Source organism: Dipteris shenzhenensis, chromosome 4 (genome assembly GCF_047967505.1).
Source record: "Dipteris shenzhenensis isolate YYH24624 ecotype China chromosome 4, Dip_SZ_1.0, whole genome shotgun sequence".
Classification (NCBI taxonomy): Eukaryota; Viridiplantae; Streptophyta; class Polypodiopsida; order Gleicheniales; family Dipteridaceae; genus Dipteris; species Dipteris shenzhenensis.
The window spans coordinates 3,038,482-3,182,660 of record NC_141599.1 but is presented as its reverse complement, the minus strand read 5'-3'; the positions used below and the strand labels follow the sequence as shown (position 1 = coordinate 3,182,660).

The 144,179-nt window shown below is 43.6% G+C and overlaps 2 protein-coding genes across 4 annotated transcripts; both read left to right on the top strand.

The window, feature by feature from the left end:
- The first annotated feature begins 23,286 nt into the window (after positions 1-23,286).
- LOC147902331 (pentatricopeptide repeat-containing protein At2g33680-like) lies at positions 23,287-28,995 on the top strand. 2 transcript variants are annotated; one of them, XM_087373605.1, is made up of 4 exons: positions 23,287-27,502; positions 27,688-27,873; positions 28,059-28,191; positions 28,309-28,995. In XM_087373605.1, exon 1 carries the CDS (start codon positions 23,582-23,584, stop codon positions 27,422-27,424), a length of 3,843 nt encoding a protein of 1,280 aa, XP_087229731.1. In that variant the 5' UTR covers positions 23,287-23,581; the 3' UTR covers positions 27,425-27,502; positions 27,688-27,873; positions 28,059-28,191; positions 28,309-28,995. The 2 variants fall into 2 exon arrangements, with proteins under 2 accessions (XP_087229731.1, XP_087229730.1); XM_087373604.1 differs by having other exon boundaries at positions 28,029-28,191.
- A 10,613-nt stretch (positions 28,996-39,608) lies between these two features.
- On the top strand, positions 39,609-135,255 carry LOC147902330 (sodium/hydrogen exchanger 1-like). Of its 2 annotated transcripts, XR_015540867.1 has the most exons (15): positions 39,609-40,234; positions 40,381-40,499; positions 59,727-59,824; positions 60,013-60,072; positions 60,200-60,246; positions 60,431-60,625; positions 60,779-60,825; positions 88,033-88,099; positions 88,195-88,295; positions 107,351-107,452; positions 107,880-108,018; positions 108,186-108,248; positions 108,359-108,430; positions 134,249-134,687; positions 134,835-135,255. XR_015540867.1 is itself a non-coding variant. In XM_087373407.1 (14 exons), the coding sequence occupies exons 1-14, from the start codon at positions 40,025-40,027 to the stop codon at positions 134,585-134,587; spliced, it is 1,659 nt and encodes a 552-aa protein (XP_087229533.1). In that variant the 5' UTR covers positions 39,609-40,024; the 3' UTR covers positions 134,588-135,255. The 2 variants fall into 2 exon arrangements, 1 of the variants encoding a protein (XP_087229533.1); XM_087373407.1 differs by having other exon boundaries at positions 134,249-135,255.
- The last annotated feature ends 8,924 nt before the right edge of the window (positions 135,256-144,179 follow it).

Genomic DNA, 144,179 nt, shown 5'->3' with positions numbered 1-144,179 from the left:
TGAGTATGATATGTATGTAGAAAAATCTGATGTCCAAAGGTTTGAGGTTCATCTTTTCATGCTAATATAGTGTCATATTTTGAGATGATCATTTGCAAAATGTAGTGGGTGGATAGAGAACAAAATGAAAATTTATATTCATAAAAGAATTCAGAGAAACGACTTTTGCAACATGATGCAAATGATATACTTTATGGTGGCTTTCTAGGCGAGTGGGTTTGGAACAAAAGTAGTAAGAAGTGGACTAGAAGAAAGCCGGACAATAGGATGTGCAATGTTTTTTGACGTAATGGTAGCAATATTTAAGGCGTATGTTGCTTAATATTTGTAGTAAAAAGTAAGGAGTGGACTAGAAAAAAGATAGAGACAATAGTATTGGTCAAATGTACAATTTTTTTCCACCCCATGTTGAGCAATATTTCATGCATATGCTACTCAATATCTTCAAGGATTGCAAGCATTTTAACAACCTGTGCACTTTGCAACTTATCCTACTTTCAAGGCAATATGCATAGCTAAAGGTTTGTTGGAAAGTGATGAAAGTGGTTTGTATGATGCAAGAGGCTATGTTTGATCAAAACAATGATAGTTGAGATACTTGTTTATCACATTTTTTGTCTTTGGTGAGCATGCAATTTTCTTGGCATTTTTAGGTGATTTTATTCATGCATTAGAATTAAGTATGGGGAATTTATTTGATTGTTGCACACTGGCAATAAAGGAGTCTCTATTGCATTTAGAGCACATTCTTAAGTAGCATGGGCGAAGGTTGGTAGAGTTCAACAGATTGCCTACTGTGGACATATCATCTTTGTCAATAGTTACAAATGATTAGTTTGTAAGATGAGTGATGTGCAGATTTTTAGGCTCACATAGATGCTAGCGTGATAGTAAGTATCCTGGTGAGTAGGACATGTTAGATTTGTGAAAATATACTTATAAAAGTGTTTTCGTCAATATTTCCAATTCTTAAATTGAATCTTTTGTCTTGCATAGGTATAGCCCACGGCATTGAGCGTAGACGTCATCAATGTACTCTCAGGACAAAGCACAGATGATGTCTTTTTTATTAGTCGAGAGAGAGAGAGAGAGAGAGAGATGGATACAATGCTATGAAAAACGTCTTTCCTAACTAAAAGAAATGTTGAGGCTTAACCGAGGTCCAATTTGAAAGCATTCAAATATTCAAATTTATATAATTTTATTCTTTAAAATTAAAGGCCACCTAGGAATTTGATTAGTGTTCACAAAGAAGTTTTATGTTTTGTTTATAGATAGAGAAACCTTCAACTTTTCACCTCACAAGTATTTCCTAGATTTTTTGAACTCATAAGTCTTTCCTATAAATTTGCAGGCTTTAAGGCCAAAATATAACCAAAACATGAAAAATTTTACTAGTTCTTAAAATTGCAAAGATAAATCTCTTTGAAAATTGAAGTTTCATTGTATGTACTTTGTAGTATTTTATGAACACAAGTTGCTCGTGTGTATAAAACTTCCAAAACCTGTAAAATCCAACTTTGGGTGGAGAGGAGTGTTGTCGGCTCCCTCCTTTAGTCTGATAAGGTCTTCAAAGTCAAAATTGCCTCTCCCTCTGAGTTACCATGCTAGCCATAACAACTCATGGATCTATACACTAATGAGAGTGCCAAACTTAACCTTTAGACCACCCAAAGATCCAAACTTTGCTCATCTGAGTTGTCCCACTTTGATTTGTGGGAAAATTTGTCCTTCGGATGGGGAGCATCATTCGACACATCGGAGGAGGATCTGGCAGCCCACCCAAGCTAGACCTTCAGCATCATCCATGAATCAGAGCTCTTTGTGGCTATGGAGTGCAAACAATCCTTGAACAACAATCCCTCCTTCTCATTTATGATAGGGCGGTAGCCATTTGGGTTTTGATAACCAAGCTATTTTGGGACGATGGTCAGGTGGGTATCGTGTAGGTGCTTGACAATAACATGAACAATTAAAACAAAACACTAAATTTTTAAGAAGGCAATAACAAGATAAAAGTTTGTCTTTTCATTACATGGTAAGTGCAACACAAGTGTACTAAAGATTAAACAACTTACTCAAGGTTTACAACTATTTGCAGCAAGCAAAGTGTCTTCAAAGCCAATAAAAAATGGTGAAGATGAGGTCAACTCATCTTTGTTACCAAGTGAAGAAAGTGGGAAAAGTTTACCCATGGCAGATGATGATGAAAACTTCCAAGGCATAGTCCCCTTAACAAGTCCAATTCCATTAGGGTGGCATTGAGCTCTATAGCATGTTCATGATGTATCATGAGTGTGTATCTAGCACTACGTTGTCTCGATAGTGACTCAGGTGGTGTGGGGATCAGCCTCCACTACAAGCTATGGCTTGTGAGAGCAATGCAAAGCACGAGCCATCCGCAAGTCTCACTCAAGTGCCTCCTGGATTGTTGCAATGTGTTTCCACAAGAGAAAGAGGGAAAGGGGAGATGGGAGATGAGGAGAAGGGAAGGAGAAGAGGAAAATGAATGGGGATGGAGTGGCAAACACAAATGCACTACAAAGGAAACAAGAGAACACCGAAAAACACTCTCGGTAAAGAAGAGGGAGCTTGTATTCTAAACTTGTGCATCCAACAGTGAAGACCAAAGTCAACCACTTGGCCTTTTATACATGTCACCTTTTGAAGGGAGGGCCAACCCTATTCCCTTTATACCACTCTCTTTCCTCATTCTTTTACAACCATCTTGGGCCTATTTGTCTCCAAGGCACAATCCTATCTCTACGGACTTGCCATTATCCATCAAATGATATCACTAACTAGCGATGGCATATTGTTGACCAATCGGTTAACACAACCTCCTTTTTATTCTTGATCCATTCCCCTAGATCATGTGAAGGTCATGGTTGTTGGTTCATTGACGGTAGTGGAGATCATCCCGAGTTCTCGTGCGAATTTTTGCCATTTGCAGTGCTTCATAGGTCTTCACTGAATCATCTATGGTAGGATTACTGCTGGAAGATGGATATTGCATCTAGTAGCATTGGATTCCACTACAGTTGGCATGGCATGGCTTGATTTATTGCAATGGTTAGACATTGAGTGGATGGATTATGGATGAGTACTTGTGACCTTTCAAAGAAAGAGAAAAATCTAAGATGTAAGTTAGTAGTAGGGAGAAGGTGTTAGTAGGGATTGATGTAAGATCCTAGTGGTGTTAGGGTTAGCAAAGTAAGTATAGTGTATTCCCGTTCTCCCCCTTAAGTCCCATATTAGATTTGAGTGTGAAACTTTTATTGGATTCTCATCAGACCATGTCTTTGACTTGCCATGCTTGTAAGTCCAACATTTTGCATGACTTTTTCCCTTGCTTCTCTACTTCGAAGTTCTTTAAAAATCCATTTTATGGATTATATTTCATTGAGGGCTTTGTCCAAGTCATTAAATTGAGAGGAGTTTGATAATACACCATACAAACCCCTAAAATGAGGACTATGGCTGAAGAGGTTTATTGCATTTTGGGTTCTAGGAAAGTCCTCCAAGTTAAAACTGATATGACATTGGAAGGCTCAAATGGTTAAGTTGGTACTAGGGTTAAGCATAAAAAATAAGTATAATAAGGACAAATAAGAAGAGGAGGGAGAGCTAGAGTCAGCTAATGAAGGGTGGGGTTAGTAAATGAAAGTGAAAACACTTCATCCATAAGGGCCATTTGCAATACAAGAGGAGGTTGTGGACGGTGGGCCTTGTATTGTACATTGGTGGTCTTGATGAAGGGCTCCATGGACTTGATGGCACAAGGTTAGTATGAGAGGATCTAGGCCCACTAGCCATTTACATTGTGACTTGGGTCGGGGTTGGACCTAATAGGTTGGATTGGAGGTCCTCTAGGGAGTGGTATGTTCACCCTCAGTATAGGTCCAAAAGGGGCAATTGTTGGGTAGGGAATAATATCCCCCATGTTCTGTTGCCAAGGAGGAATCATAGGGGCTTCTGAGGTGAGGGTCTTAATTGTGGGCCTTCAAGGTTACTCATCTCCCCCTTTTGCTCTAGCATTTGGGACCCTTGTGAGAATCTAGGACTGTCTATCATCAAAGAATTGGTACGATGGGGGTTGATTGCCAATAGGTAACATGGGACTTGATATTGTTTGTGATATCGGTGGCTAGGTCGGCATTTGAGGCTCTGTCATTGCCCTAGTCTACCCTAAAAATGGGTTTAGCGATTCTGTTGGGTTTGTCAATCCAAACCTTTCCATGATATTGGAAAAGGTTTCCCTTAATCTAGCTATTGTTGTACATGGGTTAGGAGAGTGGAGATCATTGGGGATGTAGTTCAGAGCCACTGAGGTTCTAACATTAGAGGGATCACCCATGTCTCCGTCCTGACTCATGCACTTTGCTGAGCTAGATAATTTGCCTGGTGGTGGTTCTTGCAAGAGGTGAGAACCGACTTTTGAGCTTGCTGACCGACTCTTCTAATTGTATTATTTCTTGTTGGTGAAGCTTCAACCCTTGGTTACTTTGGCCACCCCAGTGTTCAGAGGATGTATATGCCTTGGTGTATATTTTTCCTCCTCGATGTTTAGAGGATGTACATGCTCTAGTGTGCATTTTTTTGTAGAATGTGTATGTTGTGGTGTGCCTACTGTTGAGAGTGTCATTGAAAACCATGAGTTATAAGGGGAGATCCAAAAATTTTCAAGTATAGGAAAGAGTTTGTGATCTGCTATTTCATTATCATTTCTACCCTTAGAGTTGTTGCAGAAGGCAAGCTACAAGAGCTAGTTTCTCTTATGTCCTTAGAAGGAAACGCCACTCAGATCCATAGTTCCATCACCATTTTCCAGGTTCTATTATGTCATGTTGATTTATCATAATTTCCTCACATAGAGTCTAAATACTCTGTAATTGATCTCTTGTTACTTCAAGGGTGTTGTTTCTCAGAAAGTCTCAAAAAAACTACTATGCATTTTTTCAGATGTTTTCTCTAAAATTTTTAATGTTGTGCATACTTGCTACACCTTCTTTGTTTTTGGGAGCTTTTATGTACTGAAATCCCTATTTGGATTTCAGCAAAATCTAACAAAGAGCTCTTCTCTGTTCTCCCATGATGTCAACGTATGTAGATTAGCCATAGTTTTTTGCAATTTGTTTTGGCTAAGGTTGAAATGGCCTCCAATGAATGACACATGGTTGTTGATTTTAAGGCCCCTTATCCCTAAGGTTGCTCTTTGTATTGGTTAACTAAGACTTGCTGGACTTTTATTGTTTATTTTGGGACCTTCTTTCAGCCACATATTTCGAGCATGATGAATCAAGGAAGCCAATTGTCTTATATGACTTATCTACCATTTTGTCAAATTTTATAAGCATTCTCTTCAAAACAAATTTGGTGTCTATATGCATTCATTTATAGAGGACTCTTCTTATATTTTATTAGACATGAATGGCCCAAGATATTTCCATAGGCAAGTGCCTTGTAATATGGCAAGTGCTCATTAAAAATAAATTCTTTATCAAGAAGTTATTGCCATATTTGTTTGGGAAAATTACGATCCTGTTGCATCTTGATAATAGACTCATCTGTCATTTTGGAAATGTTTCCACAGCAAATAATTTATGGGAATCCTTGGAGAGGTCACTTTCATAGTGACATATGTTTTGACTCTAACTATGTTTGTATCATCATGCACATTATATCTCTCTTGTAAAGGAATAGACACTACCATGTGACGATAAATATTGGTAAGGCCTTCCTATTTTCATACAATCATTTAGCAAATTATGTATGTGGTAGGTAGAGACACTCACATTTTAGGATGCATTACTCCCATAGAGTCATTAATCAACACACTACTCTCTTTATGATATAATAAAGGTACAATGAAAACTGAGACACAAGAATAAAGATGTAAAAATCAAGATTAACATAAAGCCATGTTTAAACAATGTATTCACTTAAAGAGTCAAAAGCACGCTTGCATGCAATCCAATAGCTAGCAAATGGAAATGTGAAGTAATAATTCACATTCTGATTCTTTAATTCAAATTCACAACACTATAATATTTTAGCCATTAATATCTATACTTTGAAGATAAACTCTTAGCACATATTGAAGGTGCTACAAGAAAGAAAGAGGCATGTTATATGTGATCCCATCTACCTGCACGAAAGACCTTGAAAAATCAGAATATGCCAAAGTGTTGCAATTCACATTTTGACACTTCAATTGTAACTCACATCACTATAATGCTTTAGCCTTGTAGTACATATTGAAGGTCCTATAAGAAAGGAAGAAACACATTAAAGGTCTTGTAAGAAAGGAAGAAACATGTTATACGTGATTTCGTATACTTGGATGAAAGACTTTGAAGAAGGAAAGAACATTGAATGTGCTTGAGCCATACATATTGACATATGGGATGCACTAAAGAGAGGGAGAGGTAGCTCCTAATGGATTGCTTAGAATTCTCAATTTTGACTACAGTCAAAGAATCTTTTAATAGAAGGAAGCATAGTGGGACGAAAAGAAAAGCTTGCCCTTGCTTGACCAACAGATCAACAATTGAAATACTCAACATATTTTAGAGAACTCTAATCAAAGTCATGCTCATGGTTCTAAGGTGCTTAGATACTTCGTCTACACTCCTAGTTAAAGTTGTTATTTTTAATGATGAGAACTTCAAGCTTCCTACTTATGTTTCATGATCACCCTTGGGGTTTTAGCAGTGGATAGTTGTTTAGCTTAGAAATACTAGTATTAGAACTTCAATCAATAACACTTGTATGTAGTCTTGACTATATGTCTTTATTAAAGACTTATACTTGAGAGTTTCTTTGCTTTATCATCGCATTTCTTTGCTTTGTGATTTGAAAGATTGTTATGTGAAGTTGCAAGAGTTGATTTTAAGTTTAGATCCCTCAAAGTCTAAGTAATACCTTTGTGTGCTTAAGTGAGATTTCTTGCACAAAAATTTCCTACTCCATGACAATGTATATTCTAATATATACATTCTTATGTTCTAATGACTACCAACACTGAAGAAACTAAAACTGGCAAGGAGTATCTATCTTTCATCCATAAACTTATTCACTCTATAAAGGGTATAAGCATCCCCATTAAGAAATCTTACTTAAATGCACGAAGGTTTTACTTAGACATGAGGAGTCTAGCCCTAAAAGCGACTCTGCAACTTTATACAATAACCTTTCAAATGACAAAGTAGAGAAAAGTGATAATAAACCAAAGCAACTCTCAAGTATTAGTCTTTAATAAAGCCACAAAGTCGAGATCATGAAGCACAAGTAGTATTTATCGTATGCTTAGTGAAAGTGTTAACAACCTTATGTATCTAGATGACCTTATTATCGATTTAGCATTGAGATAGAACTTTTCATTACCAAAAACAACATTGTTATAAAATGAGAAGTGTATACTAAATATCGAAGCACTTTAGATTGCAAAGCAAGTCTCAATGCAACATTCTTGATCATGACTTTTATTAAGATGTTGAGCTTTTCAATTGTTGCCACGTGGGTCAAAGAATGATTAGCTTTTCTTTTCATCCACCATGCTACCTACCCTAAAGAAGTGGTGATAGAAAGAAACAAGTAAATTGAAAGCACAATTTACACTACCGAGATCAAGATGGGAGAAGGATACTTTGGCTCACGGATAGACACATAGCAGAGAGGATGTAATAATTTGGGAAGACTCCCACTACCCTATCCCTATCTCATGTATGTTCATCATGGATTCCAAAGCAAGGAGTTACTGTAGTAGCTCTTAACCAATCTTCTCTAAAGATATGCATGTTACAGTAGTAATCAAGGATTACATGCACCCATAGCTAACATTGATGATCAAGGGTAGATACAAGAACCAATAGTCACTATGGGGTCATTGATCCATTTCGACGGGACCCAATTGACTTCATCAGCCACCACCAACAAGGTATTTGGGTGTAAAGCCTCCACTACATGAGCTCAAGGATATCCCAAGGTGCATTCTTGGTTGAATAATATCATTTGGCAATTGATATCCACACCTACAACTTAAAGAGCATTTTTGCTACGTCATAACTTTCAGTGAGACAATCGGAAGAATTTTTAATGTTATTGATCCATGGATGTATTGAACCCACTATGAGGAGATGGTTCATTGTTTGGAGAACTTTGAGAAGTTTCTCCCTTTACAGAGGTTAGTCAATCTCCAAAATGAACTGAAGATCCCTATCCCCAACCACAATCAAAGCTTCCAGTAGAGCTACAAAAGACTTTTTGAGGAAGATAACCATAGAGTATGTTGATCTTGAGAGTCTTCTCAATACAAATGGAGGATGCTTAGGACTAGGATATTGTCCGAGGATAGATCAATAACTCCTAAGACTTTTGCATTCAAGATCAATGCATTCACTCACCTATCAAGAGGTCAAGGGGACCAATATGGCAAAATACTGCAGTTTGATTTGTTTGGGAAGGATGCTGCCCATATTGCTCACTTTATTGACTTATATCTATGTTGATAAGGCTGCTCAATGGCATGGGTCTTGATATGTCATCTTTTATATTTTCATCTCCCATTAGCATTTCTAATTATGGTGTATCGATGACTCTAGTCTAGACAAGGTATCAACAAGGATCTCAAACCAAGCACTAGTCAAACACATGGTGCCTGAAAAATATTGTTCTAGAACCTTCCATCATTGTGGATTGATTCATCAGCCACAAGCTATTTGGCTTCAAGCATTTGGCCTACATTAGCTCAAAAACTTGAAATTAAGGGAGGGTGGTCAATGTGCACTCTTCCATAGTGGAGAAATGTCAATCCATGCCTCTATCCATAATTCATCTACTTAATTAGCCCAACGCTTTATAGGATGACCTTTGAGGATGCTATCCATTCTCTAGAAGAGATAGAGGATTTCCTTTCTAAGAGCTGGTGGTCAATTCAGTTAGATAGCTCTAAGGTTTAATAGGACATGTCAACATGGGGTCTGAGGGATGAGAAAAGGAAACCAAAAGAGGTAGTAATTGACATAGATGAGCTTGAGGATGAGCCACCAATATTGGAGAAGTGTAGAGTCAGCAAAAGTATCTCCCATGGAAGTTTGAGGAGCCCATTTTTCCTCTTTTTCCAATGTGCTAGAGGGTAGAACAGGCAATGGCATTGGTTTACCACATTGCGGCTAGCTTTCTTCCCCTTTCAAGTTAGAACCAAGGTGGGGTGCTAGTGGGGGCTGGGGCTTCCAGTTTTCCCTATTGGGTAGCTTCATTATCGTGGATTAGTGAGGGTGAGAAACTAAAGAGGAGGGGCTTGGTCCACACAGTAGAACTATCACCATTTGCCCACCATTGATGAGTGAAGTAGTCTGGGTGCACCAGTCGATTTGACAGTTTATGGTGTATCGACCTAGTATAATCTGTTCTTCAGTTGCTTTTTGCGGGAGCACATAAAATCGTATATCCACTGCTTCACGAACAATCGTTAGGCTTAAAGTCACAAAACCCAAAGTTTGTAGGGGTTGGCCATTTATAGCTCTTATTGAAGCGACGGTAATGGTTAGGGGTACCTGTAGCTTATGGGCAGAAAGAATCATACATCATGGTTACACCCTCAATTTTATCTCTCTTTGGAATTGATCAATGAGTTTAAACTTTGATTTAGAATTTGGCATTGAAATGGGCATTATATAAGTGTCAATTGTGCCCAATAAATTTTTATAACTTTTAGTTCCGATGTATAGTTCATGATCCAAAATAGACTCGTGCAAAAGACATATTCTAATGTGTTATTATGATTCCATGAATTTCTCATTTGATAAGACATAAAATCATCCCAAGCTAGTGTTAAAGTAGCAAGCTATAGACATTATGCCACACACCTAATGGACTACATGATGCTATGCGTCATGCATAATAAGAACTAGCATAATGGTGCTAGTAACTAGATGAAGCCTATGCAAAGATATGTATCCTCCAAGAACTAACATGGTGGTCATAGAGCAACAAGTTTTATACTACGAAACACACATCTACTTTTGGCATCAACATAGTGTATTGGATGATGCCATGTGTTAAGCAATAGGAACCAACATGATGCTAGTAATAATATGTTGCATCCTACACAAAGCCACATTCCCTCCTCTAAGAACCAACATAGTGGTTATGGTAGAAGTTGTATGTACTATAGGAACTTGGTTGAAACTAGCATAGTGGACTACATCATAACATGTACCATGCAATAACAACTAGGAATGGATTGCCTGATGACATGTATCATGTAGTAAAAACAAGCAATGGAATGAGTAACAACAGCACAAATGATTGAAGTAGCACATTGAGCCTGCACGGCGCCAGGGTCAATGTTTGCTTGGGTGTAGCCAATCGCGAAACTATTTTTGGGGCCATAATGGGATGCGCTCCTGGGTGAATATTTGGATTTTGCGTGGACTCGCGCTCCCACTGAAAATTTTCCTGACGTCATGAAGGCGCACTGGCGTAATAATGAGACACAATCTATAAGTTCAGAACACCGTATAGCTTGACACACGGCATCTCTGCACTGCTTCGCATAGCATAGTCTCTAGCCTATGCTTTAAGGTTTTGTATCATGTACGCATGCAATATTAATCACAAACTCAAATAGCATTGAATTATCGATGATCCATCACCACGTGCACCACCAACGGTGGGTATTGGTGTGGGCTCCTCCTCATACATCCACAAGTGGCACATGACAATACGGTGTTGATGTTGTACTTCTTCTGACAATGAGTGCAATGATAATACAACCTCTACGTAAGCCACTATATGCTCCCAGGAATTGGTGCATCAAGCTCCTTCCTTCTCTCCTTAGATTAAGTGCCATGAACCGTCACTATATAGTGACATTATGCCTTGTTCCATCGTTATATAGCGATGCTTTTAGGATATACAGAGTTGCTATATAGCGACTGACCAGTGTCACTATATAGCGATGCTAGGGGCTAAAACCCGAAACCCCACACGACGCCGTCTTTCACAACTCTATTGCAGGAAAAGAAAAAATCTCTCCTCCAACCTTATATTCGGTGACCTCACTTTCCTCCAACATCTTCCCCACACTCTTCACCCCCCCAGCCCCTCTCCTAGCACTTGTGCTCCCTCTCCACCCTTCTCTCTCTTTGCTCGTGTGAAAGGATGTTTTTCATGAACAACCAATTATGGCCACCTAGGAAATAACTTATCATGGGCACCAATCAACTATCACCTTAATGTAGGAACTAAAAAGAGGTTTGCCCATGTGTAGAGGTTTTTGCCTAACAACAAGGTTTTTGAAAACTTTGATTGGTCATGTATAAGTCCTTAGGTGTTGTGCATAAGGGGCATCCTTCATGACCTAGAAGTTCTTCATTTGCATTCTCTAAAATCAATTTTGATAGTCAAGCTGAGGGCACTTCACAATAATTCTTGCCATCATCTTCTAGCCTCAACCAATCTAATAGGATTCTCTTGTAAGAATTTTGCAGCTTCAATAGAGTTTTCTCCAGAGAGCACCCAATATGAATTTGTGTATATGGGTAGATGCACACTATGGTGTATGCAAAAAGTAATGTTTTTGGTAAAAAATGGAGAAGACATCCAGTACTTTAGTAGTATAGTAGTGTTGCATTGAATGAAGAATCCTCTCCCACACATTGAGGAATAATGTGCCTTGGTGAATCCAAAAAAATAAGGAGCGGCTACATGGAAACAGATAGATAAAGTTGGGCATTAACCATTAACTTGAATGTTTGGTAAATTCTTGTGAAACTTTATCTTTTGTAGCATAAAAGTTTCAAATCCTGGTGAATGTTTCAAACATTTATTTTTATTAGGGCATACAAACTTTTGAGGCCAATATAAAAGTTTCACTTCTTAATGAAACTAACATGAAAAAATCAAATACGAATGTCTACCTTTGATGAAACCTTTCTTCCCTTGAAGGATCCAAGTATCCATTCCTTTCTAAATTCTCAATGGAAGGGCTTTGGAAAATATGTTATAGCTGTAATTAAGCATAGTGAGAGGCATCCAATTGCTTAATTTCTCTTTAGATCCCTCCTTAGGTATCAATTGAATGACACCACCATTGTCATGAGGAGGAAGAGCCTCATCCCTGACATTCTCTTGCCAAAGAAGCAACATGTAAGGTCCCAAAACATTGTCCAAATTTCAATGGGGAGCCCATCTTCCCCATAAGTTTTGCCATGTGCCATCACTTTCAGTGCCTCCTTGGGCTCCTCCAAGGTTAGGGACTTTTCTAAGGTAGACATTGTCAAAGTTGTGAATAGTCCTCTCTCTAGCAAGCTTGCATATCTCTCTAGCTCTGTTGACCTCATTCTCAGGAATTATTGAGGATGATAGCAAATTTTTGAAATGCATTTGAATAAGCTCCACATTCTCTTCTAAAGAAGAGACTAGAGTGTTATCTACTTTTCTAAGAAAAGGTATTTCTTTATTTGACCTTCTCCTTCTTATAAGTTTGAAAAATTCTCTGGTAAGTTTGTCTACCTTACTTGCACACCAGTCCCTAAAGTAAAATTTTGAGTCATTGAGAATAATTTGTTCTTGTCTCCTCAGATCCTTTGTTTTATTAACAAGATCTACCCAAGCTTGAATGTCTCTCTGTCTAGCTAGCTTTTCTAAGTTGATTATTTTGTCCTAAATAATGTCAATCTTTTTAGCTCTGATTTTTGCCCTGTCTTTTCTATCAAGTCAACTACAGTTAGGCAGGCATCAGAAGCAAATGTAGCCTCAAAGAAACACTTTGTCAGATATTCTTTACACTCTTCTGTAGACTTGTTAACCCAAAAAGATTGGGGTCAACTTTGAACTAGGAAGAGGACTTTTGTCCTAGTCCAAAATCACAAGCAAGAAGCATCAGTTTGTCATCAAATAGGCAGAGGGAAGAGTAAATCTTCTTTTTAATAATACTAATTTGACTAAGTAGGTTCTGTGAGACATAAATTCTATCGAATCTATCATCTCTTCTGTTCAGGCTTGTTTGACTGTTGCACCAAGTGAAAGTGCCCTTTACTCCAAAATCTACAAGGCATAAAGACTCTTTGACCTCTTCCCAAGCTCAAGCTGTAAGCTCACCTCCTCTGATAACGATCCCTTTTCCAAGCCATTTATCAGCATAGTCCTCCACCATCTTAAACTCTCCTAGGACATAACAATCACCCTCTACACAAGCAAAGACTCCCATGTATCCTTTCTATCTTGAATGCTATTTGGAGCATAATTAGAGATTAAGTTAAAGTCTTGCTCTTTCATTGAACATTTGAGTAGAATCCATCTATTTTGTGCATCAAGAACAACACTTGAGATAACATCATTGCAATGAGAGAGAACACCTACAATAGTTCCTCCCTTACCTTTCTCATGCCGAGTGTAAAACCAATCCCTTCCTTTGTTCAAAGCTTTAAGTCTACTTTCCAAAATTGGAATAGAAACCTTGATATCTTGCAAAGCAAGAAAAGTAGGGGAAAAATTATTAGCTTTGAGCCAATGAGCCAATTCATCTCCTCTACCAGGGTTAGTAAGACCTCTAACATTCAGAGATATAAAATATATCTTTTTATTGGACATTCTTTTTTGCCTTGGGTTTTGGTCTGTTCAACTGAGGTGAAGAACCCTTAGTCTGAGACATTCTTCTCTTATTTTGGACAAGGGTGAAAGCTTTACCTTGAATAGAAGATCCTTTTCCCCTACATTTAGAACATTCTGCTCATCATCATAATCTTCCTCAATCTTTTAGAAGTTATGACATCCTCTTTGTTGATATCATCCTCAAAGTCTGTAGACCAACTTGCTTCAACCTAAGTTTCCATAGCAACACTCTGATTTTCCTTAATCCACTCTTTAGCTTCACTATCAACAACAGCCTCAAAAACATTTTTTGAGAAAAGACTAGTTTTGATGGATAAAAAACATTAATCTTACTACTCTCTTGTGTTGCAATATGGTGCATAAGCATGTGAAGATGTGTATGGACATTGGCACATGTAGGGAATTTGTTTAGAAATGGATAGAGAATAAATACACAACAGATAGAATGCTATTATTTTTAAAAAGGGGAATTGTGGACCATCGTAGGCATAGTAGCTTTATAAGCAAATACTCCTATACTAGAAGTTTTTGATCCTAGACTTATGTTCCATTGGCTTTCTTGCATCTTACAATTGTTGCATTGCATTGAGCTTTAGAGATTTGGATGGAATTTTATTGGTATGCAGTAGTCCAAGCATTCTCTAGTCTAATCCTATTTAAGTCACATGCCTCCCTTTTATGCTTTGGCCTAGGACTTCAAACATCCTTCTGCAGATTCAAGATTGCTCTTTTGCTTGATTCCTATCATGGGGCATGGAATCAACTTGCCTAGACACCTTGACCATGTGCTCCACTTCTCATGAGTACCCGCGTGTAGGCTCCAAGCATGTGGATGCTAAGGATTAACAATTGGTAGCAAAACTTGCTAGATGTACATCACGGCATGATAGTTTCACTTCAAAACAAGAATTAGGTATCTTTGGGTGGATTGTATCTCGCTTCTAGTTATCCATGTGTTTGTTTTTTGGGTACATGGGACTCATTCCAAGCATAGGAAAAAAAAACACCTCCTCTTATTGAGAAATAGTGGTGATATGCTTTCAATGCCAAAATTGGATGTTTGATTGACAAAATGAACAGGTTTTAGTGAAGGTACGAAGTAAGTTTTGACCCCATATTGATCCCCAGACTTAGCTTGGACTAATTCCTCACAATCCAAATATTGAAGGAAACTCAAGCTCTTGTGGAGCTAGTAGAGGAAAAAGAGGGAGGTCTTTGTGAGCTCCTAGCAAGGAAAGGTGGGAAGAAAACAATGTACCTATGAAATATGTGTGGAAGATTTGCTAGCTTGAGGGACACTAGGTCAACAATATTGGTTGCATGGGAGAGGATTTTAATCTCAACATGGGCACTTGCTCAAGTTCACCCTAGTGCTGGCCCCTTAGAGTTTCCATGAGCATGTCAAGGATGAACAATCACTCAAAATATTCTATCACTTGAATATCTTATTCTTTGCATGTTTTCCCTTGTAGTCTCAAGTTGATTTTGATGGACATTCATGCAATGCCATATTTGCACAAGAGAGCATGAGTAGGCATTCAACAATCGAGTTGACTAGGATAGGAAGTGTTCACTACAAGCCGAGGCAGCTTGGTTGTATTAAGAGAGTTTGATCTGAAATAGAAAAGAATGAGAAATTGGTTCTCTATTTTGTACTATACTTTTGTGTTGTGTTAAATCCATTGTCTAAGTGTGTTTATAACTCAGTGTTCTCTTGTCATCACACAATTCTCCTTTGATGGCTAACTCTAACCTCTAAGTTTTTTATATGTTTGCACATGTTCTACACCTGAGCGTGCTCTCCTTAGGGCTGCAAGAGCAAACATCTTCACCAAACACTACCCCGAGTTGGGTCGTAACCCGAGCACTTTTGAGTTAATCGGGTACCGTCAACATTTTGGCGAGTGAATTTTGAGTTGACAAGCTATCGGGATAGGAGATTTAGAGAACCAAGTTGGTAAGCTTAGTGTTAGGGTAGAACAAGAAGAGAGTTCATGTTAGCCCATGACAAAGTGAAACAACTATTGGGAATCCTGGGCTACTACATAAATTTATTCAAGCAACTCCATACGAGTGGCATCAACTGGTAGTGTGCTTTAGGACCGGAGTGTGGAACACTAAAGTACTCGTATTGCTCTCTGACTACTTTCTGACTCAAGCAATGGCTGACACATGCTCGAAAAAGATAAACAAGATATGTGGCCAAACGTGAAGAGTATCTAAGCCAGAGGCAGTGGTTACATCCGACTATGCGAGGTGGAGCAGTCTTGGAACCAGAGTTCAATGCCTGAAGGAGGTTGGTAGAAGCAACTGTCCAATAGGAGTGATAAGCATGAGAAGAAAACTTGACTACGCTACCCCAAGGGTGGAAGTTGACTATTATGCAGAGCTAGAAGCTCAGAACAATGGTGTCGGGCCAAAGTGTCCCAGATAATATGCTAGTGAAGGTCCATCGCCGTGGCAAATGGAATCCAAGCACTCATCTACAGAGAGTTTGGATTTTGAATGGATGGACAACTCCTTAGTAGAACAACAAAATGAATGAGAAGACCAACTCAGAGAGCGACGAGAACCTCTTTGGCGATACTCGACTACCATTCCAGAAGGAGTGCGTTGAGAAAGAGATGAAGCCAGAAGACTGGCTACGATTGATGGACAAAGAATCCATCGTCACTCATGAAGACATGCCTACTTCTAATAGAGAGAGGCATCACCAAAGATGTGAGGTGAATGAGAAGTAGCTAAAGTAGTTCACCTGAGTTCCTCTCACAACACATGGAGATACTACTCAGCTGACATGAATACATCAAGCGGTACCCTTAAGGCATGGAGACAATACCAACTGAGTTAGGAGGAATCTACAGTGACCTCACAACCATGAAGGCAGTTATGATAGGTGGGGAGCTAGTGAATTGATTCTTCTAAGCAAAAGACCCGGCATACTTGGGCTTTGGAGCGAAAAAGTTTTAAGTCCCAGCTCCATCATCAAGGTAAATTTCCAAAATTTCAAAGATACAAATGATGAAGTTCGAGTCACTTGCATAGTTTTTTGCGTGTCTTCCACATCAATGGTGCAGTAACAGATGAAGAGTATATGGACTATTTCCCATGTACCTTAATAAAAAATGCTCAAAGGTTATTTAATCAATTTCTGATTGGGTATTTTCCCGATTGGTATGCAATGTCCGAATCTTTCTTGCAAAGGTTCCAACATGAGATTAACGAGGAGGATGTGAGGCAAAGCTAAGTGAACTAAAGCAGAATAAGGGAGAATATATCCAAGACTTTGTGCTTAGGAGGAGAGGTCTTATTAATCAGTTGAGTACGGTTCCAGATGACAAGTCTATGCGAGCCTGGTTAATCACACGATGTACCCACATAGATTTGCGCAAGCCAGAGATAGTCAATCCGACTAGAACCTATGAGGAATTGCTGAACTGAGTTGTTGCATTGGAGAAGTGTGAAGGTTTGAAAAACAAGGTGAAGAAAAAGGATGTTGGTAGTGACACCAAGGAGAGACCAGCAATGAAAGATAAGTTGAAAACCAAGTTGAAGAAGGCCTTAAAAGAATTGGGCGTTTGATCTAAGCCAGGTAATAATGAGAATTGGTGTAATAGATGTTCTAGAGGTGGACATGTAGAAGAGGAGTGCAAAACGAAGTATTACAATATCTACACCAAATTTGGCCATGATGCGTTAGATTGCTGGTTTAATGGTAAAAATCACCAAGTGTCAGCAAATCAAGTGATGCGACTAATAACTGAGCGTCGAGCAGCAAACCACCACGTATTGAGCAAAAAGACAAGGATAAGAATGGTAAAGAGAAAACCCATCCAGCTAAAATCAAGTGTTTCTATTGTGGAGAAAATTATTTGTGTTCTGACTGTCCAATCTCGGCGGAGCACTTGAAGTTCTTGAAGAATAACATGGAAAGAAAAGAGGTGGATCCAGAATGCCGAGCAATTACAGCTGAGTTGCCAGATACAGTTTATGCTCAAGTAATCACTTGATCAAAGGGGCCTATAACAATTGAAGACATTATTGAAGGAGTTGGTAGCTCCAGTAGTAGAAATACATGAGCAGAATCAACACTCTATTATCGAGAAAGGAGAATCCTCAAAATCCGGGTCTAAAGAAGCATAATCAAACACTTCACAGGAAACTAGCGTAGAGCTAGCCCGAGCATGGGAAACATTCAAAAACATGCAAGTTAGTTTAACCTTTGCCGAGCTAATGCAAATAGCCACATACTGTTGAGACTTCTTTGCTTAGCAGATTCGAGCCATCAAAGGAAGTGCAATATTTAGCCACTATGCCTGTAATTGATACTTTGATAGTTGATAAGGAAGTACCAGTAATCACTATCAAGATTAAGAAACAAACTGTACCGGGTATGATAGTGGATGGATTTTTAGGAGTGAATATAATTTCTGAAGAGATTGCACAGAGGCTAAAGCAGATCAATGACCAGTTGACTCCAAAGGTATGCTACAAGATGTGGTCATTTTGATAGGTGCATCTAATATATAGTCAATTTTCATTGTGATTGATATGCGACATCTAATATACAATCAATTTCATTGTGATTGCTATGGAACATCATGCTTACCCAATCTTATTGGGAAGACCTTGGTTGAAGAATGCAAAAGTACTCCATGACTGGGGTATAGAAGAGATGACTATCAAGACAGATTTGGGTATTACTTTGGTGCAGCCGGCGGATGGTCGGTTGGACTATCTAGTATATTATGCTAGCCAATTGCTAACACCTACCAAGTCAAATTATAGCATCACCGAGTGAGAAGCTTTGTGAATGGTATTTTGTGTGCAAAAATTAAGGCACTATTTACTCGGTAACCACTTTGTGTTTTATGTGGATCATGAAGCCTTGCTTTATCTTATTAATAAGACTGTCATTCAAGGACGTTGTTGGATGCTACTGCTGTTGCAAGAATTCAACTTTTAAAATTATTCATAAGCTAGGCATGAGCCATGTGGGAGCTCACTGTTTATCCTAGTTACCAACACATGAGCAAACACATGGAGTTAATATGGAATTGCTAGATGTTGAATTGTTTGCAATTGATTATTGTGAGAATGAATATGTCGAGTTGGTGGATTATTTGTCTAAAGGCACATTTCTTAAAACTATGCCTGGAGATAAATGAAGGCAATCAGCTTTAAAGGCTTGTAAATACACTTTGATTAGTGGGCAGCTATATAGTTTGTGTGTGAATGGAGTTCTGCATCGTTGGATGTTACCACATGAACGAGTTTTTGTATTATAGGAGGCTCAGTCGGGTTCGTCAAGAGGACATTTTTAAGGAGAGAGCTAACCGCTAGAAAAGTGTTACAAGTAGTATTATGGTGGGAAACCTTATTCAAAGATGCTCAAACCAAGTGTATGCAATGTGATGTTTGTCAATGCACTGTATGGTTATTTGCTAATCAATCTGTGCCTTTGCAACTAGCCAGACATTGAGAAGCCTTTTAGTGCTGGGGTTTGGATTTTGTTGGTCCTTTTAAACCAGCCAGGTTCACTCAAAATAAACATATTATCGCTACCACTGATTATGCAACTAAGTGGGTAGAAGCTAAGGCACTCTGAGACAACTCGACTTAGAGTACAGCTAAGTATATCAAATGTAGGTATGGATGCCCTTTGTAGCTTGTCAGTGATCAAGGAACACATTTTCTCAATGATGTGATGCAGTTACTTAAAAAGGAATTCAAATCATGCATACAGTCCCCACTACTTACTATGCTTGTGGTACTGGTGAAGCAGAGTCAACTAATAAGACATTGAAACTCATTCTCACCAATAAATTTGGGATACCAGGCTACACTCTTCTTTGTGGGCTTATCACGGTGCTTACAATGTAACTACAAATCTTACACCCTTTGGTATCTTGCCATGGCTCAATGGAGCATAGATTTTATCTTCAAGATCAACTTAAGAACCGAGTACAATTAGATTCACATCCATAAACTGACTTCTATATAGAGAAGGGTGACTATGGGTCCACAATCCCATTGATCTTCTTTTCATAGGTGTAAAAGTCATTTCTCATCAGCAGACGTCTTTGCATTTCATGACAACAATTTAATCTTTTCAAAGAATCTTTCTCTCGGTTTTGAATTGCACCAAAAATCCAATTGCCCATGAATTTGTAGCTAACCAGTTAATGTTCACAATGCCCGGCCCTCCTCCCCACAAAAAATTCATGACCATTGTGTTCAGTTGATTAGTCACGTTCTGGATGGGAACCACCACGAGATGTAGAAATCACTGAGGGGTTAAGGAAGTGGTTTAGTACAAATTTCCTCCTTGCTAAGGCAAGCTGGAACCCTTGCCAAGTTAGTACCTTTTTTTAAATTTTTTGCAGAACCCATTCCCACTTATCTTTCATGAAGCAATGAAACCCATGGGAATTCCCAAGAGCCTGAAGGGCACCCCCTTCTGGTATTTCTTTACATCCACTATTCTCCAATCTCCTAGGGACCTATCCTGTAGTTCCATTCACCCTTGTTTTATTGTGACCAATCTTGGATCTTGAGGCTTTATAGAAGGTGTCTAAACAATCTAGCATAGAACCCATTGAGCCCTCATTGTTACAGGCAGTGAGATTGGTATCATTTGCAAATTGTTGATAGAGAACTTGGGTCTTGTTGCTTCAATTGCATCCCTCTTACCTCTCCTTTGTAAACCTTGTCATGGATAAGTCATCCTAGGGCATCTTTAGCAACTACAAAAGGAAGTGGGGACAGAGGGCAACTTTGTCTGATTGATCTTTTCAATGTGAAGGGTTGCAAGGTCAACCCATTCACCTCAACCTTGGCCCCTTGAGTTTGTTAGAAGTGTCTCAACAAACCTTTGAAACCTTGGGCCCACTTCCATGTCCAATTATGAATCCCCATTCAATCTTGTCATACGGTTTGTCAAAGTCCTCTTTCATGCATATGTCTTGATCTTTCTCTTCAACTAACTTCTGTCCCTCCCAAAGCATGATGATGGTCTTTGATATGTTCCTTCCTTTAATGAAGTCCTTTTGTTCTTCACTTATCCGTACCTATATCTTTGTCCTAAGCCTTAAGGCTAGTGCCTTGGCAATAATCTTGTAGCTTGTATTGAACATTGTGATTGGTCAAGGGTCTCCAGTTTGCTGTGATACTATACTTGGGACCTCTTTCTGATATGAGTTTGATCATCCCAGTATTGATACTCTGATCAAGAGCTCCTTGGTCCATAGATTCCTCCCACAATTCCAACAAGTCTAGGTCCTAATGTTTCCAAAAAACTTGTGTAGAACTCTACCAGCGATCTATCCTATCCAAGGGTCTTCTCTTTTGCCAACTACGAGCAGTCTCGTTGAGCTTTTCACATGCTAGGTCCCTATCCAAAAAATTGGAATCAAAAGAGGAGACTATCTTAGGTCTCATCGCAACGCATCTACCTCTTGGTCTCAGCTTCTCTCTCTGGATGCATCAATTTTATGAGCAAAAACCTATGAGTAGGTTTATCCGAGCGTGTTTTTCAAGAGATTTTAAAAATTGTATTTCTTTAGAAAACATGGTTTTTACACTTTTATTTTCACTAGAACTACATCCCTTTATCATAAAAATATATAGACTAGTCACTCATTCATTCTTACACAACACAAATTTTCTTATTCATAGACATCCCTTTGTACCCCTGTTATTACCTAAAAAAAGTTTTGAAAAATCATTTTTTAAAGAAACATCCCTCATAATCACTCTCAATGTAATAATATTGTACATATATAATTACTTATTAAACACATTTATATCATATGGCAATATCTTTCTAGTGTTTTTATAGCATAAATAAAAAGATATTTATGGACATGTTTCTAAAGAAGTTTAAATTACTATACATAAGTATTAACTTGGGCTTATATGTCACTCTCATAAAATACATGTAATATTTAATACTATATATGAAAGATTTTCCAAAATATAACCCCATAGATGTGCTCAAATGGGGTTTTTCAATCAATTTGAGTGGTTGAATGACTATATTTGGGCATTGGATGTGAAAGTTATGTCACTTTTAAAAGTGCTATCCAAGGTAGTTTTGCTAGCGAAACTACCTTGGAAGACCTACTTCAAAGGGGTTTCGTTGGCGAAACTACCTTGATGGCTTGCTTCAATGAGCTTTCTTTGAAGAAACCCTTTCATGAAGATAGGTTGAGAGAGTTTTTCAATGTCACTCTCTATTAAGTAAAAGTTCTAAGAAGGATCATAAGGGAATTTTCATAGAGAAGTCTACTCTACATGTGGGTTTCTTCAAAAGCCATCCCATTATGTTCTCACCATTCCCAAAGATTCACGTAAATATTTGTGTATAAAATAGGCATTGCTATAATAATTTGCATATTTCTAAGTGAAACTATGCTTTCTTCCGATCCATTTTTGCCATATCTTTGCATAGTTGGAAGCTTTTTTTTTCCCTTTGCTCGGACACTCGAAAGATTTTGCTCGAAAAATGCTCGTCCCCCTTCTCTCTATCAACCACCTCCTATTCTCTAAGAATTTTACTAAAGTGACTATGCACCTCACAAAAAGAATACGTTGTCTATTGTTGCCGATCTGTATTCCCATACAAAATTTGGAATACTTTCTTGAGTAGACTTTCTCCATAGCGTGTCACTTTTCTTTGCCCAATACTCTCTTTGCTAAATAGTCTATTGCATATGCTCAGCTCTTCTTTCTAAGTCCGCCCTTTACTATTTTCAAGTACTTATGTCCCTCTATTGATTCATCGTCTCGCAGCTCTCTGAGTAATTCTTGTCTCCCTTTGTTCGTAGCTACTTGTATGAAAGGGGAAAAAAGCTATTTTACATTGACTATACAATGAAAACAAGTAACATAGGCAGACTCCTCATGTTCATGGAAAGCTACAACATGAAACAACTCATTCCGGACCGCTACAATTCATAATTCCACCATCTATCATATTTGGACAAACACATTCATAAAAAACAGACTTAGAGGAACAAAATACACATATTGGTATGACCATTCATAAATATATAAAGTGCTCTCCTGCGCTCTCCTAGTGGGCACGTGAATGTAATTCACCTTGTTATCTCAGAGCTATTTCAGGCTACGGGTGAAAAATATATCCTTCAACACTGCTATCAAATTCATTCATCTTACTTGCTTGTTTTAGAGCAAGATTGCTAATGAAATTCCGCTCGTTGGAGCTCAGAGGAGACGGATCCAGAAGACAGCAACTGAGAGGCATGGGTCAGGCATAGAAGAACGTGCGTGGGCGATGTTGCTAATTTTCAAAGGCGAAATTATCCTCTCCATTCCGCCCTGAGTAGCTAGAATAGTCGAAGGCTATGTTCGCAGTGAGGGTAGTCATTTTGGCCCTTGATGTTGAATTGTCACGTGATGGGAAATGCCGGGCCATTATGACCCATTTCAGGCTTGACTGGCGTCGAGTCATCGTGCTCTAGAAAAGAGTAAGTCGAGCAGCTTAGAGGACACATTTGACAAATATGACAATGCTACAATAGAATGGCAGCAGGATGGTGGATTCCGAATGGCAGAGAGAGAGAGAGAGAGAGGGGGGGGGGGGGGGGGGGGAGACGGTTGGGGCTATGCACAGGTAATTGATGAACTGTTTTAAGAAAAGAAACGCTCAAAAAGAGATCTTAGGTTGATCATGAGAGGCTGGTGCCTCGATATCGGCACACAACAGTTTATGGTATGTCCGATTGTGTGCCGGTAGATGCACTATTTGCCACCCTGAGGCAGCTCATAGCACTGTCTTCCGGCAGCAACTGGGCACAATTCCTTATGGAAACTGGTTTATATTGTAATTGTCTGCGAGGACACTCTACGCTGTCTTGTTTTGGTATGCAACTTCAATTCTGCAGCTTCTGTGTAAGAGAGCGTGCTCTTTCTAATGACCTGATTGACAAGCTTGGATATGACATTTTCCCGTTCCGTCTCCTGCATAAGGCTTCCAGTCTGTCGTGGGGGCTTCAAGTTTACTAGAGATCTCAGCTTACTATGTGAAACAAGAAGGTGGGATGAAGCCTTTCACGATGCGCATCTTTTGCACCAGCAAGCGATTCCTGTGTGGAAAAACGGAGTCTACAGTCTTCTTCAGGGATGCATTGAGAGGAGGGATTTGGCCGCAGTTCGACAAGTGCATTCCCTCATGATCAGTACTGGACTGGATGGTGTGGCTATTCTAGGGGATCACTTGATCCGGCTTTTTGCATCATGTGGGAGCCTGCTTGAAGCAAATCTAGTTTTTGGCAAGATTTCAAACCCAAGCGTTCACACATGGTGTGCAATTATATCAGCACATGCTGTGCTTGGAGAAAGTGGGATGGCCCTTGATTTGTATGGAAAAATGCAGCAGGAAAACTTTGAGCCAAGCAAATTCATACTTTCATGCGTCTTGAAAGCATGTGGCAATTCAGTCGCAATACGACAGGGCAAGCTTATTCATGAACAGACCGTCAGAACTGGACTGGAATCTGATGTCGTTATTGGGAGCACCCTGATTGACATGTATTCTAGATGTGGGAAACTAATGGATGCTTGCAGGGTGTTCGATGAATTGCCCAATCGAAATGGAATATCGTGGAATGCAATGTTCACAGGACTTGCCCAAAACGGGCATGGTGTTTTTGCTTTAGAACTCTTTGAGAAAATGGTACAGGAGGGCATTGAGCCGGACAAAGTAACCTTTTTGTGTATTTTGAAAGCATGTGGCTGTGTAGGAACCGTAAGAAATGGCAAATTTATACACGATCTGTTTATCCGAAGTGGAATTGAATTGGATGTGGTGGTTGGAAGCGTTCTTGTTGATATGTATGCCAAATGCAAGAGCTTAGAGGAGGCTTGCAGAGTATTTAAGATCTTAGCCAGTAGAAATATTGTGTTGTGGAATGTGCTGATTTCAGGATATGGCCAACAAGGGCATGGCCTTCTTGCTCTTGAACTTTTTGAGAAAATGCAGCAAGATGGCATCAAGCCTGACAAAATCACATTTTCAAGCGTATTAAATGCATGTGGCAGCATAGGTGCCATATGCCATGGCAAGTTCATACATGACCAGCTCAGCAGAAGGGGATTTGAACTGGACACAATCATTGGAAATACCCTCATAGATATGTACGGAAAATGTGGAAACATAGAGGATGCCTGCAAAGTGTTTGATGAATTGCCAAATCGAAACGTGGTGTCATGGAATGCACTGATTTCAGGTTATGTCCAAGAAGGGCAGGGACATCCTGGCCTCAGACTATTTCAGAACATGCAAGAGGAGGGCATAAGGCCAGACAAAACTACATTTTCTTGCATATTGAAAGCATGCAGCAGTGTAGGGGCCATAGGACAGGGCAGAGCGATACATGATCAGACCGTTAGGAATGGATTTGTATCTGACGTGATCATTGGAAATGTCCTTATTGATATGTATGCAAAATTTGGGAACCTACAGGATGCACACAAAGTGTTTGAAGAGATAGCAAATCGAAATGTGGTCTCTTGGAATGCAATTATTACAGGATACACTCAGCATGAACAGTGTCTTTGCGCTCTTAAATTTTTTGAAAAAATGCTGCAGGATGGTATTGAACCAGATAGCATAACATTTTTGTGCTTGTTGAAAGCTTGTGGCAGCACACGAGCTATCAAGCAAGGTGAGCTGTTACATGATCAAATCATAAGAGCTGGGCTTCAATCGGATTTGGTAGTTGGTAATGTGCTAGTTGACATGTATATCAAATGTGGGAACCTGCTAGAGGCACACAAAGTGTTTGAGTCCTTGAAAAACCGGGATGGAGTTTCATGGGGTGCAATTATCACAGGGTATTGCCAGCATGGGCATGGTTTTCTGGCCTTTGAACTTTTTCAGAGAATGCAATCAGAGGGCTTAGAGCCAAACACAGTCCTCCTTTCATGTGTTTTGAAACTATGTGGTAGCATTGGAGCCATAGAACAGGGCAAGCTGATACATTGCCAAATCATCAGGAAAAGGCTTGAACTGGATACCCTCATGGGAAACACTCTTGTAGACATGTATGCCAAATGTGGAAGACTAGAAGAGGCACACAAAGTGTTCGACAACTTGACATTTCGGGATTTGGTGACATGGAATTCGATGATTGCAGGATACGCTCAGCATGGGCATGGTGTTCGTGCCCTTGAGCTTTTTGAAGAATTACAGCAGGGAGACCTTAGCCCAAATGAATTCACTTTTTCATGCGTTCTGAAATCATGTGCCAGCATAGGAGCCATCAAGCAGGGCAAAGTCATACATAACCAGGTTCTCCTGAATGCACTCAGACCAGATGTGGTCATGGAGAATGCTCTTATAGACATGTACAGCAAATGTGGGGCCTTGGAGGAGGCACTCAAAGTGTTTGAACAAGTAGCCGATAGAGATTTGGTTTCATGGAATGCAATGATATCAGGCTATGCCCAGCATGGCTGTGGTGTGTCTGCCATCAAACTTTTTGAGAAAATGCAGCAAAAAGGCATAAGCCCAGACAAAACCACTTTTGCATGCATTTTGAAGGTATGTTGTAACGAAGGATCCTTGGAGCAGGGCAAGCTAATCCATGAAAATGTCATTAGAAGCAGACTTGACACGGTTGTAACCATTGGGAATACCCTTATTGACATGTATGCCAAATGTGGGAGCTTGGAGGAAGCAATTAAGGTGTTTGTCAGATTAGAGGATCGAGATGTGGTGTCATATAATGCAATGATTTCAGGATATCTGCATCATGAGCATGGCATTCCTGCTGTTAAACTTTTTGAGGAAATGCAATGGGAGGGGATAGAGCCAGACAGAGTCACTTTTTTGTCCATATTGAAAACATGTGGCAGCTTAGGAGCTGTGGAACAGGGAAGATTAATACATACGTGGATTATCGGATGTGGGCTTGAATCAGATCTCGTCATTGGGAACACCCTTCTTGATATGTATGCAACATGTGGGAGCCTAGAGGAAGCGCGCATAGTTTTTGACAAAATCTCAAATCGAGATGTGGTGTCTTGGGGTGCAATGATTGCAGGATATGCTCATCAGGGCAACTGTAAGTTGGCAGGGAAATGCCTAGAGGAAATGCAACAAGAAGGATTCAAACCAGTTGATCAAATTTTCACTAGTGTATTGTCAGCCTGCAGTCTTGCAGGCCAAGTGGAAGAAGGCCATAGGTACTTCAAATCTATGAAAGAAGACCATGGCATACAACCAAGTATTGAGCATTATAACTGCATGGTTCAACTTCTGGGCAGTGTGGGACATTTATATGATGCAGAAGATATGCTTCGAACCATACCAATCCCAGCCAATGTGTCTAGTTTGATGTCTTTATTGACTGCCTGCAAAGCATTTGGTAACATAGAGATTGGGAAGCGGTGCTTTGATCAAGCTTTGCAGCTGGGCAACAATGTTATGGCTGGGTATGTGCTCATGTCAAACATCTATGCTAATGATCACAAGCTGGACAATGTCTTAATGGTGCGAGAGCTTAGAAAAAGCACTGCTGACTGGAAGAAGCCTGGAAAGGCCTGGATTGGTGCTGAGAATGGGGTACACGAATTCATTGTGGGGGATGAAAGCCATGCAAAGATCAATAAGATTCATGCCAAGTTAAAGATATTAATAATGGCAATGAAGAAGGAAGGTTATGTGCCACAATCAGACTTGATTTTGGAGTCATTATTGGATGAGGCGAGGGCAGATACCTGGTATAAACAAGGGACTGGCCATAGATTTTTAGCCCTCCAAAAGTACCATTATTGAAGTAAGTAATGTTAAACTTGCGCTGATTGTACCTGGAAGGGCCCTGCTGCAATTCCCAGTATTGCTACTCTCTAAGAGGTATGTATTCTACGTTTTTATGAAATAAGGTCAAACTGAGAAGCTTTTCCTAACTTCAACCATGGTAACAGACTGTCATATTAGGAAAACAACCCTGGCCCTTCTCCTCGACTTTGCTATAGATTGTTTCTACTGTCTCTTCAAGTTTGTCCACATGCTGAGTCCCTTTATTTGTGTGTTACCAGGTGGAAGCTTTGCCCTTTGCAGAGAGTGCTATTCTTTGGAATGAATGCATGCATAAGCAGAAGGGCTTGCTGATAGTTTGCAGACAGACTACAGGTTTGGAGAAATGAAGATCTGAAGGTTCTACATCAGGATATGAAGAGAATAGACCAGAAGTTTTACCATCAGCAAAAGATAAGCTTCTGAAGGTACGAATTATTTTTTGGTTGTCTCTGATCGTCATTGTACATAAGAAGAAATGGCAAGTTGAGATACGTGTGGATTATCAAAAGCTTAATTCCCAGACAAATATTGACCCTGTCCCTCTCCCTTTCATGGTTTCCGTGCTGGATGCTGTTGACAGGCATTAAATATACTTTTTCGATGGTTTCAGTGGATACACACAAGGATAAGATGACCTTTGTGATGTAATACGGGGCCTATGCTTGTTTGGGCTGGAGAATGATCTACTGACGTAGCAAATGGTGCAGGAAATCTTCGATGAATACTTGACGTCCTTTATGCAGGTATGGTTTCAGTGTATTCAAGGAGGAGAAGGATCACTTGCTTCACTTGTCCAAGTGCTAGATGAAATGTCCACAGGCTGGTTTTGAATCTAAATCTGACTAAGTGTGCCTTTGCAGTGAAAAGTGGAATCTTTTTAGGGCATGTGGTATCCGGATTCGGAATTGCAATGGACCTAAAATAGATTCAAGTCCCAGAATTCGGGACAGTTGGACAGGTTTTTGGGACAAGTGCAGTGGCATATTTGATTCTTGCAATACCTAGCAGAAGTGCCTCACCCTCTGTACCGGCTGACCAAGAAGGATCAGCCGTGAAGAATGTGGTTGGGCTTTCAATGATCTGAAGAGGATGGTATATATGGCTCGGCCGCTGAGACAACCAGATAGGACTAGAGAATCATTGGCAGCATTTCAAGCAAGGTGTCTGACAAATGTTGGCATCAACCTATTTATTATGGTAGTAGGGTGTTGTCCACGGCAGAGTTAAACTAGTCCATAACTAAGAGAGAGGTCCTTGAAATGACCTACTCCGTTAATAAGTTCCGGCACTGCCGCCTTGGGAATCTCTTATTGTTCCATGTGGACCATTAGGCACTCTTGTACCTAATAAACAAACTTGTACGGAATGGCAAGTTTGCCAAGTGGACACTGTTACTGCCAAAATCTGACTTCAAGATCAAGCACTCTTGGACATGAGCACACGGTTGTCGATTTCATGTCCCAAATGGACACTTCTCTTTCCACCTTCTCTCTCATGCCTTGAACATTGTTTTTGATGAGGCATCTGTCATCTCTTCTTTTCTTGAACCCCCTTCTTTAAAGCCATTTTTGGCGTGCCCTCTGCAACGATGCAATTTTGGAAAAGCAGAAATTAGGCATTTCTTGAATTTTTTGGAAGTGCATTTTTCCTATTGGCTCTTTTTCATTGGACTTCAATGCAGACTTTAAAGTGGTTGACTCTCTTTCTCTCTCTCTCTTCCCTTCTTTATCTCCTCAAGTCTTCTTACACAGGATCTCCACCTTTTCTCCCACACTCTCTCTCTCTCTCTCTCTCTCTCTCTCTCTGTGTTCCCCTTATTTCCTCCAGTCTTTCTCCACACCATTTTCAATGGATTCCTTTTTGTTTACTTTTTTGGTCTTGGGTAGACCTTATGAATGATTGAATATCATTCACCTTGTTACCACAATTGGAGCGAGCGCATGCAATGAGAATTCTTTTGGTGTATGAATCCAGGTAATATAAAGAATATATGTAAGAATATTGATTGCAATGTATTGATTGGTTATCAAAGTAATTAAATGTCTAGTGTCTGAATAGACCAAGAGTGCATCTAGTACTGGCAGAAGACGGCGTCTCGTTCTGTAGGTGGCAAGACGTCTCATGACACGCATGTTGCAAGTTTGTGGTCATTCAATAGAGTGATAGTGCCCTCGAATGGTTCAACTTTGAGTACACTTGTCGTGGCATCAAGGTAAACAGAATATCGACAAGTACCTCCTTCACCAATGTTCCTCTTGAGCACTGTAGGCCCTTCTAGCTTGTAGAAGGAATCTACTTGCAACTTATCTTTGAAATGATCCACATAGGAATGAGGTACAACAAATGCGATAGTATCGCAATTATGCCTATCAGTAAAATCAGCCTTCAAGACAACCAGATAGCCAACATCTTTGGCCTTGTATGCCCCATACTTAACGAAGAGTTTCCCCTTGAAGGAAAAACTATGGCTAATGCAATTTGTGAGCTACCATATGTATACACAATAAGAGGGTTGGGGACTTCTAGGACAATGTGGCTCTAGCTGTTTGGATGCAGAGCAAAACAAATTTATGATCATCTTGATTTGAAATAAGAAAGGAATCTACACAGTGTGGATGGGAGGAGCACATCATACACATGTTATACACAACATAGGTCAGTGGTTGCCTAAACCACCCTAGTGGTTGTTTGTGATGGAGCTTTGGAATAATTTAATTCTTTAATAGCAGATAAGGACATAAAAGTGTCCTTCTGAGATTTTGGCCAAAAAATTACAACTTGATGTAGATGTGTTAGCATGAATTTAGCATGAATTATAGCATAATGAACAATCAACAAAAGGTTTAAATTGGGTGCTCTACATGATATTCGGTCCCCTAAAAACTCAAGCTAGTCTGTAATATCCTATTGAAGACATATACAAAGGATGTTGGAACTATAGATGCGCTTGATAGATGCATACAACAGCGGGCGCATCTATAGGCGTTGCTAGAATATTGAAAATACAGACGTATTTACACGTCTAAGAGTGCATCTACACTGTGAATTAGACACGGATTTAGATGCAAGGCAGAGAATACGGAAAGTGAGATTTTGGTGCAAGCTGATAAATGTACATCACTGCTTTCCAAACATTGCCCATGATTACCAAAGCACATAATTTTAATAAAAATATCAATGCACCCGTGTGCTCCTACCAAAATTGTGGCCCTATTGTATTGTTTTGATAGGAAGCCCATAAGGGAAATACAGAGTAGAATGAGCTATTCATGTAGTTTTTATTAGCAACATTTTGCCCTAACATGTTGATGGGTGCCAATGCTTCTATTAGTGCTCGCCAAGAACGCTCGAGCACACATCCTTCATAATGACAAAAGAGTAGTGTATTGGGATTTTATACATCACAGTGCATGTGTATAAACCTTTCTTTAATGTCAATTTCACGTGTATGTTAATTATATTTTTGGAAGGAAGCAAACATTGTTATTTTTTAGTCACAATTCTAGCATCTCCCTCTCTTGAGCCCTATAAACACAAAGAGCAGTTGCCATACCCTGAGACTAGGACAACATCACTACTCCTTGTCCCTAGAGTAATGGTAAGTGTGACAAATAAGCATCCATCTTATCAACAATTCGAGTTTATTTCCTTGATGAGGAACAAAGACTTGTTGAGGATTGGTTGTAGCAATGAGCATTGAGCTGATTGGTTGTAGCAATGAGCATTGAGCTAGCATGCACTACTTTCTTTCATTGTCACATTACTTGCACGTGGCAAATATGCTAATCACCCGATCAATCTAACACAATGGATCATATTACAATACTATGATCAAACAGATCATGATACACCACTTGGATCAATTGCACAATGCCACTCTTTGGGCTAGAGAATAACAATAACCCAAATCACATACAAATAACTTTGGATCAAATCAACCAATCTCGTGTCATTTTGGATCCAATGTTGAGTAGAGTCAAACTTCTCACAACAATAGGCATATGCACTCCTTCAAGATGCAAAGCTTATGCCACCAACAATGCATATAATGTATTATGGTGACACATTACAATAATTTTATGAATTGTAATGCGAGTCATCATTCTACAATTTCAAGGACTCTCTTGATGTTTTCATTCAAATGGACTCAGAGAACATGCTCTCTGGTGATATCTACAAAGATAAAAATGCCTTTTGTCTACTGACCAACCATGAAGATAATACCTAAGCAATGATCATCCTATTGTGATTATGATGGTACTGGATCTTAGCACTAGTGTTCAATGCTATTTTGCTCCATCTAACAAAATGCACCCACTCAAATCAATGTGGACGCCTTCGAAGCTGCACCTCAATCAAATCTTTGCCATTTCACATCATAGGTACCTAGCCTTGCCTTGGAAATAGAACACAAAGTCTCATTCAGACCTGTACTTAATTCCTATATCCATGGTATCGTTGCTTTTTGGATCTACATGTTTCAGATTCAATGGTAACTATGCATTGTGGATCAAATCGAAATCCATTGGCATCCCATTGGATTCTACATCGAATCATGATTGTGCATTCTAGATTTGGATCTATTAATATCCATGACATTCCAAATTTTGAATCAAGTGCTGACTTCACAATCAACATGAGACACCAAAGGCACTGTGCTGTGAGCTAGATTCTAGAGAGATAAAATAGTCACAGAGAGAGAGAGAGAGAGAGAGAGAGAGAGAGAGAGAGAGAGAGAGTTGTATTAACATCTTTGGGAGGCCTCACCGTGCCATGAGGCAAAGTACACATCAAAAAAGAGCACCAATACATCTTTGAGTGATAGAAAGGGACAAGGAATGCACAAGGTAACTCAAAATTATAATATCACACTACTGAATCTAGTCCTATCATAAAATTGCCTTCATTACATCATTTCAAGAATGAGAGTCTTTGGATCTAGATTTAAAGTCTTTGATTAGTGATATTCCATCTCGATAAACTCCCTAATTTCCCTTCTTGCAAGCTTCTTTCATGTTAGATAATTCTCTGCTCCTTACTTCCAGCCGAGTTGGGGTAAGCTCCTCTAAAATCCATGTCTTGGTCTCTGAGCTTGTTGGTTTGTCTAAGAACTTTGCTCCTTGGTAGCTTGTCTTGGAAGACTACCCTTATTTGCATCCACTTTTGGAGGACATAATATATTTCTTTTGAGTCCCACTCAATCTAGGGGATTGCCTTCTTAAGATTATGTGTTGCCCTCTCCTACACTCCAACCTTCTGGTAACCCTCCTGTGCGTGCAATCTGATCATTGGCAACCTTGGTTTCTTGCTCTTTTACCTCCTTGCATGTGAAGATAGTGGGAGAGAGGGAAGGAGTCTCACTTGCGGCTTTCTCACATACACAATGGGGAAATACACACAAAGGTGGAGGCTGAAAACAGTTTTGCTCTTCTTAGTTAAGTAAGCCAAAAGAACTCTAGTACAAAGAAATAGAAGAACCCTATATGTGGGTCTCAAACCAAACTCAGCTAACTAAGGTGGCATACTAACTGAGCCATGAACTAGAGTACATAAGGATAGCTGTCATCCAACTATTATTCGTGGGCGGTGTACCAACAGCATTTGCAGCTAACAAGTCGGTGACATAAATGCACAACGGTCACCCTGGCATATCACGAGTGGAGCTCGATATCTCAACACTCCCCCTCGAGCTCAATCCCAATTCCTGCACACCAAGCAGGTCTTTGAACTTGCGCAGCTTCTCTGCGCCCAATGCCTTTGTGAATATGTCAGCTACCTGATCCTCTGTGCTGACATAAACTAGATCAATAAGACCTAGTAAAACCTTCTCTCGCACATAGTGATAATGCACCTCGATGTGCTTTGTTCTAGCATGATAGACTGGGTTATTTGCCAAGTGTATACTGCTCATGTTGTCACAATAAATGACAACTGGCCCATCTGTAGACTGACGCATATCATAAAGTAGCTTATGCAACCAAGCTATCTCACATGCAGCGATTGCTGCACCCCTGTACTCAGCCTCTGTGCTCGACAAGGCAACTGTAGGCTGTTTCTTGCTGCTCCAAGTGACTGCAGCACTCCCAAAAGAGAACACATATCCATTGGTAGATCGTCTATCAAAAATACTACCAGCCCAATCAGGATCAGTGTATCCATGCAACTATATCTGAACCCCAGCCTCATAAAATAGTTCATACTGCAATGTGGACTTCACATACCTGAGTATGGGTCTAGCTGCATCCAAATGCGGTTTCCTTGAAGCCTGCATAAACTGACTTACCAATCCAACAACATAGCTCAAATCTGGCCTGATAATAGTCATATAAATCAAACTTCCTACTATGCGTCTATACATAGTAGGGTCTTCCAAAAGCTCACCTGCATCTACGCTCAGCTTCACATTCTGCTCCAAAGGAACTGAAATAGGCTTACAGCCTGTCATCCCATATTTGGACAACATGTCCAATCCATACTGCCTCTGCAAGAGCCATATCCCACTTGGTGATCTAATCACCTCAATGCCCAAGAAATAACGCAGCTCTCCCAAATCCTTCATCTCAAACTTCTGCTTCAATAGCATTTTCACATGAAGGATATCTTCATCACTATCACCTGTGATGATCAAATCATCAACATAAATGACAAGCAGCATAATACCTTTATCTGTTTTTCTCACATAAAGTGAGAAATCTGCCTTGGAAATCTGAAAGCCAATAGTGACAAGATACTGTCCTATCTTGTCAGACCATGCTCTAGGTGCTTGCTTCAAGCCATACAAGGCTTTCTTCAATCTGCAAACAAACTCAGGATGAACATCATGCACATAACCTGGTGGCTACTCCATATAGACCTCTTCTTGCAAATCACCATGCAAGAAGGCATTCTTTACATCCATCTGATGTAAAGACCATCCCTTTAATGCAGCCATAGCAATGACTGCTCTTACGGTTGCCATCCTTGCAACCGGACTGAATATTTCTTCATAATCAATGCCATATGTCTGTGCATACCCCTTGACAACTAATCTTGCCTTGTATCTATTCACATAGAACCATTTGCATTGTGCTTCACCTTATAAACCCACTTACAGCCAATCGCATTCTTGTCTTTAGGCAAAGGCACCAATTCCCATGTAGCATTTGCTTCCAAGGCATCCATTTCTTCATCCATGGCTTTCTCCCATTTTTCTTTCCCATGGCTTGCTCAAAAGCAGTGGGTTCTGGTTCCTGTATCACTTTGGCCATATAGGCATAGTGAATGGCTGTAAATCCATCATATTTCAGCCTATCCAGAGGATACCTAGCTCTGGTAGACCTGCGCAAAATAGGCTCACTTCTAGGTGCTCTCAAAACATCCCTGGTCTTCCTTACTCCAAGTGTAACAACAGAAGGAATACCCAACTCCTCATTAATGCTCTGTTCTGAGCCACTGGATTCACCATCCACATAAGAGTGACCTGCATTCACATCAAACATGGGTTGATCTACCTTCTCTTTTCCTTTTTGTGATACCTACGTACCACTATCTGCATTGCTTTGAGAAGATTCTCCTGATCTCAATCTACCTATCCATGGCGAAGTATGTGAACCACTGCTAGAGGACACTGCAGGTCCACTAATATTTTGTGTTTGTTGTTGTGAATTCTGTGCAGCATTACCATTTTGTGCATCTACATCATCAATCACATTTACTGGTTTATACTAGCTGTTCATCTCATCAAAATCAACATCTCTGCTCACTGTAAACTTACGAGTAGAAGGGTTATAACGTCTATACCCTTTGTCTATACCCTTTCTGCTGCAAAGAATAACCAATAAAGATGCACTTCTCAGCTTTTGGATCCAACTTGGACCTCAACTCATCTGGGACATGAACATAGGCAATGCAACCAAAAATTTTCAAATGAGAAATATATGGTTTCCTACCAGTATACATCTCCTCTGGCGTCATGCCATGTATTACTGCAGTGGGAGTCTTGTTCATTATGTAAACTACTGTAGCAACTGCTTCAGCCCAATAATAATCTGGTAGGTCTTTTTCATTTAGCATGGCCCGAGATACCTCTCCAATATGCCTATTTTTCCTTTGTGCAAGTCCATTTTGCTGTGGGGTATGATTGCATGAATATTGTTGCTTTATGCCATGCTCCTGTAGGAACCTTGCAAACTCATTTGAGAGGTACTCTCCCCCTCCATCTGACCTTAGGCATTTTATTTGCAGGGCTGTTTCTTTTTCAACCATAGATTTAAAAGCTTTGAAATGCCCAAACACTTCACTTTTCTTTTTCATAAAATGCACGCAATCATTTCTGCTGTAGTCATCAATAAAAGTGACAAAATAATGACAGCCTCCAATAGATGCAACTTTAGTAGTCCACACATTAGAGTGGATTAATTCCAATGGCTTCTTACTCTCTTGAACATGCCTAGGAAATGGTTTCCTTGCCTGTTTTCCAAATTGACAGGCTTCACATACCTTATGCATTTCTGTAACCTTGAATTTAGGCAATCCTACAACAATAGTTTGCGCTTGCATTGATTTAAGTCGCTATACATTAACATGACCAATGCGTTTATGCCAGATATCAATATCTACAACTACACCGATCCCATGTGCAAACATTGCTGTGCTCAATTCAGGCATGTCCGCATCCAACATAAACATCCTGCCCTTCTTCTTTCCTTTTGCTATCAAGCAACCATTATTTTTCATATCCTCAACAAAGCATCCATGAGGATTAAATCTAACCTGCAAGCCCTACTCAACCATTTGACCAACAGAAACCAGGTTCTTGGCGATGTTCAGGACATGAAATACATCAGACAGGTATTTCTTTTTCCCATCTTGCATAGACAAAGGAATTTTACCAATCTACACAATAGGATGTGCAATATCATCACCAGTCTCCACAAATCCTAGTCTTTCCATTTTTCTTACATCCTGCATCCATTTTGCATAACCTGTCATGTGGTTTGACGCACCTGAGTCAACATACCACACATCATTGCTTTCTTTTACACTTGTCACAGAATTGGTCATGTGCTGCACCATAAACAGATGCTCATTTCTGTCATCACCCTGTCTACTAGAAGATGCATAATTCCCTTGCTGCAATTTTCCATTCATGATGTCATTCTACTTTTTGTAGCAGTCTTTAGCCATATGACCCATTTTACCACAATAGTAGCATTCAACATTGTTGTTTGCATTTTGGCCTCTTTGCCATCCACCACGACCTCTTTGGCTCCCCCTGCCTCCTCCTCCATAGGACTGGTTTTCTTGAGTTTGCTGCAGATTCTGATTTCTACCACGGCCTCCAGATCAGCCTTCTCTACCTCTGCCTCTGCCTCTACCTCTTCCAGCATTTGAGCAGAAGATAGTTTCTCCTGAAGAAGATGCACCACCATTTCTTTGCTCTTCATAAATTAGAAGAGCAAACAACTCCTCAAAATCAGGAAATTTTTCATGGACGGCAATGGATGTCCGGAACTATGCATAATCCTTTCCTAGACCATTCAAGGTCACAGAAACTAAATCATCATCTTCCACTGGTGACCCAATGGAAGCAAGTGCATCTGCAATTTTCTTCACCTTCATGTAGTAGTCATTGATGCTCATATTTTCTCTCTGCACATTGTGCAACTCCTGCTTGAGTTGCATTTTCCTGGCTTGCGTATTTGTGCTGTACATTTTTGCCAAAGTATCCCATGCCTCCTTTGGCATACTTGCATCCTGAATATGCACAATCATAGAATCTGAAATACTGATAGACAGCCAGTACATAACTTTTCTAGCTCTCTCAAGCCATCCTTTAAATGCCTGCATTTCCTATTAATTAGGAACATTAGGAAGAACTGGTTCTTCTTCATTTCCTGTAATGAACTCCCAATAGCCTTTTTCCATAAGGAAATTCATCCTTCTAAACCTCCATGCTTGGAAGTTGTTCTTGTCAAGCTTTTCAGTGACAATCTGTGAAAGAGAATCAGACGCCATTACAGAACACTGCAAAATATTCTGTCACTGCAAAAAACACAGCTTCTGCCTCACACAGGCAAATCTGCAAAACTGACGAAAGAGGTATTTGACCACACAGTCACTTCCTAGTGACGATTTTGCATGAACAGGCAATAAAGATGATTCTGTAACTCCCAATATCTCTATGCACAGGCATACGATGCAATTTCTGCGATAACTTTTCACCGACCTATAGAGTAGTGGTCGCACAGTAAAAACAGGGCCTTTTTCTCAATGCCTGCGAAGAACTTCCGCCTTCAAAACGGGCCTTGAAGTGGCCTTGAATCAAAAAAATAAAGTCACCCTGGGCTTTGCCCTTGCCCGTAGCATATATTGCCCTCTCGCCACACCGCGAAGGGCATCTCAATTTAAGACAGTGCACTCTTGCACTTCCGGCTGTGCTACCTGTAGAGATTTGCTTCTAAACTCGAAAAAGGAAAGCAACACTGGTCCTTTTACGAGGACACCACGAACTTGGTTTGTTTTCTTGAGCTTCTTACCACGAACCAGGCTCTGATACCATGTGAAGATAATGGGAGAGAGGGAAGGAGTCTCACTTGCGGCTTTCTCACATACACAATGGGGGAACACACACAAAGGTGGAGGCTGAAAACAGTTTTCCTCTTCTTAGTTGTGTAAGCCAAAAGAACTCTAGTACAAAGAAATAGAAGAACCCTATGTGTGGGTCTCAAACCAAACTCAGCTAACTAAGGTGGCATACTAACTGAGCCACGAACTAGAGTACATAAGGATAGCTGTCATCTAGCTATTATTCGTAGGTGGTGTACCAACCGCATCTGCAGCTAACAAGTTGGTGACATAAATGCACAATGGTCACCCTGGCATATCACGAGTGGAGCTCGATATCTCAACATTGCAAACATCACATTTATTAATCTTGGAGTTCATTGGGGCTATGAGAGTTGGGTGGCAGCTTCATGTACTTTAGTCATAAGTTGGGGTGTAAGTGCTGCTATAGTATATTGTTGTAGACCCTCTTTGATCACCTCTTACTTTCCCTTGACAATGTTACGCCTTTTTGACTCTAAATATGAACTAAAGTTATATAGGTTTATTGATGAATGTTCAAAAGGTTTAAAGGGTATATTTTTAATTCTTTGATTTAGTTGGGACTTGATAAATCTTCAGGATTTGAAAAACTGACTTGCAATAACCGAGCCTTTAATTGACTTTCTTTCTCACATTAATTTAATGTAGCATTTGCACCCTATCGCATTGGAGGCATGCATAAAATGGTGGATGGGTAGCATTTTAGTTCACATTTGTGATTACTTATTGCTCACAAGCACCTGAGCGTTTGGGCCAAATAATAATTTATGTCACAATCATACAACAAAGAGTATTATTCCTAATACATCACATTTAGTAGATACGTTTTAGGCTATTGCAACAACAAGAAAGATTTGAAAACCAATGTTAGTGAAAGATTAGAAATAAGAGGGTTTAAAGTGTTTATCTCTTTATACCACTAATGTAATGCATAGGACCAATTTAATTTTGTCTTTATGCCAAATATGCAAGTGTCATCTTCTTGTTACAATACATCTTGATGTTCTTAATTGTAAAGGTTAACATCTAACTGTTTGTATAAAACTATACATCTCTTATGTCTTATTCTATATATGAGCAAGTGGTTAATGAGACTTCAAAGTAAGGTAGAAAACAAATGCTTTTGAAATTCTGGAAGCTATATTCGTATGTGTTTTGCTTTATATGCAAAATTCCACCTTTGTCATATATGCCTTGTTTCTAAAAGATGTACAAGGTTGATTGGGGCAAAGAGTTACTTTGAGTACAATTGTGGTAAAGAGCATCAAGAGATCATGAGGTTGTCAAAGAAAGTGTCTCTATAGCGGCTGTTCCTTGTGTCAAGTTGCAGTTATTGAGAGAGGACAAGAGTGCACAATGGTTTAAAAATGTATCTTTGGAGTAGGGGGTTAGGGTGGATACAGACCGGCACGCTCATGGAAGTCATGGGTCCAATAATTTTCAAGCACAATGCCTTGGCAGTGGGAGGGAAAAAGCATGTGAGGGGGAGGGAAGGTTCTCGTGAAAGGATGTCAAGGAGATGTGCGAAAAGATTCTAGGCTCTAGGGGAGGAGGCTCACATGCACGATAAAGCCTCTTTTCTTTGGGAAAAGAGTGAGAAAATTATGCAAATTTGTGTGCAAGACAGTGAACCTTGTGGGATGCAAAGTCCGACCTTTGCGCAATCGTCAAACCTCCAAAACTCAAACGACCTCAAAGCTATGAACTCGTTTGCGTACACGAATTCCTCCACTCTTCATCTCTCATAGCCCCTCCCCATTCCCACCAGCGCCCATCTCTCCTACAACTTCATCTCATCCTCCACCCCTTCCATTCCCTCTTTGCCTCCATCATGGGTTGAACTCTCCATCTCGCTGTATCTCACATGGGTCTTGCACATTTCATCCCTGCTTGCCTCTGCATCTCCTCTTCGCTCTAGCTTCCCTTCCATTCGAAGCGCATCAATTCATTCTCCTTGGTTAGACCAGAGTCTTTGTCCTTGCCACCACCATGGACTCCAACCTCACAGCCGCTCCATTGGAGAGCTACACGGGTCCCCCTAGGGAACTACTGCTTAAGCTCAATCTGGGCGATACCACTGATCACTCTTTAGTGGTGGCGATCACGTTGATGGTCACTCTTCTTTGCGCTTGCATGCTTGTCGGCCATCTACTTGAAGAGAGCCGATGGATGAACGAATCAATCACGGCGCTTGTTCTGGTGATCATCTTGTCTTAAACGGATGCCGTAGACTGTAACGGTCAGCTGTATTAGTACTATACAATTCTGTTTACCGTATGTTTACATTTTAAAGTTCAGAGCTCTGCATCCACGCATGCCTACCAACCGTTCTGTGATTGCCACAGGGGCTATTCGCTGGAGTGATGGTTTTAATTACCACTCAAGGCAGCAACTCTCATGTACTGCAGTTTGACGAGGAGTTGTTCTTCATCTACCTTTTACCGCCCATAATCTTCAATGCAGGGTACGGAGTCGATACCTACACCTTTTAAGAGTAATCCATTTCAGTGTTAGTTGCAGTTCACAGATCGAGTAGACTAGTAACAAGTTTCTGATTACAGCTAGATGAGACGAAGATCTCTTTTAGTTACATGTTGAAACTCGGAATCTAAGTTCAGTTAAAGGTTTCAAAATGATGCGACCAACATGTGCCCTGCCAGCCTCATGAACTAGTCAGGGCCAGTTAGTTGGCCATGGCCCACCAGTGACGGCACTAGCTGGTTAGGCCATCTTGTCAGGCAGCTAGGCTAGAAGATTATATACCCGTCAATGCTTCTAACCTTCAGCTCTTGCAACCAGATCTGCCTTTACGTGTCTAACCTTGCGGCAACCGCCTCTAAAATCAGTCTTGCAGGTATAGCAAGATAGGTCACTTCTGACAGCTTGGATACTATAGCTAGAATCAAATTGCTCATTGAAGCGCTGATGTCCATTGTTGAGCGTTGGAATCTAATTTTCTGTCATCTTTCATTTCAAAATAGAGCGTAACCGATTATCTTATTTTTGCAACGGCAAAAGAGGAAGAAAGAAAGAAAGAAAGTTATCAAAAGTCCTTGAAAGTCCGAAGGGTCTATGAGACTGAAAGAACTTGATACAATGAGCTAATAGGATGGAGCCTCTAAGTGGGCGTCAACACCCATGATGAATACAGAATAGCCATAATCATAAAGATACCAATATACAAAGAGAAATCTCTGAGCTCATGGAGAAGATGGAAGCTGATAGCACTGTAATGATCATCTGGAAGCTGGCGGAGAGGTGAAGCCTAAGAGGGGGTTGACGATGTACGAGGCTGGGGTGGCTTGAAGCCAATGATAGGGTGCTAACCTTTGTCGGTTTGTGTGGTCTGCCGTGGTCCTGCATCGAACAAGTGCCACGGTCACTCCTGTTGGCCATGCCTCTGATCTGCTGAGCATGGAGGGAAGGCCCCCTGGTCTAATCTGTACCTCAACCTACTGCTGCGTCTGCCGTGTCTCTCGCTCTGAGCCTTGCTGGTCTATGCTATCTGGCTGGAAAAACTCAGTGATCGTGTTGTGAGTAGAGTCTGGTTGTACGCTTTGATCTCGCGTGTGTGCCTTGAGCAAATGCCCCCTATGCTGGATGGGCTCATGGATGAGAATCGTGAGGCATTTTTGACATGGATATGAAGAGATAGTGATAGCACCCTCGGATCTCATAGTATACAGTGCATCTAAAAGCGAAGTGCCCTTTTGACTGGATCTCGTGCTGATCACATAAAGTGCAGATGCAGCCCTCTCTGGTATGCCCTCAGCCTGTCCACTCTCAATGTGAAGTCGATGTGATGAAACGTGGAACTACCCGATCGATATCCTCAAGGAGTGGGGGAGATGGATCCATGTGTATCTTGGTGGATCAATGAAGCCCTCTGCTGAAATCTGTAGGCAGTTGTCTTTGTAGAAGTTGAGAATCATAGGAAGCTAGCTAGGTGCCAACCATGTCCTGAATGTGTGTAGTTGTAAGAGATGTTAGAAATTATCCCTATAGAGGGCATCCCGCTAAGCGAAAGACTGATAGAGCATCCCAAGATTTACACACAGAAGTGTTTAACTATGGAATCCAAAACTTCTTTACTTATGTGTACTCAAACATACATGTGTGCAGACTAGTAAATAGATAGTGCTCTAAGAGATATAGAAGCAACAAAATATATTTGTGTCCGGTTGCACCAAACCTTGGTCCTCTGACCTTACCAAAAGTTGTCCCACTATCTTCTTGGCACTACTAGATCCCTGAGCCCGTGTGCTTCTGTAGACTTCAGTCACCTGTGCCGACAAACACATCACCAAGCTATCCTTCCAGACAGCTACATGTGAGGTAGTGAATGCATAGAAGGCTTGACCTACTTGCTGCCCTGATGTGCATCCAATGGTGAGGCGCAAGCTTCTCCTGTTCCCTGTACATTGTTGTCCTGGATGACAGCCAAGTGTGTAAGCCTTCCTCGAGCTATGTATGTAGTACACAGCTCCCTTGGTCCTCTTAGATGTATGTTCCAAGCTTTGCTGCTCCACTGCTACAGTCTGCTCCGTTGATCCTTGTACCTTGCTGCCTTGGAGGACAGCCAAGTGTGCAGCTCTTCCTGGCTCTTTGTCTGCAGGTCTTTGCCACCTCCTTCAGTCTCTTTGGAAGCCCTTCTGGCTGGCTGTGCCCTGCTCCTAGCTGCACTCAATCCTGCAACTCTGGATGAATATCGTGATCACCTTGCTGCCCTAAAAGACAGCCAAGGATGCCCTCTTTGTGAGCTCTTTGTCTACTGCTCCAGCCACCCCCTTGCTGCACCTTCTGTGCTCCTGAAGAGGATGTTGAGGCAGGCTGTGTCAGCTCCAATCTGCTCCTGGATTTGCTGGGCTTCTCCTGCTGCTGTGTGTTCAGGTCTAAGCCCAGAACTGAATGAATAATGAGCCCAAGGGGCTCCTGCTCCCTCTTTATAGGGCTGGATGCCCCTCTTGCTGGCTGATCCACTGGGTTGGCTGGCAGACTTTGCCAGCCCTAGTGGCTGACCCATGCTGTCTGCGAATCCAACTGCCCTGGTCTTTTTGGCTGACCAGTAGGCAGCCTACTTGCTGCCCCTTGCTGGCCCGCCTGGCCACGTGGCCACTAGCCACTGGCCCAGGCTGCCCCAGCCCCTGGTGGGGGCCCATTTCTGCCCCAAAACCCTGTCCATACAGGGGCCTATCTGCTGTACATGTCTCGCCTTCATCCCACCTTTGTTCTGACCATTTCCAGGTTCTGTACTTCTGTGGTAGGCTCCCATGATCCACATGGCCTTGATCGAAGCTCCTAGATCTGCCCAAAAACCCGCCATAGTGCTGCAGGAGCTTGCGTGGCAGATCTGTGCAGGTTCGTACATCTTCTGGCCTCCAAGACCTTCTGACCTGCCAGGTATGAACTCTGTAGCGCTGCCCACTTGGCAGCCTGCTTTGCTGCTCATGTGGCAGCCCCAAATCTCTTGGTTTTCTTGCTGTGAGGTGCTGCCCATGTGGCAGCCCCCTCTTCAGACTTTCCCTGTGCGTATGCTGCCCACATGGCAACCAAATTGTTGCCCATGTGGCAACCCTAACCCCAAGTCCACCTGCCCCCCACACTCCTCATATAGGGTCTTATAGATGGGGAGGTGACTTCTCCAACAAGAAATCCTCCCAAATAACCTGGTTCACTCGTGATACGTGAGCAAGACAGAGTGGGGCTCAATGCTGTACTGAAAGGGGGATAATTTGTTTATGTGGAGCCCTAGACTCTCAAACCATCTGCATGTATGTGTATACCAACACCTCTGGTCACCCTCAGCTAGTAAAGCCATGGATGAAGATAGGGCCAACCATGATAGCCTGCGTTTCCTTGTAGTACAAGAGATACTCCCTATTTTGGTAGAGATATGTGATAACCTAGAATGCTGAATTAAGCTGTGTAGTGGGGTACTCCGAACTCACAGTTTGGATTATCTGATGTGGGATTGAGGGCTTACTGTGGATCATCTGTAAAAGCAAGAGAACTTGAAGCCTCTCCACTCGAGTCTAATCTCTCTTGTCTGGCGGCCCCGAGCAAGGGATACCATATAGACCCATTGGGCGGACCGACGATAGGTTGTTAAGGAGGGTTTTTCCCATCGGGGTCTCATCTGCAGTTCTTTCCGGGCCCTGTATGGGACATGGGACCACACTTGTCCGTCAATCAATTGATTTGACTAGTAGGCCTTGTTTGGTCAAATCAACCAGGTCAAATTGACATAGATCAATCAATTGACCCATCTGGGCCGACTCTAGTGGGCCTGTTGTACAGCCTCGTTATTGGCTACAGTATTCATCTCTTACACCGTAATGTCATAGAATAGGGGAGTACAGATGGCCAATTGTGTTCTAGGTTGCAGTGGGATCCTTATAAACAAGGGACCTTCAACTCTTCCCAAACTCATCACGCCTGAAAGAAAAACTGAAATTTGTGGAAGTACATCAGAGAATATTTACAGAGCAAGAAAACCTTCATATATGGGGGCAGATTTGCTCATATGTAACATCCAGGCATGCTAAGACATCTACGAGCTAGGGTGGCAGTGAGAGAGTGAACCTGACATAGGCCATTAAGCTATATACTCGTAACTCACTTGGCATGGGGAATTCTATCTTAGCATTTGCTGACTATCTACGACAGGCTAGGAGTAGGGGCAGTTTTGGGAATCAAGTCTGAGGCTCTAGCTATGGTTGTCTTGTATCAATTCCCAAAGTCTTTCATAGACTTATGATTTAGAGAAGGTTGGAGCCATTAACATTTGAAGACATCAATGATTCTAACATCAGTGGGATGTTAGGCCAATGGGGTTGAGGCGGGTGGGTGTGTGTGAGTGTGCATGAGTTTGACCTCTAGCTATACAAGAACGACAAGTATAGCAAAGAAGGAAAGGCATTCACTGCTCCTTTAGAGAATAGGGGTAACACTAATGTCAAGGCAAGGAGAAAGTCATGAAATACAGATCCATGAAGAAGGGCAACTTTGAGGCATACCTGCCCAAGTTCTTTGATAGTCATAATCTTAAGAAGAAGAAGTGCTTCATCGTGACTACAATTGCTAGAGGCATACACTAGACCATAACCTCCAACACCTCTTAAGCTTTAGAGGTGTCAGAGGTACGATATGATTTTTATGGGTGCAAGGGGAGAGCACACAGAAATAATTAGCCACATGCATGTGAGCTTATAGAGAACATAAACTATTGCAAAGAAACTCCGTGGGTCTTTAAAAACCCAGTATAGCTGCTTATGCTTGGGTAGTGATGATGACATAAGTGTTGCTTTGCTTGCTAAGTATGCCTTCCTTTTGTTTTTCATAAAAGTTTTTGTTTACCTCTTTTTTCTTCTCTTTCATTTTCCCTTTTATTTTCTGTGTAGATTTTTGGTCTTTAGAACAACAAAAAATCTAAATTTGTATGATTGGACTTATTCTAGTCTTACAAAGGTATATAAAACTCTCACATATAATGTTGTCATGCGTAAGACTCATCACATCATGCACACAACTGTAACACAGTGGAAGACCGAGAGTGTGCTAAGCAACGTCTTTGTTCTGATTGGCCTTGACAAACACCAATGGACCACTGAATGCAATTGTTGGCTTCCCTCAATCAATGAAGTGGTGTCTTCAATGGAGAGGCTGAATCTACGGACTGTAAGAGGCTAGCATTACGAACTTATGGATGAATGTGGCAATGACTGATGCTGAGAACTGCTCTCACATAAGCACTCTATATGGAGAGGCTATGGTGGCTGCTAGGCTGATTGTGCCAAGGTTGCTTTCACACGAGCACGGAAAATATGGAGAAGCTATGGTGGTTGCTAAGGAGAGGCTGGTTGTTGCTGAGGCTGCTCTGGGCTGAATGAGGACTGAAGTCCCTTTTTATAGGCTAGGGCTCCTATAAATGACCAACTAGATTTGGGAACTTACCAACCAGATCTAGTCTGGGAATAACCTTTTTACAGATCCAGTCTGCATATGCTGTAAAAGCAGGCATAATACATGCCTGGAAGTAGATAGAACATAAATGATAGTAGCAGCATGCCTATATAACATACATGTTATTGTCAAATTGAAAATGATGAGCTCAGCACTGACTTGTGAGTAATGTCTCTTCAGAATAAAACACTCCAGATCAACTGACAGATTGCATGAGCCATAATGCATATGCAAGCATATCATAGCCTTTAGGTCCTAGAGGCTATTGCCTTACAACATATGTAAGAAATCCTAGATTTACTATATTTAGAACTGTGCTAAGGAACAGAAAAGAGACTGAGATAGCAGAGAGCAAAGGAATAATGATATTGCTTGAATGTCTGTAGGGTGGATGTGTTTGTCATCCATACAATTTGGCCTCTCTTATATAGAGAGTGAAGAGTCACACATGAAAAGGTGTGAACTCCAAAGGGTATGTGCATGAAGAGGTGTGTACCCCTTGTGAAGGGTGTGACCCTTGATGAGAGGGTACATTACAATAGGAATGTCTCTTCATTAGAATGTCTCTTGTGAAGGGTTATGCCTCATTAGGGAGTGTCCCGCCGAAAGGGCAAGTGTCCCGTCGAAAGGTCATACCTTTCCACAAGTGTCCATTCATTAAACCATCCATAAGTCTAGAAAGAGAAAGGAATACATCACAGATCGTGACATCCCCTCCCACTCAAAAGAAGACCCTGGTGGAGATAATGAACCGATGTAGAAAATATCATGGTAGATGCTGAAAATACTGCTGTAATAGATCAGGGTACTGCTGTAAGTCTTCATCGGACTGCCAAGTAGCGTCGGAGTCGTCCAGATCTCGCCAAAGAACAAGGAATTCCGTGATAAGTCGATGTCGAGTCTCTCGCTGTCGATGGTCCAGAATACGCTCAGGAATAAGGAGAACATAATCGTCTTCGATTTCTGGGACATAATCACCTGCAGGAGGAACTGCTTCATCGCCTGGAATGTACCTCTTTAGCTAAGAAATATGAAATGTTGGATGGATTTTACCCCATGATGGTGGTAATTCCAATTTATAACTTAAAGGTGAATTTTTCTTGACGATCCGGAAAGGTCCATAGTATCTTGGTCGCAACTTAGGAAACACAGACTTAACCGTCTTATAGCGATGTGGGGCTACAAATAATAGCACCATGTCACCAGTGTTAAATTCCAGGTGACGTCTATGTTTGTTGGCAGACCGTTGATACCGCTCTTGCGCTTTTCGCATATGATCCCTGACTTGCAGTAGAATGTCTTGCATTTCTTGAACCAGTTGATCAGCTAGGGCCACTCGATGTTGAAGTACAAAATTTGTTGGTACAATCAGAGTGTGTCCATAAGCTGCTTGGAATGGAGTCATGCTGATGGCACTATGGAAAGAGTTATTATAAGCAAACTCGAGGAGTGGTAGATACTCTTCCCAGGCTGCGAGGCGTGACTGAACATAATGTCGAAGCATTTCTTCCAGAACTTGGTTGACTCTTTCAGTCTGTCCATCTGATTCTGGGTGGTAAGCTGAACTGAAAAGTAGAGTAGTATCCAAAGATTCGAACAGGGAAATCCAGAAGTGACTGGTAAACTTAGGATCTCTGTCGGATATGATATTCTTGGGTAATCCATGGTGTCGGAAAATGTGTTGTATAAAGAGTTTGGCTATGTCCGGGGCCTGTGCACTGCTTTTGCAAGCAACAAAGTGTGCCATTTTGGACAATCGATCAACAATTACCATAATCTGAGTGTTACCTCGGGAAGATCGTGGTAGTGTTGTAATGAAATCCATGGAAATACTTTCCCACCTTTCAGTTGGAACTGGAAGAGGCTGAAGAAGTCCTGTTGGAAGTCGTCGACTTGCTTTCATTTGTTGACAGGATAAGCAAGATGTAACCATGTTGATGACATCTCTTTTCATCTGAGGCCAGTAGTATGTTGCACTGAGTAACCGATAAGTCTTATTGATGCCTGGATGGGCAGCATAAGGAACTACATGATGCTCTTTTAACAAAAGACGTCGAACATCCTTGTCATGTGGTACACAGACGCGATCTTGATAATACAGAAGGTCGTTCGTATAAGAATAGGATGAGAAAATCTTCTGTTCGGAAGTCGAAGGTTGATCTTTGGAAAGAACATGTACTGCGGTGCCGAAGTCTTTATCATTGAAATACTTTCCTTTGAATGAATTCGGAACATCCACAGATAATGTAGAGATTACCATGGCTGATGCTAGAGGTAACCTGCTGAGAGCATCTGCAACTACATTGCGTAGTCCTGGTATGTACTCAATGGTCATGTGAAAGTTGGCCAAAAACTCAACCCAGCGTGCTTGTCGAGCGTTCATGACTGGCTGAGTAAAGATATACTTGAGAGAGTGATGGTCTGTCTTGACCACAGAGTCGGCACCCATGAGATAATGTTTCCAAGAGCGATAAGCATGTACAACAGCAAGAAACTCCTTATCATAGACTGGATATCGGGTTTGGATATCAGAATGTTTATGGCTGTCAAAAGCAATAACTCTGCCTTCTTGCATCAAGACTGCTCCTGTAGCGATGTCGGAAGCGTCGGTCATGACCTCAAATGGAAGATTTGGGTCAGCAATAGCCATAACTGGTGTGGTAGTGAGTGCTTGCTTGAGTTGTTGGAAACTATACTCTGTTTCGGGAAGCCACTGAAAAATTGCTATGCTTTTCAATAATTCGGACATAGGAGCTGCGATTTCGGAAAACTGATAGACCTTTGTATGGTAGAAGTTTGCCAATCCGAGAAAAGAGCGGACATCATGAACATTCTTAGGAGTAGGCCAGTTTCGGATTACCTCGACCTTCTTGGGATCCACAGAGATACCTTGAGCAGAAATAACATGTCCCAAATATTCAAGTTGGGTCTTGAAGAACTCACTCTTCTCAATGTTGATGTAGAGAGAATTTGCGCGGAGAACTTCAAAAACTTGGTGAAGATGTTGTTTGTGCTCATGTAGGGATCTGCTGAAAACAAGGATGTCATCGAGGTAAACGATGACGAACTTATCGAGGAAAGGCCTGAAGATGTCGTTCATTAATGTCATGAATGTGGCCGGGGCATTGTTTAACCCAAAAGGCATGACCAAACATTCATAGTGTCCATACTTTGTTCGAAAAGCTGTCTTGTACTCATCGCCTTCTCGTATACGAATTTGATGATAACCGGAACGAAGATCAATCTTGGAGAATTGTGTTGCATGTAGAAGTTGATCGAAAAGGTCATCAATGCGAGGCAATGGATACTTGTTTTTGATAGTGAGCTTGTTGAGGGCTCGGTAGTCGATGCAGAGGCGCATAGACTTGTTCTTTTTTTCCACAAGTAGTACAGGAGATCCGAAAGGGCTGCGACTGGGCCGAATGTGACCTTTGTCGAGTAGCTCGGTGACCTGTCTTTGGATTTCTTCATTTTGAGTGTGAGAAACCCGATAAGGAGGTTTCGACGGTGGATTACTGCCTGGAATAAGTTCGATTGGGTGATCCACTGGTCGTCGAGGTGGTAACTGCTTTGGCAATTCCTGTGGAAAAAGATCCAGGTAAGGTTGGAAAAAAGGTTGGCTGAGGTATTCAGGAGGATCCTTTGCTGGTGTCTCCTCTACTGCTGTAACCAACAGAAGTGAAGTCTTTGCTTGGCGTTTACGAACCCACTTCTTTACTTGTAGGGCAGAGGCAACTGGGGTTGAAGGAGAATCCCTAGAACCAGTTAGCTCAATAAGTTTTCCCTGGTGGACAAACTGGATAGTATGGCTGCGAAAACTGATTGATGGATCATAGTCGTAGAGCCATTGTTGTCCGAGTATGACATCGTACCGAGAAAGAGGCATGATGTCGAAGTTCAACTTGTCCGTATAATGTTGGATGCGAAAAGACAAGTTTTTAATCCTGGTGTTGCACAAGAAAGTTGTTCCATTTGCGAGTTCAATCTGATAGTCCATGAGACTAGGACTGGTGGTCAACCGAAGTTTATCGACCACAGAACTGGCTAGGAAATTATGAGAACAGCCACTGTCGATGAGGATGGTGGCCGTTGTTCCACGAATCGATCCTTGAACACAAAGTACTTGAGTGGCCAGGGAAGGTTCGGGGTTGCTGGCAAGGCTCAGGTGGATGGTATTCGCCATTCGAACAGCTTTGCCTTTCTTGTCTTGTGCTGAGGTAGCATCTTCTTTTGGGGAAGTGCTAGGTTCCATATTAGAATTTTGCTTTGGTCGCTTGGGACAATCGAACCATCTATGGTCGCCTGTACAGATGGTACAAAGTCCTTTTGAGCTGGAGTTGTTCTTCTTGTCAGTGGCCGCACCTTTATGTTGGGGCTGTCGGTAATGACTTTGTGAAGAAGAAGAAACACGATCCTTGGGGGAGTGCTTCTGTTGGAATCCAGCAAATGATTTCTGAGGTTTCTGGGGATCTTGAGACTGTCGCTGACCTTGATTACCGAAGTTTTTGCGAAACTTGGTGTTTTCTTGAGGGCGAGCACCTTTGGCCATAGGAGAGTTCTGTGTGCGAGTAGCACTCTGCTTCCCTGTGTTGAGGAAATCTGTAATGCGCTCTGCGTAAGCAATAGCGCCATCTGTGGTGGTGATATTGGCTTTAAGAACATCAATGCGTAACGAGGGTTGTAGGCCTGAGATGAAAGCATGAAGGCGATCATCCTCAGTTAAACCATCAATCTCTAGCACCAATGTGGTGAACTGAGAGATATAAGAAGACAGGGAACCCGTTTGCTCCAACTGTCGAAGTTTTGATCGTGCTTGGAAGTCCGCATTGGCAGGTACAAACTGCTTACGGAGCACGTGTTCAAAACGTTCCCACGTTAACACACTTTTTCCGTCCTTTAAGCGTCTTTGCCACCATAGAAATGCTGTATCCTTTAGGAGGGAGGCTGCCAAGGCGATCTTTTTGCCTTCCGTGAGGTCAACAGTGTCAAAATACATGCGCATTTTGGCGAGCCATTGGTCAACAGTTCGGCGATTGCGTTGACCAGTGTAGGCTTCCGGAAGTTTGACGTCAAGTCGTTTTGTTTTGGAAGCTTGAAGTAATCGGTAGAGAGTATGCAGTTCAGTATTTTCTACCTCGGGGGGGAAAGAGTCCGCATCGTCGTCGGGTTGTGTCACGTCGTCCCCTGTATGTGCTGGACTTCGAGAATCTTGGAGTTGTTGAACTTTTTGAACCAGGTCGGAGATGCTGTCCTGAAGCTGAGATATTTGAAGTTGCAATAGAGATTCACTTTGGGTGTTGCCTTCAGGGGTCTTTTTGGGACTTGATTCTTTAATCTCGGGAGAGGCTTCACGCGAGCGGTGCGACATGTCGGAAATCCCTGTAAGAAAAGCGCGAACTTGCGCTCTAGTTTGGACCATCCCTGAAAGAGGATTCGGGCTGCTCCCTGAGGTTGCTCATATTGGAGGGGGCAGGCGAGGCAGGATGGAACCACCCGTGGAAATCTGGTAAGGGAGGTCCTGTCGGAGGTAACACTGGAGATTCTGAAAAAGGTGTTACTGCTCGTGATAAGACAGGGGTAGGTAGCAGAGTCCACGGATCTGAAAAAGGATAAGGAGCTGCTGTCGGAAGAGGAGGATATCCAAGAGAGGGAGTGCCTTCAGGATGTAAATACTGACTGGGAGAAGGTACACCCTGTAGAGGAGGATATCGGGGAGCTGAAGGAGGTGGAGAGTACCCTGGGGATGCCGAAGGTGAAGGGTAGAACTCTCTCCAAAAATGAACAGCAAACTCCTGAGGAATATCGTGTTCCGGATATCTTCGTGTCTCGTGGAACACAACGTGTACTGTGCTGAGGAAATAATGTAATTGAGGTGCCTCACGCAGAAGGTAGAGGATGTGATCCAAGTCACTCGGAGGGCACGTGACACAGAAGACCCAAGATGCAAAGGCTCCAAAATGGGCTGGCTGTGCAATTTGAACACGATATTGTGTAGTAGCAGGTGCCTGAGGTGTCCTTGAATGGCCGGGTGAATTACCAGGGGTTTCCATGCTTTAATGTGGATTCTTTCATTTGCTGTAATTTGTTAAAAAGAATCCTGAAAAAGCAGATTGGAAAGACTCCACCTGGCAATACTTTAATCTGCCAAGTGATTGCGTAGAAGAAGGCTGCAAATCGTTGTCCGGAGGTCCATGTTGCAGTGTTTTGCGAGGAGTGCTCGAGGCTGGTCTGGTCCGGGCTGTCAACGGGCTGTCTTCATTGCGAGAATGTGGCAACTGGTGCTGAATTGGCAGGGTGTAAATGGCGAAACAAGGAGAGTGCAGCAGACTGTCAGGAAAGCTGGTATGCAGGGCTGCAAATAAGGAGTGGACTGTCAGCGATCATCGCGAGGCAAGGGCTGGCTGGTAGCGCAAATGTCGAAAGAGGGCCGGGCAGCGTGGGCTGAATGATCTGTACTGTCCATACAGTGTGTACGGGCCAGGCTGTACGGCCTGTACGGCAGGCTGTACGGCCTGTACGGACTGCCTGCGCAGGCAGCAAAAATCGTACGAAATGTACGGCAGGGGAGTACGGCTGATTGCGCAGCGTACGGCTGGCTGTGAAGAGGCGCGAAATGGCGCAGGAGGGTACGGCCGTACGGCTGACGTAGGCTTTGCGCAGGCTGCTGTCCAGGAACTCGTACGTTGCGTTTTTTTTTTTTTTTTTGGGCTGAATGTTGCGACGATTCGTTGGGCTGCCAAAAGGGTTATTTGCCCCAAATTAATTTGGGGGTTTAGTTAACCCTAGGGTAGTTAGGGTAAACCTAGGGGTAGGGAATGGGTTTAATTTTTGTCCCTTTTTACCCCTCTAGGTACCCTTTTTGTAGGTACTTGGGCCTAGGAGGTGTGCCTATTCGAAGGGGTGTGACCCTTGGAATAGGTGCACCTGTTCATGAGGGGATATGTCCCTATTGTTAAAAGGGGTGCGACCCTGCATGAATAGGTAGGTATGTCCCTTTGCCCACGATGGGGTATGTCCCATAAGTGAGGAGTCGAGACTCGTCACCAAAAGGTGTGTCCCATGGTGGAAAAGGCGTGTCCCTTGGTTTTGGGACAGCCCAAGCACCTTAAAGGACACGATTTTGGTCGTGTCCATTCACATCAACTTGTGATGTGAGGGAGATGGAGAGGCCAGGATGACTTTAGGCGTTTACAATTTTACGCTCATCCTCTCCATCTCTTCCATGCACTATGTGCACGGGTGTCCTTCTAGCGGCAAAAATGTATCAGATCAGCGCTAGAAGGTGGGGGGCATTTCCTACAGGCAGGAGCGAATTTTGCTCTGATACCACTGTAAGAAATCCTAGATTTACTATATTTAGAACTGTGCTAAGGAACAGAAAAGAGATTGAGATAGCAGAGAGCAAAGGAATAATGATATTGCTTGAATGTCTGTAGGGTGGATGTGTTTGTCATCCATACAATTTGGCCTCTCTTATATAGAGAGTGAAGAGTCACACATGAAAAGGTGTGAACTCCAAAGGGTATGTGCATGAAGAGGTGTGTACCCCTTGTGAAGGGTGTGACCCTTGATGAGAGGGTACATTACAATAGGAATGTCTCTTCATTAGAATGTCTCTTGTGAAGGGTTATGCCTCATTAGGGAGTGTCCCGTCGAAAGGGCAAGTGTCCCGTCGAAAGGTCATACCTTTCCACAAGTGTCCATTCATTAAACCATCCATAAGTCTAGAAAGAGAAAGGAATACATCACAGATCGTGACAACATAGATATAGCCAAATCAAAATTATAAGTAGAGTGGTGACTCATGACCAATGTCTCCTGAGAAATCATAAAACTGCAACAGCTACTACCTACTGGAGCAACTAGCTAGTAGCATATGGTCGGTATCACCAGCGAGGGTGTGCCAAAATACATCCATTAGCTATGTTTCCTCCCATGTTAGTGACTCAAGTTCATGCTCTAGCAAATCCTCTTATCCTCTTCTTGGTCATCACTTGCACCTTGATGCCAATATGTCAGGTTATTAGAGTGTCGTCCACATCCACGTCCATGTCCTCGCGCAGAAGCAAGTGCAACACCATGCGTGCCAAACTCACATCAAGGACGAGTATGTGTCGCTTGCCTATAGCTGCTATTTCTCATCATTCCCTTGAGAAAGAACGATCGGTGGGTTAAGCAAATCAAGTCTGGATTGGTGTGCATCCATGTAACTTTGTTTAACTTGTAAGTGTAGGCTGTTGGATATCTTCTAGTCTTACAAGGGTATATGTTTTCTACCTGCCTTTACCTTTGGAGCCCGCATCGATGCCTGCACATCGATCCATAGATTATCAGCTGATTATGAGGATTGGCCCGTGCAATGCTCTGAATTTGTTTACAAGTCCTAAGTTTTCCTGAACACATGTCTTTCTAATTGACTCATGCTCCCGTGGCTTGGCGTGAATAAGAGTAACGAGGGATTTAGGCCTGAGATGAAAGCATGAAGGCGATCATCCTCAGTTAACCCATCAATCTCCAGCACCAAAGTGGTGAACTGAGAGATGTAGGAAGACAAGGAACCCGTTTGCTCCAACTGTCAGAGTTTTGAACGTGCTTGGAAGTCCGCATTGGCAGGTATAAACTGCTTACGGAGCACGTGTTCAAAACGTTCCCATGTTAACACACTTTTGCTGTCCTTTAAGCGTCTTTGCCACCATAGAAAAGCTGTATCCTTGAGGAGGGAGGCTGCCAAGGCGATCTTTTTGCCTTCAGTGAGGTCAACAGTATCAAAATACATGCGCATTTTTGCGAGCCATTGGTCAACTGTTCGGCGATTGCGTTGACCAGTGTAGGCTTCCGGAAGTTTGATGTCAAGTCTTTTAGTTTTGGAAGCTTGAAGTAAACGGTAGAGGGCACGTAGTTCAGTGTTTTCTACCTCTGGTGGGAATGAATCCGCATAGTCGTCTGGTTGCGTCATGTCAACCTCTGTATGTGCGGTACTTCGAGAATCTTGAAGTTGTTGAACTTTCTGGACCAAGTCGGAGATGCTGTCCTGAAGCTGGGATATTTGAAGTTGCAATAGTGATTCGCCTTGTAGGTTGACTTCAGGGGTCTTTTTTGGACTTGATTCTTTGATCTTTGGAGAGGCTTCACGCGAGCGTTGCGACATATCGGAGATCCCTGTCAGAAAAACGCGAACTTGCGCTCTAGTTTGTACCATTCTTGGAAGAAGATTCGGGCTGCTCCCTGAGGTTGCTCATGCTGGAGGGGGCAGGCGAGGCAGGATGGAACCACCCATGGAAATCTGGTAAAGGAGGTTCTGACTGAGGTAACACCTGAGATGCCGAAAGTGGTGTTACTGCTCGTGAGAGGACAGGGGTAGGTAGCAGAGTCCACGGATCTGAGAAGGGATAAGGAGCTGCTGTCAGAAGTGGAGGATATCCAGGAGAGGGAGTGCCTTAAGAGTGTAAATACTGACTTGGAGAAGGTACAACCTGTAGAGGAGGATATCTGGGAGCTGAAGGAGGTGGAGAGTACCCGGGAGATGCCGAAGGTGAGGGGTAAAATTCTCTCCAAAAATGGACAGCAAACTCTTGAGGAATATGAGGTTCAGGATATCTTCGTGTCTCATGGAACACAACCTGTACTGTGCTGAGGAAGTAATGTAACTGAGGTGCTTCACGCAGAAGGTAGAGGATGTGGTCCAAGTCACTAGGAGGGCACGTGACACAGAAGACCCAAGATGCAAAAGCTCCGAAATGGGCTGGCTGTGCAATTTGAACACGATATTGTGTGGTAGCTGATGCCTGAGGTGTCCTTGAAATGCCGGGTGAATTATTATGCTTTAATGAGGATTATTTCATTTGCTGTAATTTGTTAAAGAGAATCCTTAAAAGCAGATTGGAAAGACTCCACCTGGCAATAATTTAATCTACCAAGTTGTTGCGTAGAAGAAGGCTGCAAATCGCTATCCGGAGATCCATGTTGCAGTGTTTTGCGAGGAGCGATCGATACTTGTCTGGTCCGGGCTGTCAACAGGCTGTCTTCATCGCGCGAGGAGCTGCAACTGGTGCTGATTTCGCAGGGCAAAGGTGGCGAAACAAGGGGGGGCTGCAGGCTATCGATGGTGAAGCTCGTAGCATTTTCCCAGGGCTGGCAAGGACTGCATAGGAGGCGGGGGGGCTGGCGAGGCCAATGATGTGTGCAGGGCTGGTCGTGCAGAATGGCTCAGGGCTGTGGGCAGGACAGCGCAGGCTGGCTGTACGGCAAGGGCAAGGCTGGCTGCAGGGCTGCGCAGGACTTGTACGGCGAGGGCAACGGCTGGCTGCGCAAGCTGTACTTGCAGGCTGGCGGATGGTACGGCGTAGGCTGTCAGGAATTCCGTACGGTCCAGGCCATACGGGATAGAAAAGAAGGGCTGGTGACTTTTCGTTGAGGCTGCCTAGGTGGTTAGCTGCCCCAAAAATTAAATTGGGGGTTTAGTTAACCCTAGGTAGCTAGGGTAAACCTAAGGATAGGGGATGGGTTTATTTTTTTCCCTTTTACCCCTCTAGGTACTCTTTTTGTAGGTACTTGGGGCCTAAAAGGTGTGCCTATTCGAAGGGGTGTGACCCTTGGAATAGGGGTGTGTCCCTGTTTTTAAAAGGGGGGTCCCTACATGAATAGGTATGTCCTTTTGTCCACGATGGGATGTGTCCCTTGAGTGAGGAGTCGAGACTCGTTATCAAAAGGTGTGTCCCATGGTGGAAAAGGTGCGTCCCTTGGTTTTGGGACAGCCCAAGCACCTGAAAGGACACGTTTTTTGTCGTGTCCATTCACATCAACTTGTGATGTGAGGGAGATGGAGAGGCCATAGATGACTTTAGGCAGGGTTGGCGCTTAAAATTTTTACGCTCATCCTCTCCATCTCTTCCATGCACACTATGCAACGGATGTCCTTCTAGCGGAAAAGATGTATCAGATCGGCGCTAGAAGGTGGGGGGGCATTTCCTACAGGCAGGAGTGAATTATGCTCTGATACCACTGTAAGAAATCCTAGATTTACTATATTTAGAAATGTGCTAAGGAACAGAAAGGAGACTGAGATAGCAGAGAACAAGGAATAATTGTATTGCTTGAATGTCTGTAGGGTGGATGTAATGTCATCCATACAATTGGGCCTCTCTTATATAGAGAGTGAAGAGTCACACATGAAAAGGTGTGTACTCCAAAGGGTATGTGCATGAAGAGGTGTGTACCCCTTGTGAAGGGTGTGATCCTTGATGAGAGGGTTCATTACAATAGGAATGTCTCTTCAATAGAGTGTCTCTTGTGAAGGGTTATGCCTCATTAGGAAGTGTCCCGTCGAAAGGGCAAGTGTCCCGTCGAAAAGGGCAAGTGTCCGGTCGAAAGGGCATACCCTTCCACAAGTGTCCATTCATCAAACTTATGGCCTTCCACAAGTGTCCATTCATCAAACCATCCATAAGTCTAGAAATAGAGAAAGGAATACGTCACAGATCGTGACAGGAATGAGCTTCGTCCTGTAGATGTTGCACCTGTGGCACTTGTTAGAGATGGACAGCAGCAAGCTATTGGACAGCAAAGTGCAGGACCCACACGAGATCAAAGGAGGTGGGATTCCATTCCTCACATCCGTTCATGCAAGACTTGGCAGTGTGGATGGGAGATTCTTGAGACCATGTATGATGTCAAGAATGAAGCAAGAGTCGCTTTTCTCAAGAAGGAGCTTGAGAATGTGGAGATGCATGAAGGTGATAGCATGGCTGATCATTGTACAAAGATCCAAAATTTTCAGGAGTAGCTCCTATAAATACTCAACCTCAGCCCTGGTTCCATACAAGTAGAAGTGGGCTTGCAATTCTGAAAACCAAACGTATGCGCTTGGACTGAAGCAACACTATGCCTTCATCTGATTGCACAAGCTGTATGCCGAAGTCATAGGCTAAAAGACCCAGATCTGAAATCAAAATGGCTGTTGTAAATTAGCTTTGGAAGCTGAGATGGCATCCTGTTATTCCCAGTCAGCAGCATGTCATCCACATGCAGAGTGAACACAAGTAGAACACCATGATCCTCTTCAGCACAGAAGGTGCTCTTAGTTTGTACTTTACAACACACACAAGTATTTCTCTCGATGTTTGTTGTGCATTCTCCTCTTGGCTCCAGGTGCCATCGCTTCTAGCATTCGTCTTTCTCCTACTAATACACTGCTTTATAAGGAGTTTATTCTGCTGGCCATCTTGTGTCATCTTGCTTCTTGCTTGTATCTTCTTATACCAAGCTTCGGGAGCTTGTTTGAGATCATGAAGTGCCCTCTCACCACTTCTTGCCAGGTGGCAGTTACACCAACATTCATCTTCTTGAGATTCTTCAAACGAAGGTGGTTCATCTGCATCATGTGCTGCCCACATCTGCTGTCCTACTGGGTAGAGGAGCTGAGAGCTTACTCTGATGCAAAGTACGAATCAGCCAACGTGGAACTGTTCTAGCTTGTTCCATGGCTCTTCTCTCTTTCTGTACTGTTTCCTCCACCCATTGGTTTGCAATGGGCTTATTTTGAGGCTAATTTCCTGATTGCATGGATCAAATAGACATTACCCTTTGCTGCCACTGCTATAACCCACAAATATGCATTTGACAGCCTTGCCATCTAGTTGGCCTCTCATCTGTGGAGGCACATGAACGTTATCAAGGCCACCAAAGTCCTGAGATAGTCAACATTAGGCCTTCTATCACTGTTCACAGCAGGCCTCAAATAGAGTGATGGTCTTCAAAGCCTTTGTAAGGCACCTATTCAGAATACGTACTGCACCACACATGATGGCCTCAAGCCAAAACTCGTGAGGCATATGTTTGCCCTTCACCATATGCTCAAAGTGTTGTTTATACTATGGTGTACACCCACTGTTGGGGGCTCATGACGTCAGTGGGGATGCCATAGTATCTAGTCCCTGCTATGCATTGTGGAGTTTATGGTTTTCAACCTTATGAGTGACTATCATGAGATTGAAACTGCACTATGTTTGTGTTTTTAGAGGATGAGTTTGGGCACATTCCTGGATTCATCTAGATACATGCTCAAAGTGCGGTTTCATCCCAGTGTTGGCATGAGAGCAAAAGTTTTCCTGTCGTGAAAAAAAATGTGCTTTAAGGAGCTTTGCATGGATAAAATGATGGAGATCACTTGTAAATTTAGAAATTTGACTCTGCGATTACACATCATTGTTATGCCTTCTATCTTCAGGTTCCAAGTGAAGAAATAGAGTGATGGTCTTCAAAGCCTTTGTAAGGCACCTATTCAGAATACGTACTGCACCACACATGATGGCCTCAAGCCAAAACTCGTGAGGCATATGTTTGCCCTTTACCATATGCTCAAAGTGTTGTTTATACTATGGTGTACACCCACTGTTGGGGGCTCATGACGTCAGTGGGGATGCCATAGTATCTAGTCCCTGCTATGCATTGTGGAGTTTATGGTTTTCAACCTTATGAGTGACTATCATGAGATTGAAACTGCACTATGTTTGTGTTTTTAGAGGATGAGTTTGGGCACATTCCTGGATTCATCTAGATACATGCTCAAAGTGCGGTTTCATCCCATTGTTGGCATGAGAGCAAAAGTTTTCCTGTCGTGAAAAAAAATGTGCTTTAAGGAGCTTTGCATGGATAAAATGATGGAGATCACTTGTAAATTTAGAAATTTGACTCTGCGCTTACACATCATTGTTATGCCTTCTATCTTCAGGTTCCAAGTGAAGAAGAAACAATTTTTTCGCAATTTTGTGGCTATAGTGCTCTTTGGAGTAATTGGTGTGTTCATCTCCTTTGCAATCATTGGTGCTGGTGAGTGATACAATCAGCAGATCTTTTGGTGTGCTTCACTCTTCATGATTGTATAGCTCATTTTGTCATTCTTTTAAATTGATTTAGCGTTTGTTTACCTGCTGTCTTCACGAGGAACAATTTAGTCAACTTAGCTGAGAAAGAAGATTCTTGAATTATTTTTAATATGGTCTTGAATCCTATTGCAGGCTGTGGTCTGATTTTTCCACTCTTTAACCTGGAAGGTTTAGAAATCAGAGATTACATGGGTAAGACTTATGGAAATAAAAGTATCCCACATTACTATACTATCACTTTTGAGTTGCTATTATGGGTCTAAAAAGGTTTGAAGCAGCTTTTTCTGCATGTTTTTTGAACTTGTCTCCTCTGCTGCAGCTCTTGGGGTTATATTTTCTGCTACAGATTCAGTCTGCACTTTGCAGGCAAGTCATAATGTGTTGATCATCTGTAGTACATATTATTTTCCTCTGAATCTTGGTGGTCGCCCCAGTTTTCTTTGCAAGCTTGCATCATCCAGTTATGTTTGTAGCAGTATTGTTGCTCCAGGTTCTTGATCAAGATGAAGAGCATTTGCTGTAGAGACTAATATTGTATTTGTTGCTTCAGGTTCTTAATCAAGATGAAACCCCTCTGCTTTACAGTCTAGTCTTTGGTGAAGGTGTGGTGAACGATGCAACCTCTGTCGTACTCTTTCGAGCTGTTCAAAACATTGATTTGACTGAAGTTGATGCCTTGAGCATCCTAGAGATGCTGGGGGAGTTTCTCTATCTCTATCTTTCAAGTACAGTTTTGGGCATTCTTGTAAGTGCTATTTTGCTGATCTATTGATGAAATGTTGTCTTCCCTTTTGAGTTTCCTTAAATCAACCGGTTTCTTATGAGACTTAAATTTTTTATTGTGCTTTTTATAGAGTTCATAAAAGTATTCTGAAGTCAAGTCATCCATGCTTTGCAGGTTGGCCTTTTGAGTGCCTTTGTCATCAAGAAGCTTTACTTTGGAAGGTAAGAGTTTTCCTGTATGTGTATTCTGGAGGTAACGCATCTGAATACTTAGTAAGCATCGTCAGACATTGTGGCTTAGTAAAGGATCTTATTTCAGGATCTGTAGTTTACTTGGGGGCTTGTTTCCTTGAAGGAGATCTGAGAAAAATCTCATGCTAGTACAGATTTCCTATGCCATCCTTTAACATGAATTTTATTTGTACAAAAGCTGGGGTGCTTGACTGCAAGCATTATTTCTGAGTAATATGTGAGATTCTGAAATAGCAAATTGTTGATCTTTTGTCTCAATGTATGGAGACCATGGGGTACACGATATCACTCAGCACGTTTCAGCTTCCTAATTGGTCACAGTCACAGTAAACTTAATACTTCCTATGAGTCTCTTCCGAAAATGCTTTGCTGGTTGTGGTTTGGCTAAAAGTAAGAATTTCAGGAATTTGAGAGTCAAATGACCTAGATTAGATGCTTACCTGTTAGGCCCCAAATGATGAGAAGCCATGAGCAGTACCATAGGGGTAGGATGGATCCAAATGGCATCGAGGATAAGCCATCTATAGACAGGCAGCTGTATGGACAGCATTACGGGCTGTCAATTCAGCCACAAACAGGCAGCTGTTGACATGGCAGCCCAGCATGATAACATGGCATTTACAGCTACTGATGTGGCAGCCTGGTGCGATGACAGGGCATTGTACGTCTGCTGACACGCACATGTGTCAAGTTCACAGTTGATGTGGCACATGGCCATATGGCAAGTTGGCCACCTTCAGCAGTCTCAGTGATGATGTAGGAGGTTGACCAAGTGGCAGGTCAGCATGCATTTGGGTCAGCCTGCTCCCCCTCGTGGTTGGGCCATATCCGTTGCCTGGTCAGCCATGTAGAGGAGAGAGTTGCACTCTCAGGGCTTTCCATTCATTAAGAGGAGCAAGAAGGAGCATATAGGCTGTTTTGGCCTTCGGCAGACGTTCATCTTGCACTTGTTGAGAATTGTGTAAATTGCACCATAGAGATAGTTGCATTGGGACAAACTCTAACCCTAACCCTAAGGGGTGAACATGTATATATTTCAGTTTCATTGCAATACACACTATAGTGTACACTTAGTCATCTTGTGTGCACTCCATCTCTCTCCCCACGATTCTCCAACATAGTATTAGAGCCACCCGTTCTCCATCCTTTGTAGAGAGAGTGCAAGCTCTTGCTCTTGTCAATCACAAGCCCTCCTTTCGGAGGCTACACACCTCTTCATGTGGGGACACCCCTTTTAAAAATAGGGTCACACCCCTTCATGAAAAGGTGCACCTATTCCAAGGGTCACACCCCTTAGAATAGGCACACCTTTTGGCACCAAGCACCTTATAAACAGGGTACCTAGAGGGGCTAAAAAGGCAAACCCAGCCCCATCCCTTAGGTCTTACCCTAGACTACCCACGGGTTGATTAAACCCACACTTTAATTTTTGGCAACCACCCAACCTAGGCAGCCACAAACAAGAAATGACGATCCATGATTGACGCCCGTATGGATTTTTGTCACGCAGGCTCGCTTCCCTTGCCCATACGGATTTTCGTCACGCAGAATTCGCCATCTTTTCACGCCATACGAAGCCCCCCCATCAGCCGGTTCGCTGCGCGAGATCACTGCCTCTATCGCGATCCAGCCTTGGTAGCCGCAGCCTGTTTCGCCACAAGCAAGCAGCCTGTTTCGCCACCATACCGGCCTTTTTTGCTCAGCAGCGGTTCAGCCCATCGCGATTTCAGACAGCCTGTGAAAAGCGCCCTGTTGCTGCCTTCCAATCCTGACCAGCCAGGCCTACATCTGCTCCTCGCACCCCACAGGCACTTGTTCTCTGAAATCAACGCAGGCAATCTGCCTTTTTTGCACCCAGCCTGTGCCAATGCCTTTGTCTACCTCGAAAGTCTATCCGGCACCTATTTCTGGTGCACACATCCACATGGACTTGCAAGGACAGCAACATTGGACCTTTGGATAGAGATCTGCAGGCCTTTTCTACGCAACTAATTGGCAGATTAAATCTATGCCAGGTGGATTCTTTCCATTCTACTTCTAAGGATTCTCTTTCATATTGTCATTTGACGCTTATTATCAAATTACAGCAAATGAAAGCCGCTTCCTTAAAGCATGGAAACCCCTGGTAATTCACCCGTCCCTTCAAGGACATCTCAGGCATCATCTACCACACAATATTGCACAACCAGCCCATTTCGGAGCTTTGGCATCTTGGGTCTTCTGTGTCACGTGCCCTCCTAGTGATTTGGACCGCATCCTATACCTTCTGCGTGAGGCACCTCAGTTATATTACTTCCTCAGCACAGTCCAGGTTGTGTTCCACGAGACACGAAGATACCCAGAACCCGATATACCTCACGAGTTTGCTGTCCATCTTTGGAGAGATTTTTACCCCTCAGCTTCAGCAGCTCCAGGTACTCTCCATCTCCTTCAGCTCCCAGATATCCTCCTATAGAGGTTGTACCTTCCCCAAGACAGTATTTACACTCTGAAAGCACTCCTCCTGGATATCCTCCACTTCCGACAGCAGCTCCTTATCCCTTCTCAGATCCGTGGACTCTGTAACCTAACCCTGTACTTTCACGAGCAGTAACACCCATTTCGGCATCACCAGTGTTACCTCAGACAGGACTTCCTTTACCAGATTTCCACGGCTGGTTCCATCTTGCTTCTCCTGCCCCCTCCAACATGAGCAACCTCAGGGAGCAGCCTGAATCTTCTTCCAAGAATGGTATAAACTAGAGCGCAGGTTCGTGCTTTTCTCACAGGGACCTTAGATATGTCGCAACACTTGCGTGCAGCCTCTCCGGAGATAAGCGACTCAAGTCCAAAAAAGACCCCTAAAGTCAACTTACAAGGTGAAGCACTACTTCAACTTCAAATTTCCCAGCTTTTGGACAGCATCTCCGACTTGGTCCAGAAAGTCCAACAACTCCAAGATTCTCGCCGTACCACACATACGGAGGATGACGTGACGCAACCAGACGACTATGTGGATTCATTCCCACTAGAGGTAGAAAACACTGAACTCCGTGCCCTCTACCGTTTACTCCAGGCTTCCAAAACTAAAAGACTTGACATGAAACTTCCCGAAGCCTACACTGGCCAACGAAATTGCCGAACAGTTGACCAATGGCTCGCAAAATTGTGCATGTACTTTGATACTGTTGACCTCATTGAAGGCAAAAAGATTGCCTTGGCAGTCTCCCTCCTCAAGGATACTGCTTTTCTATGGTGGCAAAGACGCTTAAAGGACGGCAAAAGTGTGTTGACTTGGGAACATTTTGAACACGTGCTCCGTAAGCAATTCATACCTGCCAATGCGGACTTTCAAACACGTTCAAAACTCCGACAGTTGGAGCAAACAGGCTCCTTGTTTTCCTACATCTCTCAGTTCACCACATTGGTGCTGGAGATTGATGGTTTAACTGATGATGATCGCCTTCATGCTTTCATCTCAGGCCTAAATCCCTCGTTACGCATTGATGTCCTTAAAGCAAACATCACCACCATAGCTGGCGCTATTGCTTACGGAGAGCGCATTACAGATTTCCAAAACATAGGGAAACAGAGTGCTAATCGAACACAGAACTCTACTATGGCCAAAGGTGCTCGCCCTCAAGATAACCTCGGGTAATCAAGGTTAGCGACAGTCTCAAGATCCCCACAAGTCTCAGAAATCGTATGCTGGATTCCAACAGAAGCACTCCTCCAAGGATCATGCCTCTTCTTCTTCACAAAGTCATTACCGTCATCCTCAACATAAAGGTGCGGCCACTGACAAGAAGAACAACTCCAGCACAAAAGGAGTTTGTACCATTTGTACAGGCGACCATAGATGGTTCGATTGTCCCAAGCGACCAAAGCAAAATTCCAATATGGAACCTAGCACTTCCCACATAGAAGATGCTACCCCAGCACAAGACAAGAAAGGCAAAGCTGTTTGAATGGCAAATACCATCCACCTGAGCCTTGCCAGCAACCCCGAACCTTCCTTGGCCACTCAAGTACTTTGTGTTCAAGGATCGATTTGTGGAACAACGGTCACTATCCTCATCGACAGTGGTTGCTCTCATAACTTCCTAGCTAGTTCTATGGTCGACAAACTTCGGTTGACCACCAGTCCTAGTCTCATGGACTATCAGATTGAACTCGCAAATGGAACTACCTTCTTGTGCAACACCAGGATTAAAAACTTGTCTTTTCGCATCCAATATTATACGGAAAGTTGAACTTTGACATCATGCCTCTTTCTCGGTACGATGTCATACTTGGACAACAGTGGCTCTACGACTATGATCCATCGATCAGTTTTCGCAGCCATACTATCCAGTTTGTCCACCAGGAAAAACTTATTAAGCTAACTAGTTCTAGGAACACTCCTTCAACCCCAGTTGCCTTTGCCCTACAAGTAAAGAAGTGGGTTCGTAAACGTCAAGTACAGACTTCACTTCTATTGGTTACGGAAGTAGAGGAGACACCAACAAAGGATCCTCCTGAATACCTCAACCAACCTTTTTTCCAGCCCTACTTGGATATTTTTCCATACGAATTGCCAAAGTAGTTACCACCTCGACGACCAGTGGATCACCCAATCGAACTTATTTCCGGCAGTAATCCACCGTCGAAACCTCTTTATCGGGTTTCTTACACTCAAAATGAAGAAATCCAAAGACAGGTGATCGAACTACTCGACAAAGGTCACATTCGGCCCAGGCGCAGCCCTTTCGGATCTCCTGTACTACTTGTGGAAAAGAAGAATAAGTCAATGCGCCTCTGCATCGACTACCGAGCCCTGAACAAGCTCACTATAAAAAACAAGTATCCATTGCCTCGCATCGATGACCTCTTCGATCAACTTCTATACGCAACACAATTCTCAAAGATTGATCTTCGTTCAGGTTATCATCAAATTCGCATACGAGAAGGCGATGAGTACAAGACAGCTTTTCGAACAAAGTATGGACACCATGAATGTTTGGTCATGTCTTTTGGGTTAAACAATGCCCTGGCCACATTCATGACACTAATGAACACATCTTCAGGCCTTTCCTCGATAAGTTCGTCATCGTTTACCTCGATGACATCCTCGTTTTCAGTAGATCCCTACATGAGCACAAACAACATCTTCACCAAGTTTTTGAAGTTCTCCGCGCAAATTCTCTCTACATCAACATTGAGAAGAGTGAGTTCTTCAAGACCCAACTCGAATATTTGGGACATGTTATTTCAGCTCAAGGCATCTCTGTGGATCCCAAGAAGGTCGAGGTAATCCGAAACTGGCCTACTCCTAAGAATGTTCATGATGTTCGCTCTTTTCTCGGATTGGCAAACTTCTACCATACAAAGGTCTATCAGTTTTCCGAAATCGCAGCTCCTATGTTTGAATTATTGAAAAGCACAGCAATTTTTTAGTGGTTTCCCGAAATAGAGTATAGTTTCCAACAACTCAAGCAAGCACTCACTACCACACCAGTTATGGCTATTGCTGACCCAAACCTTCCATTTGAGGTCATGACCGACGCTTTCGACTTCGCTACAAGAGCAGTCTTGATGCAAGAAGGCAGAGTTATTGCTTTTGACAGCCATAAACATTCCGATATCCAAACCCGATACCCGGTTTATGATAAGGAGTTTCTTGCCGTTGTACATGCTTATCGCTCTTGGAAACATTATCTCATGGGAGCTGACTCGGTGGTCAAGACAGACCATCACTCCCTAAAGTATATCTTTACTCAGCCAGTCATGAACGCTCGACATGCACATTGGGTTGAGTTTCTGGCCAACTTTCACATGACCATTGAGTACATTCCAGGACTATGCAATGTAGTTGCAGATGCTCGCAGCAGGTTAACTCTAGCATCAGCTATGGTAATCTCTACATTATCTGTGGATGTTCCGAATTCATTCAAAGGGAAGTATTTCAATGATAAAGACTTTAGCACAGCAGTACAAGTTCTTTCAAAAGATCAACCTTCGACTTTCAAACAGAAGATTTTCTCATCCTATTCTTATACGGACGACCTTCTGTATTATCAAGATCGCGTCTGTGTACCACATGACAAGGATGTTCGACGTCTTTTGTTAAAAGAGCATCATGTTGTTTCTTATGCTGCCCATCCAGGCATCAACAAGACTTATAGGTTACTCAGTGCAACATACTACTGGCCTTAGATGAAAAGCGACGTCATCAAAATGGTAACATCTTGCTTATCTTGTCAACAAATGAAAGCAAGCCGATGACTTCCAGCATGACTTCTTCAGCCTCTTCCAGTTTCAACTGAAAGGTGGAAAAGTATTTCCATGGATTTCATTACAACACTACCACGATCCTTCAGAGGTAACACTCAGATTATGGTAATTGTTGATCGATTGTCCAAAATGGCACACTTTGTTGCTTGCAAAAGCAGTGCACAGGCTCTGGACATCGCCAAACTCTTCATACGACACATCTTCCGACACCATGGATTGCCCAAGAATATCATATCCGACAGAGATCCTAAGTTTACCAGTCACTTTTGGATTTCACTGTTCGAATCTTTGGGAACAACTCTACTGTTGAGTTCAGCCTACCACCCGATGGCCAGATTGAAAGAGTCAACCAAGTTCTGGAAGAAATGCTTCGACATTATATTCAGTCACGCTTAGCAGCTTGGGAAGAGTATCTACCACTCCTTGAGTTTGCTTATAATAACTCTTTCCATAGTGCCATCAGCATGACTCCATTTCAAGCAGCTTATGGACACACTCCGATCGTACCAACGAATTTTGTACTTCAACATCGAGTGGCCCTAGCTGATCAACTGGTTTAAGAAATGCAAGACATTCTACTCCAAGTCAGGGATCATATGCAAAAAGCGCAAGAGCGGTATCAACGGTCTGCCAACAAACATAGACGTCACCTAGAATTTGACACTAGTGACATGGTGCTATTATTTGTAGCCCCACATCGCTATAAGACGGTTAAGTCTGTGTTTCCTTAGTTGCGACCAAGATACTATGGACCTTTCCAGATCATCAAGAAAAATTCACATTTAAGTTACAAATTGGAATTACCACCATCATGGGGTAAAATCCATCCGACATTTCATATTTCTTGGCTAAAGACGTATATTCCAGGCGATGAAGCAGTTCCTCCTGCAAGTGATTATGTCCCAGAAATCGAAGACGATTATGTTCTCCTTATTCTTGAGCGTATTCTGGACCATCGACAGCGAGAGACTCGACATCGACTTATCACGGAATTCCTTGTTCTTTGGCGAGATCTGGATGACTCCGACACTACTTGGTAATCTGATGAAGACTGACAGCAGTACCCTGACATTTTACAGCATTATTTTCAGAATTTACCGTGATATTTTCTACATCAGTTCATTATCTCCACCAGGGTCTTATTTTGAGTGGGAGGGGATGTCACGATTTGTGACGTATTCCTTTCTCTATATCTAGACTTATGGATGGTTTTATGAATGGACACTTGTGGAAGGGTATGCCCTTTCGATGGGACACTTCCTATAAGGCACAACCCTTCACAAGAGACATTCTATTGAAGAGACATTCCTGTTGTAATGTACCCTCTCATCAAGGGTCACACCCTTCACAAGGGGTACACACCTCTTCATGCACATACACTTTGGAGTACACACCTTTTCATGTGTGACTCTTCACTCTCTATATAAGAGAGGCCCAATTGTATGGACTACAGACACTCAAGCAATACAAATATTCCTTGTTCTCTGCTATTCCAGTCTCCTTTCTGTTCCTTAGCACATTTCTAAATATAGTAAATCTAGGATTTCTTACAGTATCCTCCCCTTGTTGTCCACCGCATCCTCCGACTTTGCCTCCACTCCCGTTTTTAGTTTCCACAATTTTCGAGCCACTAAATCTTCACCTTCTAGATATGATAGTTAGGCCCATCTAGTTTCCTGGACTCTCCAAAGTTAGGGATGGTGAAAGAAAGAACTCGATTGGGGTAGGAGGAAGGGAGAGAAAGGGCTGAAGAGGCTTCTGCTTCTGAAATCGCGATCTCTGCTGTTAAACCACACAACAAAATCGAAAAGCAAACTCAACCTTCTATAGACCAGAACTGTGTACGCACCTGACTAAACCTGAGTCACCCTCCTTCTCGCAAGGGCACTATCCTCCAATCGTGGACTCAATTTGCAAGAGCTTTTGAATTAGGGTCGTCCTTCAGCAAGGTCCCTGCCTTCAAGCTCCCACACTTGTGAGCCTCCTACTTGGACTCTGATACCATGTTAGAAATCGACCAAGAGAGGGTACACACAGCAAAAGACTGATAGAATAGCCCAGGAGCCCACACAGTGTGTGTGGGGAGTGGAATCATAAACTTCTTAAACTTATGTGCTTCAAATAGATGTGCAAACTCATCAATAGACAATAATCCAGCCAGATATAGAAGCTACCAAAAGAATATATTTCCGTCCAAACTATGGACACAATACAAAGAGAGATAGATCCAAAGTCCCATCAGAGCGTGGTCCTTTGATCTTACCACGTACTTCTACTATCTACCGGATTTCTCTAGAACTTGAGTCCGCGTGCTCCACCTCGAGCGTATGTAGACTCTTCGTCCAGATCACAACACCTTGCTGCCCTGAGAGACAGGCTAGGTCTCAGCCCTGTGAGCTCAGTCTGCAGCACTTCTCCTTCTCATCTTCACCTCGAGGATGAGGCCCAAGGGAGTGGCTTCTGACTGCTCCTGTCTGCTCCTCTTTAATGACTGACTGGTCTGCCCCAAATTGGCCGACTCGGCCTGTCAAAAACCCGCCCCCACCAGCCCTTTATCTTGGGCTGTGTGCTCCCTGCCTTTAAGTGGGGACCCAGCCCCCTTTGCTTTGTGTGCCAGCTCCCTCCACTCCCCCCTATGCATGGGGCTGTGGGCTGGCCTATGTGGCAGACCAGAATGGCCAACCAGCTCTCTCCCCCCAACTGCACTGTGGGGCTATAAAACAAGGACCTCCTGGCCCATTCCTTCATGCGGGGCCCAGCCCTTTTGACCAACCCATGAACAGGCCTGGCAACCTGTCCAGTTAGGCTGCCATGTGCTGCCGCATGCCCTGTCATTATTGCACCAGTTGCAGGCCCCGTTACAGGCCATACACCTATGTGCCCACGGATCCCGCCATGTGTTGTGCCTTTCTCCTCTATCTTTTCTGGGCATATGCTGCCCTAGGTCTCCCTCCCCCATGCTCTCCTCATATGGGGGCTTACTGATGGGGAGGTGACCTTTCCAACACAGTCCCCTTGGATCGATCATCGGTTTACACATTGATATATTTGACAGACCACCTCAGTACTTTTGGTAGTGGGGACACCAAGGATACACTGGACAAAATGAATTACTCCAGAGTGCCTAGGTAAAGAACAACTCAAAATCTGGCTGTCGAGGATAGATCCCAAACAGTCAGAAAAGCTTGCCGAAAGAAGCCTAGGGAAATATCAGTCTCAAGCTCTGCCGAAGGATGCCCAAGAAGCTTCGTGTCTCGGGGCAGTGCCAAAAAATATGAGATACAGATTCCCTCGGAGCTAAACACCTACGACAAATAGCTGGAGCAATACGTCTGCATGATAAAAGCTGTCTAGACGGAACAACCCCCAACAGAACATGCCATAGAAAGAGGGAAAATAGGAGTGGGAGAGGAAGAAGGTGTAATAGCATGGGGGAAAGAAGAGAGAGGAGGGAGGAGGAGGAGGAGGAGAAGGGAGGAGGAGGGAGAAGGAGGAGGAGGAGGGAGGAGGAGAAGGGAGGAGGAGGGAGAAGGAGGAGAGGGAGGAGGAGGAGGGAGGAGGAGGGAGGAGGAGGAGAGGGAGGAGGAGGAGGAGGAGTTGTCGTAGAGGGACCTTGGAGTGCCAAATCTGTTTCAATCTTTTTCTCCACCATTTGACCGGACGATGCAAACACCAAATCTGATTAGCCCTGTCTGATGCCTAGGGTGGAGACAGCAAAACTTTATATAAAGATGAGACTGTAATATGAGACAGTTTCAAAGGACAAATGGACGAGTGTACTGGAAGAAGAGTCCAATCCTGAAGCCTGTCTTGAAGTTCTAAAGGCGGTATTGGCTGAAATGGCTGAAGCATCCGAGTAATGTCTTGCACATAGGAGGATAGTGCATTCCTAAACCATATTTTCCAACAGCCAAAGGAAAGAATAAAAGAGTGCCATCATCATAAATGACATCTGCCACAGCAGAAATCCCTTGTGAATTAAGAAAATACGAGCGTCTGGTCTCCTGTACACACTTTTTTTTGTAGTGAAATCTTATATTTCTCTGTGGGAAACCTCAGAAGAGGTGAAAACCCACCATGAAGTACAAAAGTAAAAAGATTACAAGTAGGCCTCTAGGAAAAGCCAAGAGGCTAACTAGAAAGTTGAAAAGGGAAAATGTTTATACAAGTCACTAGGTAATGCAGATAACCAAAAACTCCAAAAACAAAAGGAGGAAAATATGAATTTATGTGCCTCCAGGTGGCGACATAAAGACAATATCCTCCAAAGTGATCCCCTGTAAAAGCATTGAGTGAAGTAGTAGTGCCATCAATAAAATGCAATTTCTTTTGACCTTTGTGATTCTTCTTGACATAAGCAGGAAGACGAAACTGTTGAATTACTGGATCAACACGTGTTGCAACATAGGATGCATATTCTTAAGTATAAAAGTAGATTTTGGTGGAGGAGAAGCATCCTGAGTATCTTGCACTTTCAAATCCATTGTCTTTTCCACCGTATCATCATCAACTATATCAAAAGGAGAGAGATCCACTTGTATGTCCCGTTCTGTCAAATCCACCTTCAAATCCTCATGACGATCAGGAACTATATCTGAGGGAGATATATCCACATGTAACTGCAAATTAGGCTCCCGAAGATAAGAGATAACAGCAATGGAAGATATGGAAGCAAGGGAGGAAGAAGGATCATCAATAGGAGCAATTTGAAACTTCTGCAACTGAGAGTTTGGCATAAGAGTATCCTGGCAAGAATGATTCTGCAAAGGATTTGACAAAGGAACCGACGAAGAGACTGTAACAAAAGCTTTCCCTGGAGTGTTCACCCGTCTCCATTCTTTTTTGTGCTTAGGCTGTGCCAACTTTTCATACTAGAGAGGAGTAGGAACCTGAGGAAGGGGCAAAGCACCTTTTACACAGTTTGATTGACTTGCGGATGCAAGGCAATACCGAGAAAAATGACCAACCTGCTTGCATTTGTAACACGCATTTGGGAAGGAAGCAAATTTTAACAGAATGCGAAAAGGATGAGTCAAACCAAAATCAAGATCCAAGCATGAAGGTATGGCCCGTTCCATATCCCACAAGACACAGACTCGGATGTCCTTGCTCAAAACCAGAAAATCTTGCTTGGGAAGATGTAGCACTCTGCCCAAGAGAGTTGCAATAGAGGAGATATGCAGGAGCATAGGTACGGGCAAGGCCTTGAGAGTGACCATGAAGGACAGAAATGCATGAGATTCTTGGCTGGGTCAAAAAGAGGATCCCAAGGCATAGCATATGCAAAGAAACCTGCGCCATGCACCCCTGCCTTACTCACCAATTGATATACTGTTTCTACATCAATACATCTGGCATAATAAAAACCTTTTTCGAGAAATACAAACGAGGAAATTTTGTCCACGCCAACAGTTGCTGTCGACCATGCACGTAAGGAAGCCGAATTCATCAATCTACCCATGAAATACAGACAAACTCCGAGTTGGTGTGTGTGACAGAGACTATGAAGAAAAGAGTCCGGAGGGAGAGCCCTATGCAGTAGTGAATGTGAATCTTGAGCCTCTAGGGTAGAATCCTCACATAAACAGCACAGGAGATCCTTTTGTAGTGACGACGAAGGATAATTAGAGAAGTTATATTTAAGCGATTTGTCAAGCTGAAGGGAATCTAAAAGATTAAAGGAGCGGGAGAAGGGCAGCGGGAGATGTAAAAATAAAAGGAGCTCCACCAGACAGAGCAGTACACGGAACAACAGACGGAGCAACAAATGGAACAATAGACGGAATAACAGATGGAGCAGTAGACGGAACAACAGACGGAGCAACAGACGGATTATCAGACGGAATAGCTAGAGCAAATTAAGGCGGAAGCAACCGTTTGAGAGTCCAAAGGAAACGAAGGAGAAAAAGCAGATGGAAGAGTAGACGAAACAGTGGACGGATCAATAGACGGAACAACAGAGCGATATATGGTGGTAGCAAACGACTGAGCCAACGGGGCTGCAGGCGGACAACTAGAGAGGAGAAGCTCCATCTCGAACCTCCTACCACACCACACACCACACACACACACTTTTTTTCAATAGTGAAATCTTTTATTCATGTGTGGGAAACCCCTCGAAAAGAGGTAAATATCCACCAATAAGTACAGAGAAAAAATTTATAAGTAAAGCCTCAGAGGAAAACTTATGAGGCAGCTAAGTAAAAAGTTACAATATCAAATTGGAGGAGGATCAAACACAACATCCTCCAGTTGCAGATTGTTGCTTTGTAAAAATTGATGCAGTGAAGAAATTGCACCGTTAATGAAAACCATCTGTTTTTTGCCCTTGTGATTCTTCTTAATATAATTGGGAGCTTGCATTTTTGAATCACAGGGTCAAAAACCTGTTGCAACATAGGATGAAAAGACTCTAGAGAAAAAGAAATAGCTGCATCCTGAACAGAAAGAGACTCTGGCACAGTCTTCACGGACATATGAATTGGATCAACATCTGTACTCTTTGAAGAAGAAGCGTATGATGAAAGAGCTGCATCGGATAAATCATGGCTTATCATGTCAGCTTCAGTCAGGGTATCACCCTGAGAGGTAGCAGGAACATCTTGTATAATCCCTGCTTCAAGAGACACATCCATATCCTGAGGAGAAAGAGGCTGATGGCGCTCAATAGGAGAGGGATCTTGAACTGCTTTAGGAACAAAAGGATCATTCTTGGATTTATCTACCTTCCTCCAGTAGTGCTTTGGAGCAGTAAAAGAAGGCTTATCCAGTGAAGCCATAGCAGAGGCCGGAGGAGAAGGTAGAGGAATCTTGACAGCTAAGGAAGGAGCAAGAGGAGTGGTCCTGGAAGCAGAAGGGCAAGCCCGTGCAAAATGACCAACCTGATGGCACCGATAACAAGCTGTAGGAAAAGATGTAAACTGCAGCCGGATGCGCAAAGGATGAACAAATCCCAAAACAAGATCCAGAGAAGAAGGCACCGGCTGCATTATATCCCATAAAATACAGATGCGAACATCTTGAGTGGCTTGCTGAAATTCCTGTCTCGGAACATGCAGAGGCCTCCCCAAAAGCGCTGCAAGGATAGGAAGATGCGGAAGAAGAGGAACAGGCAGCGCTTTTAGAGTAATCCAAACTGGACAGTGACTGAGAAGAGAAGCAGCCGGATCAAAAAGTGGATCCCAGGGCATCACATAAGCAAAGAAACCAGCCCCAGGAACACCAGCATGGCTGACAAGGCTCTCCACCACCTCAGTTGAAGAACACCGAGCATAATAAAAACCTTTGCCCAGAAAAAGAAAGGAAGAAACAAGATCTGGGCCTATTGCAACTTCAGTCCAACGACGGAGCTGAGCTGCAGAGAGAATCCTGCCCATAAAATAGAGACAGATCTCAAATTGCTGAGCCTGTCGAAGACCAGAGACTAAGAGGGCAGAATCCAAAGAGCAAACCATAGGAGAACCCGAGGAGGGAACATCTGTGACAGAGGCAGCACACAATTGTCGAAGAAGATCCAACTGGAGGGAGGAGGAAGGACCATCCGCCACATCGATGTTTGCAGATTTGAATAAATGCGAAGCAAGCAGACCACCACACTTCCGGCGAATAAAAACACGGGCAGGAGGATTAGGCACGGAAGGAGTAGAAGCATAGAATACAAAGGACCCGTTTGTCGACATAGCAGGGAGAAAGGAAGAAGATACATCAGGAAAAGGCGAGGATAAAGGGGGCTGCTGCTGGAATTGTACAGACTTGAAAGGCTGAGCAGGTACATGCTGTAATGACATCAAAGGGGGAACAAAAGAAGAGGGTACATTCGAAAATGGAACAGCAGCTGCAGCAGGCAAAAGCTGCACATCCGTCCGTACAGGCTGTACAGGCTGTACGGTTGGCCGTACGGCAAAGGCAGAAGGTACAGGTAATTGAGGCGGCTATTGCAGAGCAGGTACGGACAGCAGCGAAGGGAGTGCGAGGCAAAACGAGGGTGCAAGCAGCAAGTACGGATGGTGAAGAAACTTGTATGGACAACCAAACCTGCACGTGCAGCTCACGAGGACCAAGGATTAGGCCAACAAGATGAGGACGAGGACGAGGACGAGGACGAGGACGATTCAAATGAGTAGTAGTAGTAGCAGTTTGCATATACTTTGCTATGTATGTCATTTTGTATATCCGCTCGTTTGAGCGATTTTGTATCACCCTTTTCGAAAGGGTCATTTTGTAACAAACAATGTTGTATATGTTCGACATGTATATGCTTTTGTTGCTCGATCATTTCATTTGAGCGATTTTGTATCACCCTTTTCGCAAGGGAAATTTTGTAATTAAAAACTTTTTTTTTGTAATTATTAAAAAAAACATTAGTGGGGCAAAACAGGGCTTGCTATGGCCCTGTTTAGCCCTACTAATACTTTTTTTTAAGTTCTGTTAATCGTCGCTATATAGCGACGTTTACCAGTGTGACTGAGACAAAGAATCTAGAAAAGGAGGCGGAGATTGCAGAGGGATGAACGGGCACACAGGGGTACGGGCAGGGGGGGGAAGAGCAGCAGGGCTCTCCATGGCTCTTTCTTTTCTTCCCACACTCACTCTCACACTCACACACACACACTGTGTGTATACACACACACTCACACACACACACACTTTTTTATGGGAAGAAATCTTTTATTGCTATAGAATAATTACATTCATAGTTACTTCAAAAAATGAAGTAGCTACTACTCAACTGAAGATCTCAGTATAAGCTGTATATACATCCTGATCAATCAAACGAGTCTGAAAACAATCATAGAATGATTGTTGCAGAGATCGTTTGAAAAAAAGAAAAGATGAAAATAGTGGATCACCAAAGACTCTATGATTTCTGTCCATCCTTAAAGTCCATAGGGTCCAATAGCGCACCCATACAAAAAATAAATCAAAACCCTGTCTCTGTGGATGAAAGCCAAACAACCAGAAAAATCTGCCAAAAGTAATAGTAGGAAATCGTTGTCGAAGCCTCTGTCTGATAAGAGCAATGAGATCAGAAGTATTTGGACAGGACCAAAAGATATGAAACACTGATTCAGTAGAGTGCTGGCATCTGTGACAAACAGCTGAAGCAATATGTCTGTGTGCGAGTAACTATCTAGATGGAAAAATGCCAAGGAGAACTCGCCATAGGAAAAGCTGTTGTCGAAGAGGGACTTTGTAATGCCAAAGGAGACGCAGCCTTTTTCTCCACCACTTCATTGGGCGATCCATATGCCAAACAGTATTTGCTTTGTGGGAAATCCAAGGCGGAGGTAATAACACTTTATACAGTGATGACACCGTGATATTGGAGAGCTTCAGAGGACGAGCGTATAAGGAAGGAGAGCGTAAAATCCAATCCTCAAGCCGATTCTGAAGTTCCAAATGAGGTACCAGCAAGTACGGTTGGAGCATTGCTGAAATTCTATGCCATAAAGGACGATAATGAGCTCCCAAGCCATATTTGCGAGGAGCCATAGAAAAAGATAAAATTGTGCCATCATCCTGAAGTACATCCGCCACGGATGAAATGCCTTTGAAGGAGAGAAAATAAGAACGTCGGGGTTCTTGTATGGCCAAAGGGGGGTGGAATACTTTAGACCAAAAAATATTCTCTACCCTCAAAGAGTTGACCGAGAGAGAGTCCCTGCCATGCCATTCTAAATGGGATAGAATGTGTTTTCAATCAAGAAGCAGACGAGAGACAAAAGGGCATCCTCTGATCTTGCCTTGGATAGAGCCAAATAAAAAATCCCACTGAGTAAGCTGCCAATGCCCAAAGGCAGATGTATGAAGATGTAATAAGAGAGAGCGGATCATGAAAGCCCAAGGCTGATCTCCTTGCATAAACTGTATCATCATTTTCCCTCTGTGAGCAAGTAAATGCATTTGAATATTGAGAATGTTCAGACCCCCGTGCATCTTGGGAGAACAGAGACGATGCATAGAGAGTAATCTGAGACTTTTCTTGTCATGTTTTGAACGCCAGAAAATTTCCATGATAGCTGACATAAATGAAACCAAATCTGCCTTAGTGAACATAGTGAGAGGCAGATAAAATTGTATGTATGCTATCAAAATGGATTGTGTGATTCGCAGACGAACATGTAATGGCCAAGTTGCAAGCTTCCAATATTCAAGTTTTGCCGTTAACTTTACTAGCACCCAATCAGTATGTTGTGAACGGGTGAGTCCCCAGCCTAGAGGATAACCAAGATGTCGAATAAATTGAGAAGCGGGGACAATTTCCCTAGGCCACAAAAGGTTGTGCCATTCCTGTGCATGTAACGGCAGCAATTTTGATGTTTGAAAATTTACCCGAAGGCCAGCAGCCAAACTATATGTGGAAAGAGCATGCATAATCATGGACAGATCAGCCCGAGTATTTTTTGAAGTAAAGAATGAATCATCAGCATATGCTTGAGCAATCATGCTGCGACTGCCAAGAATCTCCAAACCGTGCAACTGGTCAGTGTCCAAGAGGTGATCCAGATATTGAAGCAGTGGATGAGTGGCGATGGCAAAAAGTAAAGCACTCAGGGGACATCCTTGCCTGACAGAGCAAGCAAGAGTCGAGGATGGAGAAATGTCTCCTGAGAGTATGCACGCAGCTTCACTATCTTGATATAGCCAAGTGATGAGTTGCTGCATTTTTGTGCCAAAACCCAATGCTTGCATAGTCGATGAAATAAAATCGCATTGAACAGTATCAAAAGCTTTGGCAATATCAACTTGCAATAACAAAACATCCTGCTGTGTGTATTTGGCATATTCAATTCCAATGTAGGCATTAGCAATGTTATCAGTGATGTGCCTGCGCGGGACAAAGCCATATTGAGCAGGATGCAACCCATCATGTAAAATCCCCTTTAGCCGATCGACAATCATTTTGGTGGTGACTTTGTAAACTACGGGCATAAGAGTGATAGGTCTCCAATCTGCCAAAGACTCACAAATTTGTTTTTTGGGAAGGAGTTTAACAAGACCTCTCTTCCATGTGTCCGGCATTTTCTGATTTTGCCACGCAGCATTCACCATATATAGCAATGAATGCTTCAAAATAGGCCAGTAGGCTAGAAAAAACTCGACTGTTAAACCATCCCATCCAGGGGATTTCCATCTGCCACATGATTTGATCGCATCTGACAGTTCCCTCTCAGTAAAGGGTTCCTCCAATTCCAAAGCTTGAGGAGGGGAAATGATAGGAGAAACATGTTGCAACAGTAAATTTCGTGCAAGCAAAATCTGTTGCGAGGGAGGAGCTGCAGAGCCAAATTGCTGAGAGAAATGATGCACACAATCAGAAGCAAGCTGTGACCGTGAAGTAGTCCATGATCCATCGGGCATAAGCACTCTGCAAATTTCTGTTTTGATTCTCCTCTGATGTAAACTTTTGAAAAATTCTTTGGAAGAGCAACCTTTATCTGTAAAGGCTCTTTGTCTTGCTCTAGTCTCCCATTTTGCCAGTTTCGTGTGATCATTTAGTTTAAGACAATGTCTGGCCTGGCATAGTGTTGTTTGCTCATGCAAGGACAACGAACGATGATGACTGAGTTTAGTGAGGTCTTGACAAGTAGATTTGGCCTGAGCAATGGTTTCCCTCAGAGCCTTCATGTAAGACTTGCCATAAACTCTAATCACCACTTGCATTTTAGAAATAAAAGAATCCCAGGCACCATCAACATGAAGATGGCTGCTAGAGGAAAGACAATGAGCTGCTTCAGTAACCATTGCCTTGAAATGAGCATGTTGCAAATAACTATTGTTTATGATTAGATGTCTCCTGTGGGGCAATCTATCATTTGGCATGTTATGAAAAGATAACCGCAACCATAGTGGTGCATGGTCTGAATGCACAAAGGCATAGTCAATCCACATTTTGCAGCCTCCCCCGCTACCCCTGCCAGTCTTCAGCCGCCCTTCAGGTACCCCCGCCAGATCTCTGCCAGCTTTCAGCCATGTAATCCCAATTCCTGTATTTATCTCTGGGGTATTTCCGCTAGAAGAGGCACCATTCCAAGTGCGGGGGGGGGGGGAATTCTTCGAGCAGAAATAACTTTTCTTGGACTTTGCCAGCCATTAGTTGAAGGTTGCTGTCCTTTGGTCGAGGATTGAATAACAGGAGGTGAATGTGAAGTGAGATTCCCATTGGGAGCCACTGGAGCTTTGCCTTTATCCTGACTCCCAGCAGGCTGTCTACTGCTTTTATTTTTGTTGGCCATTGGAGTAGGAACATCTTTAGTAGGCATGGAAACTGGCAAAGTGGCATGAGGCATTTTATGTAGATTCATTGGACACTGTGAAGCCATGTGTCCAAACTTTTTGCATTCAAAATAGGCCCCTGCAAATAAACCCCGTTTGAGTTTATAAAAAGCACTTCCCATGTTCACATTATTTACCGTGACTGAATAAGAGTCCGGTGTGGGATTATCAGTATCCCAGAGAATGCAAAATCTGTTTGAGTTGCCATTTGGCCGTGGTGGGCAAACCACTTTACCTAAAGATGCTGCAATTTTAGGCAAAAGCGAGGCCATACATTGGGGGAAATCAACAACTTCAACCCAAACCGTGCATCTGTGTCGGATTAAAGCCTGAAAGTCCCTTGTGGGAGACCATGGCAAGACATGTACCATTTGCTGCCCAAAAAAGAGAGGTGAATGTTCCAAAAGCATTTGTCTGTGGATCTCATCCACCATGATAACCTCAAAAAAGCCCCTGGCTGCATAGTGTACTTTACGAACAAAAGAGCCAGCCAATGTGCGTGTCAGCCAGTTGCCTATTTCTGCAGCAGGTGGCATCCGGCCTGGAAAAAATGGTATGACTGCATTCTTGGCATAATCTCTGACCGGATCCACAATTTGATCGACCTCAACCATGAGGCCAACTGAAGGAACCGAGTCTTTCCACTCTTTTCTCGTATCTGCAAATCCTTGATGCATTACATCATATACCAGTTGAGCCTCAAGAGTCTCATGCATCGGATCATGTTGACCCTCAACCTGCTTTTGCTTCTTGCAGGGAGCCGAGCGCTCCTTTTGAAACGTTTTTTCATATGAATACTCTGCCATGACTTTGTAAGAAAGGGAGCTTGAGAATGAAGTACGTGTAAAAGGGTAGTGAAAGCCAAAAAAACCAGTCCCAAAGAAATATTCACAGGAAGTCCACCAGAGAGGATAAGAAGAGTATAGTTGGGAAGGAGATAGCAGAGGGAAATGTAAGATTTTGGCTGGAACACAAGACGGTTAGAGAAGACAGCGGAGCCCAAAAAACTGGATTTGTACGGCAGGAAGTACGGGACTATACGGATGGAGCTGCACAGAGGGGACAAGTGTACGAAAAAACCTGTAAGAAGAAGGTACCGGGCTTTGTACATGACTTCACAGAGGGGAACGAGGACTGGCGCAGGTGTACGGAAACGTACAAGCGTACGGACGTTGTACGGCTACCGTACAGCTGTACGGACGGGGCTGCACAGGGTTTCTGAGAAGGATGAAAAGAGATAGCGGCGTAGACTTCACTTGGATCACACGAAACACCACGCAAGCAGAGCGCAAACACCTAGGGAAACGTGGAAAAGGTACGGGCCTGTACGAAGCGCTGCGGGTAGAGTGGAGCCTGTACGAAAACAGCCGTACAGGTGGTACGGGACGCCGCAGAAGGCACGACGGTGGTTGGAAGGCACCGGATCCTGGCAGGCTCCTCAGCTCTCTTGAGCTCTCCTCGACGCTCACACACCAACACTCTCTCTCCCTCACACACACACCGGCTCACACACACACACACTTTTTTTTGGTAAAATCCAGTGCATTGTATTTATATTGTCATAACTTTACAAGAGGGAAAGTCTCCAAGAATGGAGAGTATCCCACAGATCAGAAGCATAAAAAGAAAAGCTCAATGCAAGATGCATGTATATCACCCTCATGGCAGGCATCATATAAAGATTGCCGCAATGAGGCTCTAAAAGATTCATATGACTTTTGAAACTGGCGGCCCAAGTATGCCAAATTGTGCTCTTCCCAGATTGTCCAAAGAGCCCAATATCTCACCCATGAGAGAAAGAGTGAGTATTGAGATAAAGGCCTCCTAAATCTGCCAAATAGCCAAAAATGTTTCCCAAATATGTGACTTGGGAAATGGAGGCGAAGACGATCTGAAATTTTCCCAAGGAGGTTCCGAGTAGACGGGCAATGCCAAAACAAATGAGGGACAGTCTCTGAAGGAGCGTGACACCGTAAACAGGTGGGTGGTGCAATGTGACGTTTGGCAAGTGTGATTCCCACTGACAATGTGCTGGTCATGCATCTCCAAAGAAAAAGTCTTTGTTTCAAAGGCATTTTACACCTCCATAATAGTCGGAGATTCTTCTGCCACCATGAAAGGGGCTGCCTGATATGCCATAGAGTATTAGCATATTGATGAATCCAAGGGTTAGGTTGAAGAAGCTTGTAGACTTTGATGGAGGTCAAAACAGGCAGAGGAATAGGACGAGAGCAGGTAGCAGAGGGGTACAATTGCCAATCCATAAGCCTGTCTGTGTCAGCCACAGGGGGAATAGGTAGAAAAGGATGCAAGAGATCAGCAATTTTCTTCCATATCAATCTGTGATGCATTCCCAAAGCATAAGAGGCAGTGGCCTGAGAAAAAGATAAGACATGGCCGTGATCATCTACTACATCATTGATGTATCTAATTCCCAATTTCATGAGATTATATGCCCGAACTGGTTCCTGTAAAGCAAGTGAAATGTCAAAGATGGCACTCCCCAATGAATACTTTCTTTCCTCATTGAGTTTGTCCCCGAATGATTATCAAGAGCCCATTTGACTTTAGAAAGCACTTGTTTCTAGTCCAATATCAGAGCAGTAGAGAAAGGGCATCCAGGAATCTTCCCTACAAATCTCCCAATGACAACCTCCCAATGATCAGTAGTCCAACGGCCATAAGCAGTTGTCCTCATGTTGACACACATGGATGCTATCATACAAGTCCATGGCTGTTTTTGACGGAAAAAGGTATGGAGCATAGTCGCCTTCCTTGCAAGTACATGATATCTGATATTTAGAACATTGAGTCCTCCATGCATCCTAGGGGAGCATACCATTTCCATCTTCAGCAGTCTCAATGCTTTCACAACAGTTTTTGTCTTCCATAACAGCTCCATAGCTTGAGACATAAATGCTGAGATATCTCTGGAGGACCAATGGAGCAAAGGCAAAAAGAACTGAATATAAGACATTACAATAAACTGTACTATTCTGAGCCTGACATGAAGTGGCCAAGTAGAAATTTTCCAATATTCCAATTTATGTTGAAGTCTTTGGAAGATCCATTTTAGCTGTTGCTTCCTGGTGATATGCCATCCTATAGGATATCCCAAATGCCTAACTACATCTTTGGAATGCACTATCTGACCAGGCCAGAGAATAGAATGCCAGTCATATTGTTTCAGGGGAAGCAATTTGGATTTGTCAAAGTTGACATGCAATCCCGCTGCTAATCCATACAATGATAATGTGGTCATAAGCATGCGGACTTCTCGAGGAGAGTTTTGTGGCATAAAGAAGGAATCATCAGCATATGCCTGTGCAAAAAAGATGCAGCCCCAGGGATTTTAAGACCAGTCATCTGTCCTGTGCTTGTAAGATGATCAAGATACATCAGTAGGGGATGAGTCGCAATGGCATAGAAAAGAGCACTAAGGGGGCAGCCCTGTCTGACTGATCTACCCAATATCCATGACTGAGATAGATGACTTCCGAGAATGCACTGGGAAGTAGATCCAGAATAAAGCCAATAAATTGCATTTGCTATCTTGGGACCAAAGCCCAACTTTGTCATGGTTTGAGAGAGAAAATCCCATTGTACAGTGTCAAATGCCTTAGTGATATCTACCTGCAATATGAGCACATCTTGATTCGTGTACTTAGCATATTCAATTGCAATCAATGCATTGGAGATATTGTCATAGATTTGTCTTTGCGGCACGAACCCATACTGATGAGGATGAAGGCGAGCATTCAGTATCCCATGAAGCCTATACACAATCATTTTGGCAATGAGTTTGTAAACTACAGGCATCAAAGTAATAGGCCTCCAATCTGACATATGATCACATAGATTTTTTTTTGGTACAAGTTTGATTATACCATGCTTCCAAAGGTGTGGCAATTGATTTTCTTGCCAGGCAACATTGATCATTTGTAAGAGAACATCTTTCAAATCATCCCAAAAAGAAATATAAAATTCCATCGTAAGATCATCCCAACCAGGGGACTTGTATTTGCCGAGGTGGGACAATGCATTATCAAGTTCCGTGTCAGTAAAAGGTCTCTCAAATAAAAGAGCATCATCCATTTCCACTATCCCAGAAACATATTGAAGAAATTCAGTCCTCGCATCAGTCATTTGATTTGATGGGGAGCCAGGGGTAGAGAACAGTGTCTGGAAGTAATTTTGGCATTCATCTTGGAGATCAGAGAAGGAGTGCGTCCAAGAGCCATCTAGCTTCCTTACCCTTAGACATGAGTTTTTTTTTCGAGTGGCATGCAGGCCCTGGAAGAAGGCTTTGGATGAGCAGCCCTTATCCATAAGGGGCTTCATTCTTGCTCTAATCTGCCATTTGTGCAATTTCCGCTGATCATTATCAGTCAGTTTGATCCGGGCTTGTGAGAGGGAATCATTTTCTGATTCAGAGAGAGGCCTTAAATGTGAAAATTCAGTCAACTGTTGTGCTGTCCTTTTTGCCCATTTGACCTCTTTCCTCCACGTAGCCATGTACCATTTTCCATACTCCCTAATGACATTCTGTATACGAGAGACAAAGCTGTCCCAAGCATAATTCATGTCCTCCTGAGCATGCAAAAGCAAGGGATGAATTGCAAATCTGATCATTTGCTGGAAATGTTGATGTCGAAGGTAAGCCTGATTAACATGCAATAATCTGCTGGAGAGAGTCGGCAAATCATCCAGTGGCATACCAAATTGCAGATTTAACCATAATGGGGCATGATCTGACAAGCCCAAAGAGAAATCTATGTGGAGATGAAGGCTAAAATCTGCATATTGTTGAGGATAGAACAAATACCATCTGTCAAGCCTAGCCCAGTATGTGGTAAATGCATTATGATAAAAAGTATATCCGGGCACTGACCCTTGTAGAAGCAGCCATAAATCTTCAGCCTGCACAGAAAGAAGCATGCTATCCCATTTCTGTCTTTCCGATGAAAGCATATGAGATCTTGAAGTGGTGTTATCTCTCATCAGAGGAGAATTGTTAAAATCTCCACAGATAAATGCATTGGATCTTCATGGATATTTGCTTAAAGAATCCCATAGAAAAGCCCTCATGGCAGAGGTCTGGGAGGCATAAACTGATGCAAGCTCAAAAATGTCATCATTGACATTACATTGTATGACTATCCATCGGCCATTGCTGTCATTGAATGCTAACTGGGGCTCCAGCTCATGTCTGACCATTATGCATACACCTGAGTAGGTAGTGGTACCAGCATAATATATATCATAGCCGCCAAAGTGATCATGATGACCAGCCTTAGAGTGTTGATTATGCTCTTGGAAACAAACAATATCTGGCTGCATTTTATGTACATAATTCCAAAAAAGCCTCCACTTTGAGACATTGCAGAGGCTCTGTACATTGTATGTAAAGCACTTAAGTGTTTGATGCATGAAAGAGATATATACAGGAAAGTATAAGTATGAAACAAGATATCAGAGAGGCAAATCCTCTGCTTGCATGGGTTGCAGGCTTTCATGATCCATAAAAGATATGGCATTCTCCCCTTCTTCAGAATCACATATGGGAATACCCTTTTTCAAAACCCCCACCCAATTTTGAAGGACAGGAGCTGAAGTGGAAGCTTGTCCTGGTAAGGGAGAGGAAGCATCCCATTGCCGAGATTGAAAGGGGCGTTGCTTCAATACAACCACCTTCTTAGGCTGTTGAAAACCATCCCAATCTGTCCCCACAGATTCCTTCATCTTCTCTTTTTCTTTTTCTTTCCTTTTTCCAACAAGTGATTGCACCTGATTAACTGGTTTAGCATTCTTTGCTCCATTTCGATTTGCTGCCTTGGCTTGCAAATTTTCATTCTTTTCCCTTGTCTGAGGCGGCAAGGCATTAGGAGGGGGTTGATGCAGTACCATTGGGCACTCAGAGGCTAGATGCCCAAACTTGTGGCAGGCAAAGCAAGCGCCTGCAAATACATCCCATTTTAAGTCAAAAAACTTTTTCCCCAATTGCACACCTTCAACTTCCACTGCAATAGAAGGAGGGGTAGGTGTGTCAGTGTCCCAGAGGATGCAAAATTTGTTACGATTTCCCATGGGGCGTGGAGGACAAATGACCTGTCCCAATGAAGCAGCCAGGCCAGGCAATTCTTCATGCATATAATCCGGGAAGTTAACAACCTCAACCCATACAGGACAATGATGGCGTATAAGACTTTGGTAGTCCTTGTTTGGGGACCAAGGCATGGCATGTACCATCTGCTTCTCGTAGAAAAGGGGAGAAAGCTCAAGGAGCCTTTGCTTGCACAAAGCATCTGATAAATGCACCTCATAAAATCCTCTGGAGGCAAAATAGACACCCTCTACAAAACAGCCTCCAAGGATAGACTTGATCCATTGCGCAACATCACTGGCGGCTGGGATTCTTCCTGGAAAGAAAATAATTACCGCGGTTTGAGATGGCTTTCTGAGAGGATTCACAAGGGAGGGCAATTTCAATTTGTATGTGATCTCCGGAACTGGTTTGCCCCATTCCTATCGTGACTGCTGAAAGTCATCCTTAAGTGTATCAAACACATATTGAGCCTCCATAGTAAGCTCGTCATCTTGTGATGCAGGCTGAGAAGGATGACGCTTGGCATCTGTAGATCTTTCTTTTCTAGCATATGTACAGACATCGGAACCTGAAGCCATAATTGAGATATGGCAAGACAAGGAAGAAATAGAGTGAAAGACAAAGCAAACAGAGAAAACGTACGGAAAGACATAGGGAGAAGATGCAGAGCAGTACGGCAGAGGCTGTACGGAGAAGCTGTACGGAAGGGATAAGCTGTACGGAACGTACGGAAAGTACTGTACGGAAAGACCTGTACGGAAAGACGTGGTACAGAAACAGTACGACAGAGGCTGTACGGAGAAGCTATATGGAAGGGATAGGCTGTACGAAACAGCAGGAAGAAATGTACGAAAAGTACTGTACGGACGAAGGGTTGCTGTACGGGAAAAGCTGTACGGAACAACAGGAGAGATATACAGGGATTTTGTACGGACAAAGAAGGGCTCACGAAAAAGTACGAAATTGTACGGGAAGGAGCAGGGTGGTACGGGGAGGCTGGGTGCACGGAAGGTATCACGTCGTACCTCTCTCTCACACACTCTACACACACTCACACACACACACACACACACACACTCACTGGTCTCCTGTACACACACACACACACACACACACACACACACACACACACAAGTAGGCAAGTTCTGCTAATGAGACTCTCACATCTTCAACGGGTTTTGGGAATGCATTGGTTACGGATTCAGCTTTTGCCAGCAGTTCTGATCAGTAGATTAGTCACCAGGACGTCTTAGCATTGGCTCAGCTATGCTGTACTGCATCACACTTAGATTAAGTTGTCACCACCACTTTAGATCAGCAGATCATTCTTTAGCATGATGACATTTCAGCATCAATTCAATCTTGCCGCAGTGCAGCTGATGTTATCAATCTCTGCCATAGAGTATATTATGGAACAACAATATTCTAGCATACATTCATGACTGCTTTGCACAGTTAATACTTGATGCAAATTTGTGGTGTCATCCAGGATTACAAGTTTGTCTAGACAACATTCCTTTGTGTCATTTCAGCATTCGGTAGCTCACATGCTCTTGGGACAGCTCATGCATTCATGTTTGCCATCACGCTGCTAGGCCTTTTGATAATCAGCTCCTTGCCGAGCTTATGATAGATTCAATTACATCCGATGCCGATAGATGTTCAGCTACTCCTTTGCAGACTATATTCAGCTTGCATACTTGAGTATTCAAGGTATTCAGGTCATTTAGGACATTCAGGTCATTCAAGTGATCAGGCCTTCCCCATGAAATCTGCCACAGTTTTCCATTATGATACATTCTCGGGTTTATGGGACATTACTACAGAGCAAAGTCTCGTATCTGCAAAAGTAACATACTTGCTGCTCGAGTCCCTGGTGTTATGCAGTGGCTGGATTCCTCAGTTGACACTGATTATGTAGTTTTTTATTCTCCATTATTCAATAGAGATTATTCTACGTCAGCATATCGTATGCATTGCTACCGCTTATTTGGTTTGGTGACACTCTTGTTTGTCAAAGCCTACCAGATCTTCGCGGCTTCAATGATCAGGTGCACATCAGGCTTCTTCTACAGATCAGCTTCACAGTCCACAATGACTTGTGACTTGTTCAGCTTTGGCTCAGCCATCTGGAAGCACACAATCATTGACTAATCGACTGGTCTTGATCTAGGAGGACTTAACTCTTTTATTCATATTTCCCTCTTCCCTTCAACATATCTTGTGTGTTTTCTTTCCAAAGGCGAAGGATGATCTACAACTAAGAGGGGGAAATGAAACCAATGTATAAAATCTAAGTTGTACTCATTGTACATATTTGGCTTCATAGTCGCTCAAACACTACTATGATATTTTCAGTTTTTCTTTTTCACCATTTCAGGTCATTTTAAGGCTGTTTCAGGTCGTTTAGAGTAATTGAACTGTATTGAAAGAGATTGACTCTTGCCAATGACTAGTTTATTTACACTCCTGAGTCCTCAGCATGTGTTGTCCTAGTAGTTGAACTAGCATTAACTAGCAAATTTTGTGTACTTGGTCTACAGGCATTCTACTGATCGAGAAATTGCTATCATGATTCTTATGGCTTATCTTTCTTACATGCTTGCTGAGGTTAGCAATCCAGATTATTTTTGATTGTGTATTGAAGCTTGTTATGCCATTTGGTGAGTTGCTAATCTATCTTTGATTTTGGTACCTCTTTGCAGTTGCTTTACCTAAGTGGGATCCTCACTGTCTTTTTCTGTGGCATTGTCATGTCCCACTATACTTGGCACAATGTGACAGAGAGATCAAGAATAACGACCAGGTGAAAATCATTATGATATTAGAATGGCTTATTTTTCACCGTTTGTGTTACATTGGGGACTTATTCTTGCTAATTCTTCCAACCTTTGTATGGCACGTTTTGCTTTCTAGTTACATTATTTTGTGTATGCTGTCAGAACTTCTTTTCGACTAAGGTGATATTGGAATGAGGTCTCTCACTAAGCAGTCTGTCTAACTGAGATGTCTTAATAACATTTGCTTAATGCTGATTCTTTCTGTTTTGTATGGTGCATTTTCCCTACCTATCAGCTGAATGGAGGCTTGATTTGCATTGATTTTCTTGCTTTAGATGATAGGCTTCATCTTCCATTTCACCAAGAGCTGATTAAGAATGGCGTCTCAGTCTCTCATGCATGTGATCTACATAAATGGGTGTTAGCTCTGAGTAAAACAACATGATGTGTTTAGTGGATCAAGGCAGGTCTCTTTCTGCCTACCCCCAAGTAAAACAATCCTTTCTGTCAATTGGAAACCTCCGTAAGAGAAAGAAAAACACACTTCTGCATTGGGTGCACAGCTCTCAAATATTTCAGGTGACTCTTTTCTACTTTCCAGGTCTGTACATCAGAACTCTCCAATGTCACATTGTCTCTATCCTTGCCTTTTACTGCGAAAGCTATGAAACATTTCCTTAGAGCTGCTCGATGTGCAGCATGAAGATGCTGGTGCTTCTGCAGGGTATGCCTCTTCAGATCTGCTTGCTCCTTCCAATCCGGTTGCTGCTTCACCCGATCCACTTGGTGTGTTTGTGAGTAGCAATAGTGCTGTAGAACCTTCTAGGGGTGGTGTCTCTGGCCATCTCACTGCTCCGGACTCCAATCTATGCCGGATCATACAGAAGTGTGGTCCGAGTTTGCAGTAGACTTGATTCTTCAAGCAAACACCTTCGAGCTGGTTGTCGAAATTCTTTGTGAAGACTTTGAGCCAATCGATTTTGACCTTGTCCTCGTAGGCCAACAACGATTTCGCCACATAGGTGCACAGAATGTATCCCAGGCTCTTCTTCAAGCCGATGTACTCCGTCAAGAAATGGAAAATCGGCTGCTTCTCAGCATCGTTGGCCTTGGTGGTCAAGTAGCGTTAGGACTGATGAAATGTCTTTTGGGGAATTGGTTGTCACAATGAGCTGCATTCGCCATGGAGATGCGCTTGGACGATCCGAGTGGCATTGAGTCGAAACACCTCCGCATAGAGCAATTTATGTAAATGGATTCTCCTATTGTGAATGTCGATGGTGTGGGTGTGGCCCTCGTATGAGTGTAGGAACTCTTCAGCCACTTCCACGCTCTAGACATCAAACCATGGCAAGTTTGCCATATCGAATAGAGCATTTATGTTCAACATTTTGATTGTGGTAGGAGGCTGCTCGATTGGATGTGGTCCTTGAAGCTAGAGTGCCAGCCTTTGTCGCTTGGCTGGTCTTTCTTCCCTCCCAGAAGCAGTGGAAGCCATGGTAGGGGTGAGGATGGGTGTAACTACGAGAAGGAGAATACAACAGTTGAGCAATAGGGAGCTTAGGCAATCTGAGTTTGATCTAAAGAACAATTAAGCTTCATGCTCCATGCTTCTACATGTAGATGCGTTGCCAAATTTCACGTCCCATGTGACACCTTGGCCGGATACAAACTCGTTGTTAGTCTTATTATTAACTTTCGTTACTATGTGTTTAAGACACTCGCTGCCACGTGGCGTTCTATTAGGTATCTGCGAGCTCTTAGCTGGTCACTATCACCAAAACTCGCTGTAGCAGTTCTATATGGCTTAAATCGGCTTCTTTTGATCAACTCGGGACTCACTGTTCCTCCAAGTCAGCCAACTGAACTGTGCCATTGTCATGAACTTTAATCAATTTGTATGGTCTTTTCCATCTAAATTCAAGATTGCTCTTTTTTTTTTTTGCAAAAAGAGACTTCTATTAAGTATTAAAGAAAAACCGTTAGAGCAAGCTCCATACGGGATACATCATGCAATGCACGAAAAGCTCAAGAGCCAAAAAGAAAGGATTGAGGCTGATAGTTCCATCTCAATCCGGTAGAAACCTCCGAGAAAAAGGGAGAACCGCTCCAAACTCGAAGAAGTATAGTCCTTCTAGAAGAGGCTGCCCGTGAAGGGCCCTGCATGCTAGCCCATATGGCTATCAAAGTGTGAACCGTGTCAGACCAAATACCCGTGAACACCTGTAATGGGTGTATCTGGGTGCCATCCAAGGCCTCAGTACATCTGGCTCTCCAAATGTGCCAAGAGGAAATGCTAGCCAAAATCTCCCAAGAGGTGTCCACTGAAACATGAGAAGCTCTGAAGGGAGTAAGTGGTACATCCTGTAGACAGCAGGGCTCTATCACCTGCCGGCGGACCGAGAGTGCCCAAGAAGAAGGCTCACCCTCATAAAACACCTAGGGCCCGGTAAGAGATAACCATGCGACTGAGCCCCAAGTCATGAAGAAAGGGGAAGTGTGAAAGATGCTAAGTATCCGAGCAACCTCTTTCCAAACAGTCCTCGCCTGACTGCAGTCCCAAAGGCAATGTCGCACTGACTTCTCTGCAGAATGGCATTGAGGACAAGTGGGATCAGCCCCAAATCGTGATCTCTACAGGTTCACTTCCATGAATAGAAAGCCAAAAGAAAAGAGTGATCTTTCTATTTCTGAGGGATTTCCAGAGCCTCCTCCAGAAATTTCTACGCAAGTCTGCGGTGATGAAGAAGCTTTCCCAATGGGGGGCTCTGGAGGGAATCCAACCCCTACTGTTTAGTTGAAACCTCCTGGCATTACCAACCATGAAACGAAAGAAGGGACTCCCCCTCTCTCAGTGCCCATGATCAATTCAAGATTGCTCTTGAACTGTGCTTCCTTTGAAATTGTGATGTACAGTAGCAACAACATCCCCCTTCTTCAAATTCTTCTGAACAATATGCCGGTCGTGCCAAGCCTTCCTCCATCTTTGGACCACTTGTATTGATGTGTCCACACATCGCGTATGTGGAGCTCATCCAGCTGATGTAGCTCCTTCAAGTGTCACTTGATTGCTTCAAGTTCGCTGAGATGATGATCAGCTGCAAAATGTGAACTCCGGACTAGAAACTCTAGTGGAACCACATCGTCCAAGCCAAAGGCCATTCGAAATGGTGTAAGATTTGTTGTAACTTTATAAGTGGTCCTGTACGCCCGTAATGCGACATGAAGCTTTGAATCCCAATCCAGCCGATTTGAATTGGCAGGTTTAGTAAGCACCAATTTTAGAGTTTTATTAGTGGACTCGTCTTGTCCATTACATCGTGGATTGTATGTTGTAGTCACTTGGTGTACCACCATAAATGTTAAGCAACTCAAATCCTTCATTCATACAATGAGTTCCTTGATCATTGACAAGCTCAATTGGGCATCCATACTTGCATATAACATTTTCAAAAAGGAACCTGGCTATAGTTCGAGCCAAGTTGTCCCCGACAGCTTTAGCTTTAGCCCATTTTGTGGCATAATCTGTAGCTGCAATGATATACTTTATTCTAATTAGCTGTATTCTTGAAAGGACCCATAAAGGTAAGGCCCTATTGATGAAAAGCTTCCCCTGGTTCACTTGGTTGTAGAGGCATATAATCAGGGGAAGCATTCGACATGTGCGTTGACAAGCATGACACTGAACACAATGGGTGTGTGCATCCTTAAAGAGAGTATTCAACAACAATCTTGTCTATAATACTTTTCGAGTAGTGACGCCTCTAGTAAAATGACCTCTAGTAGGTCCCTTAGGGTAAGTATCGCAGCTCGGTTTCGCCACCATATAATCAGGGGAAGCATTCGACATGTGCATTGACAAGCATGACACTAAACACAATGGGTATGTGCAACCACAATCCTGCATAATTTTCGAGCAGTGACGCCTCCAGTAAAATGACCTCTAGTAGGCCCCTTAGGGTAAGTATCGCAGCTCGCTCATGTGGCGAAACCCATCTTTGTAGGACACCATTCGCACCCTGACGATATAATTGCTGTACTTCAAGCCTTCATGGCTAACTTCTTGCGCTTATCCTTTAGCATGTGCTTGGAAAAAGTTCCTTGAGATAAGTAGTGGAGCAATTCATCATACTCTGTTTCAGTAAAATCAACTGCAAACAAATTGGCTTCTAGTAACTCAATGGTTATGCCTTTATCATCTTCTAAAGTTGGTAATCTTGACAAACAGTCAGCTTGTGCATGGATTTCCCAGGCTTATGTATAATTTTGAAATCAAATTCTTGAAGCAATAACATCACCTTACCAATACACCTTGGATTACTGATTTTTTGATAAGGTACAACAAGGGTTGATGATCAACATAGAAGATGAACTGATTCGTGACTAAATAGTGTCTAAATTTCTGCACACTATAAACCATCAGAGACCATGCTCAAGCAAAGTTCATCAGAGACCAGGCTCAAGCATCTGAGATCAACTTGAGTCTTGGAATCTGGATACAACTGAAGGAGAGTGAGACCTCCTACTACTGAGGCTCTTAGAACTAAAAAAACTAGTTGCTACATGCATGACTCACTCAGCAATGTCCACATCAATGATCAATCTAAATCTACAGCATTGTGATCATCTGGATGATCTCCATCTTCTTGGTCATTCCAACATGAGCCATGGATGCACCCATTACAAGCACAATTTGTTGGCCTGCAGCCTGACCATCCTTCTCATGCCATCAAATGAATTCCTTTCTGCTGTACCTAGCATTCATCTTCTGAAGCAAACACAAGTTTGCATGCACAAACCCAAGGTCATTTGCCTTTTGTGTCCCAAGTCTGTTCTTCTTCTTTGGTGCAATGTGCCCAAAGTTACTCCAGAATTGCTCACAAGGAGAGGAACTTGCTCCTTGACTCAAAATGATGATAGCCAATTTCTGCGACCAAGGTGTATCTGTGAGAAGTGCAGCGGAAATGTACGGAAGAGAGAGAGAGAGAGATAGTACGCCTCACATACACACCACACTGAAAAGGAGAGAGGAGAGAAAGGCACAGGAGAACTGCAAGTGATCTTGGGAGAAAACCCCGCTACAACTGGGGGAAACCTCAGAACCAACGGTCTGCTCGAGAGCTCAGAACAAACAGCTCAACCACCAAGTGGAAGGGAGCACAAGGGAGTGGATGAACTGCTCCACTACCCTGCTCCTCAGGTGCAAGACTGGGTTGGCTCTACTCCTGTGCCAGGCCCTGCAATGTGTGATGATATGCTCAAGTGGGTGGGGGCCTATAAATAGCCCCCAGCACCCTAGTTGGCCAGCAAGGGGCTGGGCCGACTAGCAGCCTACAAGGCCGACCCAACAGCTTACAGGGACAACCCTACAGCCTCCTATATAGGGCTGTACAAGGCCCTAAAGTGTGGGCCAGCCAGTCGACAAGCAGGGCCCTAGGACCGACTGCCCCTAGCCCTCCATAGGGAGCCGCACCAGCCAACCGCCCTCTGCCCTCCTTCTCATAAGGAACCTGCACCAGCCGACTCCCTAGGCGCCTCAATAGGGGCTGCCACGCAGCAACAAAGCAGGCCTCATGAAGGCTGTGAACAGCCTCCACATGGCCGGCATGCTCTCCCGCACTGAGCATCCTACCAAACCCTACTCTACCTATGCCTCACAAGAGGGGTGGGACACCCACAACACTGGCCCTCACTCATCTACCCTAGCCTCACTCATTGTGCGGCCACACCCACAAACAAGGCCCTCTCTCTAGGGTGATATCAGGAGATATTGCTCTCCAACAACCCCTCTCAACTCCTGGATGGAGTAGAGACGCTAGGGAGCTGGGTGTGCTGGTGGAACAACTGGAGGAATCAATCGTGTGATGCTCCACCGTTGAAGACCGCCATAGGTACTGTTGAAGAAGCCCACTCGTGGCTCGAACTGCCTCAGCATGATACTAGAAACCTGAAACTATTGCTCCCAGGCCACAAGTGCTAGGTACACTCCTTTGGTCTAGTAATGGTACATTGGGTCATCTGGTACAACAATCCAACTGCTGGTAGAGGTACATGACTCCAACAGAGGTTCCTGGAACAATAATCCAACTGATATTGCCTCCGATGCAAGGTTTGCTTCCCTGCATGGGCACCTGTATCGTAGAGCTAGATAGCTCCTTAGAAGCCCCCTCTCAAGTCCAAACTGGTACACTGGCGCCAGATCGATGAACTTCAGTGCTCCAATGACAATGGGCTGATAACAGATCACAAGGATCAATCAGTTGTGTTTGGGTTCCCGCACTGGCAATCTAGTGACCCATCCAGATCTCTAGCAACATTAGACAATAGCTGTAGCAGAACACTCGGAGACCCCCTCTGGATCTGCCAGGTCATAATGTCCAAACAAAATAGAAATTGGTAACATACTGCCACCTGAGTCAGCGGAAACAACTCCTTGTGGATCGAGGTCTGCCTCGATAAATGACTCCCTGGTCGGTGCTCCTGATCTCGGCAGGTCATGTTGCCACAAACAAGCAAGCAATCCTCCATCTGGATCCAGAAAGCTTGCTGGCAGCTCTTGCCAAGTGCTACTAAAAGGCTGGAGTATACGTGGTTGTAGGAGTCACACTATTGGCCACCTTGTTACTGGACCCCTCAGTGTTCCTTTGGGGACACTGACACCAATAATGACCTTTCTGGCCACATCGGTTACACGTATGGGATGCCTTGAGAGCTTCTCTATCCTTAGCTGTCAATTGCTTTCTATCTTTTTGAGCAGTTGTCAAAGCCTCAAGCTAACTGTCGTAGGTACGATCAACGAAGCGCTCCTCTTGGTCAAGCACCATGGGGACCAATTCCTCCCAGGTCAACCCATTCACCCCACCACTGGTGATCAAGGATGAATAAAAGGCCCCGTACTGAGAGAATAGCTGGGACAAGAGAGTTATGGCCATGTCCTTTGTGTTAGAATTATAGATATAATTCAGCAGTGACCAATGTAATTTAATAAGCTAGTTAGGGGCACTTTTCCCTCTTTAAGAGGTTTTTTCCCCTAACCGCAGTTAGTTCACTAACTATGGTTAGTGACTACTAAGGTTTTGTCACTAGGACAAAACCTTATCTTTCACTCTTTCAGTTGTACTCTCACACTCTTCTATTGCAACTAAGCTTTCAAGCTTTCAGCTCTCAGCTCACTCTCTCTTGCTCTCTCTCTCCCCAATACTCACATTTGGTATCAGAGCAGGTTCAAGAGCTCCGTGCTCCCTGCTCCCTTCACCTTCTGCTACATATTCGCCTCCATCACCAGCCCACAAGCTTTTGCTTCATCTTCACCGTCGTTCGTATAGATCGTTCGTACAATCTGTACGGACTGTTTACGTACAGTTTCGTACTGCACTTGCGCCACTCGTCCGTACTTACTCGTACTTTGCCGTACATACCGTACATGCGCATTTCGTACCAGTCGCACCTTTTGCATCATCGTCCGTACGTCGTCGTACCGTTTTGCGTCAGTGCCGTACTTGTAGTCTTGTCGTACTTCGCGACCGTACAGTTGTACAGCTTGTCGTCGTATAGCGCCGTACGTACTTGATCTGTAGATCTGTTTGGCCGTACTGTACCTGCTGTGCCAACGCGTACTTGCCGTACGTGATGTACCTACTCACACATGTAGCCTTACCTGCGTCATCGCCGTACATACCAGTCGTACTTGCAATCCGTACATCAATCGTACCTGGCCGTATAGGTTGTACTTGCGCACAAGCTCTTCCTTGCAGGTGATCTTTGGCAGGCACATTTTGCAGACAGCCATTGTTTGGCTTAGTTTTTGGGAGCACATTTGGGGCATCTTGTTTGTTGCAGACATTGCAATCAATTTGCAGAATCTGCTTCAGAAATTTGGGGCTTTTTGGTTCTGCTTGCAATCTTGCAGACAAAATTTGGGACTTGGCAGATAATTTCAAGCTCGAAATTTGGGGCTTTCAATTTTGCAGTACAATTTCTTGAAGAAATTTGGGGATTTTGTAATTACATTGCAATTTCGCAGTGAAATTTGGGGCTTTTGCAGACGGAGCGCAATTCTTGCAACATTTGGGGCTTTTGATCAATTTGCCCCTTTCTGGTTGCAATTTCGGGCCTATTTTGGGGCTTTTGTGTTGGGAGAGCAATTTTGGAGATTTTAGTTCATACTGCCTTTCTTGAAGTGTTTTGCAGCACTTTTGGCAGATTGTGGAGAGTTTTTTGATGCTTGGACAGATTTCTGCAGTGCAAGTGCAGAAATCTGAGTTGCATTTACAGCCAGTGCTTGGCTGTGTTTTTTGGGAGTTGTGCATTTCATTCCCAGTAAGGGAATTCAGTCTTGTATCTGCTAAAATCTCTTTCTCAGATATGGCCCAGCAAAATCATAATGATTTCCAGTTCGGTGGTGTCTCACAGGAAGACAAGTTGGATGGTACCAACTACTCCCTCTGGAGTTTTATGGTACGCAATATTCTGATTTCTCGCAATTTATGGGATTATGTGAATGGGGTTGAGATCCGACCAGCAGGTATGGCACCTAATACCCCTCCTTAGCAAGGAGGTGGAAGAGGTCGTGCACAGGGTGCAGCTGCAAAACAAGTTGTTGGTGCAGCTATAGCCACTACTCCAGAGCAGAAGAGATGGGATTCACGGGATGCCTTAGCTTTGTCATGCATCTCTCTTTCAGTGAAAAGATTTATCATTCCGCATATCCGGTCGTGTAAGACCTCGAAGGCAGCGTGGGATATCTTAGAAAGCATGTATGCAGCCCGGAACGATGCAAGGGTATCTTTCTTGGAAAGAGAGTTAAGTAATACACATATGGAAGAGGGTGACTCCATGTCAGCCCACCTCACAAAGCTACAGGATCTTAGAGAGCAATTATTGAACATGGATGAGATTATTCCTGATTCAGAGATGATTACTACCACTCTGAATTCTCTTCATGAGTCTTATCTCAGCTTTCATACCTCGCTGAACTTATCATTGAGGGGGGGTGCAAATCCTCTCACTTTTCATGAGTTGATAGGACTTCTGCTTCAGGAAGAGCAGACCAAGAAAAACTTGGCTTCACGTGCAGGTGAACAAGCTATGCTCTCAAAGTTCAAGTTAAAAACAAAGGGACAGGCAAAGACATCAGTAAATCAGCCTTCCAGTGGGTCAGGACAGCCTTCACAAAAGGCTAAAAATGATGCAAGTAAGCCCAAGAAGAAGGGTTTTTGTCATTACTGCAAAAAGCCAGGTCATCACATTGCAGAATGCAGGAAAAGGCTTGCAAAAGAGAAGAAAAACAGCTCCGGCACGGCTGTTTCAGATTCAGCTCCTCATGCATCTGACGTTGGGGATGCTGCAGCCAACTTTGTTGGACGGGATTATGCCTTTTTGTCTTGCATTTCAGATTCTAGGCTGGCTGTTCCAGATTGGTTACTATTTGTCAATAGATCAACTATATAGTAACAAATCAGTTAGTATATGTGCTATATAGCGCTGAATTGGTTGCGCCTCGTTTGACTATTTGATATAATGATTATGTTGAACCACGATTAAAACACTTTCTTCCTTTGTGTCCAAACATGTTGAATCCATAATCAAATATAAGAAGCCCAAAAATTTTGGTTGCAATAGTGGGATTGGTTGGTATTTTTTCTTTAAGAATATCCATGTGCTAAGTTGTAGACTCTACTATTTTACTGGTTGTTCATGAGGGATGTTGGGAGTAATGCTCCTATTCATGTTGATTGATCCTTGCAGTTATGACTCTTCTACGGCATCTGCTTTCAGTGTCAATGAAACACTGAATACTTGGTATTTTGACAGCGGTGCATCCAAGCATATCACTTCTAGAAAGTGTCTCTTTACTTCCTTGCATCCACCTCCCGTTGGTAAGAAAGTCACTTGTGCCAATAACTCGTCATATTCAATATGTGGCATAGGAGAAGTTGAGCTTACTACCATTGATGGCTCAGTTTTCAGACTTTGAGATGTCTTATATGTGCCTGGTATCACCAAGAATCTTCTTTCAGTGTCCACTCTTAATAGGGCTGGATTTCAGGTCATCTTTGAGGATGACAAATGTGCTGTCCGAGACAGGGAAAATGATTATGCCTTAAGATTATCTGGTACTTTGCTGCGTGGGCTTTTTCAGCTTGATCTTTTTGGGAAAAGAGCAGCCCATGCTCTTGCAGTCTCTACTCCTACTGCTGCCATGCAGAATGCAGAATTATGGCATGCCCGATATGGCCACATGCATTACAACAGCTTGATGACACTTCAGAAGCACTCTATGGTTGATGCATTGCCACCTCTTGAGATACCTCCTCCACATGCCTGTGAAGGGTGCATTTTAGGCAAGATGCATAGATTTCCCTTCAAAAAGGATGGTTCAGTTAAAGCTGTCCGAAAATTACAGCTTATACACAGTGATGTCTATGGTCCCATGAGGACTCCATCATTGGGTGGTGATCTCTACTTTGCTACTTTTATTGATGATTACTCTAATTTCACTTGGGTTTTTGGGCTGAAGCGCAAATCAGAAGTGTTCATGGTGTTTAAACACTTTTCAGCCATGGTTGAAAATGAAACCGGACTCAAGATACAGACATTGCACACAGATAGAGGTGGGGAATACTTGTCTGCAGATTTTGATGCTTTTCTGAAAGGCAAGGGTATTGTGCATCAGCTCACAGTGAGGCTGACCCCTCAGCAAAATGGCAAAGCTAAGAGGAAAAATAGAACTCTTATGGAGATGGACAGATGTATGCTGACAAGCAAACACATGCCTCACAAATTCTGGCTTGAAGGTCTGATGTGTGCCAACTACATCTTAAATCGGGCTCCCACTAAGGCTTTGAAAACAAAAACTCCCTATGAGGTATGGAATGGGAGAAAGCCTTCAGTGGATCATTTCCGAGTCTTTGGATGCCTTGCATATGCTCATGTGCCAATTGAATTTCGGCATAAGTTGTCAGATAAGGCAATTAAATGCATATTTGTTGGGTACAGTGCAGAAAGCAAGGAGTACCGTCTCTACAATCTTGCTACACGCAAGATCATTGTCAGTAGAGATGTGATATTTGCAGAAAATTCAGCTCACACTCAAGCTGAATTTCAGATGCCTTCTTCTTCAGAGGATGTTTTTGAGGGGTTACTACCCATTGCCTTGGGTTCCCCTGCTGATATTTCTGATGGGTACAGTGCAGAAAGCAAGGAGTACCGTCTCTACAATCTTGCTTTCTGCATATTTGTTGGGTACAGTGCAGAAAGCAAGGAGTACCGTCTCTACAATCTTGCTACACGCAAGATCATTGTCAGTAGAGATGTGATATTTGCAGAAAATTCAGCTCACACTCAAGCTGAATTTCAGATGCCTTCTTCTTCAGAGGATGTTTTTGAGGGGTTACTACCCATTGCCTTGGGTTCCCCTGCTGATATTTCTGATGCAAATCATTTACAGCCACCTCTCGATGCTCCAGTTCAGCCACAGGATGTCTTGCCACCTCCATAGGCAGTGGAACAGGTGGTTCAGCAAGAAATTGCAGACATACATGCAGCAAAAACAGTCCCAAATTGGCTGTGACAGACTCTCAGGGAGGGTAAGATTGATGCTCCATTACTTGGCAGGACTCGCAGTGCAGCAAGGCACATGGAAGGTGCTAATTCAGTGGAATCAGCATATGCAAGTACTCTTCTCGATGAGGAGGAGCCTGCAACATTCGAAGAAGCAAAGGACAATGTGCATTGGATGAATGCCATGCACGATGAGTTGCAGTCCATTAAGAAAAATCAGACTTGGGATGTTGTAGACTTGCTACCAGGTAAACATGCCATTGGCACACAATGGGTTTTCAAGGTGAAACGAAAGCTAGATGGCTCCATTGACAGATACAAGGCAAGGCTGGTTGCTAAAGGCTATGCTCAGAAAAAGGGCATAGATTATGAGGAGACTTTTGCTCCTACATCCCGGATGACCACCATCCGATCTGTTATTGCAATGGCTGCACATTTTGAGTGGAATGTTCATCAGTTGGACATAAATACAGCCTTCTTAAATGGAGACTTGCTGGAAGAGGTTTATGTCAAACAACCTCCAGGCTTTGAAAATACAGCAAATGCACTTCAGGTATGCAAGCTAAACAAAGCTTTGTATGGGCTGAAACAGGCCCCTCGTGCATGGTATGCTAAGATTCATGCCTTTTTGACCAGCAAGGGGCTGCACAATAGTCCTACTGAGAGCACCCTCTACATCAAGATGGATGGGGGGGAAATTTTAGTCATCCTTCTTTATGTCGATGACTTACTGCTCACAGGGTCCAATGAAGATAAAATTACAGATTTCAAAGCTGATTTGCAGACCAACTTTGACATGTCAGATTTGGGGCTGCTTCACTTTTATTTGGGGATCCAGTTCTCTGAAGAGAGACGTGGCACTGTTATGTCTCAGTCCAAGTATGTGCAGAAAATCGTGGACAGATTTAACATGCATGATTGTAAGCCCGTAGCCACTCCCATGGAGCCAGGGCTGAAACTCACAATGCATGATGCAGGAGAATTAGTTGATGCCACATTTTACAGTCAGGCTGTTGGATGCCTCATATATCTCTGCAACACTAGACCTGATATTCAGTTTGCAGTATCTCAGGTGAGTAGGTACATGCACAGTCCAAAAACTATGCATTGGCAGGCAGTTAAGCGCATCTTCCGTTATTTGCAGGGCACGAAGTCTTTTGGCTTGTTATTTCCCGGGGGGGTGACTTGCAGATGTATGCCTACAGTGATTCAGATTGGGCTGGTGATTATGACACTAGGTAGTCCATTAGTGGCAATTGTTTCTTTTTGGGTAAATCTTGCATTTCCTGCCTGAGCAAGAAACAATCTACAGTGGCTACCTCATCATGTGAAGCTGAGTATAGGGCAGCTTTCACAGCAACAGTTGAATGTGTCTGGCTGCGACGTCTATTTGCTGTCATTGGAGGGTTATTCTCCAATTCTCATTGATGGTCAGAGTGCCATTGCAGTGGCAAAGAATCCAGTGTTTCATGCTCGCACGAAGCACATTGAGGTTCACTATCACTACGTCAGAGAGAAGTTGCATGTAGGAGAGATCAGTACGATCTTTGTGTCAACACATGACAACGTTGCAAATATTTTGACCAAAGCACTACCACGTGAAAAGTTTGAGGCATTTCGCAGTGCCCTGAACTTATATCCGTTTGGTGATTGATCAGCCTTGTATATGACATTGGCACTGCAGGGGGGTGTTAGAATTATAGATATAATTCAGCAGTGACCAATGTAATTTAATAAGCTAGTTAGGGGCACTTTTCCCTCTTTAAGAGGTTTTTCCCCCTAGCTGCAGTTAGTTCACTAACTATGGTTAGTGACTACTAAGGTTTTGTCACTAGGACAAAACCTTATCTTTCACTCTTTCAGTTGTACTCTCACACTCTTCTATTGCAACTAAGCTTTCAAGCTTTCAGCTCTCAGCTCACTCTCTCTTGCTCTCTCTCTCCCCAATACTCACACTTTGATGAAATATGCTTCCCCACTTGGAGGATCTTCTGCTAAAGTTCCTGTAACTTGTTGCTGTGGTCCCACATCCCTATCCTCCTCTATGGCCTTATCCATTGATGGGGACCAGCGATGCTGGTATAGTCGTCTTTCCAGTTGGTTCACCCGACTGGGCCTCGACTTAGACCGGTTGCCTCTTTTTCAGTACAGCCTCGACGCTCCACCATCTCCTCTCTCCCCCACTGACCAGGAGGTCAACCGGCTCATTCGGGCGGCAGCTCCACACCTAGCGGACATGGTTTCTTCACTCCGAGGTTCCGGTGAAGCTCGACTTCTACCGGCGACATTGCCTCCAGATCTCACAAGAGGGCTTCATCACACCTCCGGGTTACACACAACTTCATCTACCACATGCGCTCTGGATCTCCCTCGGTCAGTTTAGGGTCTCGTCACACCGATTACGGATCGAGAGTGGACGCGCAGAGGGTATCCCACGAGAGGACCGCCTTTGCCCACTTTGCGACTTACAGGAGATCGAGTCGGAGGAGCATTTTGCTTTCAGATGTCCTATCTATTATGCCATTCGAGGCCGATACCACTGCCTCTTCCGCAACGGATTCGGCTCCCTCCCACACATGCTACAATTCCCGGATCAGCGGTGCCTAGCCGCTTTCTTACATGAGATGACCCGCCACCGAGATACTTCTCTCCGAGCACGGCGACACGAGCAGCACACACAGCGGGAGGACACCCAGCGGCCTATCACTGACTTCTTTCAGTCACAGGATACCTCTTCTCAGTCTAGCCGACAACGCGGACGTGAGCGAGAGCCAGAGCCACGACAGCTGCGTCAGCGGACAGACTCACACATCCAGGTCCATGACATCTCGTCTCTGCTCTCGGCCCGCCCCACGGGGTTGTATTTTAGAGCTTATATAGAAAGTTTAAAGCTGTAAAATGTTAGTTTCTTTCATTTTCTAGCATAGTTTTATGTCATATGATGACATGTCGTGTATGATGTGGTGTTCCGGTTCACGTTTTCCCTTCCTGGAACGTTCCCATTCCGACACCCGAATTTTCTTTTGATTACACCAAGCCACAAGGGGGTACACCAAGGGGGTTAGCCCATATCTAACATCCCTTGTGGGCTAAGCACCTTGAAAGGTGAGCAGATCAAACCCAAGACCAGCCCACGACAAATCGGGGGACACAAAACCGCACAAGGAGGACAAAACAAAGTCCTCCCAAATTGCCAAACACATGTCACCACCACAAATGCAGCCAGTGGTGCATGCGAGCCACCTGCCAAATGTCATACTTTAGGTGCTTGTTGCAAATCACGACCTTTCGCAAAAGTCGAGAAAGAGACAGCCACACGCACAACACCCGCCACACCACAAACGATCCGGCGTTATCGCAAGCTCTAATACCATTGATAGGATCCATAGAAAGCGCCACGTGGTAAGAAGACACTGAGTATAGAGGGATCCTACTCCCCTACCCCATAGCCGTGTCAATCCCTCTCTCTCCCCCAAAAAGGACAGCGGAACTAGAGAGAGGGAGCTACATCCTTCATTATATGCAAGGCACCCTAACTCACCACATTGCTTATTGGATGGGTGTACCACAAATTCCACATGTCACCACCCTTTGATTAAACCAAGCCACAAGGGGGTACACCAAGCTGATTAGACCATATCTAACAATGGCACCCTAGTGACGGCTATTGCAGCTTTTGGCCCCTCTTACAAGCCGCCATCTTATGAAGCCTTGAGAACTAAGATTTTAGAAGGGGAGAAGCAAAGCATACAGTGGACCTTGAAGCTTGTCAAAAAGGAACGGACGACATTTGGTGCTACTTTGATGGGTGATGGATGGAGTGATACACACACTCGATCTATCCAAGGCATAGTTGCATATTGCAGGTGCAAGTCATGCTTCATGAAGTCCACTGATAGTTGGGACAGTGGAAAGATAGCAAAGAGGTTAGCTGATTTGTGGAGTGAACCTATTAATGAGGTGGGGGCTGAATATGTCATTCAGTTTGTAGGAGATGGGAGAATTCCAACAAGGCAACAGGTCGAATTATGAAGGCACGATATCCCAAGCTCACATTTGGTGCTTACATGGCACACTATTCGAATAACTTGAAGGACATAGGGAAGCTTGCTTGGGTGCATCCAATAATTGATTTTCTTACAGTGTATCATAAGCTTGCCTCCAGAGACCTCTTGAAGTATTCAGAGACACATTTTGCATACAACTTCATCATGTTGGAGCGTCTTCTAGAGGTTAAGAATGCTCTAAGGTAGCTTGTTGTTTGTAATGAATGGGAGGTGTGGAAGGATTCAAAGAGTGCAAAAGCCTTGGAATGCAAGTCTATATGCTTATTTGATGCCTATTGGGAGGATGTCAGTCATAAGGTGAAAATAGTTAAGCCCATCATCCTTTTGATGAGGCTTATGGATAGTGATGAGCCATTGGCAAAGTTTATGAGGGCATGAAGAAAATGATTGAAAATGTGAAGGAGGTGGTGACTAATCTTGATAGGAAGCAGGAATTAGTAGAACTGGCAGTGGAGCCGTGGAACTCCTATTATTCACCCTTGCATGCTACAGCTTATGTCTTGAATCCGCGAAGGCAAGTGAGGGATGAGTTGGCTTTTTATAGGAAGAAATATGGAATGTGTGGCTCTGAGGATGCACAGAGAGATAGGTATACTGGGGGTCTGCTCTATGGTGGGAGGATTATGGGGCTGATACGGTTGGAGGTCCACATCTCCTGATATCACCTTAGACAGCTTGGACTTCAACTGTTTCTGTTTCTTCACATCTCCCTTTTCCCACATATCAAAAATTGCTTCTTAGATGTCCCAGATTGGGCATGATCTAAATGCCACTTGAAAGAATTGGTCATATATCCTCATAGCATATGAACATTTATTCTCATAAAAAACTAAACATGTTTCTTAATAGAAATGAATCCTAGATTGAAGGGTAACCTTCTCATCATTAGATCTCATGAAATCCAAGTATTCATTGAGGATGAAACATATCCTCTGTATAAATTTCATGCCCTGTCGATACTCATTGAGTACTTATTGTCAATGGTGTGGTCCCAAGCCAATAGATTACTCTCTTCCTTAGTGAGACGAACCTTGTTTGTGGGTGTGCCCGCCCAGCGAGTGAGGCTACGATAGATGAGTGAGGGCCAGTGTTGTGGGTGTGCCAGCCCCTCTTGTGAGGCATTGGTAGAGTAGGGTTTGGCAGGATGATCAGTGCGGGAGAGCGTGCCGGCCATGTGGAAGCTATTCATGGCCTTCCTGAGGCCTGCTTTGTTGCCACGTGGCAGCCCCTATTGAGGCACCTAGGGAGTCGGCTGGTGCAGGTCCCTTATGAGCAGGAGAGCAGAGGATGGTTGGCTGGTGCAGCTCCTTATGGAGGGCTAGGGGCAGTCGGCCCTAGGGCCCTGCTTGTTGCGGCTGGCAGGCCCACACTTTAGGGCCTTGTACAGCCCTATATACGAGGCTGTTGGGTCGGCCCTGTAGGCTGTTGGTCGGCCCAGCCCCTTGCTGGCGGACTTGGGGGCTGGGGGCTATTTATAGGGCCCCTCCCCACTTGAGCATATCATCACACATTGCAGGACCTGACAGAGTAGTAGAGCCAGCCCAGTCTTGCACCTGAGGAGCAGGGTAGTGGAGCAGTTCATCCACTCCCTTGTGCTCCCTTCCCACTTGGTTGTTGAGCTGTTTGTTCTGAGCTCTCGAGCAGCCCGTTTGTTTCGAGGTTTTCCCCCAGTTGTAGCGGGGTTTTCTCTTGAGAAGACTTGCAGTTCTCTTGTGCCTTTCTCTCCTCTCTTTCCTTTTCAGTGAGGCGTGCTATCTCTCTCTCTCTTCTGTTCATTTCCGCTGCACTTCTCACATGGTATCAGAGCCACGGTTGGCTTGAGACCTGAGAAGCGGACAGAGTGTTGAGCCAACACATAGAGAGGAGGATTAGGGTGCTGTTCAAAGGTGTCTTTGAGGAGGAGCGTGTGCGAGGAGTGGACTGTTCGGGTGACTAGCAAAGGGGTGACTTTGAAGGTGTTTTCAGATCAGAGAGGAGGTGTTTCCAAGGGACGGGAAGTGAGGTGTGAAGGTATACATTGGGCAGTCAGCCCCTTCATCCTCTTCTTCAACCCTCAGTTCCTTCCATCCCATCTACCTTCTCTTTCAGTTCATCGTCCTCTTCACTCTGACATGGTGACTTTGTCCAAGATGGCAGAGAACAAGACAAAATTTCCATTTCTGCCCGCGTTCCCAATTGATCGACAGTTGGATGGGCTCAATTACGGCATCTAGCGGGTGATGAAGAAGTCTGTGTTGCAGTCATACGAATCTTGGCATCCTCGCTCAGAAGGAGGCCGAGACTCTGTCCCAACTGTGGAACCGTGTCAATGCAAGGGTAAGATCATTCATCTTTCTTAATTGTACTCCTCACGTGAATAATCACGTGAAGCACATGACAGTGGCCAAAATTATATGGGAGCATTTGGCGTCCATGTATAACCGAACCTCTCCCATCAAGGTCTCACTGGAGGTCCAGATGAGGTTGTTGGATGGATCCCAAGAAGTCTTCATCGCTAACCAAGGTAGGCGGAGGCGACCGTCAGCGGAGGAGCCAAAATCCTTGACTCTGTGGAGGTAGGTGGTAGCCTGAAAAGCCGCATCAAGCTGTAGGGGTGAGGCGCCGAACTCTGCTAGAATGGGGCACTCAAGAGGGACCTAGCCTCTATTGAGAGACTCGGGGAGTAGAAGCCGGCCTCTCAATGGCTAGTGGATAGATACGCTAGATTTGACTTGCAGGCAACAGAGATTCAACATGGTGAGTATTCCTGTCACACTTTCAAAGCGAGGTGGGTGCAATAGAGATAGGATGACACATCAGTTCTTCTAGACTACAGGCCCTAGGTGGGCAGGAATCCAATAACAAGGGTTGAGAGATGAGGGGGGCTAGATGCACTCGGACCCATAGGAGATATTGATGATGAGTACCTCCTTCTATCGGCAACTCTTCAGGCAGAGGAGGAAGCCCCTAGGTGCTGGCAGCCCCATAAGAGGTATGGGTCTATATCGCCATTGTGCTCACTATGGACATTATGGCACAACTAGAGGCCCCTTTCATGGATGAGAGGTTTTGGAATCCCTCGAGGCTCTCTCGATGATGTTTGGTGCACTTCAACTTACGTAGACGAAGGTATTAATCATAGATTTATCGATTCATCTTGTTGTTTATATAAAGTTTTGGAGAAATTGCATTTTGCATACAAATACTAGTGCACCTATGTTAACACAATGCGGGGGAAAATATGCTTTAGAGTGTTTCCAATGAAAGGCTAAATGTATTTGATCCATGCTGAAGTGATCTTAATCTTTTAGCAAGACCAATTTAAGTCAAGGCATACATACAAATGGTTTGTTTGTCTGCGATCTTTTTTTTGCGCGGAATTCACGTTAATATGGATTGAATTTATCACATTGACAATGTTTTGCTGAGATTTGTGAAGGATTTAAGCTGGTTATTTTGTGGTTTGGTTCTAGGCATACTTTTGCAACACTGTCCTTTATCGCTGAGACCTTCATATTTCTCTATGTTGGTATGGATGCACTAGACAGAGACAAATGGAAGGAGACAGATGTAAGGTATGCATTCGAGCTACTTGTGGTGACTGAAATACATGATTAAATTTTCTATTAAATTCTCTCATCAGTAGGTCCTAACTTAAAGGTCCCTTTTCACAACAGCATAATGCACAGGGGAAGCATATTTCCTAATAATAAGCTCCGCCAAGAGGATCAAATTACATTTTGAAGCTTTGCGATGATGTTGCTTTTTGCTTTTCCTGGAAAAATATCATTGCATACCACTTTAATCCTATCATCATGTTGATCATGTTAACCGCTAAACAAATACATGTGTCATGCAAGTGAAAGCTCACCCCCATCCTTTAATCCAGTCTTACTGTCAGTCTTCAATATTTTTGCTGGTTGTCAAGACTTTTAAGCTCAGTGTGGATGAGTATCTCTTTTCAAGTAATGTGCTGTGTTCTCTTTTGTGAAACCTATGCAGTGCTGCAGCTTCAATTGGACTCTCTGCAACTTTGGTTCTATTAGTGCTTGTTGGCAGAGCAGCATTTGTATTCCCTCTATCTGCTTTGTCAAACTTGGTTCGGCGAGCTCCTGGCACAAAGATTAGTGCCCGTCAACAGGTTACTTGAATTTGTCCAACTGAGTCTATCTTTGGGTGCATGAGTGTCTTTAAAAATGCGATTTGGCACATACCTGCACTTGTTCGCACTAGAGTAAGGCACTAGAGGAACTCTTGAGAGAAACTACATCTTTTGCGATAAGCCATCGGTGTCTTCAAACATGGCAGGTGATCATTTGGTGGGCAGGCCTTATGCGGGGAGCAGTTTCCATTGCCTTGGCTTATAATAAAGTATATCCCTGATACTTTTTAGTTGATGTTAAAGCATCTCTCATGGATGGCCTCACTTTATGAAAAATATGTCCCTGCAATTAATCTGATGGGGCTGTTTGCCTTTGCAGTTCACGTCCGGAAGCGCAATTAATGCAACAATGATTACAAGCACTATAATTGTTGTACTCTTTAGCACAGTGGTGAGTTGAATACCACACTTCCTTTGGCTGGTGAATACATTTTAACTCGATTGGATATTAAGAAACATTGAGTGACGTTGAGTTTGTTGGCAAAGTTGCTTCACTTATTTTTGTTTTTCTTTTCACACTACAACAAGTGGGGGCACTTGTCAATTGTCAATTGAATAGAACCTGCTTTTGTAAGAAAATGCAAGCTCAATTGTAAACAAGCATCAGGCAGCACATAAAAGAAGCTTGACCGGCAATTATATGGACATATGCAACCCACAAGAGCAGGGACTTGGAGTGTTTTTGGCCTTAATTCTTTCTCCAATGTATGAGTGTTCGAATTTAGGTCCTTGACCCGTAATGTGTGTTGATGAGGTGTCTTGAGAAAGTTTATAAGTGTCATGAAGGTAGCTAGATTGGTCAAACCAACTTTAAAATCATTATTGCTAACTTAATTTTCAAATTTGAAAGCTTTTTTGGGCACATCTTGTGCCCTGATACTTGAGATACCTACACCTTAAATTTATTCTAGTAAAATATTTTGCTCGTTGTAGGTGATGCTAAAGCTCCCAATGTAAGCCATTGAAAATTAATCCAATTGTGTTTTATTTTACCGGAGAATCTTTGCATAGACGCACATTAATCCAATTGTGTTTTATTTTACCTGAGAATCTTTGCATAGACGCACATAGTACAATTCTTTTTCTTCACTGTGGTGGAGATGCTTGCTGCAGCCAATACTCTTCGCAATGGAAGATCAAACAAGATAGTGCCCTGGAATCACATGCCACTTTCAAAAGCAACTTTCTTTCTGTGATGTGTACTAGTGTAGAGAGAGATAGAGGTGCAAACAGTTAATGAACTTTGCTAGAGAGAGATGTGGAAATAGCAACACACACACACACACACTTTTTGTTTTAGTGAAATCTTTTATTTCTGTGTGGGAAACCCCAAAAAGAAGTAAAAACCCACCAATAAGTACAAAGAAAAAATTTACAAGTAAAGCCTCAGAGCAAAAGTCATGAGGCAGCCAAGTAAAAAGTTACAAGATCAAACTGGAGGAGGATCAAATACAAAATCCTCCAGTTTCAGATTGTTGCTTTGTAAAAATTGATGCAGTGAAGAAACTACACGATCAATAAAAACCACCTGTTTTTAGTCCTTGTGATTCTTCTTAATATAAGCTGGAAGCCGGAATTTTCGAATCACAGGGTCAAAAACCTGTTGCAACATAGGATGAAAAGACTCTAGAGAAAAATAAACATCTGCATCCTGAACAGAAAGAGACCTTGGCACAGTCTTCACAGGCATAGGAACTGGATCAATATCTGTACTCTCTGAAGAAGGAGCATCTGACGAAAGAGCTGCATCAGATAAATCAGGACTCATCATGCCAGCTTCAGTCAGGATAGCAACTTGAGAGAGAGCATGCGAATCATCTTGTAAAATCCCCTCTGCAAGGGGTACATCCATATACTGAGGAGAAGGAGACTGATGGTGCTCAACAGGGGTGCCATCCTGAGCTTCTTCAGCAAGAGAAAGATTGGCCTACGGTTTATCTATCTTCCTCCAGTAGTGCTTCGGAGTAGTAGAAGAAGGCTAGCCATAGCAAAAACCGGAGGAGAAGGGAGAGTAACCTTGACAGTTGAAGAAGGAGCAGGCAGGAGTGGACCTGGATGCAGAAGGGAAATCACGTGTAAAATGACCAACCTGTTGGCACCGATAACATGCAGTGGGAAAAGATGCAAAATGCAGCTTGATGCGCATCGGATGGGCAAATCCCAAATCAAGATCCAGAGTAGATGGCACGGGTTGCATCATATCCCACAAAACGCAAAGGCGAACATCACGGGAAGCTTGCAAGAACTTCTGTCGCGGAACATGAAGAGGCCTCCCCAAAAGTGCTGCAAGAGTAGGAAGATGCTGAAGAAAAGGCACTTGCAGCGCTTTGAGAGTAATCCAGACGAGACAGTGTGTGAGAAGGGTAGCAGAAGGATCGAAAAGTGGATCCCAGTGCATCACATAAGCAAAGAAACCAGCTCAAGGAACACCAACACAACTGACAAGCCGCTCCACCACATCAGTCGAAGAACAGTGGGCATAATAAAACCCTTTGCCCAGAAAGACAAAGGAGGAAATACAATCCGGACCCACTGCGGCTTCAGCCCAACGATGAGGATTAAGAAGGCAAAGCACCGCGCTTCGGTCGAATGAAAACTCATGCAGGAGGAACAGAGGAAGTGGAAAACACAAAAGAGGTTTCGGGAGGAGCAGCAGCAAGAAAAGATGGAGAGGAAGGTGATGGCTGCAAGGAGTGTACAGATCGCACAGGATCAGCGAGGGAGAACTGAACGGAGAAGGGATTGCAGACTGAATGAAGAGGCGGGGACGGTATGGACGTCCGTACAGACTGTACGGATGGCCGTACAGTACACTAGCACAATTGACAAGCTGCTCCACCACATCAGTCGAAGAATAGTGGGCATAATAAAACCCTTTGCCCAGAAAGACAAAGGAGGAAATACAATCCGAACCCACTGCAGCTTCAGCCCAACGACGAAGACAAGTGGCAGAAAGAACCCTGCCCATAAAGTAGAGACAGACTCCAAACTGTTGAGCCTGTCGAAGACCTAAAACCAGAAGGGTAGAATCCAATGAACAAACAAACGGGGAACCCGATGAAGGAACATCTTTGATAGAGGCTGAACATAACTGGCGCAGAAGATCCAGTTGAAGGGAAGAAGAAGGGCCATCTGCGAGATCAAGCTTTGCCAATTTGAAAGAGGATGAAGAAGGCAAAGCACCACGCTTCCGTCGAATGAAAACTCGTGCAAGAGGAACAGAGGAAGCGGAAAACACAAAAGAGGTTTCGGGAGGAGCAGCAGCAAGAAAAGATGGAGAGGAAGGTGATGGCTGCAAGGAGTGTACAGATCGCATAGGATCAGCGAGGGAGAACCGAACGGAGAAGGGACTGCAGGCTGAATCAAGAGGCGGGGACTGTACGGACGTCCCGTACAGTTTGTATAGATGGCCGTACAGATGGTACGGATTGCAGAACTGGCGAGGGGACAGATGCAGAGGCGGCGAAAGTATGTACGGACAGACTTGGGGGTTGCGAAATTGGCGACATGACATGTACGGAAGAGGATGAAGGCTGTACGGATGGGAAAGAGGGTCGTACATGCTGTACGGACGCCGAAAAATGCACAGAGGGGAGCTGGTAGGGTACGGATGAGGACGAGGAAGGCCTTGGGGTGGACTGACAAGGTACAGAGGAGGGCACACACACACACACCTCTCTCTCTCTCTCTCTCTCTCACACACACACACACACACACACACACACATACATTTTTTTTTAGTGAAATCTTTTTATTTCTGTGTGGGAAATCCCAAAAAAGAGGTAAAAACCCACCAATAGGTACAAAGAAAAAATTTACAAGTAAAGCCTCATAGGAAAACTCATGAGGCAGCCCAGTAAAAAGTTACATATCCACTGGAGGAGAATGAAACAAAAGATCCTCCAGTTTCAGATTGTTGCTTCGTGAAAAGTGATGTAGTGGAGTAACTGCACCATCAATAAAAACTAGCTGTTTTTTGCCCTTGCGATTCTTCTTAATATAAGCTAGCAGCCGGAATTTTTGAATCACAGGGTCAAAAACCTGTTGTAACCAAGGATGAAAAGAATCCAAAGAAAAAGGAACATCTGCATCTTGAACAGAAATAGACTCTAGCACGATCATCACAGGCGAAGGAGCTGGATCAACATTAGTATCATCTAAAGAAGGAGCTGCATCAGATAAATCACAACTCATCGTTTCGGCTTCACTCCTATGTATGTGTGTGTGTGTGTGCGCGCGATGCGTGCGTGCTATACGGACCAAATGAAACCGGCCTTCGATAAACAAAAGGGTAGTGATCTTTTTCTACTAAGTCATAAACTTCATAAATAGCCACAATGCAAGCTTCAGTCACTTTAATCACATAGCACAACTTAGAAACAAGCTTCAACAACAGCAAAGGTGAGGCTAGAATGCCCCTTCTCAATGAAAATAGTACGCAATGCATCCACTGGCCCCAAATGCCTTGGTGTCCCTTCTGGTATTTATTGAATGCTTCTGAATGGAAATGCTTTATAACAAGGGTTCAACCCTGCACTGTTCCTCTCTGCAAATCCTCTACTTGTCTTCAAGGCATCTAATCCAAGTGCACCACTAGAATTCCCACTGGCAAGGCATACTCCGGCATTCAGTTCTGATCTAACACAACTTAGAGGCATTCAGGCATCCAAACCACAGGCAAATTGAGCTCAAGGCAGCCTCAAGGCTATCACATGCATCCACACTACCCTTAGGCCTTCCACAGGATCACCCTTGCCTTTGGGTGCTTGCTAGAACTTGTAGGAGTCCTGAAAGGACTGCACACAACACGCATGCACTGCAAAAAGCTGCAAAGCAAGAAAGAACAAGGAAAAACAGAATCTGGAACCAACTCCCGTTGTCTGTGGCAGAGGGGCGAGCTCCTTCCTCGTACCTATCCTCTGTCCAAGCTCCTCGCAGGGTGCAGGTGTCTTCCAGCAATCAGGAGAAGAGAGAAATGAAGGTAGAGAGCGGAGGGTGAACAAGAAAGAGCTGTAGAGGAAAGATGGTTCACAGATCTGCCGCGAAATGATTGCCTCAAGATCTGTGCCTGAGTTCTCCTAAGAGAGGGTGCCAAAAGCAGCAGGGAAAGTTCCTCCTGCAGCCTGCATTGGTCCAAAACAGCTCTAGAAGCCACCACGCAGCCAAAAACATGTGCACAAAGGTCCATCACAGCAAAAGACAACCCCGGGCACTTGTTGGAGGTAGCTGAACACGTCTACACGGATTTCGTACAGCTATCCGTACAGTCCGTATGAAAATTTTCAGAAAGTTCAGAAAGGACTTCTGGCACTTCCTAGAAGTGCGTACTAGCCTTGGAACAGTCAAAATAGACTTAAAACGGCTTAAAACTGCACAAGAACAACTGAAAACGTCCAACCCCTCTGGAAGAGTGAGGGGAGAGAGATGGAAGGTGGGGGAAGGGCATGCATACACATGCATGACAAATGGCACCTCCTCCTTGCCATTTGCCCCTTCATTAAAGTCCTAACCCCCATATCAAGGACAACGTTGGTTGTCCTTGGGCCCAACTTTTAGACCCCTCGTTTAAAGCCTTTGCCTTGCCCCTAGGACCTAGTGGTGCACCTAACTTTGCCCTTCGGAACTTCTAGGAAGTGTGCACTTCCTCTAGCCAGTCCCTCACGGCCAAACCATTACAACACTTAACCATGGTTAACCCCGAGTTAAGCGTAGGTTGAGTTACGAAGATACTTTACATCACTTTTCATGTCCTCGTGACATACCCTCCTCTTAAAACAGCAAACTACCTAGGTTGCTGCTGAAAAAGTACAAATAGGCAGAAATAGCCCATACCAAAATATACATCATTTGTAAGATACAACTTGCAATGATAATATGGGCTAGGAGAGCTCGAGAGTCCATCCATACATCAATGCATCCTCTATGTCGAGTGTCGCGATCACCCATCATGGAGACCTCACAGTAGAAATACTGTCAGCAAGCTGCATCTCGGGTGAGACACTCTATGCCACCAAGTGATCTCGAGATATATGAGCAGTCTGAATCAAGGGGAGGTGCTACCTTCCCCTTGAGCACCAGGCAATGCTCCAGATCTCTACTCTGCTGAACCTGTAGGAGCCTGTACCATAGTTGGCACAAGCTGAAACGCGTCGAGGTAGAGCTGCAAAATCTGAGGTGAGTTTGCCAGGTCACCCTCCTCCATCCACCTCGCATCCAGTGCAGGATAATTCCTGAACTTCATCAGGTAGCGACAGGAAACTCTACCTTTCACTTTTCTTTCCATATGTGCCAAAATCTGTTCCGGAACCAAGATTTCATCCAACTCTTCCACCTCGGGCTGATTCTCATGCAGCAGGTCAGCAGGCACAACACCCTGGAAAGGCTTCAATAAACTCACATGAAAGGCATTGTGTATGGTCCAAGTGGTAGGTAGCTTCAGCCTGTAAGCTCCATCATTAATGCGTTCAAAAACCTGAAAAGGACCATAATACCACATCGTCAGCTTTGTGTACACTTTCGTCTTGCCTTTCATCTTCTTGAGTCGTGCTTTTTGAAAACACAGCAGCACCCAATCGCCCTCTTTCAAGAGTAACTCACAGCGATGCTTATCGGCTGCCCATTTGTGCTTCTCTTGGCTTTTCTGGAGGGCTGTTTTGACCTTTTGGTAAGCAACATCCAAACTTTCCACAAATCTATCTGCTTCAAAAATCTTCTCTTTGGTATGCAGAATGGTTGCCGTTCTCTTGCCACAATTTCAAAGGGGGCTTTCCCCGTGGATGAGTGTATAGTGTTGTTGTATGCGAACTCAACAAGTGGCAAAAATTGCTCCCATTTCGATTGTTGATCCGAAATATAGCATTTGAGAAGATCAAGGGCAGTGGAATTGGCTTCTTCGCCCATCAGATTCAGGATGGAAAGAGGATGAGAAATTCAGCATGGTACCCATCTTCTCAAAAATACCTCTCCAGAAAAGACTTGTCATTCGCGGGCTCTATCACTGACAATTGATTGAGGCATCCCGTGATGTTTAAACACATGAGACATAAAGAGTCTCACCATCTGGTCTGCTGTAATTTTCTTTCTGACGGGAATGAAGTGGGCCTGCTTGCTGAATCTGCAAATAATAGTCCATATCCCATCATGTCCAGATGGTGTAGGAGGAAGATCAACGATAAAATCCATGGCAATGCTCTGCCAAGGTTGATCGGGAATAGGTAGAGGCTGCAGCAGTACAGCTGGCTTCTACCTGTCATATATCACCTTTTGGCAGGAGATGCATGTCCTGATATATGCCTCGACATCTCTCCTCAATGATGGCCAAAAGAAATAGTGTTCCACAGCTTTGATGGTGGAATCAATGCCTCTGTGTCTTGCATAGGGTGGAGCATGACTCTCTGTCAACACTTTGGGCCTCAACTGTTTCGTGACACACAATCTGCCATGCATCGTCAGAAATCCGTCTTTGAGAGTATAGTGCTTGTACCTCTATCCATCAACCAACTGATCATAAATCTGTGAAAAATCAGCATCATTGGCATATTGATCCTTCATGGCATCAAGCTCATCATGATATGCAATGGTCACTGCTGAAACTTGGGGCTTAATAGACACTGCATCTGGAGTGGGCTTGCGTGAGAGTGCATTTGCAACAACATTCTTCTTCCCAGGCACATGCACAATCTGCAAATGAAACATAGAAAGAAAATTTTCCCACCTCATATGCTTCTCAGACAACTTTCTCTGAGTGAGAAAGTACCGCAGTGATTGATGATTGGTCTGAACATGAAAATCAGCACCCAAAAGATAATGCTTCCAGGTCAAAAGAGCATGGATGACAGCCAACATCTCTTTCTCATAGATGCCAAAATTCATTTCAGCATCTTGGAGCACTCTACTCTCGTATGCCACGACTCTTCCATCCTGCGTAAGTACCCCTCCTATGCTATTCCCACATGCATCTGCTTGGACAGCGAAGGGGTTTGCAAAGATCTGGCAAAATAATCACAGGATTTGAGTAGAGGTAGGTCAAGAGCTGCAATTTCTTTGGGATCCCATCTGAAAGTGACCCCTTTCTTCTGTAAGGCATGTAAAGGAGATGCAAACACCTTGTAATTGAACATAACATTCTTCATAGCGACTTCATTCAAGGCACTGGGAGAGAGAAATCAACCTGATCTCTACAAAATACCGAATGAACCTCCCGTAGTACAAGCACAAGCCCAAAAAGCTGCGTCTTCATGGATGTTCTTCAGGTGTGGCTGATTCCTAATGGCCTCTACCTTGGCAGGGTCTATCCTAACTCCATCCTTGGAAACAATGTGCCCCGAGAAAATGGATCTCATGCATGAAGAATTCACTTTTCTTGGCATTGACAAGCAGCTTATGCTTCTGTAGCTCCTTGAGAACAATTGCCAGGTGCTTCCTATGTTCAGTCTCATCCTGAGAGAACACGATGATGTCATCGAAGAAAGTGCTAACAAAGGCTCGGTGCTCTCTAAAAATCTTGTCCATCATTCTGTTGAAGGTGGCAGGTGCATTGGTTAACCCAAATGGCATGACAAGAAACTCGTACAGACCAAATGTGGTACAAAATGCTGTTTTGTGAAGATCCTCTGGCTGAATTCTGATCTGGTGATAACCACTCTTCAGATCAATGTGGCTGAACATTCCAGACCCCTGTAACCTATCCAAAATATCATCTATCCGAGGTATAGGGAATCTGTTCTTAATGGTAATCTTATTGAGGGCTCTGTAGTCACTGCACATCCGCCAGGATCCATCCTTCTTCTGGACCAAGAGCACGGGTGAGCAGTAAGGTGAAGAGAAGGGGCTGAATCAGCCCCTTCTCCAGCAGGTCCTTGACCTGGTTCATAATTTCCTCTTGCTGGGCTGCACTGACCTTGTAAGGAGGTCGGTTAGGAGGACTGCTGCTAGGGATTATATCTATCGTGTGGTCTTCTGGTCTTTCAGGGGGCAACTCGTGTGGAAGTGAGTCAGAAAAACAGTCCCTAAACTGAAAAAGAAAATCTGTCCGCTGTTTTTCCAGCTTAGAAAAATGAGACTCTTCTTCTACTTATTCTTTTCAGATGCAAACACTAAGTACACTGAAAGATGCTTTTTCATTATGTTGCCAATGGTAGAAGCAGATACAACAGGAATGGATTCTCCCTTCAATTTAGCATCCAGAACGTGGGTCTTGCCACGGTGAGTGATTGTGATTGTTTTATTCTTTGTATCCAAAACAGCCCCAACACGAAGGTGCCAAGGTATCCACAGTAACACATCACAACCATTCAACGGCATAATATAGAACTCTTCTGTGTCCACGTAGCTTTGAATATGCATCCGCAGCTTGCCTATCACCGGAGTAACTGACTGGCTGGACAAGCCATATCTGCATCACACAAAGGACCCATCTCTTCTGCCCTTATTCCTAACTTTCCAGCGAGCTCTGGAGAGATGAAATTGGCCTTGGCTCCCGGATCGAAAAACATCAGAGCTGTCTGGTCTCTTATCTTGCCCCATGCCCGGCATAACTCTGTAGCATCTGTATTCTGAACAGCCCAAATCAAGTTGATAAAAGACCAGCAGTGGGCTTGGGCTTTTTATTCTTCTGATCAGTTCTCTTTTCCTCCTTGTGCTCACCCTGCTCAGAAGGAGGGAACTTCCGCTTCTTATGTGGGCATTCAAAAGCCCTGTGGCCTTCCTCCTTGCAAATATAACACTTGTTGGCATCATAGAGAATTTGCTTTTCCTCATCAGACATGCGGGTCGGTACTCGCCTCTATCCTTCAACAAACTTTGCCTTCATGGGCTGCGAAAACTTTCTAAACTTCTTAGGGGATTCCGTCTTGCTGCCCTTCGACCTTGATGTCTCCTATGAGCTTCCTTTGAACCCAGAAGCTTTCCCTTGCATTAGTGCATAAGCTGTAGTGGCATTCTCAACCAACTGAGACATATTGGAAACCCTTGTCTTTGTGCAATAGTTCCGAATCTCCTTTGGCAACCCATAGCGATATCTTTCAATTTGCTCGGACAACGGTACATGTCTATAAGAATTTGTTGGCAGTAGGGCTTCCCAAAACTTCTTATTGTAGTCCTCCAAATTTCTGCAATTTGCAGCATCCAACCTGTACCAGGTGGTAATGATATCCACCTCAAAAGTGGTAGTGAGCCATGTTGCTGAGAAGACCTGCTTGAATTCGACCCAAGTGGTAGGTGCTCTGCCTTGCAAGAGGAGGTTGGTCCACCATTGGAGCGCATTGCCCTTCAAAAAGGTGGCTGTCTTTCGGACTTTGGAGGATTCTGTGAAGTGTCCACCTGAGTAGGCAGCATCAAACTGTTGCACAAATGTCAAAGGATTCAATCTGTCCTACATCCCATTGAAAGTCTTGAATTTGACAGTTGCCCCTCCCTCCTTGTAATCTTTCAATTTGCCTTTAGGGGTGAGATTGTCATAAATGGGGGGCTGTAAAAATGGTGGGGGCATCACTGCTCCCGCATTTTGAGCCATTCCAACCGTACCCATGATGGGGTTTGGCATTCCAGGTCCTACTCCCTATATCTGTGGCATATTCCAAGTATTGCCCATTGTCCCAGGCATTCCTGTCTGCATTCCTGGCTGCATCCCAATGTTTGAGTACATCATATTGGCATTTGCAGGGGGCATTCCACCCATCATAGGTTGCTGGAAATTCTGCATCCCCGGCTGCGTGCTGCCCATAAAGCTACCTAGCATTCCGGGTGCCTCTGCGGATGGTGCCACCATTGCTTGAAAAATTGATCCCCCTCCGAAATATCATGGATGCATCGTGGGCTGAGGAAGGACTTGCTGTCCCTGATTGATTGAATGAAAGTTATTGGCATTACTCGCTACAGGGTTGATCGAGGGCATCTCTGACGGCTGTCCACCGAAAGAAACATGTCTAGGAGTCTCCTTATGCTTCTTATGTTTCTTCTGAGATGACTTTTTGCTTCCAAGGGAAGCAATCATAGGGGGAGGAGCTTGCCTAATCTCCGTGATAGCATGTTGCAACTATGGCAGGGCTGCCGCTACACTTTGCATTCGTAGCTGAAAAAGTGCATTGGGATCAAGCTCCTCTGCCTCATCTACCTCATCCTGTGAGTCCTCCGTTGCATGCTCAGGAGAGACGGTATTTATTTAATGCTTCTGAATGGAAATGCTTTACAACAAGGGTTCAACCTTGCACTGTTCCTCTCTGCAAATCCTCTACTTGTCTTCAAGGCATCTAATCCAAATGCACCACTAGAATTCCCACTGGCAAGGCATACTCAGGCATTCACTTCTGATCTGACACAACTTAGAGACATTCAGGCATCCAAACCACTTGCAAACTGAGCTCAAGGCAGCCTCAAGGCTATCACATGCATCCACATTGCCCTTAGGCCTTCCACAGGATTACCCTTGCCTTTGGGTGCTTGCTAGAACCTGTAGGAGTACTGAAAGGACTGCACACAACATGCATGCACTGCAAAAAGCTGCAAAACAAGAAAGAACAAGGAAAAACATAATTTGGAACCAACTCCCGTTGTCTATGACAGAGGGGTGAGCTCCTTCCTTGCACCTATCCTCTGTCCAAGCTCCCCCCAGGGTGCAGGTGTCTTCTAGCAATCAGGAGAAGAGAGAAATGAAGGTAGAGAGCAGAGGGTGAACAAGAAAGAGCTGTAGAGGAAAGATGGTTCATAGATCTGTCCCGAAATGATTGCCTCGAGATTTGTGCCTGAGTCTTCCTAAGAGAGGGTGCCAGAAGCAGCAGGGAAAGTTCCTCCTGCAGCCTACATTGGTCTAAAGCAGCTCCAGAACAGCTCTAGAAGCCACCACGCAGCTAGAAATATGCGCACAAAGGTCCAGTACAGCAAAAGACAACCCCGGGCACCTGTTGGGGGCAGCTGAACACGTTTGTACGGACGTCCGTACGGAAATTTTCAGAAAGTTCAGAAAGGACTTCTGGCACTTCCTATAGGTGCGTACTAGCCTTGGAACAGTCAAAACAGACTTAAAACGGCTTAAAACGGCTAAAAACAGGCTTGAAAGAGCTTAAACAGCTCAAAAAGCTCAAAAACTGCACAAGAACAACTGAAAACGTCCAACACCTCTGGGAGAGTGAGGGGAGAGAGATGGAAGGTGGGGGAAGGGCATGCATACACATGCATGACAAATGGCACCTCCTCCTTGCCATTTGCCCCTTCATTAAAGTCCTAATGCCCATACCAATGTCCTTGGGCCCAATTTTTAGGCCCTTCTTTTAAAGCCTTTGCCTTGCCCCTAGGACCTAGTGGTGCACCTAGACTTTGCCCTTAGGAACTTCTAGGAAGTGTGCACTTCCTCTAGCCAGTCCCTCACGGCCAAACCATTACAACACTTAACCATGGTTAACCCCGAGTTAAGCGTAGGTTGAGTTACGAAGATACTTTACATCACTTTTCACGTCCTCGTGACACCAAATCATATACGAATATGGACACAGTATGCCACCCTCTATTAGCATGGTGCTAAATAGATGTGGACCCCTATGGCACCGATACTTGTTCTTCTACCTCCTATGGCACCTTAAAAACATTCAGCCTGCGTTGCTCTCGTGGAGCTTGTGTGAGCCTACCCTGCAAACACACCTTCCTGCTGCTCCTTTGGGCAGCCAATCGTAAGGCAGTGTTTGCTCCCGTGATCCTTGACCTCCTTGCTGCTGTGTTGGCTGCCAATGGTGAGGCACAAGTATCCCTTGATTCCATCCTCCCTTTCTGCTGTGTGGGCAGCCCCTTGTGAAGACTTGTTGCTGTAGGTCTGGACCTCCCTGCTGTAGTGTTGGAAGCTCAACTTGAAGCACCAGAACCATGGAACAATGAAATGTGGAATGCCCCCTTTTTTGGAAATAGAGGATAGAATCACTCACACCTCACTTCCTCTCTAGCTCATACAACACTCAGAAAAACGGAAAGAGAGATAGGACAAAACTGAGATATATTCCTCCACAATCATGGGCAACAAAAGCTCAAGGGTGAGCGTGTACAAACAGCCCGAGTGCTGTCAATGATCCTGAGCCTCTTCCTCTCCCTATGCGCTTGCCTGTGTGCAAGGCTATAAGTGCAGGTGATGAGGAATGAGGGGGGAAGGGGGGGCTTTTTATGGGAGGGGCTAGGCCCCCTTATTTTGGCCGACTAGGGAGTCGGCTCCCTGCCCAAGGCACCAACCTGCCAGCCCACCAACCGACCTGATTGGTCGGCCTTTGCTGGCTGGTCAGGCCAGCTTAGGCCAGCCCTATTTAAGGGCCCATAAGCCATGCTTATGGGCTGCTGTTGCAGCTGTCAACTCTGCCCGTGCGCAGGTCCAAGAGCGCCTAGTAAGTCGTGCCATCTTCACTCTGCAGCTCAGGCTCCTTGACAGGTAGGTGTTCTGCCTTTTCACCTCCCCTACCCCCTATGGTCTCCTGCCCCCCTTGTCCCCTCAAATCGGGGGCTCACAGGTGGGGCAATGACCTTCTAACACCCCCTCTCAATGTCACAACTGTGGGCCAATCCCCATGCGTTGAATGAGGTGCTCCAACTGCTCTTTGGGAATCGCCTTCGTGAAGACATCTGAGATGATGTCGTTGGTTGGGAAGTATATCAACTCTATGACTTCTTCGTGGATGAGTTGTCGAACAAAGTGGTAGTGGACCTCAATGTGCTTCGTCCGTGCGTGAAACACGGGGTTGTTGGCGATCGCTATGCAACTCTGGTTGTCGCACATAACTACAGTCGCATCTTCTTGGGCCACATTCATGTCCTCCAAGATCCACTTGAGCCACAATGCTTCACATGCCGCTATACAAGCAGCCATGTACTCCGTCTCTGTAGATGAAAGGGCGACAGTAGGTTGTTTCTTACTCAGCCATGACACGGGTCCTGATGAGAGTAAGGAATAATATCCATAGGTTGATCTTCGAGTATCAATGTCACTTGCCCAATCACTATCACAGAAACCTCCCAACTCAATGCCTTTGGTATAAGTGATGCCGTAGGTGCAGGTGCCCTTTAAGTACCTTAGCACCCTTGTACCTACGTCCCAATGAGCCTTCTTGGGTGTGGCGGAGAACTGACAGAGCAATTTAACGTCGAAGGAAATGTCTGGTCGAGTATTGGTGAGGTAAAGCAAACTCCCCACCAAGCGTTGATATAGTGATGAATCAACTGGCTGAGATGGATCATGCACACTCTGCTTTAGACCAGTTTCCATGGGAGTCACTGCAGCTTTGCAAATTTCAATCTCAAAGCGTTTGAGCAGTTTCCTACAATACTTCTCCTGTGAAATAAAGATATTGCTCTTTCCCTGCTTCACCTCAATCCCAAGAAAGTAGTGAAGTATGCCTAAGTCAGTCATCTCGAACTTCTCCATAAGAAGTCTCTTGACTTGAGCAATCTTCTTCGTATGATCCCCAGTAATGATGAGGTCATCCACATATAGAATCAATACCAGGCACAAATCCCCCTCTGTGTCGAGATAGAGATTTGCCTCTGATGGACTCCGTTGAAGCCTGATCTTTTGAAAGAAAATATCTATCCGTTGGTACTAAGCTCTGGGGGCGTGTTTCAGCCCGCATAAGGCCTTCTTTAGCTTTCAGACTTTTGATGGGGATCCTGGAATTTGAAATCCTGGTGGCTGCACCACATATACCTCCTCCTCTAAGTTACCATAAAAAAATGCAGACTTGATGTCCATCTAAAAGATAGGCCAACTATGATGAGCAGCCTAGGCAATGACTGTCCGAATAGTCACCATCCTAGCGTGGGGGCAAAGGTCTCGTCGAAGTCAAGTCCTTTTGACTGTGTGCATAGCCTTTCACCACCAATCTTGCTTTGTACTTGTCCAAGCTCCCATTTGACTTGAACTTAAGCTTGTACACCCATTTAGTCCCGATGACCTTTCGCCCGGTTGGTTTTGGCACTAAATCCCAGGTGTCATTTTTCAAAATAACCATCTCTGCCTTCATGGCTTCCTGCCATTCTGGTATATCCTTCGCTTCTTGAAAGAAATGGGACTCCGCAAGTTGAGCTACCAAAGCGAAGTTCACGGAGGGAGTCTTCATGTTTCTTTGAGACCGCCACGCTCTGGAACGACTTTCGGGTATGTCCGTGACCTGTGCGTCTGCTAACGTCTTCAAATACCATTGAGGTAGCTTCTTCTCAGATGGAGGTACTTTGGATGAAGTTGACTTGGGAGCTGGCTCTGGAATGGCATCATGCTCCACCTCCTCCTCCTCCTCCTCCTAGGGGTCTTTAGTCGGCTCCACCTCGCGGATGGTGACTTTGGGTGGGGGTAACGCTAGAAGTTTTGGAACCTCCCCGACAGGCTGTGGCTTGGTCTCTTCAAAGATCACATCCGTGCTGATAAGGATCTTCTTCTTGTCCGTGTCGAATAGGCAGCAGGCCTTGGACTCTTCGCTATATCCCACAAAGATACAGCTTCGGCTATGGGGATCCAGCTTTGTTCGCTCATCAAATGCTGTAGAACAAAAAAACCTCAGATGAGATTTGATGAGCTTCTTACCATGATAAGCTTCGTATGGAGTCTTGCCATCAACAACCTTGGTCTTGGTTCTGTTGAGGATGTGAACGGCAATGTTCACGGCTTCACCCCAGCAAGCTTTCGAGAGATTCCTCCCTTGCAACATGGTCAACCTTGTCTCTGCGACGGTCCTGTGCTTCCTCTTAGCAACTCCATTCTGTTGAGATGTGCGAGCTGTCGTGAGCTATCTCTTAATCCCTTGCTTCTTGCAGAATCCATTGAACTCGGTAGAAGTGAACTCTCCCCCTTTGTTGGTGCAGAAGGCTTTGATTACCTCTCCGCTCTCCTTCTCTACTTGGGCCTTCCAGTCTTTGAATTTTTCGAAAGCCTGAGATTTCTTGGCTAGGCAGAATACCCATGTCATGCGACTGAAATTATCAACAAGTAAGAGAGAATACTGCAAACTTGTAAATGAATTTGTCGACATTGGGCCGCAGATGTCGGTGTGAACTAACTTGAGCGGCTTCTTGGCCCATGATGAGGCCTCCTGTGAGAACTTGTCCCTGTGTAGCTTGCCTTCCACGCAAGCCTTGCAGACACGATCATTGCTTGCAATCGGTGGAAGTCCATCCACCATCTTTGTCTTCTGCATCTCGGAGAGAGTGCCATAGTTGACGTGACCGAACTGCTCGTGCCATAAACTAGATCTTCCATGGTCCCCGTGCACCAACAGAGTGTTGAGCCGATATAGCTCATGCTCCTCAACACCTCGAGCCACCACCTAGGTGTTCATTTGCCTTGGATGTGATAGTGACCTTGCCGTTGTCGAATAACACCAACATATTGTGCTAGTCCATCTGACTGACAAGCAATAGGTTCTTGCACAAATTCGGTACATACAATACACCGGAAATCAACGCCTCGTTTCTTGCAGTCGTAATGAACGAAATACTACCGACACCCTTCACAGGGCATGATCGGTTATGCCCAACAGTGACCTTGAAATCGGGATGCGTACCTTCCATGGTTTTGAACCATTCCTTCTTGTTGGACATGTGCTTTGAAGCTCCACTGTCCACATGCCAACCTTCCTCTCCCTCACTGACTGCATAAGCGGAGCAGTACTCAGTGATGATGAAGAGAGCACTAGTCATGACGTTTTCCGATTCGGTCTTTGGCTCCTCCTTGGACTTGAACTCCTTCTTGAGGTCTGCCTTCTTCTTGCGGCACTCTTTAGCAGAATGACCAAGCTTCTCACAGTAGAAGCACTTCATCTGTCTCATTTTCTCTGCATCATCAGTCTTGTTTTTGTTCTTGGAGTCTTTGAACTTACCCTTGCCGGGCTTGTCCCTTGCCACGAGAGCCTTCTCGTCCGATTGCATAAACAGCTTTTTTCAAGCCTCTTCCTGCAATAGTAAAGGCCCAAGCTCCTCGAAGATGAGAGGCTTGGTCCTCTGTCCTGCAGTGACCGTAGTCACGAAACTCTCAAAGCTTCTAGGTAGCTTGTGTAAGGTCAACAATGCCAGTTGACTTGACTCTACCTTCTGACCAACTGCCGCGAGTTGGTCCCTCACCATCTTGACTTTTGTCAGGTGGTCATGAACATTGTCTGCCTCATTCATGTTTAGGTTGTACAATTGGTGTTGGAGCATCAGAATCCAAGATGTATTGTCCATTTCATACAAATCCTTCAGGATAGCCCACGTCTCTACAGACGTCTCGGCTACCTGGATGTGCGGAAGAATAGAGTCCGCCGTGGTCCCAATGATTAATGCTAGGGAGTGGGCATCTTTGTGTTCCCAATTATCAAGCTCTTCACCATCCACTAGAATGAGAATCTTCCCCGTGTTGTCCAACAAGTCTCCGGGTTTTGCCTCCATCCCTGTCGTTAGCTTCCACAACTTCCCAGCCACAAGATGGCTCCGGATCTTCATTTTCTAGATCGGGTAGTTCGACCCGTCTAGCTTCCCTGACTCTCCGAAGTTCGGGATTGTAAATGAGAAAGAATTTGGAGGAGGAAGGAAGAGAAGGGGCTGAAGAGACAACAATAGAATCCTTTTCCTCCATCCTTGCTGTAATAAAGAACAGTAAACTGAATATACAGCGGAGAACTTGACCATGCAGCAAACCTGAATGTCAATTGGAGTCGCCTTCTAGCAGAGGTACTCCGTGAGAGATTGAGAGGGAGAGAGATTTGGAGTAGGGAGAAGGAGACACACTCACCGTAGTCACACACCAGTGGGTGGGGATAAAACAATAAGTGGTACCTCCCCAAGTACACACACTAGTATATATATCTATGGATAAGACTAGGGCCACTAAGTACCTAAGTACAATGTGTACTTAGTGTACTTAGTAGTACTAGACGAAAACTGTTACAAGGGTGGCCAGTGCCTTTACCCCAACAACCTCCCACTTAAAGGCAGTGTGCCCATAAGAGAGAGTAAAGAAAAAACAGCAATATACATCATCATGTACAAGACCAATTGGTTTGCTTATCCTATACCCATAAGCCGTCTGCAGTGTGCAAACCGCTCAGCAGCCAATCCTTTGGTCAACAGATCTGCTGGATTGTCATCAGTGTGAACTTTCACAAGCTGAAGTTGCTTGTTCTCAAGCACCTCCCTGATAAAATGATACTTCACGTCGATGTGCTTCGTCTTTGCATGAAAAACAGGATTTCGTGCCAACTGTATGGCACTCTGACTGTCACAATGCAACAATGGAGTATCACTAGAGTAGCCCAAATCTGCCACTAGCCGAGATAGCCATATAGCTTCCTTGCACGCCTCAGTGGCTGCAATATATTCAGCTTCTGTAGTAGACAATGCGACGCATTGCTGCATTCTAGATACCCACGACACTGCACCTCCAGTGAAAGTGAAAACGTATCCGGTAGTAGACTTCCGGGTATCAGGGTGACCGGCATAATCAGAGTCTGTATAACCTTGCACTTTTGCATCTTGACTGCCGAAACATATACACAAGTCCTGTGTACCCTTCAGGTATCTCATGACACCTTTTACTGCATTCCAATGCTTTTTGCCAGGTTTAGCCATGTATCTGCTAACCACTCCCACTGCAAACGCAATATCGGGCCTGGTTGCAACCATAGCATACATGAGACTGCCACATGCTGATGCATACGGAATCTTTGACATCTCAGCTTTTTCAGCATCTGTCTGAGGGCTGTCCAAAGCACTGATTTTCACATAAGGAGGCAATGGAGTACCAATACTCTTCCCCCCCTCCATGTGAAATCTCTGCAAGACCTTGCCAATATATTCCTTCTGAGACAAGTATAGCAACCGCTTTTCCCTATCCCGAAGTATCCGCATACCCAATATATGGTTGGCATCACCAAGATCTTTCATATCAAAGGTCTGGTGCAATCTCTTTTTCAAGGCATTCATCTCATTATGAGATTTTCCAGCAATTAACATGTCATCCACATACAAAATGAGGATAAGTAAACTGCCATCTGAAGCTTTCTTGGTATACAAGCAGTGATCAATGTCACTTCTCCTGTAACCCTGGGTTCGCATGAATGTATCAAACTTATGATACCATTCCTTGGGTGCCTGCTTTAGACCATAAAGACTTTTCTTTAGTTTGCATACAAGCTTCTCTTTGCCCTTCACTGTAAAACCCTCTGGCTGCTGCATAAAAATTTCCTCATGTAAATCACCATGAAGAAATGCTGTCTTGACATCCATTTGGACCAAGTCCATATCTGCATGTGCAACCAATGCTAATACAGTTCTGAGTGTTGTCATCTTAACAACAGGAGAGAATATCTCGTCAAAGTCAACACCATATTCCTGCTTGAACCCCTTGGCAACCAGTCTGGCTTTATGCCTTGGCTTTTCACCAGGTGTGACCTTAAGTCGATAAACCCATTTGCATGGCAGTACCTTCTTACCAGTAGGCAAGGATACCAATTCCCAATTGCCATTCTTGTGAAGGCTGTCCATTTCAGCCTTCATAGCAAGATCCCATTGAACCTTGTCTGCCCTCTGCCTAGCCTCTCTGTAGCATGAAGGCTCTCCACAATCAGTGAGCATCAAATAATCAATGCCTGGAACAAATCTTTCTGGCTGCCGCGTCGGTCTAGTTGACCTTCTAACCCAATGACCATCGTCTTGAGCTGGCTGTCCAGCCTGTTCATCACCCAGATAAGGTGGCTGTCCCATGTCTCCTGGCTGCATTTGCATGTCAGGAAGATCACCTAACTGTGCTTCATCCATTGGGATGTCTTCTGCCATACCTGGCTGTCCATTAGGACCTGCTGCAGCATCATTTAATGGCTGGTTATGCTGCTGTTGTGGCTGATTTACAGCCTGTTCATGTTGCCCATGATGCCTGTCATCATCAATAGTTACTTTTAAAGGTCCCTGCTGTACAACAGGTTCCTTGAACATGATGGTTTCATCAAACACGACATCATTGCTGCGTATAAGTTTTCTGTTCTTGGGATCCCAAATCCTGTAGCCCATCTCACCTTTGTCACCGTAACCTAGGAATATGCATTTAAGAGACTTTGGATCCAGTTTAGTTCTGTCCTCCCTGCGTACATGCACATACGCGACACAACCAAAGACCCGTAGGTGTTTGTAAGACAGAGGCTTACCCGTCCATGCCTGTTCAGGCACACCGCCACATAGTCTCTTGTTTGGTGACCTGTTAATAAGGTGCACAACTGTCTTTACAGCTTCAGCCCAAAATGTGTGGGGCAATGCAGCATGTGACAACATGGATCTGACTTTCTCTTGAATGGTCCTGAACATTTTTTCAGCTGTACCATTCTGTGGAGGATCATATGGTGCAGACAACACCCTTTGAATACCCTTTGCCTTACAGAATTCTTGAAATTCTTTGGACAAATACTCTCCACCATTGTCAGATCGTAAGGCTTTCAGTTTTTTGGCTGTCTCATTTTCGACCAGTGCAACAAACTTAGTGAAAGCCTTGAACGTATCACTCTTCTTTCTGAGAGTGTAAACCCACACTTTGCGGGTGGCGTCATCTATGAATGACAGTATGTACTTTGAACCTCCTAAAGAGAGTGTAGGCATCTCACACACATCTGTATGTACTAGCTCCAAGAGCTGTAATTTTTGATCTGACCTTCTCTTATGAGGTATTTGTACTTGACGACCGTAGAGACAAAATTCACATTTCTTTAAATCTGAATATTTTAGACTCGGCAAGTAACCAAAATGAGCCAATTGCTCCATTCCCTTAATACTCATATGGCCAAGCCGGCTATGCCACAATGAAATCTTTGGCAGCTCGGTGGCATTTACATCAGAATGCGGACAATGTCCAGCATGAAGTGAGTACAAAGTATCAACCTTAGGACCCCTGGCAATAGCCATTGCCCCTTTGCTGATTTTCCATTTCTGACTGCCAAAGGTGGTATGATAACCATCGTCATCCAACAACCCTGTGGAAATCAAGTTTTTCTTCACCTCAGGAACATGTCTGACCCCTTTGAGCATTAACTGCTGGCCATTTTCAAGAACAAGCTTGACATCACCTATGCCAATGATAGAACATGCATGGTTATCACCAAGAAAGACAACTCCCTTTTGCCCTCCTGCATATCTGACAAACAGATTTCTGTAGGATGTCACATGAAAGGAAGCACTTGAATCTATAATCCAGGAAAACATATCTGATCCATCACCAGCATGAAGTGTATGAGCCTCCAGTGAAGAGGTGAAACATATCTCATGTCCACTGTCACTGTCACTAACATAAGTAACATTCAGCTCCTCTTTTTCTTTGCCCTTAGACTTGCCTTGAGCCTTGCCTTCTTTGGCTCTCTGGTCATTCTTCTTTTGAAAACACTTTTTCTCAATATGTCCCTTCTTGCCACAATAGTTGCATACAAGATCACTCTTAGAGCGGGACTTGCTCCTCTCTCTTTCTTTGTCTTTTCCACGTGTTTTGGACCTGCTGCGTGCATTCAAAGCATTTGACTTCCCAATAGCATTGTTCTTTCTGTTCATCTCTTCCTGTAGAAGAGCACTCTCCACATCTGCAAATAACAGAATGGCTTTTGAGTTGCTGGTAGAAGTCCTGAATGTGTCCCATGACTCAGGTAGAGAACATAGGATGAGTGTAGCTTTCAGCTCATCATCAAGCTTCAACCCCTTGTTGATCACCTGGCTGAATATGCTGTTAAACTCAATAATATGAGTGGACATAGCTGTCCCCTCCTTCATTTGAAGACCAACAAGCTTTTTTAGCCAGTAAGCTTTTCCCGTGGCACTTTTCTTGGCATAAGTATCCTCAAGACGTTGCCACATCTTCCACGCAGTAGGTTCATCCCTGATGCCTACAACCAGTGAATCAACAACTGTAAGCATAATGGTCGACCTGGCCAAGCCGTCCATCTTCTCCCACTGCTCATCAGTAACGTTGGGGGGCCTAACACCCTTCTCCTTTATAGGCTTGTACTGGTCCTTCTGCATCAGCACATTGTAGCATTGTGTCCTCCATATGTCGTAATTTTTAGCTCCTTCAAGCTTCTTTATCTGAAACAAGGACGACACGTCGCTGCCGGAACTCATGGTAAAGAAAGTAGAGTTTGACTCCCTGTAGTCGTGCAATTAAGCACTAGTCACTCCAAGAAAATTCCCCCGCAGCGGAAGTACGATCAAAAGTGAATTTGGTACTGTTTCAGTGGCACAAAACCAACTGAATATTTTTCTCCCACTTGCTGCAGAAACAGTACAGCAAACTGTTCCTTTGTTTTTCGCTGGCGAAAGTGCGGTACGGCTGCGTCAAATCGCTCCAGAAAAATCCCAGAACTGATATAATAGAAAACAGCAGTATTTTTGACTTTTGTTGATAGCCAAACCTGATGTTTGACAGTCCCGGACTGTCAAAAAAAAAGGAACTGTAAATCTCTGATTTTTGATGAAAATCCCTGATTTTAGACCTCCATATGCTTCATAAACTTCCCCCCCAACTGAATTTGCAGTTTGGAAGTAAGGTGGCTCAAAAGCCCTTTGAATGCATGAAGAAAATCAGGGATGTGACCTCCAATTTGAAAAGATTGACCTTTGACCAAACACTGTAAGTCAAATTTGCACTTTCAAAGCATAGTTAGCCTGATGCATGTAGAGTGCTCCCACTTGACAAATTGCCGGTCAGGCTACAAAAGCCCCAAATTTGACTAAAGTCAAACTTGGTCAAAATCGACCAAATCTGTACCAAATGTGATTGTACTTTCAGCAACAAGCTAAAGCATTTGTCACAAGCATAATAGCATCAAAAGCCCCTTGAATTGGCAGCACATTCCGTGCATTGACACAGTAAATGGCATCAACTGCTACTGCTCACACAAGGTGTTTGACTGCAAATCCATTGAGTTGCATCCAACAAAGCATACACTGCAAGTATCAAGTACAGATCTGTCCAATGCATACTCTCAGTGCCACCACTGTGTACAATCACTGGCCAAGTGATAAGACCTGTCTCAACACTGTTTGCGGCATAATGCCTCAGTGCGAGTGTAAGCCCTGCCCCAAGTAGAACACCTTGGCTCAAATGCCAGTGGCGAAAGACAATGTTTTCCCGTGAAAACAGATAAACAGAAAAGAAATGTGCCTCGATCTGTGGTACCCTGACTGTTGGCTGTACGTGAAAGTCAAGTACAGCAGTGCTGTACCAGATTTCGAGAGAGAAGGGGGGGAACTGGAGCTCGACCGCGCCCAGTTGGAGCTCGACGGCGCCTTCGCCTATGCCTCGTGCTGCTTCTGCAGCTTAGCTCGCCCGCGCCCGCGCCTTGCAGCCCTTGCCTCGCGCCTTGCAGCCCTTGCCTGCGCCGTTGCAGCCGCGCCTTGCCTGCGCCCTTGCAGCCGCGCCTTCGCGATCCGTCCGTACGGTTGTACGGACGACGTACGGCCGTACGGATCGGTCCGTACGGAAGGGGTAGGCTAGGGAGAGGAGGGAGAGAGAGAGCCCGTTGGCTCTGATACCAGTTGAGAGATTGAGAGGGAGAGAGATTTGGAGTAGGGAGTGAAGGAGACACTCACCGTAGTCACACACCAGTGGGTGGGGATAAAACAATAAGTGGTACCTCCCCAAGTACACACACTAGTATATATATCTGTGGATAAGACTAGGGCCACTAAGTACCTAAGTACAATGTGTACTTAGTGTACTTAGTAGTACTAGACGAAAACTGTTACAAGGGTGGCCAGTGCCTTTACCCCAACACTCCGATCTAGAGCTGTGAACCTAGCTTTGATACCATGTTGGAAATAGAGGATAGAATCACTCACACCTCACTTCCTCTCTAGCTCATATAACACTCAGAAAAACTGAAAGAGAGATAGGACAAAACTCAGATATATTCCTCCACAATCGTGGGCAACAAAAACTCAAGGGTGAGTGTGTACAAACAGCCCGAGTGCTGTCAATGATGCTGAGCCTCTTCCTCTCCCTGTGCGCTTGCCTGTGTGCAAGGCTGTAAGTGCAGGTGATGAGGAATGAGGGGGGAAGGGGGGGCTTTTCATAGGAGGGGCTAGGCCCCCTTATTTTGGCCAACTAGGGAGTCAGCTCCCTGCCCAAGGCACCGACCTGCCAGCCCACCAACCGACCTGATTGGTCGGCCTTTGCTGGCTCGTCAGGCCAGCTTAGGCGAGGCCTATTTAAGGGCCCATAAGCCCTGCTTATGGGCTGCTGTTGCAGCTGTCAACTCTGCCCGTGCGCAGGTCCAAGAGCACCTAGGATGTCGCGCCATCTTCACTCTGCAGCGCGGGCTCCCTGACAGGTAGGTCTTCTGCCTTTTCACCTCCCCTACCCCCTATGGTCTCCTGCCCCCTTGTCCCCTCAAATCGGTGGCTCACAAGTGGGGCAGTGACCTTCTAACACCCTTGGGGGCCCTTTTATAGGGAACTAAGCCCCTGGAACTGGCCGACCAGCCCACAGACTCGACCGACCAATCTGTTGCATTGCTCTGCCCCTCCATCCTATGAATAGGCCCTGCGCACACCTGGCTCCTTTCCGCCTGCAGCCTGCCTCGTCTCTGCTGTTTCGCTGTATGCTCCAGCCTCACCATTGTGCTGCAGTGCATCACCCTGTGACAGCCTGTACAGACTGCCGTACTGCTGCATTTGATCCAGGCTCTGCTGTTGACCAGGTGAGCTCTCTCTTACATTCCGACCTGCTCTTGACTTCCCCAGATGCTCCTTGTGTGGTGTGCAGTCTGTAGCTACTGCCTGCAGCCTCCTTTGCAAGTCCAGTCCTGCTCTTATCAGTGCATCCCATGCTGCTGGTCCTGGTCACATGTTTTGCCCATGGTCGGGGCCCCTCCCCCATGCTCTCCTCATTTGGGGCTCAAAGATGGGGAGGTGACCTTCCAAACTCCAACACCCCCTCTCACCAACCTATCGTGGGCCAATCTCCACACGTCGATGTGGATGCTCCATTAGCTCCCATGGAGAAGCCCTTTGGAACAAGTCAGAGTCATCCTTGCTCATTGGTCTTTCAATCCTGAGCTCTTACTCCTCCAAGTCCGGATTCATGTAAGCGAACCACCCTGGTACACAAGTACCACTCCGGCAGCAGATATCTCCTGTGCAGCCACGTGGGACCAACACCTAAGTGAGGATGGATTCATTTAGACTCTTGGATGCTTACAGATCCATCAAACCTGTGTAGTACGGATCCCCCCATGGGCCAGCTCAAGACCTGATCTCATAGATCGCAGATCGAGGCAGGTCACACGATTCAAGAACACTGCAAAACAAAGAGCTGAGGCTCTGCACCCTTTGTGATACACATGAGGTTGAGACTAAGGGGCGTGTACGGATGTGATGTCTGCCCCCGGTATTACGACATTCGAAGGAGATACCACTGTCTTTCCTCCCATGGATACATGGGACATGAGCGGAGTCATTGACTACACAAACCAGGGATGTGCCACATTCTTTGTACATGAGGTCACCCAACTTAAGTCTAGACTCATGAGACACATGGCCCCTGACAGTAAGAGATCACAAACGAGTTCTTCTCATGAGAAGAGATGGATGGGAGACGTCGAGTTCGAGACCTTGATTTTGAGGCACACCAGGTCAGCAAGATAGGCCGAGCGAGCACCGTCCCATACGAGGCTCCATTATTGCAGCATCCTGGCGTTAAGATGGCTTACACAACCCACAGGTACATCTTACAGAGAGGAGCAAAGGACATCAGCAGTAGATGACAGACATATTTCAGAGCCACCGTGACTCCAGATGGGATCCTAGTCAGGCCCATGCAAAGCTCAGGTTAATTATGCTCAAGACATGATATAGGACACGACAGGAACTCCTCGACACATGGGTTTCTTTCCTACAGTTCTAGCTTCATCAGTAGTTCTTTCTTTGAGGTGTGATAGTAGATACCTCCAGTTCCCCCCAACAGGGGGTGTACTCCCATGACGATTTCAGATTCATGGTCTCATAGGCAAGAAGACCTTATCTGTTCCAACTGTGGCTTTGATAGTGGTCCATTATTCATGGAGCTCTGTCCCCAGTGCTTTTTCGTTCTCTTATTGAGAAAATTGGCCTGGCCATGTTGCCTTTCAATCAATAGAGAGATTTTCTCAGTTTAAAAAGAAAACTATGTTTGTAAATGCTAGAGTCATCTGGATTTTGTTTTAGAATTTGGAAGTGCTGATATGGAGGCTGATTTATTCTTTTTGCACAGGTTTTTGGGTTGTTGACAAAGCCTTTGTTGCGGTGGTTACTACCCCTACATCTCAGTGATGATTCAGAACCTGCAACTCCAAAAGACGCCACATTTAATCCAGATTTTCAGGTTCCTCTTCTGGAGGATGGTGAATGCTTACAGCCCAACACGGTGGACAGAGGCAGCAGTCTCCGAATGTTGCTGAGAGCTCCAACTTCTTCAACAGTGCATCATTTCTGGCGAAAATTTGACGATTCGTATATGCGCCCTGTGTTTGGGGGTAGAGGTTTTGTGCCACATCTTCCAAGGTCATCAAGCGGACAGCTGCAAGACTCACACTCAACAGATTTGACATGATGGATACGTTAACAGATTTGACATGATGGATATGTAAACAGTCAAATCCAATAGGAGCATTACATATCTTTGTCCAATCCAAGGGATCTCAGCAGTTGTGGTAATGTGTCATGAAAGGGTTTGGGAAGGAGCTTCAGTAGTGCTTGTGCTGACAATATTGGACTGTCGGGGCAGATTTTGTAATTGGCATCCCTAGCTCTTATTCTTTGATTCTTTTCTCATCATCTCTCTCTGTGCCAATTTTCAGGAAGGACCCTGGTCTCGATGTGAGATTTGAAAGGAGAGTGCAAGAAGTTGTACCTCAAAATTTTTGCCACTGATTCGACAATTAAGTGCTGTCGGTATAACTATTTTGTGAGAATAGGTTATATGAGGCCTTCAAACTGAAGTCTGTCTCCTTACTCAGTGTTCCTTGTAACATGGAGGGGTATCAAGAAACTAAGATCAGCAAATGTACTAATTTATCATACGAAGTCTGCAATTAGGCAGTTCTGCAACCCTATTGTGTATCCATTTTTTACTCAGTTGGGGGCAAGTGGATTTGGCCCTAGGTTTGAGTTTAACCCTCGTGTTTCAGGTGCAGTACATCTTTGAAAGCATGTATTTGAACAAGTATATTGCCTTCTGCATGTTTTCATGTTCACATGAGAAACAATGTTTGGATTTTGCAGAGGACCTTTAACGCCTCATTGAGGGGATTTATGCATTAGTAGGTCATCTCTCTCTCTCTCTCTCTCTCTCTCTCTCTCTAAGAAGAAGAAGAAGTAGAAATGTTTTCATGTTCTTCTTCTTCTTCTTCTTCTCTCTATAAAATGTGTTTTGCCCAACAATACAAGTAGAAATGTTTACTAGAACCTTGCAAAACAGCCCACTTTTGGTCTGCCTTTATAATTAGTCTTTGTCTAGATGATGAGGATGATGATGATTATTATATTAACGCCCATGGAGGCCAAATATGGCTTATGGAAGCAGAATGAGCAATATGAATGACCATGAACGGTGAAATCTAACGGACGCATGGGTAGATGTGGAACTCATCTAGTATTGAGATGCAAGTTGTGAAGTTTCCCAATTGTTGCTGTATATACTCCCATCATCCATGCTAAGGGGATGCTATACGGTCCAATGTGTTGGCATTAACAAGGTAGTCTCGTCTATTGAGAACCTCCACAATGAAAGCCGTTGGCATTGTTGTTTGTCCTAGTTGCGAGAGGAACGCCTCAATTGAGGTGTGATTGGAATAGTTGTTGGAATCTAGCAATTAAGAAGAGCGTGGTGCTTTGTCTAGTAATGATCCAAAGTCACGACATATGCATATGCAGTCAGTTGCTGATGAGACTATTTTCCACTGTCTAATCTCATTGCCTAGTTTGTGAGAGTCAGGGCGGATGGGCGCTGCTGTCCTCTGGGTTGATCATTTTATATATCACTAGGAGGTAAGGTTTAGAGGGTGCTATGATGGTTCTTTGGAAGGAATTTGGTGGGTAGCTTGTGAATTCGTTGTTAGATCAGTCACTAAGATATTTGCCTTTGAACGACGGAACCATTTTCTCGTATCAATCGGATTGTAGGAGTTACCTTTGTGCATCTTTTCGGGAATTTTCAAGCTGTGTGTGGGAAGTGGTTATGCAACATCTCAATGACTATGGTCATGTATTGTGTTATCCTCGCCATGCCAAATATCTCAAAGGGCATGGTACCTCCTCTATTAGTTTTTGATCCCCAAGAAGCTAGTGAAGAAGTGCTTTTGGATTTTCTCCCAGTCATACCACATGGATTTAAAAATGCCACATTCCCACACCTCTACTCCAACGGTACGTTTAGGGCATCAAAAAAATGTTTCTTGAGATTTCAATACCAAAAGTCCTCTTGTTTGCATTTGTTTTCAAAGACATTATAGCTCTCCACCCCACCTCAGGGCTAGCATGCATTTGTACAAGTAGCCCATTATGCCCATGTATTTGAATGACTCTCATTGTATGGGTTGCTAGCATGCATTTGTACAAGTAGCCCATTATGCCCATATATTTGAAGGACTCTCATTGTATGGGTTGCCCTTGAACTAAAAAGGCATAAATTGTTCATCTGTATGTGGATAATTGATAATAGTCGAACTCATAAGCTTTACAATGTTGCCCCTTTTGTTTGTAGTGGGTGTGGGTGGTTATATTAGCTTCTCCAACTTTAAGTGCATGCAATCTAAAAGCTCCGTGCATTATTTGCCATCTAAAGAAATGCATTTGTGATTTTTACATAATTCTTGCATCAAGAAATGCATTTATGATTTTTACATAATTCTTGCATTAAAAAATGCTAAATGATAATTCTTGCCACAAAGGATATAAAGTCCTCTTGTGCACTTGGTTTTGTTTCCACATAAGCTTAAGTATCATTTTGCACATGATGAAAATATAAATTGGTCATTTTCACATGTAATTCAATACAAATAAGATAATTAGGTTCTACCTAGAAAAAACTATTCTTTTGTTTGTTTGGAAGTCATATCCTAACATCACTTAGTCTTGATGTATAATTTTGTAATCCAACACTATGAAACAAAACTTTGGACCATTCTTCAAAAAATAGACAATCTATTCTAAGTTATTAAAGGGCTTTCATTTCAATGGTCTTTTTATGAATAGATGTGATGATGGATATGCAAGAATGTGATGATTGTGCAATTTGTTTAGAGGGTACTATTGTGTCTTTGAATCTTATTTATAACTTCTTCCCAAATCTTGCTAAAGCTTGTTCTCCTCCATTTCTCTGCCATTCTCCAAGCCCTTCCTGCTGGAGATATCATGGAGGGATTGCAGTGAACATATGGAGGTCTAGATTTGGGGCAGACCCTACTTGTCCTAGGTGCTCGTCTGTTGATGAGTCGATTCATCATTGTTTATGGGACTGTAAACATGCGAGATCCATTTGGATGGGAACTGCTAGGGTCCTCAGTACTTTTTCTCCTTCTCATTTCTTCATGACATGGGGATCAGTGGTGTGGCTCTCCCTATCAGGGCCTCATATATTCTATGAGTGGCAGGATGCTTCTTGGTCCATATTGATTTGACGTCACCTAGTCAAGACTTGCTCTCTTAAGGCTGTGTCTATCTCCTACTATAGACTAGTACATGCTGATGGGAATACAGCTTGGGAGATACTGGCTAGCATCACTTCTTAGCATATTTGGAGGGCTAGATGCACAGAGGCCTTAGATCGATCTCAGGTCCATCCCTCGCACACCGTGGCCAATATTTGGGCTTGAACTATTCACACACTGATGGCTAGTTGGGCGAGCATGCATGGTTCTTCCTGGGCAGCCTCAACTAGGAGGGTTATATTCCTTAGGGAATGGAAGGGTTTCCCCTTTTTCTTACAGACTACAGAAGGGTTGAGGTGGCACTTTCAACCTCAACCTTGGTTTCTTTCCAACTCACTTTGAGTTTTTTGTTCCCTATTTTAGGGGGGTTTCCTCATGCACAGCATGATGTATTTTTGCTTTGAGCTTGCTCACGCAGGTTTTTTCATACTTAATAAAATTCTTTTTCATGAAAAAATAAAAGCAGTCTAGTTGATTTTCGGTTCATTGGGAAGGGCTTCTTTCAAGCTACTATTAGGATGCTAGTGAACGTGATTGGTTGGTCGATTGGATACTAGGGAATTTGGTATATGTTATCCCATGGAGTGCAAATTTTATTCTTGAGGAGGTATTGCAGTATGAATGCCTAGTATGCGTACAATTCCCAAACATCAATGAGCTACTCGTATTTGAGTTAGAGAAAATCCTCTCTCCCCATGAGTCCTTTACATTCCACCTGTTCAGTCAAAGAAACCGTCTCCCATGGGTGGGACAGAAGAAAGGACCTCCTGAAGGTCTCTATCTTGTTCTTCCTATTGGATGGAATGCTTTTGTCGAAGGCAGATTCAAGAATTTCCCTAATGCATGTTATTTGTGCAATCATTCGGCCACTTTGCTAAGGATTGTTCGACGTGACATGCAGAAGCTTTCCAGCATATGCCTAGTTTGGAAGAAGTTTGCATGCAAGGAGTGCATGTATGTTAAAAAAGTTGATGAAGCGAAGGTTTATCCTACGTATAAGGATAAAGATATGACGTCGAAGCCTACTGAATGTTGAAATGCAAAAACATACGCAAAGAGAAATTAAGGAAACATCGAATAGTGCGAAGATCTATGGCAAAAAGGGTAAGGATGCTTCTCAAAGGAAAGCTCGAAGAAGGAAGCTAGGAAAGGTAACTTTGTTAGCACTGGCTCTCCTAGAGATAGTGCTTTAGAATTGAGTTGAGTGGGCGTCTTTTTAGCTTGTGTGTGCTTTTTAACCCCCTCCACTTTCAGCCGGACTGGAATACTCAATATTTTACATGGTTGTGCTGGGGTAGTTGCACAAGCTTGAGGGCTTGTGATTGTAAGGATTGACAAGAATTGGCTCAATTGTGCTCTTTTTGTAGTCTTGAAAACCAGACTTGAGGGCGCACACCTAAGTGGAGGACAATGCTTCTTTTCTGTGACAACATGGGCAATTGGAAGTTGAAGAATTTGTGCAGCGCGCTTCTAACTGAAATTTCTGTTGAGCGATAGCAATGCCACCTAAAACCACTCCTTTTGATCTTGAAGCATTCAGGAGAGATGAATTGATAAATTTGGATGCAAATATGGAAGATAGAATAGAGATATTTTTTATACATTCAATTCCATCCAAGGATCGTCTTATTTCTTGAGATGGCTCAACAATTATACTGTCATTAGAGAGGCTTAGCCATCTCTACTGCTCTCGTTTTAGAGATCTTAGCGATTTTAGAGGATTGCCAAGGAACACATTCCCTAACTTTGATGTATTGAGCTTTGGGCTGCCTAATAAAGATGAGCAAGTGCCTTGCAAACCTCAAGGATCTGCTTGAAGGTCATGTCAAAAAGCAACCACCAAGGAGCATTGTTTGGAAGCGGTACACCAAGCCTATGAGTAGCAGCTTAGATGACACCGCAAGCAATCACGATGCGGATGCTCGATGTGGTAGACGAAGCCAAGCTCAACAAGGATTGGCTCTCTAGCCTCAGCAATTTCTCCTTGCACTGTCTAAAAGTGTCAAAGCGAGGAGCCAAAGGCTTGTTGCCTTCTCTGTGGGGTAGCAGATCCAATCAAACACCATAATGGCGTTGGTAAGGAGGGAGGGTTTCTTGTCATAGTTGGAGGTTTGGGACTCCTCGTCGAGCTTCATGGAGAGCCAAAGGCCCAACTTTTTAGTGATATTGTATCCGATTGGACCCAAAGCGATAATGATTAGAGTTGTCCATATGGTCTCACGGCGGAGCTCCTTGGGTTGGTAGCCAGGAGATGGAGATTCTACATAGCTCAGGTTGGGTTTCTGATTCTTTTTACTTCTTGCAAAAATTTTATAGATATGATAACATATGACAAAACATCATCAATCTGTTAACGTGTAACTAACTAGGCAAACTAGCTCATGCTTGTCTTGGATTGATTTCTAGGATGCACATTGCCTTTGACCCTTGTAACAATGCCCTTGGGTCTTCCTTTCGATTGCTAGGCAAACACATAAGTTTCTCTGCCCTTTCCAAGAAATTGTTGGAAGTGAGAAGATCCGCTCCCCAAATATGAGAGTCACTGTAACAGACCGTTTGTTGTATCGAGCAAAACTACTTTTGATTGTGTGCTGGGGTTCCTAATTCAAGGCGCAATTGTCAGGTTGATTCATTGTCATTAAATATTAATTGTCTTTATGAATCTTTGTCCTTACGCAGTCATGAATGTTTAGAGCAACAATCTAGGGGTTTGGCTTTGAGCTTAGCCTTAATTTTATGGAGCTCTATGTGTTAGTATGTAAGTTACTGAAGCATGATCTTTGAAACTCATTCCTTCATTAAGAGTTGTCCTTGGCCTTCGTTGTTAGCAAGACTGGTATGTTTGTTTCCCTTGGCAAGACTCGGTTCGTGCATTTTTTAGAAGATCATTTTTGCAGTTGATTGTGAGCTTGATTGTTTGGCTTTCTAAATGTTGAAGGTTACCACAATTCCTTGCTCACTCTATCCCACCAATTGCCCAAAAAAGTTATTCTGCCAATTGCCAAAAAAGTTGTTCTATTAAAAAAGCTATTTTATAAAAATAGGACACAGCCTACTAAACGGGCTTTATGCTTGCCAAATGGGCTTTATGCCTGCCTAACAGGCTTTATGCCTACCGGTGAAAAGATTGTTATCTACTAGATAGGAAAAAAAGAAAGAAAGGAAAGATGCTCCTTAAAAGAAAAAGGGTTGTTCTACCAAACAAGCTATTCTACCCAAAAAAATTATTCTGCCAAAAAAGCTATTTCACAAAACTGTATACTGCCAAAAATGCTACTCTACCAAAAAATTTGTTATGTCAAAAAAGCTAGTTTGTAAAACTATGGGTGTGATTTTTTGGTGAGCTTTTTGTCATGAGCTTTTTTTCAATTTTCATGAATATTGTGAGCTTTTCATTCACCTGAGAGAGAGAGAGGGGGAAGGGGGGTTTCATGGAGTGGGGTGGGTGGAAAGTTTGGGTTATGGTTGCAGTTAAGAGGAGAGAGGGGGGAGAGGGGAGATAAAGGAAAAGGGGAGGGATGGTCGCATGGGTAAAGTGGCATGGAGAAGGGAGGGGAGGGGAGTTGGAACATATATTCGTTATCATAGTTAGAGGGGGAACTTATAAGGTATGCAAAGAGGAGTGCAAAGAGGAGAGAGAGGATGAGGAATGTGAAACTTATGTTCATCTCCTAAATGTAAAGGGGAAGGGAGAGCATATGGGAAATTTGTTCATTTTCAAAGTGTATAATTTGATAGATTTGACCTCATATTTGGATTCCTCGTCGAATTCCGGTCATTTTGAGTACCAACATGACCATATTCCGATAAAAATTGGAAAAATGGTGTTTTTGTCATTTTGGCCTATTTTGGGCCTATTTTGCGCTAGGCCAAAATGACAAAAACACCATTTTTTCAATTTTTATCGGAATATGGTCATGTTCATACTCAAAATGACCGGAATTTGATGAGGAATCCAAATATGAGGTGAAAAGTTTCAAATTATACACTTTTAAAATGAACATATCTCCCATAGTTCCTCCCTTCTACTTTGAATATGGACATATCTTCCATAATTTTTGGCCTCCTACTGCCACTCATATCCACCCCCCCCTTGTGCATAGTATACACTCTTCCACCCCTTCCACATGCTATGAAAATGAACATATCCTATATCCTCTCCCCCTCTTTCTAACCTCCCCAGCTTTCTTATAACAAAAACATGTATGGATTTCTAAAAAAAGCTTGCAAAAACAAAGGAAATGGTAAAAAAGCTCACATTAAAAAGCTCGCCAAAAGATTTTTCCCTAAAACTATATACTACCTAAAAAGATATTATGCTAGTTATCTTGCAAACTTACGTATCAATAATGTGCAGTGGCCATCTCATCAAACCCACAGTGCTTGCCATTCCAGGTATTAGCTTTTGTTTATTCTCATTCTTTGCATATTTTCTGTCATTCTTTTTATTGAGAAAGCTTCTTCTTCTACATTTGTCCAAAGAATCGATTTTTTACCTTCTATTGGGAGTTTTAGGATCTCCTTGTTAAGTTTCTTACATCTCATGTGGATAGATTTTTGTATGTGGGAGTTCTAGGATCTCCTTGGTAGGTTCCTTATATCTCTCGTGAGAAATTTAGTGTCTATGAAATTATGAAATTTGTTTGTGGGAGTTCTAGGATCTCCTTGTTGAGTTCCTTAGATCTCTTGTGAGGATTTTGTATGTGGGAGTTCTAGGATCTCTTTGTTGAGTTCCTTAGATCTCTTGTGAGAAATGGGCTTGTTTTTGTGTCTATGAAATTATGAAATTTGTTTGTGGGAGTTCTAGGATCTCTTTGTTGAGTTCCTTAGATCTCTTGTGAGAATTTTTATATGTGGGAGTTCTAGGATCTCCTCGTTGAGTTTCCTAGATCTCTTGTGAGAAATATGATTTTATTTTGTGTTTATATTCTCACTTTCTTTGAATGAATATTTAATATTCTTTCAATAGAATGTGAAAGAATACAAAGAGTTTTAAAGTGTGCGAATTGAAAGTTTAAAAGTTATTAGAAGAGTTGTCTCATTCTTACACTTTCTTTTGAATAAATATTTAATATATTTTCAATAGAATGTGAATGAATGATTTTCAATTTGAGTGTATTCTTTATAAAAAAAAGAATTCATATCTCTTTTTATTACTCAATTCTTTCACTTTCTTTTGAATGAATATATAATATTCTTTCAATAAAATGTGAATGAATGATCTTCAATTTGAGTATATTCTTTCAATAGAAATGAATCAATGTCTTAATTTTTATTACTTATTCTTACAGTTTCTTTTAAATGAATATTTCATATTCTTTTAATAGAGCATGATTGAATGACAATTAATATATTGCATGCTTGAATGTGTTTTTTAAAAGTCCTTTGGTATGTCATCATTTCGAAGAGATGCATTTGGCAGAGAGACCCAACCCAGGGTTCATGCACCTATCGCTCCGCCAGCGAGCACATATAGCCAAACGCAGCTAGTGCATCAGATGGCCGCAGCTACTACGCAGCAAGGGGTTGGTGGTGGACAGCAAGCGACTTTTGATGACATGTTTGCAGATTTTTTGCGTTCATCCTTGAATTTCTTGGAATCAGTAGGAATGAAGTCATAATTCTCCTCTAAATTAGATAACTACTAGAGCCCTACAACCACTTAGGTGTTTTCTCTCTTGACCACTTCAGTATCAAGCCTCTAACTTAATTCCCTCTTTGCCTCTAAATTGACCTCCTCAATAATCTCATGGGCTTCATCATCCTCTTCCCTAGTAGTATCTTGTTTGTCCTCCTGTCTTGGTTCTTGCTCATCTGTTGCCCTTGTAGTATCCTGTCTATTTCCTCTCCTACTTCTTGTTTGTCTTCCTGAACTCCACCTCAATATGTGTTGTTTTTTATAAAATGTGTATTGCAGTATGTTTCTATTGTATGCTCAAATTAGTTTTTTTGCATTTTGTTTTTGGCAACTTCAAAATCATGATGTGCGGCAAGATTTGGTCACACATGATGGAGAAACGAAAAGTACATGCCTCGGTTTCTTTCTTATAGTGTAAATATTATGGGCACAAGTTCACAGGCGGTTCTACTCGCATCAAGCAACATTTTCTTGAAATAGGCAGTGACATTGGAGCTTGCACATGCACTCCATTTGATGTTCTTCCGTTATGCAAATCGTATTTAGAGAAAGTGAAGAAAGTGATTAATCCGACCCTAATAAGAAATTGTTCAAATCAACAACATGTGAGCACTGAGGTTGATGAGACAGTTTAAGGAGAAGCACCAATAAATGCGAGGAGTGTATCCATACATGAAGGTGATGTAGATATGCTAGCAAGCAGGTTGTAGGTGATTTTTGATATGACTAATGCCTGTCAGGTAAAGAAAGAAAAAAGGAAGAACAACCTTCTATGGAGGATGGTTTTCTTCGACAACAAGTGCATGAAGAGCACTTAAGATGGACAGAAGCATCTGTTAAAAATGGTATACCATTCA

Bases quoted from the DNA above. Each gene is read 5' to 3' on its own strand.
- LOC147902331 (XM_087373605.1), top strand. From the start codon at position 23,582: ATGACATTTTCCCGTTCCGTCTCCTGCATAAGGCTTCCAGTCTGTCGT.
- LOC147902330 (XM_087373407.1), top strand. From the start codon at position 40,025: ATGGACTCCAACCTCACAGCCGCTCCATTGGAGAGCTACACGGGTCCC. The intron at 40,235-40,380 runs GTGATCATCTTG...TGATTGCCACAG, and splicing joins CAATCACGGCGCTTGTTCTG to GGGCTATTCGCTGGAGTGAT. The intron at 108,249-108,358 runs GTATATCCCTGA...TTGCCTTTGCAG, and splicing joins TTGCCTTGGCTTATAATAAA to TTCACGTCCGGAAGCGCAAT.